At 39.8% G+C, this 120,320-nt stretch overlaps 1 protein-coding gene across 2 annotated transcripts; it reads right to left on the bottom strand.

Moving 5' to 3' along the window:
- Positions 1-5,278: 5,278 nt before the first annotated feature.
- TMCC3 (transmembrane and coiled-coil domain family 3) lies at positions 5,279-113,204 on the bottom strand. Of its 2 annotated transcripts, none has more exons than XM_059846781.1 (4): positions 113,077-113,204; positions 14,954-15,852; positions 13,360-13,495; positions 5,279-10,676 (listed from the first exon to the last, which is right to left on the bottom strand). In XM_059846781.1, exons 2-4 carry the CDS (start codon positions 15,835-15,837, stop codon positions 10,374-10,376), a joined length of 1,323 nt encoding a protein of 440 aa, XP_059702764.1. In that variant the 5' UTR covers positions 15,838-15,852; positions 113,077-113,204; the 3' UTR covers positions 5,279-10,373. The 2 variants fall into 2 exon arrangements, with proteins under 2 accessions (XP_059702764.1, XP_059702763.1); XM_059846780.1 differs by lacking the exon at positions 113,077-113,204 and adding an exon at positions 50,194-50,406.
- Between the last annotated feature and the right edge of the window lie 7,116 nt (positions 113,205-120,320).

Genomic DNA, 120,320 nt, shown 5'->3' with positions numbered 1-120,320 from the left:
GCTGCCGGCGAATGAAGAGTTTAGATCCGCGGTTTGCACAGCTGCCATGGCGAGAGCGGCGCCTCTGCCCGCCCGACGGAAAACCGCTGTGCGGGCGGGCCCCTTTACGTGGGTGCTGCGCTTGTTGCAATGTTAGAAGTGAAATGTCACCGGTATTCCATCTATACCGATGCGCACCTATGGGGAAATAAATGACTCCACATGACTCTGCAATGAATTAAAAATTAATTTTTATTCAAAACAAATTTTTATGAAAAAGGTGAACGTTAAAAGCCATAGATCCAAACAGTTTTACGCTGCAAAGAAATCTTTCTAGAAAGTGTCATGACTTTACACTCTCATTTTCTGTATCCAATTTGCTTGCCTTTTTTTTTTTTTTTTTCACTATCAGCTCTACAAATATTAACTAAGACCAAACAGAAGCCTTTCACCCTTTTACAGCTGCATTTACAGGAATGGTAGAATGGCACAGATTCTTTCTTTGGTTCTATTAGTGTCTGTTCATAGCAGGATTACATAGCTATAATCTATTGGAAAACAATTCATTTACATGAGAAACATGACACCAAGAATCCAGATCACTCAGTGTGAGCTCTGTGGGGGACACAGCAAAAAAGCTACAAAATCTAAAATTACTTAGGTAACTAAAATCAACAGACAGGGTTGGGTGTCTCTTGCCAGCTAATTCAGGGAATAATTATTGTGTAAGTATTTCCAATGTGTAATCTTTTTCAAAGAGGAAACTCAAGATGGTGGAAGTTGTGTTACTTTATTTTTGCCTCCACATTTTTCACATTGATCAGAGAAGGGTTTCCTTCTGAGACCGGCTGAGTCAGATAGTTCCAGTTACTCACTGATGGCCAGTGGTTCTGAAGTGTGGGTGGTAATGGGGCTCTTCTTCCTCACAGTGACCATCCTGCCTCTGCTGGCTTTCAAAGGAGAGCTGCTCTAGTGACTCAGATGGGAATCTTGCAGAGTACCCAGAAAGAGAGAAAAAGCCAGAATCAAGGTGGACTTCAAGGGCACAAGGAGGAAATGGCTCAAGGAAGGAAGAATAGAAAGCAGAGCTTGTAGGAGTAGGAGTGGGGCTAATGCTCACAGCAAAAAGAGAGGGTCAATCAGGAGAGAGATCTGGACAGCAAGAGGCAGAAGCAGCTAGAAAATTAAGACTTTAAATATTACTAGACAAATATAGGGGAAAAATGAGGGGAAAGTAAATATGAAGCCATTCTGTTGGGGAGAGAGGGTAACAACATCCTGAAGTTGGTTTGTTTTCTCTTCTAACTCAGTACATAAAGGAACATGTATAAGACCTTTACATAAAAAAAGGGTTATTCCAAACTCCTCTTTTTGAAACATCTCCCACAACACAGGCAGGTTTTTGTGGTTTTTTTTGTAAAAATAGGAAATTATGCAGCTACAGGTGTCACTAGTTTATTTTTAAAGAAAGTCTCTTAAAGGGACACTTGAAGTTCACTGTGGCTTGAGTAAAAATAAAGAGATTTCATTTAGAGATCCTACAGATTTTGATCAACAGTATTAGAGATTGTTTGTGACTCTTTAACTGTCATATTATATTAGTTTTGGGTAGATCAACATTTCACAGAACAGCAAGGTTCACCCTCACAGAAAGAAAGCAATAAAACATAAAGAGCTGTAAAATATGTAGAAAAGCCCAGGAAAATATTTCAATCCATTTTGCAGATACAGTCTTTGGAGGAATATACTGACTCAGTACGGTCAGAAGTAGTCTTGAGTTTGAAAGCTCATTTAGATTTCTTTGCTGCCTCAGTTGAGCAAGCTGAAAATAGTTGTTAGATTAGACAAATCCTCAAGCTCCTGTAGCCCAGTGGCATATCTGTAGAGAAGGTTTTGTTGCTATGTACACATGCTGCTGGTCGTACCTGTAGTTTAATCCATGATTAGTCAATGTCACCTTGACCTGAATCCAGCCTGGCAGGATAGAGGCCAAGTGAGGAATTAGTGCTAGAAGTACAAGCTCTGTTCAGCATCTGAGTCAGCAGATCCTGAGAGCATCCAAATAGTTTCACCATCCCATACAATTGTGGCAGAGATATCTGTGACTAACTAGTGTGCTATTTGTGGAAGAGACTTAAAACCATACACTGTGGTGGGTAGATTGCCTGAGAAAATTATTATTTTTGGCATTACAAAGTCAAAAGACAGAATTGCTTTTAAGTGCCATAGTGCTATGCTAAATCTTGCCCAATTAAACTCAGAGGGGTTTTTACCATTAAGCTCAGTAGGACCAGAGTACAATTTTTAGCATAGAGGACATCAGTATAAAGGTACATAGGTATAAAGCCTAAAGCAGTTTATTAGGCTATTACTCAGACAGATGAGTTGTATGGGACTGCTGACCACACAAGCATTGTGGGCTCTCCTTTTCTGTTCAGCCTGGATGTACAGTATCTTGTGCTGATCTTCTGTTTTTATCACCAAGTGCCTATAACTACAGAGGAAAAGGATGTTCTCCTGACCAGTACCAACTCGTTAAAATAGTATTTAGCAGAAAAATATAAAAGGAATTTTTTAGGCTACAAGGGTTTCTTCCCGTGTATATTGTTTTCACATAATACCAGCTTCAGTCCTGACTGTGCTTTCCACTTCCATTAGATTGATTCCATTCAAGGCACAATAACGAAAGAGTTTTTCCAAATTTACACACACAGGTGGGTAGAACCATACACTCAGCAGCTGAAGGGATCATGACTACATCAAATGCAAGCTCAATTGCTAAAGTTTCTGTTAAAAGCATGTCTGTGCTTCTTTCAGAAGCTCAGCACTGGCCAGCTTCAAGCTTGTCCTAAGGTGTAAGTTATCATAGAATCATAGAATATGCTGACTTGGAGGACACTCATCAGGTCATTGAGTCCTATTCCTGGCCCTGCACAGGACACCTTAAGAGTCGCACCACGTGTCTGAGGGGGTTGTTCCAAACTTTTTGTGAGCTCTGACAGACTTGGTGCTGTGACCACTTCCCTGAAGAGCCCCTTCCAGTCCCAACCACCCTCTGAATAAATTAGTGTTTTCCTGATATCCAACTTAAACCTGCCCTCACTCAGTTTCATGCCATTTCCTCAAGTCCTGTTGCTGGTCATGAGAGTGAAGCCTCTTCTCCAGGCTGAACAGACCAAGTGACCTCAGCCAACCCTCAAAGGTTGCCCTTCCAGCCCCTTCACCATCCTAGTGGCCCTTCTTTGGAGGGTCTCTAACAGTTTAATGTCTGTTTTATATTGTGGCACCCAAAACTGCCCCCAGCACTGGAGGTGAGACTGCCCTAGTGCACAGCAGAACGAACAATCCCCTCCCTTTCTTGGCTGGTGATGCTGTGCCTGATTCCCCCAGGACAGCCCAGGTTGTCTGGTGCCTCCTGGCTGCCAGGGCACTGCTGGCCCATGTTCAGCTCGGCATCACCAGGAGCCCCAGGTCCCTTTCCACAGTGCTGCCTCTCGTTCCCCATTCTATACACACAAGCAGGACTGCCCTGTCCCAGGTGCACAGTCTGGCACTTCCCCTTGTTAAGCTTCATTTGGTTGGTGATTGCCCATCTCTAATTTGTTGCGATCTCTCTGCAGGGCTTCTCTGCCCTCAAAGGAGTCGACAGCTCCTCCCAATTTAGTGTCATTGGCTAGCTTATTTAGTATTCCTTTGAGTCCTGCATCCAAGATGTTAATTAGGTTGAAGAGAACTGGGCAGGGGATGGAGTCCTGCAGAACCCCAGAAGTGACTAGCACCAGCCTGTCCAGTAGTTCAGCCTCTCCACTTCTGTCTGAATCTGATCAGCTACACATAAAAGGTGACATAGCATTGATCCACTAGGCAACATCACAAAACTAATGAGGTGTCACCTAAGTCACAGTCCAAACAGGAATTGAAGAGGATACAGTGTGGAAATTTCTCCTTTCAATTACATCCGTGCAGTGCTAGTTGCCAGGGGAGGCAGAACCTGCCGTTTGACTGCTGCACCCTCTGCAGCAGCACAAGCAGAGAAATAAGCACACAGCTTCAGGAAGAATTTATCACTAAGTTTATAAACTACTCTGCTAGCACTGCCTCAGCCAGCTAGTTCAGAGCAGTTCTGGATGTTGCAAAATGAGTTGCAGCATAACAGCAGATGAAGTCTTGCGTGCCTTCAGCTGGTTCTGGCACAGTCAGACAACTTTGGTTCTTGGAGTTATTTGGAGCACCAACACAAAGTATTTTCAGAGTACACTGCTGGTAAGAGTTATTTATTTCATCCAGTGATCCCTAAAACTGCACAGTGGCTGCCTCTTTGCGGCAAGTGACACTTCTCTTTCTGTGCTGTTAAACAGAACTGTCATATATTACTCTCTGCTTTAACACCCTAATTCTGGGTGTTAAAGCAGTTACCAGGGTGTGCTATGCACTCTCCAAAGCCAGACTTTTGAGCAACTGAGAGAAGTGATGGTGAGTGAGGTGCATTTTTTTGTGCCTGTTTTGCTGCTTAGCAGGGATTATTCAGCCCATGCCAGAAATGGGCAAAATCATTAGTGGTTCTGAGAGAAGCTGCTGTTTGTGAATGGAGTTAGCCTTAATATAGAACAAGTTCCAGGAACCCATGTGAAACTCAGCATGACAAGACCTTGGAAAGTCTGCAGGTGACACAGCAGCCCCTGTGCCATTTCATCAAATAGGAGAAAATAGGAAGTACAGCATGATTGCAAAGCAATCTGTTATGGCACTGTTTCTGCTCTATTTGTGGAATAAAAAATATAAGTGGAATTTATATTTTTGATGAGCCACCATCATTCCCGGTGGCTCCCAGTGCCAGCTGACAAGATGTCTGCTTTATGAATAATAAAGGCAAACTTTTTGCTTTATGTCAGCTACACTATTTTTTTGGCACATGTGACCAAGGTTTCTGACAATAACATAAAAATACTTCTTAAGTTTCCAGTTCTAAGTTTCAAAAAAAAAAAAAAACCGAAGTGAGTCCAGCCACTTGGCACAATAGCATAACATTTGCATGACAAATTTCACAAAAGCTTTGGATAAAAGCAATGATGAAACTCAGTTTGATGTTTGCAGTTTTGTCATGACACAACTGTAAGTGAAACTCAACAGGTTTTGGTCAAAATTGCAGCAGAGCAGAATGCTCAGATTTGTCAGTATATTAAAACTGGGCCTTGTGCTCAATGGGTTAACTTTATCACTGTCAATTGAATAATTTGTTACTGAGAAAGGAAAGTTGATAGGGGTTTGAGTGATCATACAGAAAGTTTAAGAGACAATATTCATCATCAAATAAATGTAAATATTTTATTTTAAAAAATGTTAATGGCACCTTAGAGGCAGTCATGACTACACAACCAAATATACAAAAATTACATTTTCATAGTCGAATCTTTCCACGGTGCTGCACAAAATGGAAATACTATGAGAAACATTGCAGGTCACACACCAAGACAATTAACTTTAGTCAATTTAAGCAGACAATTTTTGGTACACCTTGATACTACCAGACCCAGGTTTCCTGGGTAAAAAGGAAAGGTGGATTTGTGCAAAACTTTTTAACAACAGTACAACTTAATATGCTAAACATACAGCAAATCAACCGTACAAGACAGTTTGACTTGGCCTCATGCAGTCCCTATATACAGCATCCTCTCAGTTGGCTTTTTCAGGGAAAAGAAGTGATTTCATTGACTAAAATAAAACTTTTCTTAGTCTTTCACTGTTGCAATGTAAAATTGTCTGATATTTTGTGCAGGATTAGCATCAGAGAGACCATTCCAACTTTATCTGAAAACAAGCCCTTTCTAATCTCCTATACTTAGAGGCCATGTTCTGGCATGATGGGGAATGAAGAAAGCAGATATATATTTGGTTGATTAAAAATAGCAGAGAATAAATTTGCCCGATTGCTAGTCCTAGATGGACTTTCATAAGAGATTAAATGCTGTTATCAAAATTAGAGTGTTTAATTACATTAATCTCTGTTTATCTTCTGTTGTATCATTGAATCCAGCAGTAAAATGTCTCAATCATAGTGGAAAGGGACTTGGAAAGGGACTTTTGTTTTTTCCCAAAACGAAAACAATCAAACAAGAAAATTGGCTCTTGTACCTTCTGAATGAACTACCAGCTTCTGTTTTTTCTTGTTTTGTTCCTGAATTTCTTGTTCAATGATTTTGATTCCAGAAAGCACTAGTTGTTATTATGCAGTTAACTCTGTATCAATAACAAGCCTGAACTAATTCAACTTCAAATGTTGGAGTCCTTGTTTATTATGTCATTCAGTAGCTAATAATTAGCTGGCAACCCTTATGATTGCGAAACTGAACCTTATGCTTACACTGGATTTGTCTAGCTTCAGCTCCTGGGTGAGTGGGTCATTTCCTACAGCAAACTGTCTTCACTTTTTGCATTGCCATTCCCCAGATAAGCAGTCATTATGTGTTCACAGAAAACCATTTCATAAAGGCTTTTAAATACCCTTCCTGGAGTGCAGACATCAGATCTATATTGATAGATGTCCTGCAGCAGAGGCACTGCACAACACAAACATTTTGATATTAAACTAAAATGCAGTGAAATTTTTCAGTGCCTCTCTAAGAATTCAGAGCAAATAGACATCACAGGAGTTCAATAAAATGAGAAGTTGCATGAATGCATATAATATAAAGCATATAGAAGAAGGAATTTAAACAGGGTCTCGATCACTCCTGATCACTAATTGGACTTTCAACAATAATGGAGTTGAAGCTAGCAGAGGGATCCCTTCGACAATTTTTAGAGGAAACCTCATGTAGTCCTGAATGCTGAAATAGGAGAAATCAGGAAAATTGTGCTCATTTTCATAAGAAACTAAATCTCCAGAAACCTCCTAACAAAAGCTGCCAAAAGCCTATAGAACAGGTATTAACAACTTATTGAAGGGCTTTTTCATCAGAGAACTACTACTAAAGTGAAATTAAATACTTGCCTACCAGGCAGCATCAAGCAGAAAAGACACTGTCTGGCAACTTTTTGTTGAGTAGGAGTGTTTTAGAGGCTCATGATGAGTAGGTGTAAGGAGTATCCTCAGAATGCCTGATGTGTTGCATGAGAATACACAAGCAAATGGTATCCTGACAGAACATGGTTAATTGAGAAGCTGAACAGAGTTCTCATTAGGGGAACTGCAGTTCTTTGGGTTGGCCTAGGCATACTTTCACAGGAAGCAGAGCTCAGACTGCAGGCCAGATACACACACTAATATGTAAAATACACAACCCCAGCCTAAAGGGGGGAAGTGATGCCCATACTGAAGCTAATGGCTGAGGTATCAGCCCAGACTAGCTCAGGACCAGCCTTCTCTTGATCCCGAGTATAGGCACAGCTGGCTAGCTTGTCCCACCACATGCTGGGGCTGTTTGTTCCCTCTAGGAAAAAGTTAGGAAGAACTTTTCTACACTGAAGCTGCCCCAACAATCTGCAGAGAGTCCACCTGGAGCCCAGTTTTAGGAACAGCTGATGATTCATTGCAACAAGAAGAAAAAGGCTCATCTCCCTTAAAATCCCAGCTTTGTACTCATGAGACCTTTTTACCAGCCCTTCGAGTCTCCAGATGTGGAGAACCATCTACCTCTTTCACCAGGTTTTTCTTCCAGTCTAGTGAGCTAACATTGCATATGGAAGATGTCACCACATACCAGTAGTTAGCACACAGTAGGAAATATGACCACAAAGGCAAGATGGGAGATCTCCCTCCTTGGGTGGCCTTCCACATGGCAGAGCTCCTGGCACTACAGTCTTACTCTGTGCAAAACTACAACAGTTTCACTCAAAAGCAGGGTTTTGCTCTTCACTTTACATTTTTGATTATTTCTTGATGTGTGTCACATCCTTCAGTGATTTAAACCCAGCAGAGAAAATAACCTAGAGAAGAGATGCACCCATTCACCAATTAGGTTATTTTAATTTACATAACTGACATTATGCAGCCTTTAGAGCTTTTCCTATGTTCTCTGCCACATGTAAATCCAATATGGAAATGCAAGACCTTCCTGTTTCCAATTTAGAATTTAGGCCCTGTCAGATTCTGTCAAGACAGTGAGCAATCTTTTGTAGAGACATAAATTTTAGATTCTACCTTCATTTTGCACTGAGGTTATCTCCCAGAATTGTAACAGGATGCCCTTGGAGCAGAAGCCTGCACATTCCCAGGTGTGAAGGGAATGTGAATTACCACAACAGCATCCTTTGTTATAAGAACAATTCTAACCTTTTTCCTGCCTGTCCTTGAGGCTGCCTGATGTAACATTTCAACTACATAAAATAGCAATGGGAAGATTATATAAATGTATAATCATGCAATAGGCAAAGGAGTTTTTCTTATGTAAACATTATTAACACATGGTATTCCTTTCTTGCACGTCTACATTACTGAACCCATTTAACAGAATGCTAAACTATTTTTTCAAGAGGCCAATGCAGAAGTTGGCTGTGCAAGCTGAAGAGAAGAATGGAGATTATAATAGAGATGGCAAGAAACCACCATGAAGAGTCACAGCATTCTTAGGATCAGAACCAGTTTTTGGTCTTGTTTGGGCTCTTGTTTGTTTGGTTTTGGTTTCCACTCCACTTCCCACTTGGGATGAGGTAGGGATGGGTTAAGATAACATGGGTGTGCCTGATCTGATCCATTTCCAGTGACTGCAAACCAGCACAGTCCTTCCTGATTCTCTGTGCAAAGACTCAGGACATTTAAAGAATTCTTTAAATATTTGTAAGTATTTAAACTGAAATTTCTAAATGTTTAGTTATATCATTATTCATTAAGTTAATTCTGTCCTTTCCTTAGTTTCTGAAGCCACAAATAGTAACTATTCACTGTTTATCTGACTGTGGTAAAATGTCAGAGTTCTTCCCTCCCTTCCCCTCACTCACTCCCTTTCCTCAGAATAAAGTCTTCACAAATTCTACACCAACTATTGCACTTGATTAAAAAGAAATATACACATCAAACTATGCCCTCCCTCCCATAATACCAGCATAAAAAATACTGCAACTGAAAAGAAAATATGTAATGACAATTATTTTCACAGTTACTAACACTGAACATTAAATAATCAGAGACACTGTTTTTTCACTTAATGGAGAGTGGAGAAAAATTCTGGTTGTGGTGGGTTTTTTTGTGAGCAGTTTTTTTTTGTTTGTTTGTTTTTAATAAAGACCTTGTTTTACATCATGGCTGAAAGCCAAGCTGATTTCAGGGAAATTTTTCTGCAGTTATTAAATCAAGCAAAATAAATTCCAGTGGGAAAACAAACCCAACCCTGTCTCCTAGTAGTGATACTGCATGTTAATACATTATTTTCAGGAATGTTTGTTGAGAGTGTCTACAGTTCCTATATTTACAGAAGTTTAACTCCCTGCTCCCCCTAAGAAGCTGTTCCCTCATGTTTCTGCCACATTCTTTAATCTGACATAAGAAAGAAATCCACTGTACCCAGGGCCCCACCACCTGTATGCTTTGCATTCAGTCAGAACACCCCAACAATTCAGTGCTAACAAAGGCTAACCTCCATGTTGCTGCTCTGTGTACTTCTTTCCTGTGCAGGTTGCAGGGCTTGAATAAGTGAGTGCTTTGGTGTAGATGACAACTTATCTATCACTTACTTGCTTCTTAACTCCTTTACAAAGTTGCTTGGGGATCTTATAATTCAATTCAGGCCATCTTTGGAAGTCTCATGCCACGTGTATGTGTTTCCTGAATGTGATAAGGAGCAGTGCCAGGACAGAACAACTGCTAACTGTGGTCAATAGTCATCACTGGTCTCATGTACAAACAACAAACTCTGTGCAAAAAGTTACTAGCAGAAGCATCAAGTTTTGTTAGTCTTGAAAACTCAAAATCCCAGGTAATGTTACCCATCAATTTAGAATCTAGAACTATCAATACACATGACTGCACGGTTTGGTTTATCACTCTTGTTGGATTCAGAGAGAAAATTAACTATCAGTCTAGCAGAGCTGATACACATTATGGCACTCCCTCTTGATCACACTCTTTGCATGCCAGTCTAGTAAAAAGCACACTTGACACTTGCAGTTGCTGGGATCCCCTCCCAGACCATCATACCATCTTTTGTGGGTATGGGTTTGGAAAGTGGAAAACCTTTTGGATTAAGGCAGAAGACTGACTTAAGTGAGCAGTTCATTACAGATACAGCCAGTTAGACAAAATCAGATTGAACAGGCAACTGACTGCCAACAAGAATACTTTTATATATTTACACCAGAATTTCTTTACACACAGTGCTTAAAAAACAGGGAGGGTAAGTAAAAAGGGGAAAAAAAAGAAAAAAAAAAGAAAAAAGAAAAGAACAGCCAGTCCAATAGCTTCATCTTGGTATAATCATTCTTTCTATAGCACAAATGATATGATCCCAGTTTTTACAAAATATTGCCAGCAGTGTCACTGCAAAAAAAGTGCAGATGATATGAAAACGGCTCTTCATCATAGGAGCAATGAACTTTGCAATAGTAGAAACGCACACTAAGATGACAGTCATGAAGGCCAGGATAACATTTATACACTTCCCCAGGAGCACTTTGGCATTAACTGTTTCAGACTGCTGTGCTTGCTGCTCTTGCTGATGGAGCTCCAGTTTGGAAACCCGAGTCTGGCATGATTCCAAGGCTTCCTGGAGACAGAAAACAAGAATTAGGGCAGCCATATTTCTCTTCAACGTTTCTTCACATTTTAGCTGCAGAGCCATCCATCAGCTAGATTAGAAGTGTAATTTATTATTGACTGCTAAAATTTCAATGAAGCACCAACTTTTAAAAAAATAAATGCACATATATGTCTGAATGAGTGTATCACTGCTCAGGCATAATCAAGGCTAACAACACTGTCCAAAATGTAGGTTTGTTCTTTTTTCATGCTTGAGAAAAAGTATCATAAGTTTAATGTTCATGACAGTTGCTTCCTATAGATACTGTTGATATTAAGTACTAGTAAAGCTGTTGCCATAGAAACTATCACTGCATCAAAACAGCAAGAAAATGAGTTTCTTTGTATATTCTACAGAAAACATTAGGGTGGGTGTGCTGTGATACTAATTAACTCTACTTTGCAACATGTAGCAGCACTTAGTTTACACTGCCTCTGCGGTCTACACTGATTTTGCTCTCAAAGCTACCCATCCTACAGCGTTGGGCAAGAGTCCTCTCTGAGATCTGGCCTTCTCCCTCTGTCAGTGTGAAGACAGTGGAACAACCTATGGAGATGCTTTTATGGGATTCTCTCCCACATGACCTGTTCTGCTTCACAATTTGTTCTAAAGAAGCAGAACTTTCTCTTTGCTTGAGGATGGACTAAAAGTGGTCTTTGACTAAAATGCTTCCTAAAGCCACCACCCCCACGCTTCAACCCTCCCAAAGCAAAACAACTTCCAACTGCTTCACTTATTTGCCAAAATGCCAGCTTTTTGCAGGAGTTGGGATTTGGGCATCACTGCATAACGTGGTGCAGAGCTATAATTTCATGAGTTTGATCAGCTTGACAGAATCTTTTACCACTGTGTGACAAAGAAAACCAATGCTCCAGCATCCCTACCTTCTTGCATACTCTCAAACTCCAGGTATTTTCCTTGCACTAGCAAGGCTGTTCACCTGGTCACACAGTAAGCTGTTTCAAACCAAACCTCTGTGTATAAGCACCCAGAGAGTTATCAGCTTTCCCTTGCTGGGTCAGTTCATTGTTGCAGCAAGTTGAGCTGGCTTACCAGGCGACTGGCCAGGCACCAAGGTCACCAGACAGAGCGTGGCACAGTGCCTTACACAAGGCTGCTTCCTTTCACTGCTCTAGGAATTAGTAACAATATAGAAGATTGTTACTACAGTTCTTAATGGGTGGCACAAAGTCTCTAATGGTTCAGGCATGTTTTCCACTCCACACTAATGAACTTCCTGGTCTTTCTCCCACTCTGACTATAAATTATCAAATTGTCTTGTGCTGCTTTAGAGAAAGTCCAGCTGCAAAAGTCTGATACCTGTAGCTCTGCATTGAGAGGTTGAACATGTCTTTAGAACTATCTGCACATCCTTTAGCGACAGTTAGGCTGTTAGTCAAAATATCCAGAGCTTAAATCCTTTTACTCCATTTTAGCTAATTTTCCAAAGCCCAGAGAGATAGGTTTAAATGGGCCCAACTGTACAGAGATAAAAGAGACAAGGCTGTGTCAACATAGCATTTCATTAAGGAGCCTCTGACACCCTTCCAGGAGTCTTTTAAAAGTCTCTGACACCCCTCCAGGATTCTGCTAATGAGTTAAGGAATATTTCACAGCCCCTCTGTTGGACAACTCAGGTTTCATTACGTTTTTACATCCTCAAGATGCCTTCACAGAAAGGAGTCCACTTTAAATCAGTGAGACACCTCTCTTGTTTAAACATACAATGAAACCTATGATATGCTTAGATTCAGTGCCTTCCCTTTCCCACTCTGTTCCCAGGAGCTTCCTAATTCACATTTAGGAAACTGTGATCATCCTGCTGCCTGCACTCTCTCTGTTTGGAAATGTGAGCACAGGGGTATACAGGTCAGGTTTTAGGTTCTTTTACCATGTGAGCCAATACAAAGACAGTCTTTGAGCATTCCTCGGTTGTTCATGAATAGGTAAGGCACAACTGTGTTTTCACCACTTCCTCAGACTTTGAGTGAAAATATTATGCATTATGTAAGTGCTTGTACTGTATAAAATATTCATGTATGTACTTAACTACATGCTGTCAGGACTTACTTGTAGACATTATTACTGGTTTTTGATTGAGGTCAGACATGGCTTCAACTAATCACTAAGGTGAAAACACCCCACAGCTTTGATTATAGAGGGTGTTGTGACTATGGCTTAAAACTCTTTAATTATAACTGGCAAATCTACAAGTCTATTTATAAATCAGTTCTCTTACTTTTTACCCTAAGCTCAATTTATAATAAACCTTGCCATTGGTGAAACTACATATTGGAGAAAGTCTAAGCAAGAAGTTTATGTCAGGACATTGTCAGAAGTGTAATGTCACACAATACAAGGAGACATGATTCCTTCCTCCTCTGTGAAAGAAATTAAAACAGACCATTCTTCGACCACAAGTCTGCCTGGCCATATCATCAGTTCCAGCAGAAAAAAAATCCTGAATCCAGAGAAACAAATGAAGACTGTCTCTGATTCAATGTGCTGGGTTTTCCCCTCAAAATAGAGAAAACATGGGCTTACATCTTTCCCCATATTCCATATTTTAAAATATGTAGAAAAATGCAAGTGTTTCATGGTACAAGATCTCTACAAAATGTTAGAAGATTTTGATAAGGAAAATAAGTACCTGAACATCTCGTGATCGCTCGTAGGCCTGATACGCCACCTTCTCCTCTATGCTGGCTAACTCTTGCTTCAAGTTTGCTGTCTCATGCTGATGAAGGTCAGTGAGGTCATTTAACTGGTCTTCCAATCTTTCATATCTTATTAGGAAAAGAAGTCTAAATTTAGTGCCTTCTATTCAAGAAATGCAAATCATGAAAACAATTGCACATTTTAAAAGGTAATTTCTCAGCATACGGTGAATTCATCTGACTGGCATTACAAAGCACATATAGAAATCAGTAAAAACTTTGCAAACTTTCCATAAACATTTGTTCAGCAATCTGAAAGCCTTTTTTGAGTCTTTCTTGCTGGCAGTAGGTGCTAAAAAGCAAATATTTGTGCATCATTGGCAAATTATACGAAATATAAACAGTGCCTAAGGATATCCAACTCACATTTTTCACTCTTCATTTAGCCAAGAAGATAGGGCTTCATAAGTAAGTTTGAGCCAGTTAATAGCTCACCAGTAATGACAGGAAAAATATGCTCTCTCTCATACAAAACTGCAGGGTTCTGCCATTTATGTACAGTCTGTTCTGGCATGTTTCTACATGGTAAAGCAGTTCAAGTAAACCACCAGCAAACTAGAATGTTTATTTGTGAGTTTGTCACTTGATTTAACACACAAACAGGCCAACACTGCAGTTAGCACAAAAATGATGGAGGCAAAATTGTCTAGAAATGGGTAGGAGGCGACTTGAGATTTTATTGGCAGAGAGCTGACAGAAAAGGGCACTCTGCCTTCTCCTGAAACCAAGTCAGAAGTTCAGCAGGCCTTTCATTGTTCTTTCCTCCCTATATTACCACATGATATCAAACCTTTCCTTTTATTTCAAGAACTATAAGCATGGGAGACATGAAATACTGCCCTTCATAACAAGATTTTGCCCACTGGCGTAGTAAAGACTTCAAGAATTGACTGTCAACTCAACAAGCCATTGGAAAAATGGGAAATAGGTACAGCAGGTGAAAGCCCTCTGTAGAACATATCATCCACTTCTCACAGAGGATGATAAAGGAACTAATTGTCATGTAACAAATGTAAGATGAAGTTGTGCTACAGCACTTCAAACTACATCTACCAGTGTGTGTTACACCAGGGTACAAGGTGACATTGCACCACAAGATAGCAATGTGTGTGAGAAGTATTTGGACAATGTACTCAGGAGTCAAGGGTATACTTATCAGCTGTCAGTCAGTTCTGCTACACCACAGACTGGTTAGCTTTTTTGAGTCACATGAGATGAGAATCCTTCCACCAGCTGCAAAACCATTGGCATCTCCTATACACAGTACTCACATAATTCACATAAAAACTATGACAGAGGAGAGAGTTTTCTGACCAGCCTTTGACAAAAGGCAAAGGGCACTACACCATTTGAAATATAAATATTCTATGTGTATTTGAAGGAATTAAACATGTTGGTACTAGATATTGATTGGAATTATTTTTTTCCTCTTGCTTCTGAAATCTCTCTCTCACACACACACACTTTCCAAATAGTTTCTACACCCATTCAAAATTCATTTCAAGAGAACAGTTATATAAAAAATACCTATATCTTTCCTCTTGTAGCATTTGAGAAATAAAGCCATAGTCTCTTTTAAATTGGGTTTTTAAATTCTCAATATCATCAGCTAATTGGGACTGTGTCTCCTTGATTTCCCTTAGTTCCTCCAAAATCATGGAAAGCTTTCCTTGACTGTCCAGGGTACTTGCCACAGCAGGACTAAAGGAAGTATTCCCATTGCTATCAGCTGATCCAGAGGTCCCACTTGAGCATTCATCATCACTAACATATTTTGGTTTGGCAACAATGGTGGCACTGCCCCCATAGGTTCTAGAACTTGTTTCTGGCCGAAATTCATCCAGGGTATTTTTGAGATGAGCAATGTTGTCTGCGCTACCGAATTTGTTTCGGATCAGGTTGGCAAACTCTCTGGACTTGCTGAAAACAAAGACAGGGGGTGTCAGGGATACACCTGGCACACCTGACTTGCTGCTTTCTGCTCCATGCCCAGTGCTACGAGACTTTCCATGCTGAACATCTTTCAAGTTATCTTTGGAAGTATCCTTGGTAGCTTTGGAAGATCCATTTTGTTCAATATCCTTGAGCTTTTTGTGATACTGTTCCAATTTCTTCTGCAGCTGGGCAATGGAGTGGGCAGACTTCTGGTTCTTTTTCTCAAAGACTTGCTTAATGCGTCCAGCCTGTTGCTTGTCTGCACTGTTCACCAGTTTCAAATACTCAGCCACGTTTCCATCCCGAGCTGTTTGTTCTACCTTGATTTGCTCTGTAACCTTGAGGATTTTCTGTTTCAAGCTGTCAGCATTGAGTTTGACTTTGTGAAATTCTAGGACCCCATCTGGTACATCAAAGTTCAGGTTGGTATCAGAACCTCCACGGCGGATGTTAAGTGGTAAACTCAGGGTATTCATATCATGTCTTTCCACCTGAGAGAAAAGAAAAAGAGGTAAATGGAATTTGAATGCTATTTTTTAAAATCAAACATCCAGTTTACTTTTCCACATATAATTACACCAAGTATACAGTATAAAGTAATATAAAATATTACTTTAAATATAAAGCTTATATTAGCAAATATAAAGCTTATATTAGCAAAGCATAAAAAAGCAAAGCATAATAAAGTTTTCTTTGAAATTAAACAGCATTTTTCTTGACTTCTACAGATTAATAAACAGTCTAAGGAACTGCTTGTCTCTCTAAAAATAAAGATGAATTAGAGAGAAAATTATTCAGGATAGCTTATAGAATGACTGTAAGCTTTTCAGAATCACTTACAGTTTACCACAAAATGAGAATAACACGTAGTTAGGAAAGCTTCCTAAATATATTGTTTATTATCAAGAGTTTCAAAAAGACCATGGCTAATAATCACTCATTTGTGTCTCTTAGAAGTGTTCAAATATCAATGGAGATGTAACCAGATCTTTCCCTCTACAGCAGCGCTATATTCTATATACTGTTCAGTATATTTTCCCAGGTTTAATGTCTTTTTAATACAACCCATTCAAATTCCTTTCACAATTCCAAGTTTTTGCAAAACTAGCTGAAAGAAAGCTCTTGAAAATTTAGTGTATGCTGCAAGCTCTGAAGAAACTGTTGTTTTTTAAAGCAGAGAGTATAGAGAAAGAATTGGCCAGTATTTGACTTTCCAGCTTGATGAAGGTGCTCAACAACTTGATCTGCTGCACTAACTCTGTTTTAATAGGAAGTTCACTGAGTGGGATTTACAGGAAGAAACTCAGGAAAGAAAACTGCATTCAGTAAGTATAGGATCTATAGACCTTAAATGCTCTCTGGAAGCACAACAAAAACCATTAGGCAATTCAGTCACAACACCGACCACAACAGATCATTTTATCTTTCTCAACAGAAAGGCAAGATAGTCTGATACAAAACATTAAAAGTGTTTCCTTATATGAACTCAAAGTTATGGGGAAGGCATGAGAAGAATGATCTAAACAAAACAGCTTTATCCCTATTATCATCTTGGTTTAGCCTGTGTGACAAAGAAAGTGCATTTCATTGCAGCTGCCACAGTGTCATGTCTGTAGAGACTGCTAAACAAATGCTCTAGCCATAATGGGTTTCCAGAGCTTTGATACCAGAGGGAACCAATATAATTCCTCAGGCAAGACCACTGGAAAAACAAGGCAGAAGCTATATTAAAGTATCTATTGAAGATGCATTTGTGAAAACTCTTTTAATCTCTACTACTTTATACAATTTATTTATTATTTTTCTTATAGATTACCAAGGACTAGAGTGGGGATTTTTCTTGATTTTTCTTTTGCTACTGCACCACTCAGGGCACAAACCAGCTTACATAAAAATTTACATTCACCAATACCTAAAAAAAAAGGCACTTGAAAAATGCATATTGAAAGTGTTCTGGAGTTGACAATTTCTTTTGGAGAATATTGATTAATGATGATCTTTAAGACTCATACTCTATCCCAGGGATTAAACCAGTGCTGTGGCCTAACAGATCTACACATTACCAGTTTGTTAAAAACGATTAGTATTGATCCAAATGCTCAGTGTACACCAAGAATTTCTTGAAACAACCTAAAACATTTCTTAATAAGCTTTGGCACAAAATGATACTGTAATTAGTCACAAAATTGTATACACACACAAAACAGATCCATCACTGATGTCACTCAGAACAAGTTGTACATAACTTCCAGGAATGGGTGGGTCTATATCTAACCTTTACACAGCAGTGTTTACTTCCTCAGTAAAAAATAGTCTAGAAATGTATTGTAATAACTGGATACAAGCCCAAACCAGATCCCTTTTCCCTTAAGTCCTCTCCCTCATGGGGCTCTCTATTGGTCAGCCTTCTCTGCCTTCCTGAAACTTCAAGGTCACAAAAGCAATACAGATAAAAAGAACAATAGCCTTGAAGGAATACATCTGCTGAATGCTGCTGAGCTTTTGGACATGAGGAAATCTGTTAGCATGGGCCAAATCTGCTCCTGAATAAAACCAATCACAGGGTCAGTTCAAATTCAGTAAAGTTTAGTGTCAAAAGAATTGTGTTTAAATTCCCAAAACACTGCTAGCAGTAGGTTTTACTTACTGGATTGAGAGTTCACTAAGAGTACAAAAAAGTCATATCCAACATATTTTTCTGTCTGATTGTATTTGGACAAAATGGCAGGTGTCCCCTTCCATCATGTTGCAAGTTTCAGAGACTTCTGAAATCCACTGCTGATGCAATACACCTTTTTGTTGGGAGGGGATGTGTAGTGTGGGGTAGAGTTATTTCTTTTTTAGATGCGGGTCTGGTTGGTTGGGTTTTGTGGGGTTTAGGATTTTTTGGGGTTTTTGGCTTGTTTATTTTAAATCAGAAGCAAGCAGACAGTGGGAGAGTCAGGTATGTCTAGACAAATGGCCTTTCACCTTTCTTCTACCTTGATGATCCATTTGTGATTGTTTAACAACTCAGCACTAATGCTACCCCAAACATCAGATTTCCATCTTCAAATGCTACCCCAAATCCTTCTTGCTTCAAGTCTCATCCTGTGATGAGAAGAATTAGCTTCACTTCCTGCTGTATCAAATGCCTCATTCTTTACACCGAGCACAAGACTGCCAGTAGGAGTCTGAGATGCCTCCTCATCCCTGCAGGTACTAGTGCCCTCTGCTGGGATGCAGGCTGAAATCCTCCCAGTGCAGGAGAATGAACGGCATCGCCGTCAAACTGTGTGAGTGCTCTTCCAGCTATGCTACGGGAAGAAATGAGGAATGCCATCCGTGCCACTGTTCCTTCTGTGACTCCTGGGTCCCCACCAAGCTGTTAATAATAAAGAATTTGTTGAGAGATGGGTTTTTTATTTCATTTTTTTAAGATTTTCATTGTAGTTGCCAAGAGAAAAATATGTTTACATACAGTAGCAGGCCCAATAGTTAAAAAGGATGAGCCATCCTTTTGGAAGCCAGAAGCACTTTAAGAAAAAAGAATCATTGGACATATCTCGTATAATGGCAATTAATAGGGAGCAGGGCATTAGCAGTAGATGAGAAGCAGCAGTCCTGAAACATGTGGTACCACTAGGTAAACAGGAAGTCAAAGCACTAGCCCATAGTCTGAGGAAATACTAGACATGCCCTCAATCTGTCTTCTAGGAAAAAACAGGAAAAAAACCAATTTGCATATGGTCCTGGGATAGCCATAGCTGATGTTAGCCTGAAAAAAAAACACCTGGGCCTTGGAGAGAGACCACTGCACTTTATGGAGCAGTTCACATAACACACTTCACTACAACCCAGTTGAGAACTAATAGGAATGTTTGTGCTGCTGAAATATGAGCTTTTAAGAACAGTGAACATGAGCTTTTAAGAGCAGCATCACAGATGCCAAGACAGGTAACTCTCAGAGATAAAGCCCCAGCCCCCCTTTTTCCAGAGAGCCAAGAAGATCTCCAGCTGCCTGACCATGCTATCCACGTCCAGAGTTTCAGAAGGGACAGCAAAATCACTTCTTGGTGCAATGAACACAGGTGCAATGCTGGGAACCCTTCACTGCACATGAATTGTCAGGTTTACTTTCTGTCTTAAATGTAAAGTGGAGGGCTGGGTAACATGCAGCCTGCCATTCAAAAAGAAGCATTCAGAGCACAACAGTGATTTGAAAACCTACTCACGGAAGCAAGGGTAGGGATTTCATTGGCATTATAATGATGCACATGTTTCTTCACTTACTGTCTGCAAGAGCACACCAAGGTCAGACTTGCAGGCCATGCTATCAATGAGCCCAGAGCACAGTAGGACCCATGTTCCCCAATACCACAGGCAAGACTGCTGGAAAAAGATTCTACATGGACAGGATCTGCTAAACAGGTGAAAATATTGCTTTTAATGGCCTATAGAGATTGGTCATTGAATCTTTCTACTGGAAAATATAAAGCAGACCTAGAAGACCTTATTTCTTCCCCACAGATCCTGGGTAGGATCCATTTGGGAGAAAAAATCCATAGTGAATAGAGCACAAAGAGCATGCAGCCCACCCTAGTGCAACTCACACCCCATGGCTGCTCAGATGAATCACATGCTGTGTTCCACTGACCATGCCAATGGCTCTCCACTAACAAGTGAGAGATAAGCCCTCTATGTTAAAGGTATCAAACCTAACTCTACTCTTTAGGTCATAGATTTCCTTTATACTCTTTTAAAAAGCACCTTTAAAAAGCATAGAGGGAAAAAAAGCATTTACAAGACAGATGCACATAAGCATCAGGCTCCAGAAAGCCCACCCCTTTGGGTTGCCTCACTAACAGAAACAAACCATGAAGACATAAAATGATCTACTTATTTAAATAGGCTCAGTTTACAGGTGTTTCCTTCTTGTTCTTTCCCTAAAAAACCTCATTACCACTACCAATCATAGCTGTGCAAGCTAAACAAAAGCTTATGATGACAATTTAAGTCTGTCTTGAAAGAGTTTCTGATGAATGCTTAGAAACAGAATCCCATAAGGAACATACAAAATAGGATTAAGGCAGCTTCACAGCTCTTAGAATTTGGTAATAGCAACAAAAGTCATCAGGAACAATTCTGTTTTTATCAGAAATATGCATATTCCAGAAGCACAGGTGTTCCAATGGGTAAAGGAACATGCAGAGGGAGTTTTAGTAAATTTTCAGTGTATTCCAAAGCAAAAATGTATTTGGGGAGAGACTTTCACCATCTCTTTCAAGTTCACTGCTCCTTCTAAAATCCACATGAGAATCCTTCATGGAAGTCTTAAAACAGAACTAAATCATCATAAAACGTTTTAAGTTATGTAAAATCAGCTCCCAACATTTTTGTACAGTATGTTACAGCAAAACACCTTCTGCTTGTACTTCTTTACAGAGCTACTTAATTTCTAGAAGTACCTACATTCAGAATACCATGGTAATTATCATGCAGAGGGTTCAGAGTATATGAGAATGGAGGGAATCAGCAAAATATGTTTCTACTTTTTACTGGGGTAATGGAAGATCATGGGTGATTTGTCTGAGACCACCTAGCAAATGCTGATAGAGTCAAATAACTGAAGGTGTTTCTTTCATCATCAACAATTCCTCTATTACCTATTTACTCTCCATCTCCCCTCAAAAAAACATTGAAGCTGTAAGGCATCTCACTAACACACATTAGGTGTTTATTCCAGGCAGGAGCCAAAGGTAATCCCAGATGCCCTTTGGCAAGTATCTGCTCTTCAATATTCAAAGGCTGGGAAACTTCAACACCATTCCATGAGTAAGGCATCATACAGGGGCAGAGTAGGCTGTAGAGATTTGAATCCTTTTGAAAATTTCCTGCACTATGCCAACACAGTCTGGTAATTATAAAAATTCATCTGTTCTAAGACACTGCAGCAAGACCTCAGATATAGACTAAACTCCTAAGCATACAAGGCAAGACATCAGCTGTTGAATCCAGTCCTTCTCAGGGTCAGTTGCATCACCTATCTTCCTCTCCATTTTAATTCATTAGCACCACAGAGTTGAAACTCTAAGTATAGGCACCTCAAGAAAGATATTCATGTACTTGCAATTTTTGTTTAAGTGAAAAATATCCCCAAAATTTAAAAAACTACCCAAAGTTGAAAATGCTATAAAATAAACTCTGCAGAAAGCAACTGCAAGAAAGCACATGCACTGAAGTTTTGGTGTGACTACAAATACAGCTTTTATTCTCTTGATCTAATCTGGTCAAGGCCAAATACTCGTGCATAACCTGTGATCCAAACCGTCAACTGCACACCAAAGTTGGTTTGCCTCAAATCCTACAGGCACACTCAGTTCAAACCAGACATACCCCAGAAAGAACCTTTTCTCTAATTTCTATTTAAAGGACTAAGCTAAAGCCAAATTTTCTAGGCCACAGTTTTTGTATAAATAAGTATTTAGATATGGTACTATTTCAAATTAGACCAATGGGAGAAGAGAACAATGGGGATAAGAGGCAGTTTTCTCCTTCACTGGTAACACCAGCTCCTTCAGAACTCAAGAACATCCACTGAAAAGTCTCCAGTATCATAACTCACACTCAGTCCAGTTCCAAGTTTTTTGGCAGCACAAAACTGACATAAGCAAACTGGTTCCAATACAAACAACGTCTGTGCCTAGACACTGAAATCTGAAAACAACATGCCTCTATAAAAGTAAGCAAGTTACTTCCCATTTACTGTCCAGCAGTCATGTGAAGAAGAAAAGAATAAAAATCACGGTCCTGACTAGAGAAAAAATACAGTGATGAACCAATACTCACATTGACTAAGATTAAGTTTCTTAAGCAGGCAAAATGTGGATTCCACACCCCTTGGTTAACAATTTTGCTTCAGATCAGTCCTCCTCTTTAGATAAGCACCATTAATTAAAAACAAGTCAATAAAATACCTTCTCCTAACTCAGATCAAAATAAATGTAACTCATGTGCATGTTCCTTCTCTCTCAGGTTTACACAGCAACATCAGGAATTGCTTGGGAGCTCTAGGTACTCAAAGGGTGGCTCCATCAAGCAGTGCTTGGAAGAAACCTGCCCTCCTATTCCCCGTGAAGGAGAGTGCCTTTCCCATGACACAAATCCCTCAAAGTACCACCACCATGAAACAGTGTGGGGGTGACAGTTTTGAAGAGTAATGCCAGTCATTTTCTATCCCTCTAGATTAATTGTTCAACTTACTTTTAGTGTTTCTAATAGGTGCTGTCCCTTACCTCTTCCCAGCTTTTAAGGATTTTTTCTTCTCCTCCCATTCAGTATTAAGCTTTTTTTTCCAAAAGATGTCTGAATAGATGGCAATAATGAAATTTTCCAGACTACTGTGAAACATTCTGTGAAAAGTCAGCCTGCTACACATTTTCAATTACTAAATCCTTTTCCATGAATGAGAATTTGATAAAAAGCCAGCTACATCCCTGCTATGACTAATCACTTCTCATAGTTATAGCATATGCTTCTGATCCCTCACCACTTGTGATTTAGAGAGTGCTTTCCTTTGTATCACTGCATTGTCTAACTTCTCATCACAAATTATTTCACACTGATAAAGTCGCAGCAGGTCACCTTCTCCCTCCACCTGGTTCTTTCTGTTTCACAGTCAGCTCTAATTTCATTGCTATTCAGATGGTCCAAGCATTTTCTGAAATCCCAGCTCCTGGAACTGTACAATCATACAAGAGAATTCCAGGAAATACAATGAAGTTTCTTGCCTTCAGTCACAGAGAAATAACTCTCACATCTAACTTTCCTGTCAACAACCAACCAAGTCCTCCTTTGCCCAAAACAAAGACAACTTTAAGGAAATTATAAATATGTAATTTACACACCTACAAAAATCAACCCCACAGCTCAATTTTAGTCTATCTAATTAATGATTTTAGTCTATCTAATTAATGATTTTCATTGCTTTGAGCTGGCAACATTACATAAGACCTATTTTGTAACAGGAACATCATTGCTTTATAGTAGCAGGGAATTTTGAAAGTCTTACCACTGAGAGATAAAACACTCTAAACCCATATAGACTGGCCATCACAGACAAAAGACTCAAGACTTGGGGATTTTGTTTGTTTAGCCATGGCAAAACTTCCATTTATAAACAAGAGAACAATAGCTCCATCAGGCCTAGGATCTTTTCATTTGCGTTAATGCAGCAGCAGCACATCCTGAGCATATAAACAATCACATCTTGTCCTGTGCGTGAACTGAGCTGCTTACCTCAAAGAGCCTGCCTGCTTCTTCCTCTTCCCTCTGCCCTGCATCTCTCCTTGCTGGGCTGATAAAGTCAAATCTCAAAAATACATATCTGTTACATCAGCAGTGCTGCCTATACCCAGAAGCTTTAGTTTATTTTTGATATAAAGGGTTTAATAAAAATATAGGGTCTTCACTACATTATATGACTAAGCAGCTTATTTACCTCTCCCCAATAACCAGTAATCTCTCAACAAAGCAACTTTATTTTATCAAACCTTTGTTACTTATATACACTTTCACTATCTGCCACATTACAAATATGAGTGCATGTTTTGGCTCCACACCTGATATCCAAGGCTTATATTTGTACCCAAACCACAAATAACCCCAAAGGCAGAGAACTGCATGAAGACTGAGCCACCAAAAATCAAAAACCTTGGCCATACTACATGATCTACAAAAACTGAAATTAATTTTTGAAAAAATCAAACAACAAAACAAAACACAACAAAAAACACACACAAAATAAAAACCAACCAAAAAACCAAAAAAGCCCCTACAACAACTAAAAAGAACAGAAAGAAGCCCAGAAAAGAAAGAGGAAAAGTTTTATTTAAAAGACTTCTTTTAAAAAACCCTTCTTTCATTGGGCAAAATAAATAAAATTAAAATTTGAATCACACAGATGCATATTATGCAGGCCATTTATTATTCAATACCACTGCTGCAATAATGGTATTTTAAGCCACTATACACAACTGATTAACACTGCTCTGACTTAACTCTGGAGAAAACATCCTAATTGCAGTGCATTAAGAATCAAAATTCTCTGCAGAGTCAATGGATTTAACCTCCTGTGGATCACAACAACACAACTTCAAAGCATTTTGTTATTTAGATTTATTTTTAAAATAGCAAAAACATTTTCCTTTCTTTCCACTGAAGAGTCAATATAAACCATTAGGCAACAGAACCACATTTTCCTGCTCTTTGCATAACTTCCTCTTGGAAGAAAATGAAATGCTGACCCTCAAGTTAATATAAGTAATATTGTTTTGAAAAGCAGAAACTATGCTGTGATTATGTCATTAAAGTGTGTGACAAGTGATGCTTTCCATTTATGAATAGATCTACAGTTGTCCTCATTGTGGAGTAAGCATTCAAACATTATTTGTATGTTTACTGTCTTGTTATTTATATAAATACACATGTAAAAAGATATGCTTTTAAAAACATTTTGTAAAATATACATAAAGTTATTGTTATTATAAGTAAGTACTAGCCCACAGAAAATCTCATACCCATGAAGTGTTTCAGCTGCTGTGCACCTTCTGGAGAACCTGCTCTTGGCATGGTGTTTTAAGGTTACACCCTAGCAATCAACTAGTCACAATCAAATCTGAATTCACAAAAGATAACTTCTCCAGTAAAAAGATCCAAACAGAACACTTTATGAAGATGAGTGTGCCTCTTCAGCAGATGTCCCTGAATCCGCTTCTTTAAAGAGGTTCCCTGTGCACATTATAACAATACATCCAAGCAGTACTTCAGGCAGTGCTTTGTGCACCCTCTAGAATCATGTTCTCTTGTGCACACGATGCTGAAGTTTCTCATATAGTCTTTTTAAATGTTTGTGAGAGGGTAATAGCATGAATCACTCCCATAAGAGGTTGGAGGTATGTCTTTTAAAAAATATAAGAAACTTTTCTGTCAGTCTATTCTCTCTGAACAAAATTTAGCAGAGTGTTGTATTGATTTTATAGAATTAATCTACTATTTGTACATAGTCATGAGTCATCTTTATACTCCATTTTTCCTTTCAATTTTTTGTATACACTGGACACTTCAAATACTAATACACATCACACAAAAATGTCAACCCATAAAAGAAATTCTATTGTAGAGAAGTTCAGAAAGTAACATAACATCTATGAATCAAAACTCCAAAATTCAAAACACTTGTGTAAATGAAAAGAACACCAAAGAGATTCACCCAATTAGTGAGAAATAAAGCCCTACAGTAAATTTTTATCTAGTCTTAAAAATATTGCTATTCTGAGAATACCCTTCCTCAATAAGTGAGTTTTATTAAACGGAATTACTTATAGAAACCAATTCAGATGATTTTGGAAGATAAACTAGGTTAAATTATTATTCTTATGTCACCATATTAATTGTAATGAGAGTGCTAAATCACAGTTTTTAAAAATGGACAAAAAACCCCCACTATTTTAAACAACTGCCTTTAATAATGATTCACTACATTTTTACTGTATAGTACAAATCTTCTGATGTAATTTTGAAGATGCCTGTGTAGCAACCATTATGTTTTGCCATGGTAGTACTAGCAATTCAAAGCAGACTTTTCCCCTAAGAGACGTCTGCAAACTGAAAATACATTTATTTCTGTTTTGCCAGAACTAAAATGTCAAGGGTAGAATGAACTCCTGCAGAAGGAAGTCCTGCTGTTTCTAAAAGCTCATTATAAAGCTCACTGCCCCCTACTCATAACTACAGGGAACATTTGTTGAACATCTCCTCATGTAGTGCAAATATACAGCAGAATGTGTATTATGCATAAAATTTTAGTCATAAATTCAGTGCTTATAAACTAAATAAACAAACAAACCAATCCAAAACCAATCAAAACCCCCACTCCTTTCTCTCTGCCATCCAGCACAAAAACCATTCTCAAAGCCAGGACTGCAAGATGAGAAGCACAGGCAAGAAACAGTAGTGACTTTGTTCAGCAGGCTAATGGAAAGTGCTCAGAAAATGTACAGTTGCACAGCACATTAAATTGCTTAAAACAGAATAGATTCAGTAGGAAAAATTGAGAAATATCAAGTTGAAAACAATCTGTTAAAACCATGTTGCTAACATAAAAGTAATTTAACACAGGAAAATTAAACCTGCTTTTCTTACCTGCTATCTGTTGTATTGAGAGGATATATAAAATATTATAGATCAACTTCACGTAACTTCTTTGTTTCATTAAGATGTTTGTGCAAAATTTAATTCAATTTGGCACAGATGTAGTAAAGACCTATCTCAGGAGACAGCAGGGCTGAAAAGGCAACACCAACAATGCACCAGCAACAGTAAGACTCAGTAAGAAAGTGGCAAGCAAAGATGGAGCAGCCTGTATTGCTCCTACTGCATTTTCTTGCCTTTGGATAAGTATTTTAGACTCATATGCTTCGTATTCAAGGCTCTTAGGTTTTTTGATTTAGTTCAAACTCTGCCTAGGAGGACAGAGGGGGTTAAAACCTTGATAATGCTTTTAGAGTCACAATTTAACTTGGATCTCAACATCATTATCTTAGGTGTTTCATTCTAGCACTACAAAGGATGTGATGGTGTCACAGGGATTTTTTATTTAATTGAATAGAGCAATACTAGAAATGTTTCATAGGGATATGTGTCTCAGGAAATTATAAAATTACTCTTCAAATAACATTTGTAGAAACATGATTAAAGTTCAGAGAGGTTTACTTGACCAAGATGTTTATATGGCCAGATGCCAGAATTTAGACTCTAAAGACAAAACTTGTCAATTGTTCTCATTGAGAACCATTAAGATTTTTTGGAAAAGGAAACCTCAATATTGAAATCAGGATATTGTACAGTTAACTTTACATAAATAAAAACAAGTATAGCTTGCTACAGAAATAGTATCTACATTAAAAATTATGTGCTTATTCATACTCTTTGCTTATACTTTTTTCTTTCTTGTAGCTTTCCTCTTTTTGTTTTTGCACAACTAACAGTAGCAACTGCATCTTTTCATCTTAAATCAGTTTGATGTTTTTTATCTGGGATGTATTTTACCTGATAGAATACTTGCCAAGATTTACAGAAATTGCCAATCTGTGCATTAATACAGCTAAATTTCATATATCTCCTCCTATAAAGCTCTTAAGACTGTCCCAGAACAATTTTTTTTTTAATAGTAGTAATAATTTATATTACATGGCACAAATAATGTTTTGTCTGGATACTGTGAACCCTAAAGCGCATGATTTTATGGAATCCATACATTTCAGTTTACATGGATACATGACACAACAAATTATATTGCTTAATTATTAAAATACAATTTTAAAATAGAACTGCTACATCTTCAGTAACATCCATTATTAAATCCATAAAGATGGGTAAGTCAACTGCTATAAACACATAAGATAAACGCCACCATCTTCAAGTAGGGTATTAGAACACACCTCTGTTTTACCCAAGAATCTCTTTCAGCACTGCTGGCAAGCTTCGTGTGCTATGAAGAAACATAAAGCCACCTATATGGCCTAAGCAGAGATAACAGAAGTTATTAATGTAATATCTAACAAAACTCCATTAAGCACATAGGTACTTCACATTCTTATACAGCTGTAATCCATAACAGCTAGCCCAGGGCAGCAATTCTGAAACAGGAGCTCAGGCTGCTGCTTTTCTGCTTTGTTGAGTTGTCTCACACTCACCATCCATGACTTACAGGTCCCACAAACCGAGTCACAGAGCTCACCCATCAACTTCCGTGCCAAGTGTATGAAAACAATAGAAGATGTTTCAGAGCATTTTTAAGAGTTATTTTCAGATTGTTGAAAGCCATTGCCTCTCTTACCTAACCACAGGGAATTGGGAGAGCCTCTATCAAGCAATGGTCAAACTGTTGTTCTTATCTCCTTGTAAATTTTTGTATGAAGCAACAGGCTGCCCTAGGTAAGTTTGTTCCTCACATTCCTTGATTGCCGCACAACAGAACAATTTAAAGCAGGATACAGAAGCTCCCCATATAATTTTATTACACCATAATACAACAATATTACACAACTTACAGCAATACACCTGATGGTCTTTTTAAAGCAGTTTCTAATCTTAATTCAGAGTGTTTTAAAAAAATTATCAACAGAAAATGGCATGTGTCGATCTTACATTCAAACTAAAGGTACAAGGTTTGTCCAGAAGCACAGACATAAATGCTAGTTGCCAATTTTCTCTTAATGCCAGTTCCTACATATTAAACGCATATTAGATTTTTCTATTTTTAGAGTTGTGGTGATGTTAGAGGCCTATTCACCAATATGATTTGATTAGAATGAAACTGAAATCAATATTCTGCTCCTAGTCTGCCTGCCTGCCTCTCTCCCTCTCCTTTGAACTTTCTAAATTGATTCTTTTTTTTTTCCTCTCTTAAGTTTCTATTCAGACAGTCAAGAGGATATGCTTAATCACATGGTTTGGTGTAAAACACTTATAAACATATTACCACACTCAGTCATAGCAACAGCACAGATAAAAAGGAACAAAGCAGAGTTGAGTGGGAAAGGAAGCCGATAAGAGCCATGCTGTCCTTGGAGTCTGACCATGGTTACTGGCTCTGCCCTGAGCCAGAGCTCTGAACCTGAGCAGGGAGCTGTGCTTGCCTACAGGCTCCAGAACCCTGGTGTAAACAGCCTAACATTCGACACAAGAGATCTCATTCCATGACAGTGGAAAAGTAAAGCAAAACCCAAACCACAGTGCTCATTTTGATCAAGGCATTAGAAAATTGTCTACATATTTTTTCTCTTTATCTCTCTTGGTCATATGCTTAGGATAATTTTACCTAAATAAAGTACCATTATTAAATCAGATTTTTAGAGGTTTCAACAGATAGATGAAGATCTATATCCATTATTAAACCCTGAAAAACATGCCCCTGTGAGATTATGCCAAATGATGTCAGCCTAATTACACACAGTGAGTTAATATTCTAAACAGTGTAACATGTCAAAAAATCATTTTCCAGACCCTCTTCCTAAAGAAACAGACTGACAAATACTCTCACTTTCTGTAGTCAGTTACTTGACAGGTTTGAGTAAAAACACAAATCACTTCAAGAAATCATAATGCAAACTGCAAAGAAAGCTACTTCGGGCTAAGTCCACGAGTTCTTGGTGTTTACATTATAATCAAAGCAGTCTGCCTGCACGTAAGCAAGTGGAAGAAACACGTAAATTTGGGCAGAAATCGATCTTGAAATTAGCAGCTATAGACTTAACATTAGTTATAATAAAACAGAAGTTTGGGGGGGAAAAAAAAAGCAGGTGGTAAACGAAATCCAAAATTACCTAACTTTTCAGCAACTCAAAATGCCTGAATGTGGTTTATTCTATTTCAGCTAGAGAGGAACTTTTTAGATATGCACACATTCATTAAATTATCTGAGAAACTTTAATGAATTGCGGTGATTTGCACTGGAAGAAAACCTTCCATGCAAATATGACTGTATGGAACTCTGACCTCTCACAATGGAAAGAGCAAATCACAGCTTCTACAGCTCTGCTCTCCAAATGTAGATTTTAAGTCTGTTCCTACATGTGCTTCTGGTACTAACCAGGAAACACTGCAACATTTTAACTTCATGGGATGAACTGATGCACTTCATTATTCATCCCATTTGGTCTGTAGGCTTTTTATGTGCTTTTTACTATCATTCTTGTTCATTTACTGCTTTAACAAGAGTGTTATAAAAATAAAGGTCAGTACAGAAATAAATGCACCAGGTGTTATGTTCATCTGCATAAGTTAACAATATTTAGACAATATTCATATAGTCTGAAAGCTATATGATATAATATATTGAAACAGCCTGTTCTGTTAGGGCTGTTTGCTAGCTGAAAGCCAAGGATTCACCAAAATAAATCCAGATATATGTTCAAAATTTTCAGATGCTTACCCACAGGTACGGGGACCACTATAGGGTAGTATATCCAAGTAACATCTCATAAGCACATTGAAAAGTTAAAAATACTACTAAAAGTAATTAAAAATAGACTAGCAAAATAGACTAAAAATAGACTAGTAAAACCAATGATTTGTCATTTATTTAGCTTTTCGTTGAAGAGCTGGTTTAGGTCTCTTTAGTGTAATAAAACTGATGTTTAGTTTCTGGTACTAACTTCCCAATACAGGTCTTAGAAGATTCATGCACAACACTGTGAATGCATCCTTGTTTAGAGTGCAGAGCTGGGGTGGGGATTAGCAGTATGGAAATAACTGAAAACACTTATGATGTGGTAAAATAATAAAAAAAAAACCCATTTTAACACTGCTTTTTCAAGTTCTCTAGATGACTTCTGGGCTACATAAGATAACAGATCATAGAAGTTCTTACTATGTTTAAAATACCACAATATTGTGATATTTGACTATCTACTGTATGAAACTTATGTCAGAACTGATCACAACTTTCTTAAAGTTTTTCTTAAAGTTTTACTGTTATCTGAAGGGAAAGGAAAGGAATCACCCTGGAAGTACTTATTGGGAAAAGCATTGCTTCAGAAGGTTTATAGTTTCCTTGCACGTAGCACCAACCAGGGAAATTATGTTACTGAGACCCACCTACAAGCAGTTACCTTGCTGTCAGACAAAATCTCCCAGTGTAACTCAAAGGCAATGTAAGGGAGACAGTAGATTCACTAACAGACTGGTCTTCTAAGAGACTACTACATATGAATGTACATAAAATCACTCCCACAGACTTGGCAGCCTGCCAGCACTACAGTGAACAAGTCTAGCAAGGTCAAAATATTTTTAGAGTAGTATTTTCAGAGTTGGGGTATTCTGAGTCTATGATCCCCTTTTGAAGAGTTAACATTGTTCCCAGTGGAATTTAAAAGTTATAACTGGTAGTTCTTGGTACCTATCTCTGGCATAACCTGCCACAATGATTTGAGCTGTACTTCTGATCTGCAGAAAGGCAAATCCTAGAAAAACTCTAGTAGTTGCAAGAGAAGCTCCAGCGACAAACCGTATATCTAAGCCTGCTTTGAGATAGTAATTTCAGGTGTAGTCAATGATCTGTTCCAAGGAATTTGACTCTCTCCCTGCCCCCAAAGCATGTAGACACACTGGCAGGCAATACAAGCTAGAGATAAAAATAACGAAACCTAATCATCACATTGTTATTTCAAACTGATTATGAGTTCCAAGTATTAAAACATGATTTACTTATTTCCTTTTTGGTCAGTGTTTCCTCCTGAACGTGCTTTGGGGGTGGGGAGAGAGTCCAGCATAAATTCTTAAGATGACTTTGTAATCACCTGTCCACAGACAAGCAAGTTCCACAACTTCTTCCATGCTGAAGCATCTGAGGACTCAAGATGGGCCACAAGTAAATAAAGCATCTTTGACAACCACAGATACTTGATCTGTGCTTACATTTAGATGCCACATAACTCCTGCAGCCACTTCAGGTGAAATTTCATCCCCAGTCTGATACCATAGGAATCTAACACCTTGCACATAGTGATTCTGCTACCTAAAAATCATAGCCTAGGCTCTTATGTCTTCACTGTATCTCATGCATGACATGGCTGGCATGCACGAGTGAGGATGGTAGACATCTCAATAGGTGAAAGCTGAACTAGTCACTATTTTGGGTGAAGCAGGTAGGCTTGGAATTTTTCTAAGTGTTAAGATCAGGGAAGACACTGCAGGACCTGTTCTGCTCCTTCTTGAAGGATGGGAGGATGCCACATAGCTTTGCTTCAAATCGCACCTTATTGGCTAAACAAAAGGTTTTGAATATTATTCACGTGAGCAGAAGCTCATGTGAGTTTTTGCCTCACATGAGCTCAGGCTTTCCCCTTATCCTTTTCCCTCTTCCTCTATCTCTCTACTTTTTTGTGAACTTTTCCGTTCCCAGTTCCTTCTCTGTAACTGCTTTCCTCCCTCTTTTCTATTAACATACCTTGTAATAGGTGAGTACCTTCCCCTCCACCCAGCACTTCTGTACGATCTACCTACTCCCAAATATTTGTTGACTCAATTTAGATTTTTCTCACCTCAGAGACAAGGGGTTTTGAAGCTAGGATCCAACACTCTAACAGAACCACGTAATTTCTCACTCTGGTACAACTTCCTGTAAATCATATCAATATCCATCAACACTGGGAAATTTGAAGAAAATAATCTCCCTATCCAAGCACCATCTTTCTAGTAGGTCATTCTTAGTCTCTCAAATGATGCCTTATCAAATGTAAAGATACTCTTTAGGTTACACAACTTTACAAGGAAAGGAACAGCAGCTCTAGGAGTCTAACAGTAAGCAAACTGCAGCAATGCAATGCAGCTGCAGGAATATGAGCTAATGCAAAAGCAGAACAAGCACCTCCAAAAGCCGTGTAACAAGCTCAGCCACTCAGCAATCCTCACAAACCTGGAAGAAACTTTCCTCTCTAAGCTCTTGTGTATGGGCCTTTGCTTCTCAGAAACTCAAAAAAGTATGAAAGGGATCATATATAAAACCAAAACAAACAAAACCCAAACAAACACTAAGTTATTATCAGACACAATCTGCTTTTGAGGCTATCCAGGCTGCTACTTGCCTGTCAAGCAAAAACAACATCATCTTTAAGCTGCCGTTGCACCATGCTATAGATACTGTGGGACAGGGACATTATTGCAATTGTAGTATAAAATATACTTCCTTTTTTTTTTTTTTTTTGCCAAACTTTAAATTTGTTAAAGGTTTACAGAAGTTAATAGAATAAATTAAAGGACTGTGATACCTATATAATGAAAAAAATTACCAACATCTTTTTTTGTCTCTCTTTTGTGACAGTCAAATAACAAAGACTGGAAAGATGGTAAGTAATACTTTGAAAGTATTTTTAGCAGATTGAAACAGAGCCATGATTCTAAACAACCTACAAGAGAACTACCACAGGTAGTCTGAAGACTTTGTACTAAAATAAATGTCACTTTGCCAAGTGAGATGCAGTTAGTCATTTCCTGATTTCTTTTTCCTTTATTTCACATATTTTAAAATGCGTGTTTCCGAATAATTTGTTCCTTTCCTCCAGAGATTCCTTTGCAATGACTCCATAATAGTCCACTAATGAGGGCACTGGTATCGCAATCTCTTTCCAGGTGAATCAATTCAGATGCAAAATGTATCATGACTTCACTGCAGAAATCAATGGAGAGGAAATACTTAATCACAGATGAATTACATGTTCAGTCATATGTGCCCTCAAGCAAAAGGCATGGGAGAAGTAGGTTTACTTATCAGCCAAGATTGTCCATCAAGAAATGAACAGTTGGATTTTAGGCTTTTTTCAGTTTAAGATTTGTCCAAACTCACAGCTTCAAGGCAGACATCCCAACCACAAAAATGACAGTGAAGACAATGACATTCCTCTGCCTTTCCACCCCTGGACCCTGAGATTTGTGGAGACATTACAAAAGATAGTAAGACAGTGAGGAGATGCCCCAGGAAGGGGAAAGCTTTTGAGGCCTCACACCACAGATGTGTTTTGAAGAAATGCAGGAGGGCACACTAGCATGTTGCCTTGCATTCTTGGGCTTGTTTTTTTTTATTCTTCAGCAGCAAACTTGCTGCCCTGATCCCATACAGTGCTGGGACCAACCAGCCTCAGGAGGCACAGAGGACACACTTCAGAAATGCAGGTTCCCATGGAACTTAGCAAACAAGAAGGTAGGGAATACTCAAGGTCTCCAACAGGCTCCTTTCCTCTAGTTTAGCAGTTTACTTCTTCTGCAGCACGTCCACAATACATGTTAAGTCTAGTATTTGTCCTATTCCTGTAAAAAATTTATTTTGGACCAATTTTTTCAGTACATTATTAACCAGCAGTGTCCAAGCCACGTATCTCTCCCATTAAAAGAGCAACTGTGCTGCAATGTTCCACCAGCCATGATCTGAATGGAACTTATACAAGAAACACCCGTAACTACTTAATATTGACAACAATAACCTGGAAAACAGTTCTGCATGCAAGCTAGAGCATTTAAATGGACTGCAAGCACAACCTGCTTTCCATACATTGTTCTTACATCTTCAGCAAACACATGACAGAATCAATGCCATCTAGTTACCTCTAAAATCATAGTAGACTGAACTGGCTTATATACCTGAATAATTTAGCACTGAAGAGAGGTAATGGCACTCTAGGTTGAAATCAAGCCATGACAGCCTGTAACTTCTGAGATCCTCTGTGCTTGTTTACACATTTAAGAACCCAAGCTGTTGGTTACAAGAATTTTAACTGTTCTGGTTGAACACGTCACTTTCTTTTATAACTCTACTGATTTTACTTTTTTTCTATTAAATATAGTCATGCAAGAAATTTTCATCAATTAGGGCAGCACGTAACTGCACAAAATAGGTTACATCCTTTGGCACATCTTATTGGACAAGCCTGCTCTATATTGGAAAACTTAATAGGAAAATTCCCCCCAAAAAATGTTTTTTCTTCACCTGAAGCTTCAGTTCTTCTGGTTATGAATCTTCATAAGGATGTCTAAAGTTTGGCAAGCAAAAACAGAACCAGAGTTTAAAAAAAATTACCTGCAGTATCCAGCCTTGTATGCAGCAAAGTCCAACACGTATTAAGTTGTATTTTATTTTTTTATTGAAAATGCATGAAGTACAGGCAAGCTGTTAAAACACTTAATATTTGGTAAGATCCACACAACCATCCATTCCAAAAAAAAAAAAAAAACAAAATTTTCAATTTTTTATGAAGGCCATGATTTTCTTGCTTCAGTGGTCATGAAAATGAAGTATGAATGTTATGCACAGGAATGAAGCATACTTAAAAGCCCAGAGCTCTCTCAAGACCTCCAGATCAAGAGTTTCAGAAGCAGCAACCAGAGTTACTTCAGTAAAGGCCATTCTTCCACACTGTCTGGCAGCTAAGCAGTGCAGAAAGGCATTTCAAATATTTGACCAACATCAATTGCTATTTGTGTTCACAAGCATGGATGAATCCAGATTCTCAAAAAAAATGATCAGGAACATCACTATACTATGCACCTGAAGACATTGAAACACTGTCAAACAGAATTGACAGAATTAAGTACATCGACTGGCAGGAAAAAAGCACAATTTAAACAAATCACTAGACAGCAATGAATACAGAATTTAAAATACAGATTGACAAGAATTTTCTATTTATCCCCCTACAAGATGAAACATATGCCCAAATTTATTTAGCACTAGTCTTCAGTGAATGAACTAATCCAGCTAAAATTTCAAAGATGCAGTCGAAGTGTGTCCACACAAGCACTTCCTACAGCTCTTGTTCTCAATGAAGAGAGCAATGACTTGGTAAGAAAAGAGGCACATGAAAATGGAGTGGGTACAGATTAATGCTGCACATCAACTGCAGCAGGGAGAACTTTGAGTAACACCAAGCACCACACCAGAACCAAGTGCTCTGCTGTCAATATCTGCTTCTTCACTTGACATGTTATGCCTTCCTTCTGTAGAATGAGCACGCTGGCTCATTCTACAGTACTCCTTTCACAGTGCTTTCTCTGGCCACCTGTTTGCTGCTAAAACACAAGAGTTGTTTGGTATATTATACCCAAATCAAACATGCCCTCCCAGTGTTCCTAAGGAACGCTCTTTGTTTCTACAGGCCAACATGAGACACTGAAGATGCTAGAACACCTTCACCTATGCACTTTGGGAAGACCATTAATTGAGTTTTCACTATTAATATACTTTGTCAATTCATCACTACCCTGATGCTTTATTCAAATTAGAGTACAAAGCTGCCTTTTGTGGCAAAGCTCCATGGCACAGACAGAGACCCTGTCAGGCACTGCAAGGCCAGGCTGCAAAGGACATGGAGCAACCTGGGCTAGCAAAAAGTTCCCTGCCCATGGCAGGAGGGTTGGAAGTAGGTGATCTTCAAGGTCCCTTCCAAACCAAGCCAGTCTATGATTCTGTGATCAGAGGGCACACACTATACCTGACCAGTGGCTGAATAGGCACCACTTAGAGATGTGAGCCTTAGCTCAGCTTGAACATGTGAATTGATAGGGAAGAAGAGGCAGGGACAGTATGCTGTATAACTCCTCACAATCCCACAGAAACACTAGTTCAGCAAAAACAACACCATGTGGTAACATATGGACTTCAGATTTTTTTTTCCTAAAGCAAAAACACCAGCAGCACCTTCCTAGATCTCCTCACTCCATTCCTCAGATTCTTCTATGCACCCAAAATGCTATAGAGTATTTTCTGCCTGCTCCAGAAATTGTCCTTTATAATGGCTTCAATTTCAATAGCGTTCCTTTCAAAATCTTTCTGGCCCAACAATTGGGCAAGAAAGCATATTCTCTGGATAATCTTAAACTGTCTGCCTGCTGATGGACTGGCATACCAGCCAGTGGATAACAGGAAAATTGTCTCTGACTTCCACTCCCTTCAAGAATGGATAGGTGCCCGGAGAGGACACATGAAAATCATTTTCACAACATGTCTGGGCTCATTACCTTTGAAGTCTCTACTCTCCTGTCCTATTTACTAGGGAGAATATAATTCTGAAACAAATCTGAATGATAAAAAAGCCTCAGGAAACATGAAAAATAATTTCCAGGAGAGAAACAAAGGACTTAAAGGAAATTCCTTGCTCCTAACATTGAATTACATTAATAAACTTAATAGGCTTCCTTTCCAAGGCAGTAATGCTTTTTTGCTGTTCCTCAAGTTTGGAAAGTAATTTGAAAACTACCATGAATAAAAATTTTATCCTGATTTACTCTCTTTACCTGCAGTTAGATCTTCCTCTTTTACACCCAACTGCTTCTTTTTGTCATTGGCACATAAGTGACATACATTGCAAACATATAAAATATTTATACCCTTTCCATATTTTATTTGCATGCAAACTTTTTTTCCTTTTACAAAAATGAGCATAAACAGAACGGAGGGATGAATACTGTATTTATTTTAGAAAATCTGACTAATCTTTTCCGCCAATGTTTTGTTTGTGAAAAAAAAAATTGTTAAATTATACCATGTGAAATGTGTAGAATGCTTCCCCCCCCCCCCCCCCCCCCACCGTGACCTACATTTCATACCAGTCCCTGCAGTTTTCCATCTCTGGGGAAAGTTGTACAGATATCGTAGTTTATCAACATCATTATGAAAGACAAAATTGGCAGAACAGAGGTAAGGGCTATGAAGATTAGGAGGTTGCTGTTAATAATTGTTCATTTCCGAGCTACCACAATGATAATGGCTCAGGACACACCCTCTTCTAGGATTCCATGGCCAGTGTGAATTACAAGAGTAACATGTATTAATTATTTTTATTCAAAACATTAGTATTTCAGTGGCTAAATGGATTCTACTCTTGCATGTAACACCATGATTTTAGCCAGAAGTCTCATAAATTGAAAGGCCTATGGTGCTTGTAGTGCTGACAGAAGAAAGCTCAGCATAGTGTTAGCCTAAGGAATACTTCTGAGCATTCACCATTCAAAAAAAAAAGGACATCTGTTGTGAAAATGCCAAGGGTTTTTTTGCATGGGGAAATGAGCTGTTGAGTGGACGACACTTTGTACCTTTGTTAACATGACAGTTTCCTACATCTTATTGCTCTTGCAAAGATAATGACAACAGATTGACCTGTCTCCAGGAAGTAAAAACATTTAGAGAATGATGCAAGTTTATCAGAGAAGCCTCAGAACTGGATCTTGATATTATGTTAATAACAGCAGTGAATGGTACAAGGCATTACACTCTAAAATCAAAGCTTCCCCAAATTTAGCAAAGAGTAATTATTAAAGTAATTAAAGACATTACTTTGTGTGTTGGCTAGTAAAATCTATGGAAATTTCACTGCTCCTTACATTGGAATTTCAGAAGCTCAGTTCAAATAAAATATTTCCAAGGAGCTCTCCAACCTTAAACCACACTGATACAATGGTTCAGTATATAATGACATGAGACTGATCAAAATTATACCGGAAGAAGAATTTCTTTCCTTTTCCAATTCACTAACCCTACCTTCAATAAAGTGTGTATCTATCAGTCCATCATACTGTTAGTCACCAAAACAGCCACATCATAAAAAACATCTTTGGTCATAAATAGAAACACACAGTGATAAAATTTAAATATGAATTCAGACACAGCTGTTACAATTTTGTCTCACTAAACCATGAGAAGTTCACACCCCTAAGATCAGTAAATTATACTGGATGAAATCAGACAGAAAATTTTCCTCTTAGAAATTAAGGGACTTATTGCAATGTGCACGGGATATAAATAAAGTAAATTTAACTCTATATGACTGTGCAGGTTTTGGCTGGGGTAGAGTTAATTTTCTTCACAGTTGGCTGCTATGGGGCTCTGTTTTGAATTTGTGCTGATCACAGGGTTGATAATATAGAAATGTTTTTGTTATTGCTGAGCAGGGTTTACACAGAGCCAAGGCCTTTTCTGCTTTCTGTACTGGCAATGAGGCTGGGGTTGCATGAGAAGTTGGAAGGAGACACAGCAAGGACAGCTGTCCCCAAGTGACCACAGGGATATTCCATTCCATTCCACATGGCATCATAGTCACTATATAAAGGCAGAGGGGAAGAAGGAGGAAGAGGGGAGACTTTCAGAGTGATGGCATTTGTCTTCCCAAGTAACTGATGGGGCTCCACTCTCCTGAAGATGGTTGAACACCTGTCTGTCAATTGGAAGAAGTGAATTAATTCCTTGTTTCGCATTGCCTTTGTGCAGCTTTTGCTTTCCCTATTGAACTGTCCTTATCTCAACCCATGAGTTTTCCAGCTTTTAGCCTTCTGATTCTCTCCCCAGTGACACTGGAGGGGGAGTGAAAAAGTGGCTGCCGGGGGTTAAACCACCACAGAGACATTTTAAAGCCATCTTATCAGGGAGTCTATAAAATAATCATTGGCCTTTCTTTTCCCAAAAATCAGATATTCTTGCAGTAACAATAAGGTAAATCCAAGAGTCCTCTCCTTCTTTCCAAGTCACAAATGGGTATTTTTTTGACCTTTCTTCCTTTATATATAAAAAAAGCGATGGGAAAGGTAAGGTAACATCCTGTACTGCCAAATTTCTGAACAATCAGAGACCAATGATTTTTTTGCATAATGGCAAATCTGGCAAAAAGACAGTGTTGTGTTTTTTTTAAGTTTTCCTAGAACAATTATGCATAAGTGAAATGAAGACTCAGTAATATTAAGAATGCACTATGTAAGAGGGAGAGCCAGAATATTCTTTTGTTTTTCTGCCTAAAAGAACTTTAAGTCCCACTCAAGAGTAATTTGGCACAGATGTCTAGAGGTTCAGTATATACATCTAGTTCTATAATGCATGAAATATAGTGAAACTTGCATCTTTTATGCAGTGTTAGCAATATTCACTGCCACAGCTATTTAGACTAGATTTAGTCTCACCCAGCTTCAGGTATGCAGTTTTAAGTGATGTAGAATGAGCTTCTTCAAAATCAACAGAGATTAGACAGATCACTGCAAGTCTTTCCCACTCTCGACTACCAAGGGTGTGCAACTGCCTTAAGAGAAAATGCCCAATTTCAAACAGTAACCCAAGACTTACACTATCTGGGGAGAAGAAGCACCTACGGCAGATGGTCTTAAAAGCTGCCTGATGTAGAAAGCAGGAACATGCATTCACTGTATATTTTTAAAAGCCCCAAAACTGTAAGAGACGGTTTTTCCTTAAGTATCCACTTGGATGGCTAATGATTCTGAGATTTGTATCCTTCACTGTATTTATCCTCCCTCCTGTGCATGCTGGGAGAAACCACACTCTCTTCAGAGACGTTAAATGACACCCACCATTACACAAGGACTGAGAGCTGTCACAGTAGCCTGAACCCATGTCACCAGAGCCTTAGGCTATAGTTGTCACCACTGTTATGGGCTTCATTTCAAAACATAGATTTTCTTCAAGGAAATCACTGAACTTCATCCTTCTCTGACATTAAGTGCCACACTGCATAATGGCACAGTACGCACAAAGATTATTCTAGCTGACTCTATCAAGTTCAAACATAAGTAACTCAAAAAAGGCCTGGGCTATTTGTTCCAAAATACCACAAGTGGATGTATCTTCATTGCAAAAGAAATTCTTCAAAATTTAAGAGCAGTTTGCATATAGGCTACAGTGTAATATACATAGCCACTAAAAACTGAGAAATCCCATCTAAAATCTGCATGAAAAGTGGCAACATAGGTCAAAACATCTTTTGAAAGAACAATTTGTAAGCTCCTGCACTCAAAGCCCAGCTTCCCAATGTCCAAAAAATATCATAGCTTCTGGCATCAACGAATACAAACCAAAGCTTGACACGAATTTTTATGAAGGTCACCAGAGATTTCCCTCTATCACTTTCAGATCAAGCTTTGTTAGGTCATAGGTCCTGTTTAATTCACCATCCTGAGCTCAGCTGCTATTCAGGCCCTTCCAGTTACTTGTTGAAAAAAGAGAAATAGAGTTCCTAGGAGGAAAAAAAAAAGTTCATAAAAACTGTGGGTGGACATTTTTCTGCATTAAATTTATGCTGCAAGACACAATGATGTCCTGCAGGTAGAAAAGCATTGAAACCAGTTTTTTAAATATCAGCAACAGAAGATTTGCTCAATAGGATCTCTCTCTGCAATAGAGAGAGGATACTATAGGAGCTAACACTGGAAAGACACAAAGGAATAACCTGACAATGGCACACTTCCTTTTATGAGCAGCAATAAGCATCTAGCTCTTACAGACAGTAATGCTCCTTGATGCTTCCCAAGACAAATTACTCTTAACCACATCCATACATTTTATGGGAACAATAACATGCAAGAGACAACAAGGACAGTTTCAGAATTTCTTCATGTAACTGTTGGCAAGCAGAGGAGATGCTCTCCCTGATTGTCAAACTTTTCACTGTCCTCACTATTACCCTTTACTTAAATCTTCCTCAGGTCTTGTTTATAAATGCTTTTGCTCTCTCTCTCTCTCTCTCATCCCCAGCCTTCCCATGCCTCTGGTACAAAAGCCTGTTAAATCCAAACCACTTGCCCAGGACAGGAGGAGAATAACTCTTGTACAGATCACAGGCCCTCACAAGAAGCAGCAACACCTGCCTGTGATGATGCTGTGTGTCACAAGGGCCTCGTCACCCATGGCATCAATAAACATGTGAAGAAAGGGTTCCACTGCAGAGACCTGCACAGAAAACTGGTCAGAACAACAACATAGGAGTGTGGCAAACTCGCTGTAAACCTTGTGGACCCATTTTAGCAGACCAGAAGCATGGCAGCTTGAATCAGCCTGCTGACATTTACTATCTGGCTTTAAAAGAGACAATTAAGAATATCCTTTTAACTCTTATTTTAGGAGAAGGCTGTAATTCTTCTTTTGTTCATCGAGGTGAAAATCTATAATGCGCTGCAAAAAAGGACTGGATACAGGTGACAAGATGTAGTCAGATTTCTTCCTTAAGGTATGGCAGGAGAGGGGAATGAAAAAAGATAGGCTCTTTCCCTGGATATGGCAGGCATGGGGAAGAAAGAAATTAGAAACCTGATGAAGTGAAGAGACACTTTACTGTTCTAACAAAACGTATCAGGGACAACCACGACACAGGATTAAGTTACTCCTGCCAAAACTCTAGTAAAACAGACTCCTAAAATAGTAAGAGCCACCCAATCCCATATAATGCACGTGTATCCGTAGCTGAAGTAATGTCAAATACTGAACCATTTTATTTTCAAGTCGCTTGTGTGGACTAAAGAAGGGGGAAAAGAAAATTACACCTGGCCTTTGGAGGGGGCTCTGTTCTGAGCAGCAAATCCATTTTAGGCTAAGCACATGAAATCCCACCTCTGTTCCTCTCTCATCATGTTTTCCTGCTATCTTCTCCATTCCTTGCTATTGCCCTGAGTATGTCCAAAGCTGCTGAGAGCTAGTGCTGCAGACTGGAGAAGCAGCTGTGAATGAGTGAACAGTCAAGTCTTCTTTGGTCTTTCTTGGGTAAGAAAGGTCCTCACACCTGACCTAGGCAACTCTTACTAATAAGATCTGTTCATTTAATTCTTCTAACACTAAATGTCTCTTTCAGACTAGTACTGGGTTTGATCCTACTCACTTCCAAAGCAAACCTGTCCTTGTAACCTTCAAGAAAAGCTTCTTGTCAACAATAATCCAAAGCACAGTCAGTGGCCACTGCAGTCCCACTGCCAGCTCCCATTTCATATGAATTAATTAATTTCCTAGGAAGTGAGGGTGAGGCAGTGAATCTTAGCAAGTCCTCAGCAAACTTAAAGTACATTAAGCTGTACTGCCCTGAATTAGAAAAATGTTAAGAGTCAGTTGTAATAGTCTGTCAGTTTGATCTTTGCACATCACTCACCTGTACAGACATGCTGATATAAAGCAGCAGATTTTCTGCATATTTATATCATTTTGCATTTGAACAATGAGCACTAGCTGAATTCTAATTTCTGTATTACATGTACTGGAATAACTTGGAATAAAGGGAGTGAATGCAGTAAAACCAGAGAAACCTGCTCAATCAATTTACCCTAACAAGGCTACTCTTCTTGTAACAGTAATTCTTGTAGTCTAGTTTAAATCCCACTTAGAAATTCCCTTATATTTAATAATCCCAAGACCCCAAAACCCTGACTCCTCACATTTCCTGTAAGCTGCGTTATTTGCTTTTTGGGTGGCAGTAGGCAATATCAGGTTTGGTTTTTTTGTTTAGGAATGGAAGTCTTATACTTTCACTAGCTCTACTTAATACTTTTTCTAACCTTATAAATCAACACCTGTTGTATACATAAATTAACTCCAGTGCATTGCCGTTTTCCCTACCTTTAAAACACCAACTTTCATCATGATACAAAGGCTTGCTTTAAACAGGAGGAGCAAGTCAATTTAAAAAAAAAAAAATCTTATTTAGTGCTTGAGAAGCCAATCATGTTGTAGCCTTTTTGAAAGCCATACTTCTACTAACTCCAACCAAAAAGAAAAAAAAAAAAATCACATTACATAGATAGAGTGTTTAATTGCTGCAGTCCTTAGATGCACACAGAGTGGCTGCTCTTTTTATCACAGTTTTGCCAGGAAACTAAACAGGTTTTCATACATTTTTATCCAAACTCACTACAAGATCATTTATTTACAAAGCAAAAACAAAGTTAAAAACCCACCTACACCATCCTGGTTTAAGCTAAAGGAGATTGTAATATCAACTGGAAGCAGCATCTCCCATCCTGTAACGAAGAGTTAATATACAGAGAAGTTTCCATAAGTCTGTTCTAATTAATCTCAGATTGGTTCCATAGGTCCCTGATGTTAATCAAAAGTTTCCAATTAATTCAGCACTACCTGAATCACATATTCTTTTTAATTCAATAGCACGGTGATAATTCTTGACATCCCCAGCATAACTTCTTCATCCAGAGCTACTGAAACAAATATTTACAAAGGATGGCAACTGTTATGTAAACTGTACAAAATAGGAAAAGCCAAGGAAAATATTTCTACTATATTAAAGGTTAACTGAGAATTATCAAGAATTGATGCTAAATACTTTATATCAAAGGTCCATTGAAATACACTGTCCAATACAGAGGTAAGTAAGAAAATATTAATACCAGTGGTTTCCAAATCTTCTGCCCTCAGAAATTTTACCCAGTTGCAACCCCTAAACAGAACAATAATGAAGTGAGCAAGCTCTCAATATTAAGCTTTTCTGTAACTTTTTTGAAAACAAAAAGCCTCACTTCAGCTTTCTACAGTAAGAAATTCTTTAGAGGAGTTCTCACTTGCTGAGTGTCTGGTAAGGTTCAAGACATTCCAGTACATACTTGGTCCCATATGTGAAGGCTTTAGATCAGCAGGTTAATTTTTGGCTTTGCATATTAATCCTCTCTATTTCAGACTAAGGGAAGAACAAAAAACTTTCAGTAGTAAATACTGCAATGCTCTTTTGTAAAGTTTCACCACCTGAATACATAAGTGGAAATGGAGAATTATGTTCCACCATTCCCCAGCACTACATAGAAATTCATCTCTCACACAAATCGTTCCCAAAATCACACTTACTGTGGGGGTGAAGATGAAAGCTGCACAGTTGCTAATGTTCCCAAAAGAACCAAAATGGGACAATGTGCAGTGGGAATCTTTTTAGTTTGCACAAGATTAGATGTCAAACCCACCAAAACCTTGAAGGCTCAGGCCCTGTGCAGACCTAGATGGTGTCTAGTGAAAGCCATACCTATGGAGATGATGACAATAGGCAAGGCAGGGATCTGGAGCTCATGCCATCCCCCACACCACTGCCGGTAACCTGAGTGAAGAACACTTACACGTCCTTCAAAAGGAAAGCAAATCAGAAGGCTGGCAATTTTCCCCCAGTGACTTTTTTTTTATACATATAGCTAACATTTAAAAGGTGATAAGAATTCCCCAGTCCTGTAAGCAACACCATCCACTGCAACGAGGATAGATCAACAGCACAGAAAAGGAAAGACTCTACAGTCTTCAGAGACATGAATTTTCCTGGTGAAAAGCAAAAATTATGAAAGGTCTAAGTATAAAGATTCCAAACTTAAAATCTGTTTAAACCTTAGAAAGGAGATGCATTCTCCGTTCTACTTATTGTTTAAAACTGTCTCATTGGGTTAGGGAAAAGATGAAGTGGGTGAGAACACAACCTTTATAGCCTACAAGTCTACCAAAGTGGTTCCCCTTGCAGGATCAGGGGAGCACAGCAATGCTAAACTAAGCTGTACCGAAACAATTTCCTTTTTGTTTCATTTGACCTAACATTGTCCTTTAGCTTTTAGGTGTATTTAATCCCAAAACAAACCCAAAAAACCCCCCCAACTTTGGAGACTTCTTAATATTCCTTACTGGTACTAGGGAATAAAAAAGTAAGAAGTTTCTTAAACAGACAAAATAACCAACAGTTTACTGTTTTAAATGAACAAACCACGCTTTTCTTCAGTTCTAACAAACTAGTCAGTCTTTCTGGGTTCATATTATAACTATGGCTTCTCTCTCTTATTTCCAATTTCCCTGGATGATGCAGGCTACCTCAGGCTACCTTTTGACAGGTTTCACACATTTCTAATTACATTGTGGATTTAAAACCAAAGCTTGGAGGTTCTGGCAAAATTGTCTCATGAAATTATTTTCGTCTTATGTCCAAACCTGAGGGAACTGCGGGGAAAAGTGTGTGTAAGGTCTTAGAGCACAAAATATTGGGAGGTTTGGTTACAGGTTACAAGAGCCCAGAACAGGCATGTCTTCCACAGTGATCTTTGTATTTAAAAGAACATCAGGAGATTAAATCTCCCCGTCTCCTAAAATTGTGGGTGGAGTGGTTTTTTGTTTTGGTTAGACTTGATGGGGTTTTGTTGTTGATTCGTTTGCTTTGTTTGTTTTGGTGGAGTATTCTGTTTTTATTTGCTTGTTTTTAATCCTTTTAGGTTCCTTTATGTCATTTCCTCCAAACCTACTGAAGATATTAAGAAATAAAGGGAATTCAAGGACAGATGATGAAAGTGATTAGAGGCTTAGAAAGACACACATATGAGGAGGGATTATTAAAGTCTGCCTTGCCTATAGACAAGATCAATGGGAGGGATCATAAGAGAGACACAGAAAATGAGAAGAGACATTCCACAGAATGCTTTTTCATCAGTAGAAAGGAAGTGAATTTCTGGGCTTTTTTTTTTTTTTTTTTTTTTTTTTTTTTTTTTTTTTGTGTAAGCCTTTTATATGTGTGATCACGTAGGAATTAAATAATCCAAAAAAACCCACTGATTTTGCTGCTAGTGTCACTAAGGCTAAAAGAAACAAGAAGCTTGAAATTAGTTTCTCTATTCATTAATAAACAAACCACACCTGTTCCAGGTAAGTTTTTTTTGTTTGTTTCAAATAAAGGAAGGCTTCTTACAATTCTGTTTTCCACTAATAAAGAGAAAGTTCTGAATAAGCTCCAATGTGCAAGAAATCAATTGGGACTTCCCGTGTCTCTCTCAAATGCATCTGGTATTAGCTAAAAGCAAGCAGACTTCTACATAGACTGCTGATGAGACACAGTTAAGGAATTTATGTGTTTTAGTTGTACTGGAAAAGTATTTTTCTCCTCCAAAGCCATAATATAAATTTATAGTCCTGATGAAATGCAGAGGGTTCTTGTTCCGTAATGGGTAAGACATGAAGAGTGAAGAGCAATGTCCTGATCAACAGATTAAAAAAAAAAAAAAAAGAAAAAAGCTTTAACAGACCCTTATAGAGCCTTGAAAGGCAGTCCTGACACAGTGCTCTTGAAGTAAAAGTCAGCACAGTGAGACATGGGTTAGCATAGCCAGGCTAGTCTGAGCTTCAGGAATGTGAATTATTGCAATTGCATAGACATCTGCATGGATTTACTGATCAAGAAATATGTGTAGCTAGAATCTGAACACCCTAGTCTTCCACAATGCTTACTAAAAAATCAAGTCCCTTAAGAAAGCACTATGACACTTTTTTTAACTATTCTATCAATTACATTCCAGCAAGAGTAGTACTTTGTTCACGACAACTAAAAATGCAACTCCTGTTCCCAAATTGTTCTACTTCATATCTTAGGTCCTGATTTTGAATGTTTTTCAAATATTTGTATTTGAAGTGTTGCAGGAATCAGCTAGTAGTGGAAATTAAGCACAGTGAAGCTGCAGCAACTGGCATTAGCAGAGAAGACCGGAAACGTTTTGCATGGCTGTATTGTCCACGGATTTCACCTGCACCACCGGAGCGATCTGCAGTAATCCAGATTATAGCGACCAGATGCTTTTGGCAGGGAGAGGCAGGCAAAGTCTCCAGGAAGGGCACCCTTCCTAAATCTGGAGATGGATGATTTTCCAGAACTAAGGCAACTCCATGGCTATAAATCTATACCCACCACATAAAAGCAGAACTGTAAGGCACTAATTCCTTTACACTTCATGTAATAGTGGTTTTACACCCCACTCAGTACTGCTGTGCACAGCATAGCAGGGCTCTCTCGTGATTCATCCAAGGAAGAGAACATCCAAGAAGAGAGAACAGCCTCTCCTTCAAAATATTTGGCCTTCAGCAGCAGCAGTGACTCTCCCAATTTAAGAATGATCCAACTATACTTCAATAAAGTATTTCCTCTCATTCAGCCACTGGGAATGTCACACAAAATTTGACATATGGAGAATTATTAGCAGAAGCCACAATATCTTATACTTCAAATGGCCTCAAAGAAGAAGGTATTGAGCAGACCTGTTGCTATACACTGAAGATGCTTTTCGGCTGCAGCAAAAACGTTCAAATCCCCTTTATATTTATAAACTCCGAAGGCTGTATTTACAGTCAATTGTTCCAGCACTTCTGCAATCTAAATTTAATGATGCCTTCCTACAGTATACACAACAGCAATTCTGGAACTGTCATTTTACCTGTCCAGTGAAAAGGTGTAGCTTTCTCATGAGGAAAATCCTTAGCTGAGCTTGGAAGACATGCAGTAACCTACAGGCTGGAGAATTCCTTTAAAACCCACCCATCTAAAAACTAGATTCAGTAGCCTATGTTATACAGACTAGGAGATCCAGCTTCTACTTTAACACCTCTCTTTTCCCCAGACTTTATTAAATGGATCTCAAGTTACTTACAACATGTCCTATCCTGCTACCAAATCCAGTTCCAAGGCATTTTTCACACAGCAAGCCTCCCTAGTCTGCTCAGGCTCTTGAGAACCCCACCACTAGCTCTGTATTGTTGTGTTCATGCACTGCATTATTCTTCTCTCCCCATGTTTGAGAATAGCAACTTTAACTTCAGTTGCTCTGATGATTTTTGTTCAGTCTCTAAATAAAAAAACCAGCATTCTTATTTCTTGCTTTTTTCTACATAATACCAGCAGTTCTTGCTGCTCCAGTGTATGACCATTTCTACCCCTATGGCTAAGGCAGTAAGAGAAATGTTGAAGTTATCCAGACAACTTACCCAGGAAAACTTCCAATTTGTCTGGACTAAGAACAAACAGATTTAATACAAGATCTTACCATCATCTGGAACATACAACATGCTGCTACCATACCTAGCAATTATTTTACAAATTCTGTGATATTTGACACAACTTGCAAAGCCCAAACCCTGGAGCATCACAATTACATACAACTCTAAACTTGTATAGAGTCGTATTTCCAGCCCTCATGGTCACAGGAAGGGAAGATGACGCTAATTCTGATTAAAAGAAATCCAAAATCAGACAGAAGACCAAGGCTATTATAAAATTGCATTAAACATGAGATTTTTTTTTTTTTAAGGTCAATACACATGTACAATAAACAACACAGCATGAGCCATGATACTTTATACTTTTAAGTAAATCAACTAGAGTAGGGAGTAGAGTTTAACCTTTAAATATGCCAAAAATTATGAAGAAATGCAACTTTTCTCCGTGGCTGCACTTAAGTAGGTAGTCACTATTCTTTACAGCAAGATCAGAGAAAGAGAAAGTAATCAGTTCAATTTTCAACAGAGAAGAACACAGGAAATGCATAACACTGTTAACTCCCATATGACTAGCATGTGTGACCACCTTACAGTGTTAAGAGCATTGTAGATTTCAGTAGTAATGCTACAGAGTATCGGGTTACCTATTTTTAAAATATTTCATTATTCTGAAGCAATCTGAATCACATCATCTCCTTTTCATCACTGTGAATTAATGGGCAGGAGGGATGGAGAATACTGCTAATGCGCAGTACTGGAAAATAAAATCCCCAACACCCAAAACCTTCACCCCAGTCATGTCCAGAAAAGATCTTGCCTCTCAAATAGTTTATCCTTACACTTCAAACCATAAAGTTCATTTGTTGTCAGACCCGAGATCTCAGCACAGAAAAGAAAAGAGAATTTCTGCCAATATCCCAAGTCAGCTAGAGCAACCTCGTTTTTCCTTTCCTGCAGTGCATGGGAAGAAAGGGCCACTTTTTACACATTTTTGAGCTGAACATTTAGGTAAGAACTTTAAACTACAAAGCAAAGTGCCTTCATCAACAGAACACTTACCATAAAAGCCACTAAACACATGAAAGGATCACAGCTTTGCCTAAACATGTTTATGTTTATATATATACCATACGAACAAAACACAAAAATAAAGAAAGATGAACTTGCCAGGAGACTAAGAAAAACTATTTCATAAAGCCATAGATCATGGATATATAGATATTCTTACTTTATCCCGAGAACACACAGGTGCACTTTTTCTGTCAAGTTCCATTCCTGCCACAGCCCTCTTTTAACTTCATAAAAAGAACCATAATAATTCTCTGCTGCCAGATACAATCACCTGCTCCAGAGTTTATTAAACAAACCTTGAGAAACAGAACCAAACCCCAGTATTTACCACTGTGATCGAGACAGAGTCACGGCATTAAATCATCGGCACTGTTGACTCTAGTGAGTAAGTTCCCTATTACCCTTGTATCCCTCTAGTTTCGATTGCGGGGATACCTCGAACACTGGTTTCTATGAAATCAGCATCCAGTTTCATTTCATTTTCCTGTACTAAAAAGTATTCAGAGCACGAACATGAAAGAATCACACAGAAAAAAACCCCTTCCCTTTACATCGTCAGCCTAGGAAACGTGGAGACCTCACGGGGAAAGCGCTGCAGGTTGGCGGCTGCCTCTAAGAGCTCGGCACCCAAATCCCGCAGGCAGCCCCAGCGCCGCCGCCTCCCCGGGCCGCCTGCTCTCGCCCGCCTTACCCTCGTCTTGCGGCGCCGGTGCCGCTCCGGGTCCGAGTACGTCCTGTCCACGGCGAGCGCCGTGTCGCTGCCCGGCATGCTTCTGCGTGTGTTTGTGCTGCTGTTGCTGCCGCTCCTGCCCGCTGCCCCACGCCGGGCGCGGTGCTGCCCAGGGCCGCCCAAGCACCAGCCCCGCGGCCGCGGGACCGAGCGGGATCGGGATCGGGATCGGAGCCGCCGCCGCCGCGCGGGAGCGCCGGGCACGCCCCGCCCGCACGGCCCCGCCCGCACCGCGGCCGCCCCGCTGCTCCCCAGCCCGACACAGCCGGATCGGCCCCTCGGCGCTGCGCGTCCCGCCGCACGGGTCCTGAGGGGGCCCCGGCTGGGGTGTCCCCCTCCTTCGAAAAAGGAAGGACGCCTGAGAGGGATGAAGGTGGGAGAGAGCTTAGCCAGAGGGACTGGGCCAGAAGTCCCTTCGTTTGTTTAATTTTCAAGGCCGTCCTGTCTGAGGTGACAGCCGGAGCTGGGACACGATGATCTCCCAGAGAAATGGCTGGACAGAGGGATGACAGTTCCTCCTGCTGACCGCCGCTGGTTTGGGTCCGATCCAGGTTTTGGAGGGAGTTATCATCAAGCGATCTCGACTTCCCTTAAAACAAACCTAAACCCTGTGGCTAGAGCGAAACCTCACAAAACGCAGCATATCCTAAAGGTTCAGAAGTCCAAAGGGGAAAGAAAGGAAGAAACCAGAAGTATTGTGTTGTCAGTTTCGGGCAGACTCACTGGTAAGGTTTTGACTTTGGCAGCCTAAGGTACCCTGGACACAAGCGAGCACTGCTGCTTGAAAGCCCTCGATACCTAGAATTTTTCACAATACAATGATATCAATTTTCTGTCAAACCAACTAAATAATCAGGGCTTCAAAAGTGGTCAGTGGAGCATAGCAACCAATTCAGCCCTATTTTCTGCACATTACCTATGTGAGATAAATCCTTCAATATCCTGGCACAGAGAAGCTTCAAACCGTAGTTTTGAACCATTCCTTCTGCTCAAGGAAAACTTGTTTTCCAGGGCATGTGTATGCCAGTGCACTTAAATTCCTAAGAGTTGAGTGGAGCTTCTGACTGATCTTCACATTTCTCATCAGACTTTCTATGCTGAGGAATGCATTTAAGTGACACTTAACATATTTTAACCCACTGAAAAGTGCAAGTAAAATACTATTTTATAATCAGTCAGTAGTAGAGGAAATGTATTTCTTTTCCTTTCTGAAATAAACAGACTTGTTGAGTTACCACCTCTAATTATTACACAAGTAAATATGGAGTTCCTTCAGGCCAACTCCTTTGCAGGAGTAGCAGGACTTCACCTTTTAGGTACAGTTGCTCTCACGCTCATGCACAAGTCGCACTGCTTTGTTTTCTCTAGCTGGAGACAGCAACAGTCCAAAGGTATGTGGGTATATAAACATACTTAAACATCAACATAGTTAACTACCCTAGGAGGACCTTGCAACTTTAAAAAATGTTTCCCTGTTGCCATTTGTTTGTTTTATTGGAATCATATGTACCAACACAACAGTACTGTCAGAGGTTAATTATCTGACATGAGGACCTCCATAGTGTTTTAAAGTAATAAGGTTTTCATAAACGAAACACCAGGAGTTCTAAAATAAAAATACAAGACCTCACCTTCTCGGCAGGTGTTTCATCTTGAACTCTAACACTAGTTTTAACAAAGTTATCCCAAAGTAAACAATGAGTGGGTTTACTAAAAGAAGCACTATTTTCCTAATGCAGTATTCAAAGTACCAAACTAATACTAGATACTGCACACAGATGGTAACTTGCCACCTTTCCTATACTTCTTATGAAGATGAATGAGTTAGCTGAAGTTAAAAGGCTGCTGGGAAAAAAACAGAAATGGAAACAGTTTTTTCAGTCCTTCAGCTCAGACATGAACATTAATTCATGTGCCAGAGGGTGAGGAACTCTGGAGGTAAAGGTGAGTAAAAAATTAAATAGGCAAATTTTGTGGGGCTTGGGGTTTTCACTGAAGTAATAATTGCACATTTCCAAACAGGAATGTGTGGTTTTCAGCACCTAGGATAAAACACTCTTATTTCCTCAGAAACTTTCAGGGTTTTTTTAAAGACTTGCCAGATGTAGTTGATAAAGCATAGAAAGGATAAGCAGCTGGAATAGGGACATATAAAACTCTGCAACCGCTTGATGTTTTAGTAATAGAAGGCTTATTATAAATCATACTTTATTCAAAAGTTTAAGAGTTTTGTTTACATATCAGCCTTATTTAAATAGCACCAGTAGACTAGCCATAAAATGGAGAAACTTCTCTTCAAGATAAAAAGAGGCAGGAATATGCAATATATATTTAGAGGTAGTATCAACATGCATACTACTATATTTACAAAGAAAGCTCTGTCCTGGTGTAGCCTCTAAGAAGAGAACATAATATAGCTGGTCTCGTAAGACCCCAGTGTTGCATTAGTCACACCTTCCAATCCTGTGGATCTGTTGCTTGGGCACTGCTCTCAGCGGTGCATACCAGAAACAGCAGCTCCCAGCTCCAGCACCAGCACCAGCAGCAAAAGCCCTGGCACTGGGCGGTTCCTGGAGGAGCTGTGACCACAGGACAGCAGGCCAGTCAATTAGGAATAGCTGCTGCACACAGCAGCAAGTTATACTGGAGAAGAAACAGCTGCTTGGGTGGAGGCATCTGTCCCACGGGTCAGGAGAGTCCTCCCACACAAACTGAATTAGGAGCCACTGTAATTTTGACAGTATCTGCAAGTGCAACATCTAAAGAAATGTTCTTTTCATATGTTGGACTTAAATCATCTGTGTCTTCAGAATTTATGTCAAACTGTGGTGCAATGCAATTCTCTGACCAAAGGCTGCTCTTTTCCCCCTTTATCTTTCCTTCTCACACATGGGCTACTAGGTCCTTCCTGAGCAGGAGCAGAAGCAGGTTCTTTTCCTATGGCACATTTGCAGAATGCATTTCATTTGGTTTGGCTGAACAAAGACCACCTGCCCTCCTCTTGCACACACAGCTGGTTTGTACAGCTCTCCTTCCTCACTACAAAACAGAGACGTGACACCCTGAATGTGGCAGAATACTGCACAGCACAGTACTACTGAAAGCTTCACTGGGTACTTCTTTCACTCTTATTTTCAAAAGCCCACAGAGTTTAAATAAATGTTCTTCCCACACACTGCACCTGCTCTCTACTAAACCTTAACTTCACTAAAGCAAATTCTTCCAGATAGCAGCAGAAGCATGAGCTGGACTCACAGTGACTTAGATGGAAATAGTAGTCCATAGATTCATTCTCTTATCCTTTGTTCTTCTCAGAAAGCATTTAAAACATTAATTTATATGGGTAAATTAATGATAAAATATTAAATCATTCTGGCTGTCCGTTTTGCCAATTTTAAAGTTCAATTACCTCAAAATCCCTCACTGAGTGCCCAGCAGTCAGTGCCCAGTCTTTTCCAGTCTTTTCCCTCACTTCAGCATGCTGGCTTGATCCACAATGCTTAACTCTTGGTATTTACATTATTTTGCCTACCTTATTAAAGTGACCTTTTAAAGAGTGATGCCTATTAGGAGCAGAAGGTCTAGTAAAGACTTATGATCACTGTACAAGAGTATTCACTACTGTATTTGGTTTTCAGAGGGACAGACATCAATATTGCAGTTGCCTGTATTGCCATGTTTTAGGAAAATCAAATCTCTGGAGGTGCAGCAGAGGCACTGTCCAAAGGAGGCCCATCAGCTGGAGCCTGAGCTTTGTCAAGATGATTCCTGCCTCACTCCTTTCTTCAGAGACTGAATCTTTTCCATCCAGTTCTTGCCCCATTACTTTGTGTAATGCTTGCACAGCAGACATACCACTCCCACCTACAGCCTATAAATTTTCCATACTGACTTATGCATAGTCCATGGAGGGAGCAGAAGTGCCAGTGCACTTTTGGGATTGCCTAACAAAACCCAACTCCCACACAATACAATCCCCTCGATGGTGTCACGCACACACTCTGGGAAGTAACAAAAAAGCCCGCAAAAGACCTTTACAGAGGTGGAAAACATGGAAACTCTTTCATTTGGAGGCTGGCTCAAGGTTTGGCCCCATTCTCTTTCCAGTTTTATCATGAATCTGGTTCTTGGCAATTTATTCTTTGGACTTCTACCACCCTATCTGCAAAAGAAGAAGCATGGCACGCCTTCCTCATGTGGAGAACCTTGAACTCCTCCAGAATTAAAAGTGCTATTATTGAATGTTGTGTTCTGATGTTCATGGGGAGAAATTAAATCTGATGTCAAAGGTATGTTGGCAAAGGTACAATCAGGAAGAAGACAAAGATCCCTTTTCCCACAATGGTAACATCTGTACTCTAAACAGGATACTGGGGCTTTTTTTGAGAGACTTTTAAACTTGTCCTCCAAATCTTTTTCCAAAAGCTTTCATCAACCAGCCTCCAGGGAAAGGATCTACGTGAAAAGGGACTGTTAGTCACTTCCAAGTCTGAGGTCAAGTGGGATAGTGCTGAGTGGCATTGGTCTTGCAGTTAGCCCTGCGTGCACTGTCACAGTTCTCAGTTCCTCTGCCAAAGCATGAGCCTTTCAGACCCGCAGGGAAGGAGATACTCTTCTTGTTTGTACCCAGCACAAACTACCATGGGATCACACTAAGACTTGCAGATTGTATTGCCAAGCTCTGACAAGCATTCAGAAGATGTTGATAAACTTTCAGATATCAAAATAAAATTTTAAATTAACCGCTCTCCTCATGATTAAGAAATGTCCTCTCCTGATTAAGAAATGTTTTATTGTTTTCACAATAGAATAGCTCTGGACACTTTGTGAGTAAGCATTTTCTACACAGTAAGAAACTGCAAAACAAAGACTTTCATATATTAGTGAGATGCACTTATAGGGAGTGAAGTATAGAGAAGCAAGTGAAAAATTCCAGTTCAGGGTAACAGAAGTTCTCCTTCTTTTTCCTTTCCCTTACATACTATTGTGTGTCCCTTGCTGTGTGATGAGAGGCAATTTCAAGGCCTTTCCTCATTCTCATACAACCTAGGAAAATTCAACTACATAATTCCTAACTGCTGCTGCTGAGTGACAGCGATAGTGCAAACAGTACCTACTAGATGGTGGCAGTGTTTTGCATTTCAAATGCTGTGAGTAAGAGCCACCTTTGTAGCAGACTGAAATGCCAACTGTTCTGTATACCCAAGAACTTGCCTGGAGCCCAGCTATTTACATTAAAGATAGTCCATGTTGCAGAGGCAAGTAGAGAATGCTCCCTCTAGCAACATGAATGGTTGCTGTTCGTCAGCTTACAAATTTTCTTCTGCCTCATAGTATGTGATTTGTGGCTGCCTGAGAATGAATGTATGCAGCCTCTTAGTCCCAAACCAGCCACTCTGATATTGTCACAAGGCATGTAGGACGAACAGCTGCAGCCTGCTGGCACATAAAGGTGTACCCCCTTCCAAAACACAAATATGAACTTGCATCCAAACCATTCAGGCTGTTGCCAGAAGACAAGCAGCCTGAATCCTATTACTTCATATTCTGGTGGTTATATCAGGGCAACATTTTATCTCAAATTAAAACAAGCACACTAGACATAGCCCATGAGCACAAGAATTGCTCTTGGAATGTGCCACCCTAACCCACTCTGCAAGCAGCAGCCCCTGCAGTCCCCCTGAGGTGGCATGTTGCTGGGTAGGTGACATATGAGCTCCTCAAGGCTCTGTAAGTTAATACACTGCAGCTTTCACTCTACTGCTCTATGGCCATAGCAGCACAGAATCCCAGCTCAGTTTGTGGCTGAGCACTGCACACAGAGATAGCAGACAGTGCTGGATAGGAACCTGTCAATTTTTATTCATCTATGAGGCACATTGCATGGTGGTGGCTCTGTATAAGTTATGTCATGCTAAATGTGTGACATCAATTATTTCCATATGAATCGACAATGTCAAATGCAGAATTAGGACTCGCTTGCCAGTCAACCAGAAAACACAGATGGGTTATGAGAGGACAGAAAAATTAATGATTATACATGTAAGCCTACACCTTGTCCTGGTGAGAGCTGTTGCAACATAGCCCTTTGAGTTTTATTACAGTGACTATCTACAGAGATGCAAGTTTCATGGACATGGAGTTCAAATTCCCTCACGAATGTAAAAGATGATCACCTACAATTCATGTAACTGTGGAAATTTTCCAAGTGCCTGATTTTAACAACAAAAATTTTAAAGGCAAGAAATTGCAAACAAAAGCCCCCAGAGCATAGCACAGATATTTATATTATGCTAAGTACAGGGGTATCAACCATTTTTTAAAAAGTATCCAGCAACACACTCCCTTTACATATCTAAATGTAGTAATATGTCAAGAAGCCACTTATGGGTTATTACCATATAATTTTAAACAAATAAATGTGTTTCCTAAACAATATTCATAATGATTCTTTGGGGCTTTAAAATCATGATTTAGTAAGGTATTAATCATTATATAATTTGGGGGACAGTCTTTGACAAATTGACGTCTTCTGCTATATTCTTATATAACCAATGAATTATATGAGATATCACACAGTACCACTGTCTTATCCTTGGACCTAAGTTGAGCAAGAATATATAAGCAGCACCTTATTCTGCAATATTTTTGGAAGCTGTATTGACACAGTAGTGTCCTAGTGTTTTAAGGGGAGTTTCACCTGAACTTCCATTACTGGAAAATGTTACAGCATGAGATCACTAGAGAACTGAATAGCAAAGACACAACATTTCCCAATAAAAATTCCTATTCTCCTATATAGCAATGCAATTTTCTGAAACAAAATTAATGCCTTTATCCCCAGCATAACTGTAACCAATCTTTTCTTACTAGAATTATATGTATGAAGGGTAGGATTTCTTTTTCTTTACCAATACAGCTATGTCTGTGAAGCATTTATACATAAATCAATCCTAAACCAACAAAAGCAAAGAGAACCTCAATGTCCACAGACACCTGGCAGGACAGGAGAAGACACCCTGCAGCAGACAGGCTGCTCTGGGGTTGGAATAAACTGAAACCTTCTTCCCTTTCAGTGCCCACCAATATATTCATCATCAGCTGGCCTCAAGTGTCACTGAAAAATGAAGCTGCCCCTCTTCTTGCCTAAAAAAAGAAAGAAAAAACACAACCCAGTTTTGGCAGCTGGGTTTGGGTTGGTCTGATAGGGAGGGTTGCAAAGTAGTTGCCTCTGTCTGAGCTATGAGTAGCTCCCCACTTCTGTTTTGTAACCACCTCAGGCTCACAATTTTATAGATATCAGAATTTTCAAGCCCAGACAGAACAAAGGCATGGTGTTATCAATAAGACTCTCACAAACACTTAAATATCAAAAGAGAGGAAAAAACCTGTTATTGGCCTACCAGTGTTCTTTTACAAGGTTCCCTTAAATTTATTTGTGTTTGTGTGTGTATATCTCACACATATACACAACCTTATCAACAACTTTATTTTAAGTATAGTAAGGGGAGAAATTTAATGTTCCAGTTTGTTCATTGCACTAATACAGATTATGTCATGTAGGTTTTGAAACACTTGTAAATTAGGAGTCTCAGAAGAAAGTATTGGTGCAATATATAAATTAATAGCAGTATAAAGATCATAAAAGCAACAGGGCATATATCAATAGTAATTAAGATTTCTAGGGCACAGGCACACAAAAGTTACAACAAAGAAGCACAGCCAAGAAGTCCTATTACAAAAATTACGACAAAAGAAAAAAGTGGTATCACAAACACATGGCACCTGACAGATTCTACTTTGCAAGTCTGACCCTTACAACTACAAAACAACAGAGCGTATTCCTCCTTTACTCTTACCAAAATTTGACATTTCTTACAATGAAAGGTTGTCTTTTTTCTAAACAGATCATTTTCTCACATCTTCTGTCCTTTGAGATCTCAGATCATAAACTTTACCCAGTTTGAAAACGTAACAGAAAAATGTTAGTAAAAATTATTTTTCATTTCTACCCCAAGTTTTCACAAAAATAACCTACCATTTTTCAGCAGTTCTCTTTCGTTACAGTGAACCTCTAGGCATGGCTTGAGGATTTGCTTGAGCTGAAAGGATTTGCTTGAGCTGAAAGGCTCAGGTTCTGCCTTAGCTGGTGAGCAAAGCTGTGCTGGTCACACACCTGTAGCCCTGCCTAGTACACAGCCAGCACCAGCCAGCAGGTGCAAAAGGGTGCTCTCCACACACGCCCCTTTCCGAGATGAAGGATGATCCCAGTTCCAGGTGGGACCTCCCCAGCACAGCCACCAGCTGACATCAGTGTCCTCGAATTTATGGGCATGGGAAGGTATCCAAGACCTCGGGGCCATAAAAAGAAATGGCTGGTTGGTGATACCAGTGTGGAAGCAGCCCATGCAAGCTGTCCAAAGGCAGTAACTTCGGCAGACGAGTATTCAGACTATGTACTTACGCTGCAACACAAACCACTGACTGCTCGGATGACACGTGTTCAGTTAGTATATAGAACTGATGGCTAGTAGCCTGCAATGCTACACGTGTATGAATTATCAGGGCAGAGAGATGTACCCTTAATGCCTGTGTTTAGTCTAGAATCTTATCCTTTAAAGCTGGCTTGTAATTTAGATTCAACAACAGTGAGCTGCTCTGAGAGCTGGTGCAGGTGAGAGCTATTTCTGTCAAAACAAAATAAATTATTACATTGCAAAAATACATAGATCTGAGTTTTATTAGCTCCCTCATCTTCTACTGGCACATCTACTCAAGCTGTGGTGTTGACTCAGGAAAGTGGGCAGGGAATCATGCTTGGGGGCAGAAGGCAGAACAGAGCAGACATCAGAAGTAAAAAAAAAGCTAAGCATGTATTGCATTCTTAGCCAACAAAGATTTACTTGTGTACATAGGTTACATGTGTATCCAAAGACTCTTTATGTAAAAGACATGGAGTCAAATCTTAAGTCAGCCTATTACTTACGAAAATTTGTAAAATCATGGGCACCCCAAAATGAACTATTAAACCTTTAAAATGAACTTTTTTTTTTTTTATTTTTTCCTTTAAGAGAACTTCAATAACAGCTTGAATTAGTTAGGTTTTGGAAAACTAACAAGAAGCAGCTTCACCCAAGCAAAAATCTAGCAGAAAGCTTCAGTGTGAATTTTCTGGTAGAGCTGAGATCAGCAGTTATATCTGAATATCATAATACCAGCTGCTGAAACTAAGATGAGGGAAAAATGAAAACTAGCAGAACTGCTTGAAGGACCAAAAATGCAAATGTGGCATTAGAACATCTGTGAAGATAAAGCACCATACATGAACAATCATCTGGTTTTCAAGAAAAGAGAAAAAAACTTTCTATATAACTAAATAGCTGACCCAGCTGAAATATGATTATCTTCTCCAAGAATGAGTCATCTCCAGGAGATATTTCACTAAATCTCTACGAACTTTTCCCTTTCATACGGCTAAATTTCCTTTAATTATCTTAACTTCATATGGTCAGTCTCCAAAACTAGAATGTATTTATTTTTCTAAGGCATCCAATAGTATGAAATGAGGGGGCATGTATACACAATTGAGCTTCACTGATGGAGAAAAGAAGTAGATAAGTTCAACTAAATCAGCAGGGAACTCTTGTATTCCTCTGTAGAGAATGGGGACAGCAGCAAATAAACATTAAAAAGTTAAACAATGTCCCTAAGCATTTAAACAGCTTGAAGTGAATAATCTTCTTAAGATGAGAATAAAAACAAACAAATGTTCAGTAACTCTCAGCATGACATCTTCAGCCATCTATCAAAACCTTACAGCAATTTAAAACCAGAAGAGTTTAACTGACACCAGATCATCAGGTTTTCTCCCCCCAAGGTGTGTTCTGTATTTACAGACAGCTTTTTACGTCCTCTTTGCATGCACAGAGCTGAACTTGCTGCAGCTTGTTTGCATTGTGACAAACTTTTTTTGACTTGATTCCCCCAGAACTTCTTGTCATAACCCTCCTGACCCTATTGTCAGAGTGTGGCAGTAATAATGACAAGGTCACAGGTGCCATCCCCATATGGGCGATCCACTTAAGAGCTGGACTAGATGAGCCTTGTGGCTCCCTTCCAATCCAGAACATTCTGTGATTTTGTTTCCTTTTTTAACTTCTAGACCTGCGTGCATACAAACGTGTGTTGGCAAATACACACACACGAGCATCTCCCACTCTCCTAGTTTCCCAATATTCCTCAGCAGTTGTGAATGACACTTCAGCAAACAAATCCCTTCATGCCTGTCATCAACATCCTCATATTGTCCTGCAAAATCAGAAAGAAGAGTAACACTAGACAGAAAACTTTGAGGTTAAAAATATACTGCTCAAGCTCCCTTCTCTTTGTTCATTAGATATTCTGCAGACATGCATATGTATAAACACACATTATTAATTTATGCCTCCCCAGTGCTTACAGCGTTTCATAGGTAGAGTGAGCAGTTTACATGTGGCACTGCATGGTGGACAGGGGGAATACCCTACATCATGCAGCCCTCACTTCAGTCTTCCAAAAGGCTGAGCAGTTGTTGGCTGGGCACTCTGTCGGACAGACAGTAAAACAGGGCAGTGGGAAGAAAGAGAAGAGTTCCTCTGAGAAAGGATGTACCAATCTTGGTACATTCCTACCCCAAAAGGAAAAAAGTAAGTGGACTCGTTCTGCTTGTTACAGGTTGATTGGAGAGATTTTTGAGCTGATTTTTAGTAATCAATTATTGCAAAAGATTTTAAAAATGTCACGGAGTTGTGATAAACCTTTAGATTTCTGTGAACATTATCAATTTTCAACAACTAAGGACCCTTTCAAATCACTTCTGGTATGGCCAGTGTGTTTTAATGCTATAAATTGTGGGCAGGTGTTAAAGAAAGGAAAAAACAGTGGTAATTGGAATGAGCAAGTGCTTCTAATGCTCTGCAGAACCATTCAAAGCAGTCACAAATTTGAATGTATCTCTAGTTTACTACAGTCCTGCTGCAGATGTGCATTAAAATCCTGGTTTCATCCACCAGTAAATTTGAAATGCTTTTCACTACAAGTTCCATGGCACTTGGATACTTCTGAATGTTAGATATGGAGCTCTCAGTTACATTGACTTGTGTGTATCAAGCTAGAATCTATATAAATAAATTATATGTGTGCACATAAACACACCAATACATATACAGATAGCTACATACAAAATAAGAATATGCAATAGCATCAGTTATTGAATCAGAAATATGAAGTGTTGCATTTTTAAGACTGAGCAGATGATATGTCTGCAAGTTAGCAGGAACACTTCTATCAGAACAGTGTCTCAGGAGAAGGGAAGAAATACATAATTTGTTCTAGCTGGCTTTCCCTAATTCCATTTAGTAGGATTTAATTGAATAAGTGCAGAAAATCTTCCTAAGGTTTATATCCATGACGACAGTTTGTTCCCTGTAAGAAATTTCAGAAATATGTCTCTAGGTTTCTGTATGTACGTTATCGTCCTGATTCAAATTTAACAACAGTAATTAAACTGATTTTGATCATCTAGGATTTGATCAGAATATAGTGCTGCTGCTTTAACAAGTGGTGATTTCTACCCTGACACATCACAATTTAGTTAGACCTTTGAGATCACGCTGTCAGTACTGGTCAGCATCAGCCTCTGAAGCAGCTAAGGCAGAACTTACTGCATAGGTGAGATACCTGCTGCAATGGATACTCAGGACTAATTTTTTTGACTTTAAATTTCATATAGCTTTGCAAAGACCCTGATATTAAGACCCTGGTATAAATGCAAGTATTGAATTACAGATGGGTAAGACTGGATGGGACCACTGGAAGTCATCCAGTCCATCGTCCCTGTTCAACCAGGGTCTGCTAAAGCACATTACTCATGATGGTATTGAAATGGTTTCTGAATATCTCCAGGGAAGGAGACTCCACAGCCTCTGTGGGCAGCCTGTTCCAGTGCCCACTCACATGCACAGTGAAGAAGTTCTTCCTCATGTTCAGGTGGGATTTCCTGTGCATCAGTTTCTGCCCATTGCCTCTTGTCCTATTGTTTGGCACACTGCAGAGTCTGGCTGCATCCTCCTGACACCCTCCCTTCAGACACTCACACACTGAAGCGTGTGATGACCTTCTCAGATCATGTGGCACATGGGTAGAACACGGAAACTATTTTGGAGAATTTAGGAGCGCGCACATTCAGGTAACTGACTTAATTTACGGCCAATGACTCTTCCATAAGGTTATTTCAGAGGCACACTGAAATTTTACTAAATTATCCATCACTCAGGGCTATAGAACAAGCACCATTTGTTAAAACTTAACTCTTCCAGGATAATCTACTTGGTCTTTTCACTTCATTTTTATTCTGTCCTTCCTCAAGACAGATCTGGTGAACATCAGGGTGAGGCACTAGCAAAACAACCAAGAAAAACCCACCAGAATTAACTTTCAGACATGGTCCCAGTACTAACACAATAACCAGGGAGTTTGAAAGGCCTACCTCCTTCTGTAATCTTTTATTACCATGCAACCTCAATCTTTCTACACCCTTGGATTTTGGGATTTACTTGAAAGATTTGAAACATACATGGACCTTTCAAATAAAGCCTGAATAATATTTTTTATTATATATATAAATTCTTTGAAGCAGTGGGCTTTAGTATAACCTAAACAAATGCAGCTAAGTAATACTGCTAAACATATAAACAATCATACCCTCCTCAGAGAAGAAACTCTTGAGCACTGTGCTGGCCTCCATACCACCATCAGGTATATTGTCATGTGTTTTTGCACTGTCAGAACAGAATGAATTTCACTCCCCAGACAATTTACCACTAATTTCATTTCTGTCAACTTCTCTAAAAGATGGAAGACAGCAGATGGATGCCTGAGACAGCTGAATTTGAAATAAATTGCAAGAAAGATAGGTGTTGTTAACTGGACTCTTCTGCTGAAGGCTGATGCCTCAGCTGTGTACTGATGGAAATTCTTGTCAGTCCAGATTGGTTTTGGCCATGCTATGTCACTTAAATGTTATAAGAATAACAGAAATGGGGTTATTTTGTGGCAGCAGCCAGTTTTAAAGGGAACTTAAAAGCATGCAGGCATTAAGAAAGTTATAACTGATGCTAAACATGGGAACAAAGCTAAGCAATCTGTGTAGGTCATACTGCAAGACACACAAAAGCTTGCCTGAAATAATCTACCCCAGCTGTTGGCATGCTGTAATGTAAAGATACCATATTTTAAGTTTGCTCTTAGAGCGAGATGAAAAGACTCAATGTAAACAATCTGCTTGTATTTGTGAAAATGGATTTCTCAATGTATATCAATCACCGGAAGCCTAAAAAATTAAAACCAGTGTATAGTGCACATTTTGGCTGCAGTGCTGGTAAAAAAACCCCGTGCTTTTTTATCCCAGGCAAGAGACAGCAAACTTTCAGTTTGACATGGCTTCATTTGCTGTGGAGTTACACATCTTATCTTTCTGCTAGCAAGAGCAGAAGATGAGGGGGCTGGGGTGGCAAATCTCACCTACCATATACTCAGGGAACTGACCTGCAGGTGCACATCCTGCTTCGTCCACTTACTTACGGAGTGGGGGAAAACTCTGCTGAGACATTGTTGCCTCCACTGGTAAGACATGATAAATTTTTAAGCAGTTTTTATCTGTTTAAATCTGCTTGCAGACTTATTTTCTAACGCCAGCTACCTTGGATATAGGCCCAGCAAGAACTGATTTACACCAGTTCATCCCAGGGGGGAAAAAAGGCGCACCACAGGTAGCTCCACCTTACTGCTGCCATGTTTTTCAAACATTTTCACATTATAGGACCCCAGGGACTGTCACAGAAAGCCACCTGGGTACATACAATTTGGTGACGCTTCTCCAGGTGCATTTTGACAAAATGGACACAGAGATGGTGACAGAGGAACCAGCTCAGCTTGGCCTCTGAGACTTCCTTAGAAGCCTTTAAACAAAAGCAGAGATGACTCCTACGTAAGCACCAGACAGACAAAATAGGAGAGCATTTGGTACTTGGCATCTGCTTTTGTGCACAGGAGAACAAGAATGGAAAAAGGTATCTAAAACACTTTTCTGCTTCACAGGCAGCCTCCTGAAATAGCTGCTACCTTCACCTTCATCTACGCTTCCCAACAATGAAAATAAAATGCATAGCAACAGGAAAGGAAATCTTCAGTAACCTTTCCAATCCCAAGCAACAGGAGTATGCATGAAGACTGTACTATGCCCTAAATTCTTTATTTAACTTGAAATGTCTGTGTAGCCTGCAACACATCATTTACCTTACAAAAATCTCAAATCCCTTTACAACTAAAGACATTAATAAAACTGTGAACCAGAAAACCATTCCACTGGATTTTGTTTACATTAGCTTCCATTGTTGCAAACACGTTTCTCCTCTGGAAGACTATTTTTAACCCATGTCTTGTACAATCATCTAGAAGTATGGGGGGCAGAAAGTGATAGGACATGGAATTGCACAGAGGAGGCAGCAGCAGTATGGGAGGAGCAAAAGAAGAGAGAAGGAAAACTCGAGCAGTGGCTCTATGCTTGCATTCCTCAGAACAAAAAGCAATGTACGCAATCACTGCTGTTTTGAGCTCCCTGGGCTGCAGAGAGGAGCCCGTGAGCCATGGCAGCAGCCCGTGGCACACGCAGCGTGGAGCGGGCAGCAGCACCGAGGGTGACTTTGGGCTGCCCTGCAGAGCGGGCAGCTCTGGGGTGGCAGTGGGGGCTGCACAGGGCACTCGGGGGCCGCACTCGGGGGCTGCCCTCGGGGGCTGCACTGGGGGCTGCCCTCGGGGGCTGCACTGGGGGCTGCACTCGGGGCTGCCCTCGGTGTCTGCACTGGGGGCTGCCCTCGGGGGCTGCACTCGGGGGCTGCACTCGGGGGCTGCACTCGGGGGCCGCGCAGGGCGCCCAGCGGCACTCGGGGTCTGCAGGCTCCAGCAGCCGGGCAGCGCCAGCTCTGGAGGATGTGTCAGATGGGGAGGCGCTAACTGAGTAGCCGTGTCACAGGCTGGTTAGCTCTGCCGGGGGACTGTGCCATCCTTCCCAACAGCTGTAACATAATCTCCTGATCCTTTCCTTAGATGACCTGGGGCACGGCAGAAGACAGATGCTTGTCATGAAGAAAGCTTGAGGCATCACCTCCTAGTGTGCTTGTCCTGGGCCCAGAGCCCACCACAGCCCAGGAAGAACAATCTCTCCGAGAGCTGCAGGACAACGAGTTGGAATGTGGCAGCACAGCAAACACACAAGTGTATAACTTATTGAAAGATGTTTTGGTGTCTCCTCTGAACCCTCTGTATGATCAGCCCATGCTGTAAAACTGAGAAGGAGCAATGAGTTTTGAGAACATTACTGCTGGCCTGTAAACCATTTATCTACATTGTGCAGCATAATTCACATGGGTTGGGGGGCACCCAGGTTCCTCAGCAGTTGAGTAATCTGTGTAATTCAGTCAAGATTTTAAACTGTCTCATGACCTTTTTAAGTCATCATATTAAAAGCCCATAAACACAATAGCACAGATCTGAAGCATGCACATACACACAGAGAGGTCAGCCTCAACTTCTAAATAACCCAGCAATTCCTTGTCCAGCAATGACAAGGTGTTTTTAAGACTCTCCCTTTTTTATTACCTTGTTTTTTATTATAATAAGGTTATTAAGGACAGCTGAAGTCACAGTTCTATAACTGAGTTCAAACCCTGACAACAGAAACTGGTGTCTGATCTTTGGCTCACAGTAAGGTTTTTAACCACATTTCCACCCACCACTACTGTTAGAAAATTCCTCTTATGTGTGTTGGATGCTCATTTTTCTTAACCTTTGCTGTGGTTCTTTCACAAGGCTGAACTCTAAATCTGCCAAGAAAGAAGGTCTATGGTACAAGGTAGCTCAGATAATTTAGAATCAAAAATTAAGTAAAATACCTACAGGCTTAGTCTCAGCTAGATTTTTCCTTACATGACTACTGAATTCCACTACCATAAAAGTTTTCTTGAAGGCCTGGACTATTTGAGGCTGCAGAACAAAAATTACTTAAAAAACAGTGATGAAATATATCAAGGACAACAACATGCTAACCTATAGAACAAGTCTAGTCAGGTATAGTGAATGACAGTATGAGAAATCACAGATGTGCTTGAAATGGACTTTCTTTTACTATCACCTGGGTAACAATACCAACAGAGGTGGAATTTTGGGGTTTGGCCTCTGGGATGACTAACACCAATAGACCAGAGCAGCAAAGTAGGTCACAGAGTCCCCACCTCACCTGCTGCTCCCAGAGTCACAACAGGCTGATTCACTTTTGATTTGATTTCACATGTTAGTTTGGCACTTGGAACTATTTAATTATTTCAAATAACTCTCTTACATTTTACACAGAGTTTATTTTTCCAACATTTTAGTCAGTGGATTCAGGTGCACCACAAATTCTCCCTGGATTTACCCAGCTAAACAGAAGAGCCATAATTAAAATACCAGTTAAAATGGTAGCACAATTACAGGGACAATTTTCTCAGAGCAATGGCCATTCACAACCAAATGTAATGATTAAATTTCTGACAAAATGTTCTTTATTTTGAACTACTGCTAGTCAGCAAAGTAGTAGGAATGCATAAATTAGACCCCCCAGAAAATCATATTCTCAACAAAGAGTTAATCTAGTGGCAACTAGAATTTTGAGTGATTTATCGTTTCCCCATTTTGTGGAATAAAAATGCCACCACAGATAACAGACCATAAAGAGAACTTAGGTTTTTCGATTCAGTTAGCAATGCCTCATCTAAGGCAAACTACTTGAGTCAAAGAAAAATCTTATTTAATTTTCAGCGGCCCAATAACCCAAGTAATAATGAAGCAGAAGAAAAATTGTTATAAACTGCAAATTAAGAACCATTTATTACTTAGTGCAGTTGTTTGCAATGTTTCTGTAATCTAGCTGATCTTTATCCACTGCAGTGGGAAATCCACTGTATCACAGTGCAATGACCAAATGAAGTAGCTGCTTCTGACACTTTAGCTGTGCTCCTACTCAAGAAGAAAATTGCAAAAGGCATTGTGCAATCCACTGAATGCCACGTAAACAGCTGGCACGCTGCTCCAAATCCATTAGCCGTGGACCCAGCTGCATCTCCAAGAGTATTTTCCAGCAATTCCACATTTCAGCAACCCAAATATAAGATGCCTAAGATCTGCCCTGAGCATACCTGAAACCCACAGCACACGAGCCCACAAACAGCTAACCCCAGCAGGGTGCCTCGGGCTGCTGCTCATGCCCAGGGCACCCCTTCTGCCTTGCCTGCCCTCAAAGCTGCACAGGTACCATTACACTCTCCAGATATTGCTGTTACCCATCAGCACCATCGATTCATCTCAGAAAAGCACGTGCAGGCTAGAACCGGGGCTTCACATGGCTGGTATTTTTTATTTCGGGTACACAACACGTTTGATCCTTCAAATTCATTGAAAATAAATCTGTAATTTGTGACTATTATTGTAGCTTCTTGTACTGCACATTAACATCATGCTAATGATACAAATGTCACAGTGCTGTCATTAGAATTCCATGTCTGCACTCAGTGGTTCAAAATCAATTAATAAATAGTTACATAGACAAACACTGAAATTGTGAAAGCCATTCATGACTTTGCCTACTGTAGATACTGCTGGGTGTGTGGAGAATCTGGGACTAAGATTTGCAGTCAGACATTAGGGACCACACTGCCCCAGTCTACAGCATCAGTTAAGCAGTTTACTGAATCATAATTGCAGAAGGCAAACTTGAAAATTAACTTGATGGTAACCTACCCATTAAAACCCCCAAAGAGCATATGGCTACAGCTTCAGTACTATTGCCACCTACAGATACTCCTCTTGTCCTTCATTACAGAAAAGTGAAAGGAAAAAAAGCTATGAAACATGCTGTCCTGGCATTATACTCTGATAAATTCAATCACTACCATGTAATTCACTGATGATTAACATAAATTCTCTGCATTTAAGCTACAGCTGAACATCTACTCACTTTAATGCAGAAAAATGTTAATAAATTCAGTGGTAAAGAGGAAAAAAAAATAGAAATTCTCTTAGTTAGGGAAAAATAAGAAAAAAGGAAAACTTGTCCTATATGATCAGACACTATCTTATATATTTTCTGCAGAAGGTAAAAAGCTGTAGAGGACATGCTCAATGGTGCAGCCCAGGCAATGAAGCATGCCAGTGTTCAGGTTTATCTGGGGCAGCAAAACCCTGTAGCCAAAGCTAACTCTTTACCAGGTTAGTGGGTTTGGTGACCCCATGCTGCAGCTGAGAACACAAAGTGCAAGGACGTGGTTGTCTTTCTTTGCTGTCTCTTGCTTAAGACAGGGAGAAATAGCCTTCATTTTTTAAATGAGGAAGTGACAAACAACCTCTCTACACTTAAGTTTTTATCCTTATTTGGAAACAGACTTTTTTTTTCTTTTAAAAAAGAATAATTTTATCATAGTTTTTTGTGGTGACTGGAATACTTGTTGCTTAGATTATCACCTATGAATGAGTCAATTGCAAATGTTTCCAAATGAAGTACTTAAGCCTATTTGAATTCCTATTTTAGTTACTTGCACCATAATTTTCAGACCATTAAAAAAAAAAAAAAAAAAGAAAATGTAAGTACTAACCATTTTGAGAAAAACCAAAGAAACCAAATAGTTAGCAAAATATTCAGAATAATCAAACAAACTGCTTTTGACACATATTTAGTCCTACCAAGCACAAGCACAGTACTGAATATCACTGAAAGCATTAGGACAACAGGGTGTATCAGCACAGGTGTGGCACACAAGATCTCAGAAAACTAAATAATATAATGGTTTCAATTAAAACAATACTGAAAACAAGGATCTGATTTTAATAGTGTTTCCCAGTTTTACAGAGGTGGATGGGTGCAAAAGATGAATGTTGCTGTCTGAAAAGGTGAATAATCAGCACAGCCACAGATTTATCTTCACCACTGCTGCCTCACACCATGTTAACAGTCTATTTATTCACATTTCTGGCAGAGCTAAATCTCTGCAACTAATAATTCAGCTATAACTGAGGCTTGTAATTATTTCAGAATCAGAATACCATAATATGCCCACTCTGAAAACACAGTTATTTAGCATGAGCATGACTACAAATGATGTTGCTATATCTTGGTCTTAATGGATCATTTCAATCCAAATGTGGATATTTCTTTTGGCATGCCTTTCACCATGCTTATGTGCATAAAAAATTATGAGTTGATAAATGAAACAGACACCACTTCAATGCAATGTACTAGATAAACCCAACTGGATTGGAAGCTCCATGCAATAAGGTACAAACTAGGCATAAAGTACTACTGGACATCTCAAAATCCTATCTATTCAGGAGAAGCAGGCTTACACTATACAAAGAGAAATTTCAGAAATTCCTTGCTAGAAGTACCTTTTTTTTTTTTATAGTGTTCCATTTCTATGGTAAATGGCCAAGTTTGAACTTTACCAGGCTCAGGTCCCTTTACTAGATTTCAAAAAGTTAGTGAAAAAATTATTTTATTTTCCTCACTTTCTCACACTTTCATTAGACAACATTTGTGCATGATAGATTTCTAGCTATGTCTCCTTGTTGTATGGGGTCTTTCCATTGCAAAACAAAGAACAGGTTGAATTTCAACAGCTGAACTAGGGAGAAAGAAAAACAACAGCAAAAAATTATTTATGCAAGCATCATCCTTGAAGCAATTACCTGTGTTTCTGTATTCAACTATATTTAACCTAATGATATCTAATTAATCAGATATTTCTACTGAGTAGTCAGGAAATGTCTCAGAGCACAAAACGTACAGCATTTTAACAGATACAAGCAGCATGAAAAGCACCATCTGAAATCCAAAGATGATCACACACCCCTGTAAATCTCACAGCTGGGACAGCACACGAGTGAAAGTGGGCCAGCACTACAGCCAAAACAGCTATTGACCATTACATCCCTAGAAAATAACACCTTTCTAACGCCTTCTTAGACTTAGAGATGGCAAGTTAAGAGAAGGTACTAGGAAGAAATTCTTTATGAGGATGGTGAGACACTGGAACAGGCTGCCCAGAGAAGCTGTAGACTCCCCGTTCCTGGAAGAGACCAGGCTGGATGAGGCTCTGAGAAACCCGGTCTAATAGAAGATGCCCCTTCTCATGGCAGGAGGGTTGGATGGAACCAGATGATTTTTAAGATCCCTTCCAACCCAAACCATTCTGTGATCATTCTCAACTGGTATGAAGGCAGTGACCAAGAAGCTGTGTGCTAAAAGAGTCTCAGCTTTTGTCCTCTGCACAAGAGAGGCGCCAGGCAACAAGAGTGAGGGATGGGGAGAAGAGCTGGGAGCCAAGGGTTATGCTGACAGTGCCACCACCTGGAAGGAGTAAGATGATCACACAAGAAAGGCCCAGCACTTAAAATACAAGCGAAGAAGGCCTTTTAGTGTGCCCTCTTGGAGAATAAGCAAGAAGCTGCAGCTTGCATGCAAGGAGCTCCAAAGCTCTCCCCCATAGGATCTAACATATATTAGTTTTGGTTTTGATATTAATACACATAAGAGAAACAAGCAGTGTCTCTTCAGACGTTGAATAATGCAAGCTAATAAACCCACATTGTTCAAGCAATAATGCCTCCAGTGGTGTTTACAGGCTTAATGGTAGTACAGTGACTCTTTTTCCTCATGTATGTGGGAGATTTTCTGGCATTTATCCTAAGGGCAAGAATAATTTTGCAAAGAACTAATATATTCTTAAACACACTAGGAAAAGTCTGATTCCACAAAAATAAGCAAGGTTTTTGCCTCTGACTTAAATTATACTTTAACCCATTTTCTCTGGTACTGTAATAGGGATCTTTCTTATCTTTTGTGCAGATAAAATCTGACCTGTGGCCTGTGTCAACACGAAAGGAACATAAAAATGCTGTAAAATTTTGTTAAAAGTTTCACTTCCATATTTGTCCAAAAATGTAATGTGTTTAACCTTTAAAATCCTTTTGATTATAAATGTGAAGTGGAAACAGTACATTCACTCTGAGAATGTACCTTTTTTGACTGAGTATTTTTAAAAAATATTATCTGACATATATATATATATATATATAAAATCAATTTTTTAATGCAAGTACAGTGTTTTGGGTCCAACACTGCAAAGTCTGAGTGATTCAGGGGCTTCAGTTCTACCATCAAAATAGCTTGCGTATTTTTAATAATTTAGCCCTTAACTGCTTAAGTATAAAACTCTCTCAGATTATCTGTTTAATTCATTGGGAATTAAAGCTCTGACTCATGAGTAGATGAGCTTAAAAAAAGCTTAAAATAATTTTCTCTTCTGACAATCTGCCCATTTAAATATTTGTCTCCCTCTTTACAGGACTGGGTCAGCTTCTAGGGAAGATGATGCTGTACATCTGTGGCATATTAATGTAAACTGCTATCAGTTCTGGTCTTTCCTAGCAATGATGTGGTCTTTCCAGCTATGAATTAAGCAGATCTCCAACTGCTCTATGATTAGTCAGGCAATCCTAGCAGCAGGGGCAGAAATCTTCGAAGAAAGCAGTAAAAATCTTAGGGCCGGAATTGCTACAGCAGACTTAACATAAGCTGTCCCTATTTATGAGACAAAATTCTGAGCACTGAAAAGGAACCTGAGTTCAAATGCAATTAACAGACTGTCTTTAGTGTCTTTTTTAAAAGAAGAGCACTATGAACAGGCGAAAAAAACTGTCTTGTTGGCAAACGCAGACATGAGCTGTACATTTAAATCACTGCTGTTTGTTTTACAGCAGGTCATTATTCTCATTAATTGCTAAGCTGCTGGCAGACTCCTTGACATTTTGGATGAAAGATCAATCTGGATTTAATAAAGTGATCAAGCAGAAAGAGGTTATAACTCTTTAGGTGAAAAGTCTGCCAAATCAATGGCATTGTGCAGACTGACATCATGATAGGCAGTAGCACAGAAGTCCATTTTTTAATCAAGGTGACATAATACAGCTATGGTCTGGCCTGACAAATAATTGCATCATACATGCATGGCCAAGATTTACTGTAAATCCAACACAGTGTCTCTCCTGATTCCTCCTACCTAGAAGTTCAAGGTGGGCAGGTAGGCAGGAAGGTGTGAGAGGATTTACGCAAGTTTGTGTTCATCTGTGAACAGAGAAATTCTATTATTGGATTTAAGGGTACATCTGGCACTACCCATGATACAAGGACATTTAGGTTCATGAGGTTCTAGCTTTTCAGTCACCATCATCCAGAACTACTAAGAAATTTGACTAGTATCAGATCTGAGCATACAGATATGATTTTCCAGAGGTGCTCATTAGGAATAGCCTTTGACATGTGAGCAGAGCAAGGGGCTCAGAGACGTCTCCAGCTCTGAAATGAGACAACTGGTGTGTTTTAGACTGTGCAATTAGCTTTTTCAAACAATTTTTTTTTTTCAGGTAATTTATCCTGGAGAAATATGAACAAATCTTGTTTACTCCAAAGCACACATGCCATGGCAGAAACATCAGACAACAGACATTCAGGCTGAACTGAACAATAAACCTGGTAGGAGGATGAAAGGAATAATGGTAACGTGTTCTGTGTCAGCTTTGGGTGGGGAAAGTTGGAGTAGGAATTTTTCTTATAGTGACAGGGTTTCAGCACAGCTCAAGGAATGCTGAAACACTTAAATATGTGCAAGGAGAAGGAAATGGGGAAGTGCCCCAAACTCCTTCTGACTGTATATGCTTTCAGTGTGACCTCCCTTGAAAAGTGAAGTTTTGCTAAACCAAGTAATTGGATTCTGCCAGGCTGCAGAAGTATCATCAATCATGTATTGGTATAGGGAACTGACTATTTCTAGAAAATTAAACTTAAGAGGCAACACAGCAGATTGATAGATTCAAAAGCCTAATGACATTCACACCAAAGTATATTGAATATTTTAAAATTTGGGAAATGAGAAGGATTTCGTAGAAATCTCGGCTAAAATTGTACCTTTGAAGATGTAGCAAGATACATTAGAAATTAGCAAGGCATGAAATTGTCTCACAAAGGAAATCACTTCTATGAAACAGTGATAAACAGCACAGGAAAATTACAGATAATGACCAGCATCTTGATGCTACTTTCCACAGACTGCTCTGTCACTTGTTCTAAGTAAATTAAGAAGGAACTTTTCTCCAGCCAGTGAAACCAAGAATAAGGAAAATTCCATGTTACCCTAGTTCACTGTGTCTTGCTATGTGCAGAGATGGAGCACATGCCATTATGGGGTAATCTGAACGGACAAAGAAGGTTCTTTCTTTGAAGAAAGGCTCTCTGCATCTCCGTGATACGTGCAAACGGTGACCCATTGCCTGAGCAGTCGGTCAATCAATCAAGTCCCTTTTGCAACAGTCAAGAAAGCTTCCTGCTGAATATGGCATAGACTGTTTTTTAAACTTCCACCCCTGCTTACAGATCTCTCAGCCCTCAACTGCTTGATATGGGACAACTGCTCTGGTAAAGTGGGGATTTACTACATTAACTGAGTGCCATGGTTTTCAGGATAAAGCCTAGGAACATCTGAGCTACTGAGACAGATGAGACTAAACTCAATTCACTGTCAAGAGTTAATAAGTGGGTCAGATGAGAGCATGTGGAAAGTTACACACAGTCATAACTGGAAAACAAATCTCTGTGTAGAAGTTAGAATAAAAGCTTGACTTGGGACAGTGGAATCTTTAGGGCTGAAAGTATTGTTAAATAATGCTTATTAGCCATTAAAAAGCATGCTACACCTGCAAACAGCTCTTCAATAGTTAGATATAGTATTTCTACTCAATATCCTTGAGTTATCTGCATTAGTCTCATTTTTTAGTACTGAAAAATGAGGTCTTTAGATGAGACACCCTAAATTACAGAGGTTTGTTTGCAGATGGATTATCAATAGGCATGTGATGAGTCGATGACAAAATTCAGCTGCAAGTCTTTGAGTCTGTGACTTGGGTTCTTATCTAGTAAAAACTCCCTCCCAGGCACGAGGAAAGGCAGAAATATGTAGGCAAAGTAGACTGATAGATTTTAGCTGATCTGCAGAGGGCTGGAGTATACAAAGCAGTCCTCTGGAAACAGAGCATTTGTAAGGCTCCTCACTCAGATGTCAAAACTGTTACATACACAAAGGGAATTTATTTATCTGAACTGCCACCAAAAAAAAGCAAATATAGATGAAGATCTGTGGGGAGCTGAAAGATTACCTCTACCAGTCCTATCTGACTCATCCCTCAGAAGCAGCCACATGGCTGCTACAAGGGGTTCCACAGCAGCTAAACTTGCCTTTAGCCTCTTCTCAATTGTTTCCTCAGGGATCTCAGGACCCACAAACCCACTGTCCATCTCTGGCTACTTTTGTGCCACATGCTGGGGATTGCTGCTACAGGAGGAAAGTTTACCACCAGAGCAGCCCAGTGTCACCTGTTAACAGGACTCTGCCACAAACACAAAGCACCTCTCTGATGTCACACTTAGACATGAATTATTCTAGTCATAACTGGAATCTGCATTGCTGAAATATCTGTTGTCACCAGCTTACCAATTGCCTCAGTCTTTAAATTAGGCATGCATATGGAGATAAACAACATTCACCTGATTGTAGTATCCCATGTTTTCCCAATATCTTAATTTGATGAAAGCCACAGATGATATTTGCCCTTCTAGCAAAATAACCATCCTTAAGGAGGGTTGGCTTGCACTCAACATGAACAAATCAAATCTACAAGGAGAAACACCTAAGTATTTTCCCACTTTTTCAAGGGAAACAAACAGTTACACAAATGTCATTGGCTACACCTATTTTTGAGCAAAACTTAGAGGATACAGAGACAACTTTTCCAGACCCTTTAAAAACAACCCATGTCAGATAAAACATAAAAAATAAACAGTTACCTGTAACTGTTGGTATGGGATTCCTCGTTTGGTATGGGATTCCTCGTTTTACCTGAAGATACCTAATTTTTTGAGAAAAAGCAGCTTCATTCAGACTGATACATATCCTATTATTTTGCCCAATTCTCCCCTTTTCCCTTTGACTTTCTTTAACCTTCACAGATTCAACTGTCTTCTCCAAGCATTCCTACTGGATCCAATATGAAGAACAGTTGACCACAAAAATATCTTCCAGACACATACCTAATACGATACCACCTGCAAATCTCAGCAGAGGCCCAGATCTTCTCAGTTTCTTGGTAATATTAAAGCTTTCATCACTCTACCCATCTAGCAGCTTTGAAAAAGAACCAAAACTAACATCTAAGCAGGCACATCTGACAGCACAGAAGCAGAAGACAATGATCAGCCTCTTCCTTTCAAGCTCTTTTTGCATGTCAAGTGCCGTTTGTGCCTCTTCTCTTTGACATCTTCCCCTTCAGGCAACCCACTTCCACAAGCACCGCGCAGTAGCTGCTTGTTGGCAAGCTGAGCATCGATGGAGAGACATAGGAACAGCACATTCCTTGTGATAAGTGAGAGAGCTGAAACGAAGCTGAAGTGTCATTTGAGGGTGGGGAATCAAACTTTCTGAAGAGTCAAAGCATCTGACTCGAAATGCTCATTTCTCAACTTCTCCTAATTCCAGAACACAGCTTGTGGGCTCCACATGCCTGATAGACCAAGGAGGACATCATAACCAAAATACCTAACCTGACAGATACCTGGTTGCTGGGGCTGTGTTTTTTAGTACATGTCACTAAGTCTCAGCTTCGTTGATTGAAAAGAGTGCATTTGAGTTCTGCACACAATGCTGTCAATTTCCACTTGTATGCATCTAAATTAAGGAAGTGAGACTGCAATAGCAATAAAGGAAATGGCTTTATCACACACATGCTCTTTAGGCAACTGCCTTCACATTTCCCCCAGGGTAGGAGCACCCTGCACAGCATTAGACTACAGAAGAGAGGCTCAGCAATGTGTCAGGCTGAGTAACTCTTAACATAAAACTGTCAGGATCCTCAAGAACTAGATCTAGACTAAAGTTCAGCATCAAAGGCTGTGACAGAGTTCTTGCATATACTTATAATGCTAGGGTAGAGAGAGTGCATGAGTTTCTAATGTATGCCATTCCTCATCCTTAGTCTAATGGCTTTCCAGCAGAACGCAGGCAGCTCCTGAAACATGTGTCATTCAAATGATGCACAGCTCTTTCTTGGGATAAAATAATCAGGTTTTTAAAATCAGATAAGAATATTCGCAGCCTATTTAAATCATATTAGGAAATACCAATTTCAAGTGTGATGCAAACATGGAAATTAAAAAGACAACAACATTCTACTTTATTTAAGTGGAATGCAGGAGTAATTTCACTCTTGACATTTTCTCTAATCAATCAATCAATCAACCAATCAATCAATCTCCTATTTGGCCATTGCATAAGAATTATACAATGTCAACAGCATCCCTTTGGTTTTAATTCCTTATTGTAGGCAGCTATGAAATCTTGAGTGGGTCAGAATGTGCAACGACAAACAACTATTACTATTTTTAGGGTTCATTCTTGTGCCCCCATAAATCAGACTGCCGTCACTTCAACAAGCAGGTGAGAACTCCCTTAATGCCACCAGGAGCTCTGCCTTGTAAACACTGTTTTCCTAACACTGCACATTTCTCCAGGAAGAACAAGTCAATCTCTATCCTCACTACCAGACAGGACATTCAGATACTACTTACTTCTGGTTTCTTGAAGGGCAGATAAACACTGCACTTCTGTTCAGACTAAGGTTAGGCCAGACCATGACTTTTCCTACACCTAGAGTAAGAGTCCTCATGGCACCAGCTGTCTCTACAGTGCAGCTGCACATGGGCTAAGTAATCAGTTTGTGGCAGGGGCTGTGTACAGCTGAGAAGCAGGCAGCTTCTTCAACTCCCCATCCATGGACAGCTAGCTAACAGAGAGATGAGAGATAAGAGTAAGCCATGGCTGGGATCGCACACAGCATTTCCAAGGGAACCATGCTCACAGTGTGTGTTTCCTTGGTGACATTTACTTGTCTGTCACTTCTGGCTTGTGTCCTCTTGTGTTCTGGGCTCAGGAGGTCTCAATCACTTGAGAGACTTTGACCCGTTGATATCACTGGGAGAGGTGTGTAAGGCCTTCCTGCAGGCCTCCAAGTAGAACCAAGGGAGGGCTCTACTGTCCCATCACAGCCCCAGCAACTATCATGATTTTAGCCAAATCCCCTGACATTTAGTGTTTCTCAAAGCTCCCAGTCCTGCAATGATAAAACCAAGTGAGATTTTCAGCTTCCACATTCTTTAATAGTGTAAATTTGTGATTATAAGCTAGAAACTGTCACAAATGTCATCTGACACCTCATAAAACAGAGGGCAATCAGAAAAAAGTCACTGTTTTTAATCTCTTTTACTTAGGAAGGTCTGATTTGTGGCTGCTATGTACAAAAATTGGCAGAGAAGACGTAATACAGCTAAATGCAGCATTGAAGAAGTTGTACATCCTGCCCCCAAACTTTGATGTAGCTAAAAATTAATTAATATTGTGGAGTGTCTTGGCAGAAACAATTCACTCAAATCATAAAGTTCAACTACAGCAGGAACTGGATTCTCTCTACAGCAGCCCAAAGATATCACTGCCTCAGCACAGACTGAAGAGGACCAATAGATGATGCTTTTCAAAAGCAAACCTACTTGATTGCTTACATATTTTCTGGCTCTGATTCTGGTAAAAAAAATAAAATCAGTGAAGCTGATGAAAACAAAGCAATTGACAGTCAAGCCCCAAGAGGCAATTAGTCCCAGACATTATTATTGCAATTGCTTGTCTAGTTCCCCAGCACTCCCCTGCTCCTAGCCATTGGGTAGAAACAACTTGCACAAAAATCTGTTTAGAGAATTCATTAGTAACAGCCCAAGTTAACTGTGGCATGAATACAGATCAGTGTTAAGCTTCTAATTAAAAGATGTAAATCGAACTAGATCCTTAAAATATCTTTAGATTATATGAAGGTGTCTGGGGTATGTACTAATGGCACATTGTTTTGGTTTTCTTGCTCTCCGATCATTATACAAACTGCCTCATTTAAGGCCATTTAAATGAAAATAGCTTTTAGCAACACCATAACAGACACTAGAAAACATCTTTAGCAAAGATGGAAGCAGGCTCTTGCATATTTATGAAAAATAGTTATTTAATACACTGTAAGCCACAGTTCGATTCTAAAATATTTCTAAAGGGATTCATCTACAAGATACACCTGTCTAGGAAATAACATCCATCTCTTCTACCAGTCAGGAGAGAGCAGGTGGGAAAGGGAACTACATAGTGTGCCTCAGTTTATTTAACCTTTCAGTAAATGCTCCTGAGTTTCTAATGACTGTCCACTTCACAAATCTCCTGTTTTAACAGACAATACTCAACCTTTCTAATAAAACCGAAACTCTGGCAGATGCACATACTTTTCATGTTTCCAGAGTAGTGTCTCCATAACACTGATGAGAAATGGATAAAATTAATAATTTTTTTATCAATTGATAGTCTGAAAAGTTTTTATTGAATCTAATTAAGTCAGGTGTTTGTAAAGCAATTAGGTTAAAGTATTTATGGCTGGAAGTGTTCAGTCTTCCAGCTAAATTCAGAAGACACTTCTATACCTTCCACAAAACCAGTGGGGGTACAGTAGTATCATTTCCCTTTATGACCAGTTAGTTAGTTAGTTAGTTAAAGGATTAAAAGAAAACACAGAAAATCCAAAATTCACATAATGTAAAAAACCATGAAGGAGCTAAAGTGACACAGTGCTCCTCTGGGGACCAGCAAGCTTGACAGATGTTTGTTGACAGAGATGTATGTATTCCTCCCTCTCCCATCTCAGACTGGGGAAGGCCAAAGGCTGTTGAACCTTGAATGGTAATGCTCTGCAGAAAAATGCTTTGGTCAGAAAGGTTTGTATGAGTGACAGCTCAGCACGGGATTCTGGAGGGGTGGCTTGCACCTCTCCAGTCATGCATCGAGAAACCTTGAGCACAGCTAAACAAGTGCAGCAGGAGGTGACAGAAGCAGCTTTCAGAGGAAGCACTGGGGAGTCACCCAGAGTGTTGGGGATGTGAGCAAGGACACTGCCCTGGGTTACTGCCTGATACAATTCTGTTTATTTACAATAATCTACAAAAATACTTGATTCCATTGCACTTTTTTTTCTCCTAGCTGGAGTAGTTGAAGTGCACAGCCTCTACAGTGCAGCTAGGCTCATCTCTTGCAGAGATGCCTTCCTGCACATGTTTCAACACATTGCTGGTATCTCTTGACATCTGTGTAAAAAGAGACCTGATGCAGTGAGAAAATGACACTCATGACCTCTATGTTCAGCTGTTGAATGGTCTGGATAAGATCAAGCACCTTAAAGCCTGTTAAATTTACTTGGATGATGTGAAATGCCAACAGCATGCTGTGAGCTCCTGACTCACGGGTAGTGCAGCAAAGAGTGGTAAACATGAGCTGGCCATAAAATGTTCACCAGAGGTTGGTGGATTTCCCACAGAATAACAGGCAGCAAAGGCATTTTCACTCAGCCTGAGACATTCTGTCATTTGACAGAATTATACTCTGAGAATATAAAACTCACAAGGAGGTTTCCATCCTGCCCAATTTGTTATTTGGTATCTTTGCTATGCTATGTTGATTCTGTTTATTCTTAGGTTTCTTGGGTGTTGTTCTGTCCTAAGGACACTTCCCCTTCCCTTCACAGATATTTCTTGGACATTCTATATCTGCCACAGTTCCCTGGGGATCAGCTGCCACCTGAAGCCTGCCCAGATGGTCAGGACCTAACCTGCAGAGTTAGGAAATGGCTTCATACAGGAGAATGAGCAAACAATTCTGTAGGAGAAAATTCTGTATGAGCTGTTGTTGTTCAGGAACAACAGCTTATAAACAGAAAATTTGCAAGTAAAATTAGAAAGTACATCCTCAGCGTTGGAGGGGGGAAGGGGAGCAGACAAAAAAGATTAAGAGGCTTTTTTTTGTGGAGACAAGTTATGAAGTACACTCCATGCTGTAGATGTTACTATACTTTTCTCTAATGCCCTTAGCTGTGATCATAACTGGAGTTAGTGAACTACCAGTGTGATCCAAATGGGTAACTCCTATGTGCCTTTAAGTAGCCTGCTTCCTTCACTAAGTACAAGTAATAAATACAGAAAACAAACAAACACAAAAAAAATCAAAAATAAACCAAAATCAAACCCAAAACAAAAACAAAGCAAAAACAACTAAGAGCAAGTAAACGAAACCTCAGAAATATCTACAGACAGAAATGTTATTTATTGATATGCTTGATGTGCCTCAGACAGTAATTCAGTTCTTTTAAAACAGACCAACCAGCCTACTAAGTGAGTGTCATGTCATCTCTTACTTGACTGGAAACCACATATAACCATAAAGAGAGTTGCAACACTGCCAGTGAAATTTATTCTTCGATTATATCCTGGTAAGTACTCTGGAAAAATGAAATCAGGGAAGAATTAAGCATTTTAAAATATTTGCTCAGAATAAGGAAGAACATTTTCACATAAAGAAGTTTCATGTATATAAGAATTAATAAATACTCAAAGTCCAAGTATTGTAAAAGGTAAGTTCTGTGTCATGGTTCTTCTTAGGCAAGGGAAACTAAGATAAAGAATGTAAACTTTCCATTTCTGTACATGAAGTCCTGCTGCTTGCTATCATGCCAACATGTCCAGTTAAAACAAGCACACTGAAAGTCACAAGTGTAATGAAGCCTTTTTCTAATCTAGCAATCAGCAGGTTATTGAAGCCAGAAGACATAAGGCTGTGTGAGGGTGGTGAGCAACCTCACTGATAAACACATCTGGATCCCATCACACACCATCCTGCTCTAGCCACTGCAAGCAAGTGGTCCAGCAGATCCAGCCAGTTATTCTCTTGAACTATAAAAACAAAGACCTTAAACACATTTATGTTTTGTCTGTAGATTATAGCTTGAGAGAGAATTTCTCTCTTACCCTGTGGATCCTAGTCCACTTCAGTGTTTTAAAACCGTAATGAAGAGTCAAGATCCTTCAGTAAGAAACCAAAACACAGTATAATGTGATTGAAGTGAGATGCTCCATTTGACAGTTTTGTACATTGCTTAGTCTTTAGTGGAACAACTAAGGAGCAACTCAGAATACAATTCATTGCAAACATCTCTATTGTGGAAGTAACAGCAAATGGTAGCAAGTGAACTCAAAAGGAATAAATATATGAATGAGCAGATGATGATTCTTTGCCGTATTTCAGAGTTTAACTGAGGCCCCAGGGGCCCATGAGTGCAGCCACTGCTTTCATGTAAATGGGACAAGCATATTCAATATATTTTTCCCAAGCCTTTTTTCATCTGCACTGAGAATTAGCCAATACATTATTTTCTAGTCCTGGCATGATACTGAAGAACTTGCTCAGCTGCATATTAGCCATAAGAAATAGGAAGAAGACATGTGTGACACATCTTTTAATGAAGAAATTAAAAAAAAAGTGACAACCCATTTAGAGAGAACTTGAATGCACATATATCACACAAGACCATGGGGAAGGGAAACAATTTCCCAGCTCCCTCCTCAGGATCGCTTCACAGATTAGTAGTCTGCTTGCAGGAGTCCTATCCATTTCCCAATAATCCCTCAGGAGAGACTGTATGAAAGGCAGATACACTCACTGGAAAGAACACATGGGTAATAGATCTCTATGCATCATTAGAAAAAGAGAATATGAATTAATGCAACTAGTAATACAACTTTATCACATCCTGGCAGCTAGACAGATGGGCTCCTAGTAAGGAAATTGGAAGCAGCTGGAGTTGTCTCCCTGCACAATATTAATCCTCAAATTGTATTTTGTCACAGAACAAAGACTGACTTGCCATATCCAGTACTTAATTCTGGAGCTTAGAGGACCCCAACAGGAGTCACCAGCCTTTCATTTTCTAAAACACTCCAGTAGGCTCTTGGTTTCCTCACACACAGCACCTTCTCATGGCGTCCAGGAATGTCTAAGAAAGCCAAGACCTCAAAATGCAAGATCTGGCATAAAAATACTTTGAATGCTCAAAGCAGAGCCACAGCAGGAATGTGGCAGGAGAGGTGTCTGCCCTGTGCACTATCTCATACAGCTGGAAGCAGGAGACATGGGGCAGTGAGAAGGACAGGATGCATACATGATACCCATGAACTCCTCCTTGTCCTTCAGCCCTCCCAAGCACACACACAAGGAGATTAAAGGGAACAAAGGCACTCACTGTATCACAGAATCATAGAGTTATTTAGGTTAGAAAAGACCTTTAATATCATCAAGTCCAACCATTGAACTAACATTGCAAGTGCACCACTAAACCCTCTCCCAAAGTGCCACATCTACATGTCTTCTAAATACCTCCAGGGATGGCAACTCAACAATTACCATGAGCAGGTTGTTCCAGTGTTTGACAACCCTTTCATTGAAGACATTTTTTGTAATATCCAATCTAAACCTCCTCTGGTGCAGCTTGAGGTTGTTTCCTCTCAACCTATCGCTACTTCCTTTGAAGAGGTCAATCCCCACCTGGCTACACCCTCCTTTCAGGTGGTCTTAGGGAGCAATAAGGAGTCCCCTGAGCCTCCTTTTCTCCAGATTAAACAATCCCAGCTCCCACAGCCACTCCGCATGATATTTGTGCTCACCAGACTCTTCACCAGCTCCATTGCCTTTCTCTGGACATGCCCAGCACCTCAATGCCCTGCAGTGAGGAGCCCAGAACAGGACACAGGATTTGAGGTATGGCCTCACCAGTGCCAAGTACAAGGGGCAATCAGTGCTCTGGTCCTGCTGGCCACACTATTGTTGATACAAGCCCAACCAGCTGCAATTCAAGATGGGGATGAGGTAGCATGAGGTATGGAAATATCTGACAGCTGGGGTACATATGCATTGTGTACATACATATACAAATACCCTAACTGGTGTACACAGCTTCCAGAAATTTGGAAAGAAGCTGGTAGTTTCAGCACACATGGTAAGCAGGCCATGCAGTAGGGGAAGTAACAAGTTTTATTAATTACTGAGACATCTCACTGAGGTCCAGAAATTTCCCATTTATGCAATTTAGAAATGAAACACTAAAAAGAGATGATGTTCATCAGTGTTTCCTAACAAGGTTAATAATAAGTTATTTATTTCCCTAAACAGAAGAGATATTTCCAAAACTAACTCAAAAAAGCTCAATTTAGTTATCAGGCAAGTTTTGAAGGAGGGTTTCTCTTCTGCTTTCCTGTGGAAGGCAGAGAGCTCAGTAATCAGAGTGGAAAACTGACCTCAAAGTTTTCTGTTCTGTTAGCTTCAGTTCCTTGTTGAAGAAAGGCAGTTTTTCATTCTGGTGAACAACCACATCAGTATTTCAGGCCTCTGCATGAGTGACCACAGGACACTTTTAGCAGTGGTATAAGTGTCTCTCATTTACCCACGGAGGAGGCTCACGTCCATACACAGAGAAATGAGACTGTGACCCCTGTAACTGGAGGTGCTCAGGAGGGTCCTGCCTGCATTTTCACCAGATCTCTTAGAATATATTTGGCTCTTATGAGTGAACATCACAATGTTCAGCCATAAATACTCATTAACTGGTATCTTCATAAATTTGCACTAACTGTTTTAAAAACCAGCTTTTCACAGGAATTAATTAGTTTCGTAATACTCCCAAGATTAAAGCAAAAAATTAGCCAGCCAGTATAGGTAAAACAATAACACAATTCATAGAAAAAGCCTCCTCATTTATTGTTGACACCTCTGAATGCTATCAAATATTAAAAAGAATTAAAATGTATTGCAACGTTATAACTGGTTAACATCATGCTCTCACTCCCAGAATTTTTTTGAAATAAAACATTTCAAGCATTTCTCTTTCTATGAATATTTCTCCCCAGACCTAGCTTTATTTTAGAGTGAATTCCCATTTGTTTTCTGATCCTATTTCTATCCTACTTTGTGATGACTTGCTTAGTATGCATAGGCAGGGAATATCCATATTGTAGGTAGCCTCCTGACTTCTGTTTTTCTAGTTCTGTTCCTTCATCCTTTTCTTTCTTATGTATTTTCTAAGATTCTAAAATCGCAGATGAAAGCTGCCAAAGTTTCTAATTTAAATTTAATTACCTCTTAATTACCCTTAATTACCATTCAACCTGCATCTATAAGTAGACTAGTCTGCTCTCTGGGATTTTAAAGTACTAAAAGTTTTTCCTTCAGAATCAAGGACTGTATCTTCACTAGCTACATGGTTTTTCTTCACAAGACTCATTTAATCTAGTACATCTAGAGGTGTAAAAGAAAGCAAGTTCTCTTTAATGATAGTGCTGAGAAAGAAAAAGACAAAACAGCTTCATTTGTGAAAAAAACCTAATGGCATTCAAAGAAAATCTTTGAAATATGAAGCTGTCACTTAGAAAGGGTGCACATCTGGGATTAATATTAACTGGGACTCAATGATACTACTGCCACCAGAGGGCCAAAGTTTTACTATTCAAAGAGAAGATACAGGTTGAGACAACTCATACATTAGCTGTATGATTCAGACACAGCACATGTCCTAGTTTCTACACAAATTTTCATTAAATCAAGCTTCCTGTTGCTGGCCCTCCATAAGGCATAAGCTTGGCTCTTTCTCAATAAGACTTTAAGAGTATTTAGTTCACTGACAAAGAGTTCAAAGCTTCGGTTACGGTGGATGTTACCTACATGACTTGTTTACATGCTGAGGATCTGATTTTGCTGCAGATTAAGTGTAAATCCACTCCCTGGCCCACAGGCAAGGCAAGAACTCAGCATTTCAAGCTTCCAGAAGGACATATTTAGCAGAGCCCTACAGCCTGGGACTGGACCACAGTCTCCACCTAAAGATAAGTTTGTGTAAATACCGGGTAACTGGTATCTCCATAAGTCTGCACTAACTATTGTAAAAAACAGCATTATTTTAAACTCAGCATCCTGCTGATTGATGATGAGAGAAGTAAGCTGTGCAACAAAACCCTGAACAATGTCATATCTAAAAATAGCCAGCAGCTCAGACCAGTGGAGTAATAGCACTTAATATTGGTACTAATTACAGGCCAACAGATTGCAGACCAATTGCAGACCTTGGAGCTAAGAGCAGATTTCTGAAATGAGCCAGAACAAGATGTACTCAGAAAAACACTCTTGGATACTATCAAGAAGATAGCTGCATCACATCAGCCTCATACTGAGATGCAAGGAGAACCTCTTAAACAATTAATAAAGCTGTAGTACCTAATTACTTTTAATGGCCCTTGATATGAACACGAATGCCAAAGTACTTATAAATTAGACAACTCAGTGATTTTCAGGGGCCAACACTGGGCTCCACAATGCTAGACCTCCATTTACAGGATCAGGAAGGCTAACAAAAGCACAGTTAATAACTCATAATACAGATTCACCTGCCACATCAGTGATCATCTTCCCAGAGCTGTTCAATAACTACCAAGAGAGCTTCAGCAAGCACAGGTCAGGATGCTCAATAATTAGAACAACACTGTATCACCATGCACTGAATCATGGTGACACAGCACGCACAGAGAGGAAAGGTTTAAAAGTGCCCTTTAGCACTCTTTGCACAGGAGATGAAGGGAACAGAGCTGGGAGTACCATGGGCAGGCAGAGACCCTGCAAGGGAGGAGTGGGAATGAAAAAAGAGACTTGAATAGACCTTGAAGGTCAATCAAAGATGGGAGAGAATGGCAAAGTGCATTTGCCAGGAAACTAGGGAAAGAGGGTGTATTGCTCCTGAAACACAAGAGAACAGTCAGCACTCTCAGGTGAGGAGCAAGAGGAAAATCAAAGGGTGAAAAGGAAGCAAGAAATCACGTCCTGAAACAAGGAAGCTTCTACAATGCTTGGCTGCAACAGGAAGAAGCACATCCTGAATTACACTTTTTTCCCAGCTGCCCATACTTCTCCCTGCCATTATCACTCTCGGGAGCAGCAAGATAAAATCTATGTTGAAAAGCCACTTGCTTTTGCCTAGGTGAGCAAGACCTGCCATGCATCCCAGAACAAAAAAAAAAAAATGTCCTGGACTTTTGCTTACTCTTGCACGGAACTTGGTCAGAGGACACCACCAAAGCAGTATTTTTAGTGGATGCTGTGGATGCTGAAGGATATGATAAAAAATGACAATGGTTAAAAAAAATTATTGTATTCACCTGAAAGAAGAAAATGGCTCTTGCCATTACTATCCATCTAACATTCCAGCTGTGTTTTTCTTATTTTATAATGTCACTTTCCAGCCCCTGTACCTTGCATTTCTGCAAGGGCGTTACTGTGGGATCATCAGAATACCACAGTTCTCAAGCTTTTCTGAAGTTATCTTAAATGCATTAGAAAATTGCAGGGTATGATTTTAGAGGAGGGAAAATGAGATACACAAATAACAGTGCCATAATATCCACCAATTTTGTTTCATTTTGCACAGAACTTCATACTCTCATAACACTTAATACATTTAAAATGCATCTTTAATCAATGTTTTCCAGTTGGATCACTCATTTCTTCTACACAAATTTTCTAAGGAAACAGAAAGTTCTCTGAAAAGCAGGAGTAGTCTGGCCTACTGGATTCTCATGTCTTAAATTTGGGAGGTCTTGGTAATTGTCAGCTCTGACCTAAGTTGTTCAATCATTTTTTTATGCTTAAGCTTTACCCAGAATTAAGGCTCCCACCCATCTGCCTTTTGCATTCAGACCTGGTCTAGAGGTAACTGCATGCCCAAAGAAAAGGTGTTTTTCCCTCCCCCTTCCAGGCTAGGCACACAAGCACAGCATGCTGTATCTCTCAGCCAGCATCTCTAGCTGCCCCCATAGGAATAGAGACTCACCAGCATTACATGGGTAATTTCTTAACACATAGGCCAGCAAAGGACAAGGGATGAATGGATATTTGTGTTTGTGGATTCATGTTTAGAGCAGGGGGGAGTCTGAAGGCAAATTTGGGAGCCAAATCCCTTCCTCAAGCCTGTCAGATAGGAAGCAAAGCAAACACAGTCACATGCCACATCTTCATTCTTTACAAGAACAAGAACTATTTTTGTCATGTATTACAAAAAGTTCTATTCTTTTTCCTCAAAAGAGACCAGGTCCTAGCTGCCCACCAGCCTACTATCAAAGTCCAGCAAACAGAGAAGACCAAACTGTTTGCTTTAATCTTGCCCTCAAAATAGATTCCCTCTTTCCGCCCACAAATTCTAGACAAACAATTCAGCCGAAGTCAGATATTCAGAATTATCATCTCCACTCAGACATTTAAAGGGTGGTAAACTTATTATTATAAATCCTTCCAACACACTATTCCATCTCTCATAACTTCTGGCCCAGTATCCAGATCAGTGTCATCAGATGAACATATCACCTGTCAATGCCAAACTTGAAAGGTTTTAGCTCTCCTAGAGAAAATGTGAAATGGGATCTCAGTACATCCAACAGCTCAAGAATCAATATAAGATGAATGAGGAAAGCCATTTTCTTTGGATCAGTATCAGTTTTCAAACAGCTGACATCAGCAATTCTGCTATTTGCCCCAAAATATCACTTGTACAAAATGTAACTACACCTGCACTCAAAAAAATTAGAAAGGGAATAGAGTACAGTTGGAGATAGTCATAATAAGAAAAAGTAGATAAATAATGAAGAAATGCTAACCTTACCCTCCCTTCCTGTGCCCACTAAAATTTGAAACATGCCTAGTGGTCCTTTCTGTACTGTATTTAATAGGCCTTTTTCCATTACATGAATTTAAAATAATACATTTGAATTCTGCTTGTGGAAAATCTTCTCCCTTCATTGAGCACAATAGCATATATTAAAAACAAAATCAGAATTCGTTAGTTGAAGTCAAGCTTCAATTAAAGCCATTTTTTTCTGTTACAAAATAGGATGTTTGCATCTTGTAAGTGCAGCCAGAGCCATTTTCCTTTTGAGCATTGTCCTGCAAATATTCTTGAATCTATGGGACTTCATTTGCACTAATTTGTGGCAATTCTCATAAGCAGAAATTATTTATGTGGTCCTATCTACTGCTGAAACAGGAAAAAAATATGTTTTTCTTGTATGCCAAGACCAGTGTTAGAAGAGATTGTGGTGTTCCCTCAGCTGTGGTCAGGACCTGGGCTATAGCCTGCCCTCAAATAACACTCAAAATTGTCTGCAGCAATCATCTCTCAACACATGAGGGGACTCATAGCTAGCAGAGTAAGAAATGTGATTTATGGAATACAAACACCACAAGGCACCATTTACTCTCATTTCATTCCACTTCATATCTCCTAGGTGAAAAACAATATTCTATGCTGTCCAGTTTATTGTTAGAGAGTCAGGTTACACTAATAGCAGAGACTAACCCATCAAATCAGCGTCCACTTAGTCCAATTAATAAATGTAAAGAGATAAAAACCGAGGATCAGAATGGGAGAAAAATACTGAATGGAAAAACATCACATAGAAAATTAATGTTCCTCTGTCAAAGGAGGATTTATTCATAAAACAGGAAAAAAAAATTTCCAAGTTGTTCAAAATCATTTCTAGAACCCAAAATTAATACAGCACGTTCCATATACAAGCCTAGCAATTCAGTCAGACTCATTGCCCCTCTTACTCATGAGGAAAACTCTTGAGAAGTGCATTGCTGAAGGGCTGACAGGTCTTACAGCTCCACAAGAGGACATTGGAGTGGATTGTCATTTTGCAAAGGTGAAGCAAATATTATACCAGTAAAATGCAGAATTGCTCTAAATTCCCTGAAAGAACATCTGTGGGAGGAAAACACGTCCTTGCCCATTCCCTGAAAGTGCTCAAGGCCTGACTGGATGAGGCTCTGAGAAATGTGGTCTAGTGAAAACCACTCTGTGATTCTATGAAACATAGAAAGATAGTGGAAAATTTGTATTTCCATAGTTCTTTAGAAACTGGGAGAGAAACAACTTGCCCCAGACATCATCCATCACCAGAAATGTGTGTAAGGACCAGGAAGGGAATTTCCATTTTCAGAGTATTATGGCTGTGTTTCAGTCTAAAACTAACTTCTTAGTGCTCTGGAGCAAGCCCCTGGCACAAGCAAGGTGGTCTGAGGTGGCCAAGGCAGAGAGTACCAACACCAGAGCAGTTGTGTGCCTGCAAGGACTGTCAAGTCAAAGCCAAGCTCTGCTGATCCTTGTTTCCCCCTCCCTTTGCCTCGTGCCTCTCCTGTCACCTAGAGACACAGGCTGCATCCAGCATGGGAAATCCCTTATTATCTTCCTTGCAGCAGTGAAGAGAATCCTAAAACAAGGTGTTAAGCTCAGAAGTCCAACTTATTTGTCTTTTTTTTTTTTTAAATTGTGATGAGTAATAACTTCAAGTATCCATCTCAGTACAAAGACACAGAGAAGCCTGGTGCAGGCTTCTTAATGGAAATGCAAAGCTGAACAATATGTTTGTCAATTAGCAAACCCCCCAGTAAAGGCTCTGACTCTTCAAGTAATGGTTAGATCTTATTACTTATTAGTTACAACACAGTGGCATTTCCAGTCTTGGGCAAGACACTATGCCTGGCACAATGCATTAAACACATAATCTAGTGGCTCTCTTTGCAAAACTGTGGCCTAATGCCTGATCCTACTGCTGCTCTTTAAAACATGCAAGTAGAAGGCATATTTATATTAAAATTAGCAATGGTAACAGCAGCAGTTATTTTTACTGTCAGAAGGAATGCAGGCAGGTCATTTAGTTGGGAGTGCAATCCCTTCCTCTCCCCTCTGTGCTGCTAGGAGTTCACTCTGCCCAGAAGATGGAAATACAAGAGGAAACCATCAGTGCACAGGTTTTCTCTTCTGGCAAGTATCGCTGGAAAACCAAAGCAGAACTCACCCTCTCTCCAATGTACAAGGCAACTGTTTTTTTTAAACAGCAAAGGCAGACCCTGACCTCTGCTATCCTGAGAAAGGGAAGGGGATAAAACCTAGAAACAAACTCCATGGAGATGCAATAATATCATGTCCTCAAAAGTCAACTCAGGTTTTCCAAATGAGATGTAGTACAATCTGTCAGCACAGGATGTAACTGAGAGTGAGGGTTCCATCTGAGAGAGGGAGCATGAGCCTTGGGGAAGAAAGCTCTCTCAAAATGTGGGATGCTTTCCTGAGGCAGCTGATGAAGGCTTCTTTGCTGAAGCAATGTGAAAAGAATCACAGATACCGTAGGAAAATTCACAGTGAACTCACAGTGATGAAGAATATGATCCAGCGGCCTTTCTCTATTTCTTAACATCTCTAACCTAAAATCTACCAGTTTGTAAAGGCAAAAGGATCATGAAATGGAACCTAGTCTGGAAAAGACATACGAAAGTAACCAAAATGCATTAACCTTGGTTCCAAGTTTTGAAAAAACAGGATTCTTTTTTTCCTCAGGCCCTGTATGCTGTAATTTTCCATGTCAAGTACTTGTGCATAACTTTCAGCTTAGCAGTGCGTGAAAGCAAGGGTGTGTGGCAGAGGTTGTTTTTGGAGGTAATGATACCCAACCCACGCCACTACACAGAGACACACCTATCTCTAAAAGCAATAGTAATAAAACTGAGAAAAAACAGGAAGTAGGTCACTTTATATAATTTGGTATTTAAAAGAAAAAAAATCCAATCAAATTTCTTCAAGGTTTTGGGTACCTTCATGTGCTACCACAGATAAAAAACCCAAACTAAACAAAAACCCCATAATCTGAGACTATTCTAGAAACAGGAGATTTTTAATGTAGTCTGAACATTTTCATAGCATCTGTCATATTGATAAATTATAAGTGCAAATAGTTACCACTACTTTCTAGAAATTGTTTATCCAGAAGGCACGTAAGGATTAAAGTACTGTCAGGATGGATAGTCTGGAAGGATCACAAGTGCCCGTACTTTTCTGTTTCCGTTGTTTCAAATAATGAAAACTTCAGAGAAAATTTTTTCAGGGACAAGGAATGCAAAAAATCACTATTATTAGCAACATCAACTAAATCCTGCTTCTCCAAAAGGCAGACTCCATTCCTCTTACAAACTCCTCTCTTTCTGCCTCCCTGTTTAACATGTACTACAATCAGTTGGCCAAGTCATCTCAACTACATGCAACACTGCCTGAAGCCTGTAACCAGAAAACAAGAAGAAAGCAATGTTTTCTATAGCTTAGGACTGGTGTAAATTCACAAGGCCTAAGTGGTTACACCATTAGGTTCTTCATTTTCCAGAAGACAGCTATATATGCAAGTGAGTGTCAGAGGTAGAAGCTTCATCATTTCAGTCGTATGTACTTTTTTCCTGTCCTAACAGAAAGAAAAGAACATTCTTCCTCAGCAGTCCAGACCATCCTTCGTCACAGGAAGATGCCACCAGCTAGGACACAGTCATGCAGAGGTATTTCCCTACACACACTCAAAGCAGCCAACAATGAAGACAGTAAGAAACTGCTGTGGTGAAAGCTCTGTTTAAGCATTCACATTCATCTGCCAGGGGATTACTTTCTTTTTCTTAAGTATTTTCTGACAAGGCTAAAAATAGTTTAGCAATGAAAGCCATTAATAATGGAGTGAACTGTGTTGTGGGATTTGGTGTCACATTAACTGTATAAAGAAACAACAGCACAACAAAGCTCTGGTTAATACTGCATCCCCTGTTGAACTCAAAATAACACCTAATTGACACAACAAGGGCTTGCATTCAACTCAGTGCTGAGGCAGTCCATTGCCCTTTCTGACAAACACCTACTCCATTTTTTGGTGTTTTCCTGTTCACTGAAGCGCACACATTTTAGGTCAGGAAACACCACTACACACAGCTCTGATCTCCTGCACCATATGAGACACAGAAGTCATTCAGGAATCTCTGCAATGGGGAGATGACTTCTTCTGAGCCTCATGAACAAACATTGACCTCAGGAGTTTATAGAAGAAGCAAATCCCAGGCCTGGTTATGATTTGCACTAAGATTGGCCTCCATTCAGGATTTTTTTTTACCCCTCTAGGATAGATTGAAGATGTAAGAATCAATTCCTGTCCTTTCCAGGCAGGCAGCTCATGCTTTGTGTTCCAACCTCTTACTCTCTTAAATGTAATTCACTCTTCAACACAGACTCTCCAAGGGGCATAAGTGCAAGGAGAAGGTAAAATTTCCAGTATGTTGGTATTTGTGACTTAAATAATTACATTAATCTCAGTTTTGGGTAGTAGAAGGCTAGAGAGTAACCCAGCATACCTCTATCTCCCAGAGGTATGAACAGATATATAGTTTTATGGACAAGGCTCCAAAGCCAGATGGGAGCTTCTGCCTTTCAGATGAAGTCACTGACAAAACTGAACTGGTAGCAAATGCTACAGTCTCGGTGTTCTCAAGAGTAACCATCAGAGGAAGCCAAGAGAAACTGCTCACTGGTATTTGCTACGATGATGGCATTACAATGGATTACTTAAAAGTTCAAACACTAGTCAGATTACTTTCTCCCCAAGGATTTCAGAGCCTCCCTTTACCTGTATGTTTTTAACACACATGCTGCATTTTCCACTATTATGGTTAATGATCCCTTTCTGTGGATTTGAGACACTGTTTCTTAAATCTCCTTCTATAAAGAAAATGAATGGATGACCTAAGAAAGAACTGAGACCTTGCAGCATTCCCTCTTGTTTGGCAGACATAGGAGAGCCCTAGCATGCTGGATAAAGACCCCTTACCTCAGCTGCAGTGCACTACCTCTACTCTTAGAATCATAGAATCATTTTGGCTGGAGAAGACCTCCAAGATTGTCAAGTTCAACCATTACCCTTGCACTGCCAAGGCCACCACCGAAGCATGTCCCTACGAGACACATCTACACATTTGTTTGAATACCTTCAGGGATGGTGAGTCAACCACTTCCCTGGGCAGCCTGTGCCAGTGCTTGACAGCCCTGATGCAACTTGCAATTTCCTCTTGTCCTGAGATCCTTATACAGATCGGGAGCTATATACACATGAGTGGATGAAACATGGAAAGCATGCCCAAGTCTCACTGTGTTCCAGCCCACAAGCACACACAGAGAAAACTACTAAACCACACCACACACCATCTTCTGGAACTGATTTCCCAGGTTATTCCTATCTGATACACTGGATAAGAATGAAAGTCACTTGAACACAAGGTGGTCTAAGATACTGAAGCCCATGCATTTAATCCCTGAGTGGCTATCTTTAAAACAAGGGCATGATGATACATCATTTTGTAGAACCTGATCTTTCTGCAGTCTTTGACAGGATCACCTGGTCCTGTCAGGACACTGTCCTGTGTGGCACCATAGGAGAGCTGCATTTGAAGAAATGAAAGTGTAGGAAAAAGTGCAAAATACCATCACAGTGTGCTCAACAAACAACAGTCATCAAATACCCCAGTTTATTAAAGAGGATAGATGAACCAACAAAAATGAGTTTGTCTAGGATCTGTCTTTGGGCCTCTCTACCTGTGTGCTCCCAAGTACAGCATTGCACTGTATTTCAGGGACAGATCCCACCAGATTCCAACCTGTACAGACACTGCACAGCCCCAGACTGTCAGGAGCAACATCTATTTTGCTAAGATATCCACAGAGACTAATGGCAGCAATATCTAACAGGGAGGAAATGTTCCCTGGGGATCCCACCATGGAGCAGAGAAGAGAGGGCACAGTTAAAGCATTAGCAGGAGGCCTTCTTTCAAAGTACCCCGAGGTGCCTGAGGTTTTCACCAATGAGCTGGAGCCTGATGCTCAGATACCAATAATAAGAAAAATATCCTGCAGCCCCAGAAGAAAACCAGTCATACACATCCCCTTTACCTCATCTTTTGAGCTATCTTGTGTGCGTTTTTCTACACCATTTAAAGGCTATAAATAATCTTTTTTAAAACAAATTGTAAATTGTCTTATTTACTTATCACTACATGGTGGCTTTTGTATATTTAAATCCTTTTACTGCTATTGGCTATTATGTGACTGAGCTGGGCTGTCCCTTTTTAAGATTCAGATACCTGTAGTTAGGCAAGGAGTACGCTGGGCCAGGCAGTCAGTCCCAAAATACACCACAATAGAGCAGGAATTCCCACTGGGTTGCCCAACTCCCAACATTGTGCTGCTTAGCACATTAAAGAAACCAAAACAACAAACAACAACAACAAAAAAAACCCATTACGAAAAATACATTTTAAAAAATTTATTGTGCTTGTCTGTTTGTTTTCTAGTTCTGGTATGGTTTCCAAATTCAGTTTTCCCAACTCTTACCCACACAATGTCAGCTCTTTTCTGTCCTCGTTGTGCTTATGCTGCTCACACAAACTCTTCCTATTCCTAATTAAGTTTGCTTTACAAACATCAGCCTTCCCCTAGCCACAAAATATATTTATTACAGATGACCACACAGTCAGGGGATAATTATGAGAAATAAAACTTGGTCCACTTTCAGGTCATGTCTTCTGTTTTGCAAAAGAACTGCACCATTGAAAAGGCAGGCTATTGCATTCCCAATTGCTATTCAGAATCTAAAGAGTAACTAAATCCAGAAGAAAGTCTTCTTTTGAAAAAATCCGTTGCCTTCTCTTACAGTCAATACAATAAGAATACACTTACAGTATAGAGTATCCTGGCTATTATATCAGAAAATAAAACCATACTTTTAAAGAAAGGAAGATGACAACTTTTAGTGAATTAATTTGCTTTAAAATTAATACTCTGTAAAACAGACAAAGACTGTTCATAAATTTATACGACTCATTTATACCACTGAATTCTGTATGTGGGCATTTGAGTCAGCAACAGTGAAAGTGATCTCCTGGTTGGCTTTTCACAAGCATATGATATTTAAGTCATAAGCTGAATCAACTGCTAACTTGACCAATGAAAACTAAAACTATCCACTGCAAAACAAGAGATGGGTGAGGAAAATGACAAATATATTTGGAACACTGCAAATACAAGTCTTTCCCTGTTTTTCCAAAACAAAGGACACCTGTAAGTTATGTAAAATCACAGAATATCAAGTTGGAAGAGACCCAAAAGGATCATCGAGTCCAACTCCCTGCTCTTTGCATGACTACTTAACACTGAATGACATGACTACAGTGATGGTTACAGAGCTGCAAACAAGAACAATGAAAATACTGATTATTTTCTGATCTTTCATAAACTTCAAAAGTACAACAATTCCAGTAAATACTGATATTATCACATACAGCTCATGTCATCTAATTAATCACTGGTAGTTATTACTGCCAAACTCTTGACATTTAGGATACAAATACTCCATCCTACGTTAACAGTCACCTCTGCAGGCTGACTACTACTTGTTTAGCATATGCACAGCACAGCTTTCAGTTGTGGAAGTGAAGATGACAGAAGACATAATTCAAGCTACAGTGCTTGAGCATCTGGAAAACACCTTCACTTAGAGACTGCCACCATAGCTGACCACCTAGTCCTGGCTGGAAAAGCAAATAACAGCACTATCTAAATACAGTTAGGTTTTACTCAGGAAGCCAAGAGTGTTCCTTAAGCAACCCGGAGTGATAAATTTCTCCCAACAAGGTGAGAAGGGTTAAGTAGGTACCATTAATATGGACAGGTAGATGGTTTCTGCCTTCCTGTAGCAGCTGTAGGAGTCATCCCTGGAGAGACATGAAAGCATAAGCTGAGCAGAAAGGACCTCAACAACACTGAAGTCAGACAAGAGGGTTGTTTCTATTGCTATAAGTGCAAGCCAGCAGTTGTCTGTCTGCTAAAGATAGCCTGAGAGCCTTCCTCAAAACGAGATGATTCCTCCTCTTTCATGAGTGCAAAGCCTCTTGCACTGCATGAGCATGCACTCACCCTGTCTGTCTAGGATGGGCAGAAGGTGCAGGAAGGCTTGAGGTGCTTACAGTGTTTCTGAAGGCTGCTTTTTCTGACCAAAGATATGTGGGCAATGTTTCCAGGATGAATTTTAATAGCTGAATATCACTGAACAGGCTGGAGACTCTGCAAAAACCAGAAACTGAAAGGAGAACCTAGGTTTGCTCTTTTCCAATTATGTACTTTTTCTTTATAAACTACATTAAAATCCTATAAAAATATGTAAACTGGTTTGACTTTTCATTGCAAGGTTACTAAGGCAAACAAAAGAAAAATAAAGCCTTTGTTCCTCCTCCCTACACAATCAAGTTTAAAGCTGAACAGACAAGAGTGCTTGGAGATTGGAAATGCCTAAAGCTCTCTCATGTCTTGTTCTCAGGCTAGCAGAATGAGCAAAAGAATAAACCAAATAATTTTATTAATGCACTTTTTGATCAAACAAAAGAGTAATGCAATCTTCATTGCTTCTGCACTGCAGAGCAAGCTTTACTGAAGCAGTGCAACCACCAGCTCATCTTTTTTGATTTTTTATAGTGCTATTTTCCCAAAATATTCTAAATTTATTATTCACAGCCAGTTCATTCCTGCTCTCTGCATTAGCTACATCCGAGAGGCGCTGTGGGTTGCAGGAGCTGAACCATGACACAGCACTTGCTCACTGCACTGAGTGCAAGGCTCATCCTGCCTCCTACCTCACACCCCGCTTTTGTCAGAGCCCTCTGCCATGTTTGGCCCTAGTACTGTACACAGCTCATTGGTGTGATACATGGTCTCCTCAAGAAGCCACCAAACCCAACACAAGAGGACATGAAGGAGGAGAGGGACTGCAGTGCTATCTCCTTGCTGAGGATATTTAAGATGGTGACACTTCCCTCTCCTAGGTCCCACTACCTAACCCACAGATATGGATTAGGGCTATGACTGATCCCTGTTCTCATGACAAGTGGCCCATTGCATCATCCAACACTAGTTGTCTTCTTGACTGGAAAAAAACAATGCTGTGCTTGAACATGAGGTTTTTGACAGCTGCTAGTACTTCCCATGCTCCCATGTTTAGCTGTCATTTATTCACTACAGCCTGCAGAGGCTTCTTAAAAACGTACAAGTTTGTCCCCACCTACCTCCTCCTTCCTCATACCACAATCCTGGTAGATCCAGGCGAGTCTGCTGTGGGAGTCACACAACAGGAGGAGACACAGGAGGGAGTGTGTTTTCCTCTAGCACCACCTCTGCTCTCACAACAGCAGGCACAGGCTGGTAAGGGAAATGTCCAGGCTGCCCTCCAGAGAAGTCTCTTTTATAGTCACACTTAAGGGAGTTAAATCCCCTGACCCTCCTGAGGTTACTGGGAGTTCTTGCTTTTGATTTCCAGCATTTGGATCTTACCTTGTTTAGGGAGGGTCAACTAGCTATTAGATAATCCACTCTTTTTTCAACACAAAATGGAAACCCTGGAGCACACATAAAAAAAACTTTTTTTTTTTTTTTAATACTCTCTAACATTCAAAAGGAATTAGATAACAGCTATAATGGCTCCACCTACTCTTGATCCTTTCTGCTGCCAGAATGTTTTGTGTAATAAATCATGCGAGTGCTACATTATTGCAAAACTAAAAATGGAGCAGAGTCAGGAGGCGGCACAGAGCTCTGAATACAGAGTGCAGTCTCGTATTTGATAACATCTGCATTCAGTCTGATTTTAAGCTTCCTCAGGTTAGGATAATGAACTCAAATGAGAGGGGAAAGGTTCACAGAGTGATTACAGCACAGGCTGGCTTTCAAGCCATTTTTCTCTCCACTTTCACCACATTTTGATTTAGATTGGGTCAGCTCATGGAAAGAGTACTGCTTAACAGAACACACTGAAAGCATCCTTTACAGCTCCCCAAATCCAAGACAGTTGTTGAAGTGTGCTGAGAGAGTGCAGGTGAATAGCAGGATGCAATATAATTTTTCCTCCAATCGGAGGGATGAGATCAATTTTTTCCTCCAGGCCTGGAGAGAAAGCTTCTGAAAAAACAGTCCCACTAGCTGTACTGGGGCTAAAATACTGATTTATACCTTAAAATGAGTAACAAACACTGATCACAGGAATGGACTTGATGAGGCAGCTGGTTTTAGCTAAAAGGAGACACATTACTCTAGCTGCCCTTTATTCCAAAGCCCATTCCCAAGCATCTTCATGTAAATAATAGCTATCCATACTGAATAAGTAATCAGGCTAAATGTGACACTCACCGCCTTTGCCATGCTAACCTAAAGTATCATCTGTGCTTCTGCTAGGTTAGTGGTGAAATGCAACTCTCCAAAGGCTTATTCCTTAGAATAGGTTTTAACATCTGCGAGGGAAAAGTCTGGTAACCGTCATGAGCAGAAGTTGTAGTCTTTTGGCCTTAAGAACAGTTTTAGTTAAAATAGCTGATCTTTTTAGATGGCTAATAAACACATACTTTGTAAGCTATCACTAGTTTAGATCGGATAAAACACTATGTTTCATCTATTGACAATGAAAAACTTTTGGGAGAGATCCATACCAGGGAACTGAAAATAATAAATCAAACAAGGGGTTTTTCCCCCAAGTAGTCCTAACATCTAGGAATTGAACTTCAGTGAGAGCCGAAATTCACGGGGAGCTAATTAAAGTACAGCTGCAGGCTGTTAGTCCAGGAAGTTTTAACACCCACTGCTGCTGGAAAGCACATGCACCAGCTCACAGATTTCTGGCAGGTTTTTACTGCTGCACATTTACCCTGTCAATAACCTTCTGTGATGCAAAAACATCTTAAGGGTTCTTTCCATATCCAGATGGTGTTGTTTTTTCCAGGCCAGTCTGCTAGATATCTGATTTGAAGATAGCCCAGCAGGCTACTTAGATCTTCCCCTCAGATGACGCCACATTTTCTTCTATGACTGAATTACTGGAACAAGAAACAATAAAAAGCAAAACTCAAAATCACTATTTGCGTGTGTGCACAAACTGCAATTATACTGAGAAATCAAATGGAGCTATCTCACTAAGAACTGCTCAAATACACGAGCACCTCTTCTAAAAAAAGAAGAGTAGAAAGAACAGATAATGACTGACATAATTTGAATTAATGAATATTAAGGCCAGCAAGACTATTGTATTCATCAGCCAGTCTGAACTGCAAGATAGCAGCCAAAGTAAACCTCTGAACATTTCTGTTTCCACCGTGTTATTTTTAAGTCTATACACAGGCATTCATTAAGAACACTCATTTAGTCCTTTTATCATCCTGCCTCATTTCAGTTTTATTATTTATTACAGATACAGCAAAGGAGGATGATTTTGTTGTACCTTTCTCTGCATGCTTTAAAAGCAGATTTACAGATTTTTGATCTGCATTCTGAGGGCACTGCTTGGTATACTGATCACAAACCCGCACCAAACCATAATGAGGAAAATTTGAGGGACAGCTAAAACATACCAGTAGTGCTTAGCTCACCAGTACTTTCAATATGTTTTCCACTTTATTAAATTTCCCCTTTTAGAAATAATTTTAGCTGTTTTTCCTGTAAATATGTTCTCTGCACTGTTTTCTGTCAGGTGCATATTAACATTGCAGAACACTCTCTTAAACACTTGAGACAACTGCCAGTTAATACCAAAGCATGGATCATCAATGATAGCATCACAGTCTTCTTCAGTTTACTTGTATAGAACTTAGATCTGCATGTCCACCTATTACCAGTAGGCAACCTTAAGAAATCTAACTCGAAAAAACCCCACCCAAACTTAAAACTTACCTTTAACTTCTAATATGAAGCAATATCCCCATATATCTAGCCAACCAGAATCACTAAATCAATGTCCTCCTGCAGTCACTGAAAAACCCAGGAGTAGTCCTTCAGTCTTAGACCCACTGGGCTTGAAGCCAGATCTAAAATATACTTTGAACATGGAAGGGCAGAAAACTGCAGGGACTAGAAAAGTTCCAGGCATGAGCATTACCCTGGCTGCTAGGGTAGAAATAGGAGATACAAAACCAAAATGACACTACAGGGGCTGACACTCCACTCTTATCTCAGTCACAGGCTGTTGAGCAGCCAAATACCATTTCTAAAAAAGACCATAGTCATGAAGACTGTACAAAGGCCCTGGAGATTTTGCAGGCTCCAGTCAAAGAGGCTAGAAAAGCTCCATAGCTATTAAATCAAGACAGAATGACCCAACAGAACAAATTCCCTAGCTGATCCCAAGTTTTACACACAGTTCTCAAGGTAAAAATCAATACAAATGGTCAAGTACTTGAACTAGACTTAAAAAAAAAAAAAGTTCTTTTATTGAGTTCTGGTGCAGGAAGAACATCATTCTATAAGAAAGATCTCTGGTAGGAGGGAAGGATTGCTCCTAATTTTTTTTCCTGCCAGGAAGTATTGGGTTTTTAATGCATAGGGTGGTTAAGAGGGAAGGGGTGGTAATGGTGCATGTGTGTTGCATCAGTAACTCAGTCATGTACATAAAATCCAGAGACAACAGAAAGATTAAACACTATCTCCATTAGGGGATCTTTTGCAAAATATATCCTTCAACTGAGGATATTTTTTTATAAATTATGACTGTTATCTCCATGCTGTGGATATTTGGGCTCTTATTCTAAAAATAATTGAACAGTTTCCCTCCAGTTCAGGAAATTTAATTTTATTAAGTGACTGCAAAGCAATGTACAACATTCATAAACAAGTCAGGAAGACTGCAGGCTAATACTGGCCCTGTCAACTTGTATAATAAAAGGAGAGATTAAGGTTGTTGCCTCAATTGCTCTTGTGTAATTGATTTCTTTGGAATACTGAAGAATTGAACAAAATGATGCTTTCATTCAATTTAAACACTAACAAAAATTAACATTTGAACTTCTAGCTAAGCAGCCACAAATAACTTTCCTGCTTATAGCACATTGCTCATACTCTTGCTATAAATAAGTAGCCTAATGCCATCGAAACAATCCAATCAGTCAACACAGGGACACAAAACTAAAAAAAATTTTAATAATCTTGCCATTTTACCATGCCAAAAGTTAATTAGCAGTATTAACATTCAAGTTTTAAGACCAAAACTGAGGATGGTTTTAATGGCTACAGAAAGTACAAGTCTGCAGAGCAAGTCTAGTCAAAACAGATTTTCACTATTTTTAAAAACGAAGAATATCCCAGGATCAAAAACTTTGCTTTAAAAAAACAACCAAGAGATGTTAGATTGTATGCTTTTAAATTTTCTTTCCTCTGGTTTATGGGTCTCAATACTAACATTATCCCAGAGACTGAGAACATAGAAATGGTATTTAAATACAAGAAGCAACTTCTGCCATTTCAAAAACAAGACCTTCTAAAACCAGCAGTGTAATGAGCATCCCTGTGAGTGCATGCTGCTAGTAATACATGCAACTTGTTGAGCTAATATTTTAGTTAGTATTCATACAATTTTTACCAAGGGGAAAAAATGTAATCTTTTAAGAAAGTTGCAGAGTTTAATATTTCCCATAACACAATGCACATGGTTTACTGACACATCTACAGGAGGTTCCAAGAGGAAAAAAGCAGCCTCCATCCCTCCAAGTGTGAGCTGCAAGGAAGGGAGGAGGCAGCTACCTCTGTCATCCCATCTCTGCAAAGTGTGCCCAGCCTCAAGAAATCAGGAGGGCAAATCTTGTAAGAAGCAAGCCCTAGGGGATCAGCAAAAAAGAGTCACCATTAATTCTAGTCCTAGACCTTACGATTCCTCTGGGCTTTTCTGGTCTCCTCAAACTGACTTTTGCAGGTCAGCAGGGATGGAGGCCAGTACCACGGCAGTTTTCAGTCCCAAACATTTGCAGGAAGGCTACAGGATGTGATGTTCCCCTCCTGCCTGCACACAGACTGGCTTCCCACCAAATCAGTATCAAACACACTCACAGAAGTGACACTGTGACTGGTTCAAAGTAAAGAACTCAGCAGTCAGCTCAGATAGCTCCATGTCCACCCAAAAGATCTGGTGGAATCTTCTTCACCGATCCAAAGGAGCAATAGCAAGCTCCTTGATAGCAAGCTCTGTAGTAGCCAACAAAGAAATCTAGCTAGAAAACTGGATGGGAGATAACCTAGTCTCAGCTTGACCACTGTTTCTCCCTGTTTGAAAAACTCCAACAAGACCACTTTGTGTACATACCAGTTGAATCCTAACTGAGGGGCTATCAAAAAATCACCTAGGTAGGATGGAGTATCTTTTGCACATAAGGTCTCTCTAGAATTATGAATTCCTGCTTGTTCCTGGAGAAAACCCAGGATACTTATCCATCCACTGAGATGACAGTGCTTTCAGAGCTGTTTTGGATGTCATCTGCTCCACAGATCTGTTTTGGCCAGGCAATGGGACAGGACTCCCAGAAAGACCATGGAACTTCTATCCTTGGAGATACTCAAAACCCAACATTGGTCTGCCCAAGCCACCTGCTCTAACAAGAACTGCTTTGAGCAGGAGGGGGACACAGAGGCATCAGCTCCTCCAATTCTGTGATTCTTATCTCCCCCAAAACTAGCAAGCTGAAATTGAACAAGATATTAATGTGAAAAATAATGAAGGTAAAGATCAAAAGACATTATATTTGGTCAGGTTCAGATATAGAAAAAATCTTAAACTGAAAATTTGGAGGAAAGATGAGAACAGACAAAGCTTTCATTAACTCCTCCTCTGCTGTAATCAGACCAGCCATTGGAAGATTTTTTAAGAAAAAGACTTAAAATTTTTTAACTAAATAAAATTTTTAAACAGCAAGAAAAATATTCTGTAGTGCCTTGTGATTAAACTACTAGAGAGCATCCAAAGGAGGGCAATGTAGATGGTGAAGGCCTTGAGGGGAGGACATATGAGAAGCGTCTGAGGTCACTTGGTCTGCTCAGCCTGGAGAAGAGGAGACTAAAGGGAGACCTCACTGCAGTCTGCGGCTTTCCTTGAGAAGGGAACAGGAGGGGCTGTTCCAGGAGGAACTGGTCTCTTCTCTGTGGTGATCTGTGACAGGATTCGAGAGAATGGCCTGAGGCTGAGTCAGGGGAGGTTTAGGTTGGATATTAGAAAAAGATTCGTCACCTAGAGGGTGGTTGGGCACTGGCACAGGCTCCCCAGGGAAGTGGTCACAGCACCAGCCTGACAGAGCTCAAGGTGGGTTTGGACACATGGTGTGACTCTCGGGCATGCTTATGTGGCCAGGAGTTGGACTCGATGATCCTTGTGGGTCCCTTCCAACTCAGGATACTCTCTGATTCTGTGTTTAGTGTATTCTTCTATCTCAGAGCTCAGTTCAGCTCTCTTGAAATTGCAGTCCATGCATTAATTTTAGTGCAATTTGTATCACAACCTAAATTAGTTGCCTCTTCAACCTGTCTTTTAATCTCAGGATTTTGGGTATCCCAGTTGTAACCAAAAGGAGTCCTTCTCAGTCATTCCACTTTTAGTGAAGTCCCCATGTTTTTTGCAGGAGGTTAAGTGACTGCATCAATTCATGCAGTAAATAATTAAATTCAAAGTGCATTTACTTGCTCCCTGTTGGCTAAGTTCATCCAGCTGACTTATTTTCTTGATCTGTGGCACCTAAATATCTATCCCAGACACTCTCTATATTCTGTGCAAAGAGAAATGAGTTGTCATTTAAAAGCTTCAAATTCTTTAGAGTGAATTTGGGCTGATGTATCTCAGTCTCCCAGTAGTAAAGCTACAGGCAGATCAATGCTTCTGCGTCAGAGACAGGACTCTGCTCTCTAACTCCCACTATTTCAGAAAGTAGACTACCACAATTTCCACTGTCATAGTAATTCTCTAAATAAAGGACTGTACATTCAGCAGTGATTATTGAAAGAAAGTTTGACAGAAATTTTCCATCTAAAGTATAGACAGACAACACAGTGTCTATAAAAATGCTGTGAAAATAGAAATTAAATAGATGGTAGTTAATGCCACATAAGAGACAAACTCTGTGTGGGAACTTCCATTCAGCAGAAGATTTTCTGTCTTTGTGAGAGCAACAAAAAATGTTGACTGATCAGAGATTGCCTGACCCTGCTGAACTTCAGCTCACAGGAAACATGGAAACAGGAGAGGAAATAGGCTTTCTCTTTGCAAACACCCAGGAGGTCATAGAGTGTTAGGAAAGAACTTATGTGGATTTATCAGAGACAGATTGCGCCACTCTTCCATCTATGACAGGATAAAAGGACTTCCTCTAAGACAGAAGTAGGAAATGCTCTACATCTTAAATTAATACACAGCTTTTTTATACTCTTTCACAACAGAAAACCAGATTGTCCTTCTCAGAGGTTTGCTGCCAAACAGAAAGGCTGTATTGTGTGGTACTCACTTAGGGCTCGACTGACACACTGAGACAGAGAACATGCATTTTCTATGCACAGTACAGACAGCATCTGGAAGGGACTGCAGTACATGGGAGGACAGATTTAGAAGTCTAAATTTACTGAAATGGGCTTGAAATAAGGTGATAATACCATATGAACATACTGTATGTGCAATGTATCAGCTGCACAAATGCAACATGGAAAATGGGTAGATGTGGAGATTAGACAGTATCAGAAATACATCTGTGTCATGCTGTTGGAAAAACAAGAGACAGACAAACAATGACTCTAAAACAAACTTCACCTTGGAATCTACAGACATTTGTTTCACCTGTAGATATTGATGCTTCTAAAAGAGTACTGCACCGAGTCTGCACACTTCTCTGAAAACACTACAGCAGGGTGAACAAAAAAGAATCCTGACAATTAAATGTAATGAGAGAAATAATGGGTTGTTGCATTTAGTTTAGGATTTTCATGCTTCAGTTCTCTGCCACTGCTCAGGATTCCTCACCATGTTACAACTTCCACATGACTTCCAGTCACATTACTCATCCTGCATCACAGATGGGTCAGATGAGAATTTCTACATTGCAGCATGGGAAATTTTGTTTTATAGAAATCCCAGTTCCTTTAACAACCGCACAGCACTGCTCTTGTGGGGAAATGAAAGTTATAAATGGGACAGCCAGCATCAGAACTAGAACTGAGGTGCAGGGTTCAGATCATCCCCTAAAAAAGGGGGCACAGCTAGTTTCCTTCTTGTCTGCACCCTTTATTTCAATATATAGGCAGAACAAAGGGGAGGCTGTGACCTTCAAGGCATTCGCTCTGTTCCACACGACTTGATTGATACAGAAAGGACAGAGAGGCACAGCAGTGGTTCAGTAACATTACAAAGTGACAGGGAGAAAAAAAAATCCATTAAGAAGGAAAAGGAGAGGCAAGAGTGTCATACTTAGAGAGACAGAGCAAAAAAAGCCAGTGGCAGAAGAGACTCCCTGCTAGCTGAAGAACTCCTGGCACCTATGAGTCCTGGAGTCTAAATGTGCTCATGGGCAACTCTAGCACCCAAGAGCTCCAAGAGAAGTAAAAGCATGTCTTTTCCTTTTATGTTAATATGAACCAAACATACAAAACCACCCCAAAAATTAAAAGTAACAGATGTCTTGAAACAGCATGGAAATTCACAGGGGCCCATGCTTGTTGGACTTAAGTCAAAAACTTAGAAGATTCAGCAAATACCCATAATATTTTCCTACTGTGTGATACTACACATATCAATGTTTCAGCTCACTAAGTGCTTAGAAACACTGTATCTTCAGAGGAAATGAGTTGGAGCGTGAGTTCAGGAATCTCAGTTCCTCAGGCTGAGGGAATGCTATAGAAATGTCTGAAGAAGATAAGTTTGTCTCTGACCAGACAGCATAAATGCTATGATGACCAGATACGAACTCATGTCAACGTCAGTAAGAAGCTAAGGCCACTCTGCACTTTCTCAGGAAGTTTTTTTAATTTACTGGAAGCAGGCAGAGTATGCCCTGCCCACACTGCTCCCTGGGGCTGGCAGCAGTCTCTCTCCTCCTGCTCTGCCATCCCCTGCCTTACATAAGCAAAGGTAACCCAGAGGTCACGGCAATTTCTGTCTGAATACATGTCATACAAGATATCTCCTGGCTCAGGAGCCCTTTTCTATTTGCTTCAGATACTGCTGCCTTATAAGAGAAGCAGAATCATTTTAGCCTTGAGAATGGACTGTACTTAACAAAGGCATCCCCATCTCCAAGTCCTTAGTTGTCAACAAGCCTGGTCTGGAGGACAAGCACACACCATCTCTCCTTCAGTTTGCCATGGAGGCCAAAGAAAAGGGTTTCAATCTTCATCACAAACCAGCATATTTAATATGGAGTTGTCAGCAGTAAACTTCTGATCAACTGGACAAAATTAATTAATTTCTGATTTTATGGCTACAGGCTGAATATTTGCTCCACAGGGCACAGGAGAAAGGAGGTGACCACAAGGCTTCTCACTTCTTTTCTCCCTAGCTCTCCTCCCCATTGATCAAATCATGCCCAGTGGTATGGTATGGTATGGTATGGTATGGTATGGTATGGTATGGTATGGTATGGTATGGTATGGTATGGTATGGTATGGTATGGTATGGTATGGTAGCTACATGACCAAAGAATCTCCCTCCATTTTGGATCTTTTCTCTGTCTGTGAGAGCCATTCTGCAACTCTCCCTCTCAAAACTGCAAGACATCAATCACAGACCAGTCTGTGCCTGCATAAGAGGACACAGGTTTGGGAGGGAGAGTTTGAAAGACTACAGAATAGGAAAATCAAAGTGCAAAATCTACAGGTGTTGAAAGAAACCCAGTAATAACCTGCTGGGAGCGCACAGATTCACTGAGATTATGTGCTGTCAGTTTCCATCAGTCCTCTCGACTGATTGCAGCATTTGATACATGCAAGCAAGATTCTCAGGCGATGGCAGATGAATACAACTCATTTTTTCCATCATTTGAAAGTCATTAGGATGAAAGTGCTGCATGCACCAGAAGCATCAAATTATGCAGCCATCACAGGATCAATCCCCATTATCCCCTGGGTTTTTGCAAATGAACACTGCAAATTAAATACTTTAGTGAAAGCACTTATAATTTGTTTTCTTGGTTAGCAATGATTTAATTATGCCCATTTTTAAAACACATGATAAACAAAAGTTCTTTTTCACACAGCTAACAAATCAGTATTTTACTCCTCCCTGTTACAACTGCAAAATTATGATGTGAATGTAGAAACTAAAATCCAGTTTTAAAGTCATATTTTATTTGGTTGCTATTAAACCTGTTAATACTTGCATTGCTAAGGATTACTTGAAACAGTAGGAAAGTACAATTCACAAACAACCAGAAACAGCAGGAAAGGGAGAAAATATAGCAGTACCAAATTTCAAATATTTTTATCCATCTGTACCACATGTAAATCAAGATATGCCTTAACTTAGGCTCCCAGCCTGTGACAGCTCTACACAGATTGCTATACTGAGGCATTCAGAAGCATAGAATGGGCTGAACAAATGATATTTTGACCCCATAAAATATTTTATGATATTTTGAGGACACAAATATGACCAAACATGGAACAAACAGGCTCTGTATATTTGTCACCTGACTGTCATAATCTTTAACATGAAACATAATATCCTGCTTTAGACTTGCTGGATTTCTTCACAGAGTAAAACAACTGACACAGGGAGAACAAATCTGGGGAATACATCCCCTTATACAGGATGCCTCAGAGAAATAGCAAAGCCATTCAAGGTGTTGCTATGTACATGAAAATATACAGAACAACAAGCAGAGGAAGCAGAAAAACACTCCATGGCATATAGTTTATGTAAATTAAAACTGAAGTCTGTATACAGAAAATGAGAACAAAATGTAATATTTATTGAGTTCTATTCACTTGGAACATAAAGCTGGAATTATAATAACAGGTGTTCTCAGATATATGCTTGAATGCCAGGAAATTACCTCTCTACAGTTTTTGTCTACTACAAAGTATATGCTAGCAATTTAGCCCAAAATTAGCATTTCTATGTCTCCAGGCCAGTTTATCTTCTGCTACCATTCTATGTATTGTATATATAGCATCTTTCACACAGTACTAAAAAACAAAACAAAACAAACAAACAAACAAAAAAAACCCAAAAAACAAAAACCAAACCAAAAAAGCACCCACCACTCAACACACTTTTAGTAAAACTTGGTAAAAGTAAATCTTTCTAAACTGCAACATCCCCAGATGTTACTAAAGATAACCACCACACATTACCCCACAGGTGGAAAAGGACAGAAGGTAGGCTTAATACTAGACTTCTGTATTTCCAAAAGGACCTACTGCCACAAAGGATTAAATTATTTTCTCTCTGTGAAAAAGTACACAACTACTGAAAATGGAACTGTATGTTCTTAGCCCCTTCTTACCCCATTCTATGCAAGCCACTGCAGAGCAGTGTGCCCCCCTCTTTCACAGCTGTACACAATCTCCAAAGTAGCTGGTAAGCTGATAGACTCAAAATGTTATTTCTAAAGTTCTTTTTGAACCACTGTCATACTGCAGAGCAGTAGTTGTAGTTCCAGTTCCACAAGTTGCTTTAGTCCCTAGTCCCAGCAGATCATTAAAACAAAGGAGGAACTTTATACACTTCATCTTTTAATAAGTTAGAAGCTATGATTTTATACAAAAAGTCACCCTTGTGGCCCCTTCACAAGCCACATACACTGTCCTAATTACTTCAAGTAACTAAATTCAGTTGTGTAATTCTGAGCTAATTATTTCTCCCCCCTAAGAAGGCAGTCAGTATTTTAATGGAAAATGTGCAGATGTGAATATCCAACTGTGTGCATTCTCTTATGTATATGTTCATGCTTCATAAACCTTCTACCACAATTTAATTTTCACTGGATCATAAATATCTGAAGAAAATTGAACTCAGAGGATTTTCACAGAGTAAACACTTTAAACCTCAGAGCTGGAGTCTACTCCCTGCTGTTATGCAAGCAGTTTCAAGCAGTGAAATACATTCTGGGGCTACCAAACACAGGACTTGTCACCTACTGATTGATTTCTCCCATCTTCCCAAACAGGTCACAGATATTTGTTTCAGTCAAGGGTTGCATATTCTTATCATCTACCAATGACAAAGGCAATTCTTTTTCCTAGTGGGCCAGATACAAATCAAAATTCAAGACAAATGCTCCATAGTGAATCAATACTCACCAACCAAACACCTCTCTTGAGAACAGTTAAGCAGCATTTTTGCCATCTGAGCTTCCCAGAGGAGTGAGGGACAGCTTTAATTCTGCTTTGCATCCGTTTAGAGCAAACTACTGAAATATTCAGGTAAACATGAACCCAACCTTTTGCTCCCACCTCACCTTTTTCCCAGCCAGGGCTGTCTCCCTCAGATAACTATAGCAAAGGAAATTTTCACTTTCATGGCCAGATCCCAAACTTCTGTGACAGAATTTACAGCTAGCAAAAGCAACTGTTAATAATCCCTTTATAACCTTGCAATAAATTCAAGCCTGAATCCAATTCTGCAATCATTACTTCTGAACCCACAGAACCCCTTCCTAAGGAGAAAGATCTTTAGAAATATCAGAAAAAGCTGTGTGACTGAGTCATCAGTTTAAGCTTGTTTCATTCCAAAGGTACTTTTGAGAAGTTTGTGTCTGTCCATGTGCTGTCCTAGGGGAAAAATAAATACAGCAACCTCAACAAAAATAACAGAAGAAATAAGTTTTTGTTTGATTGCAAAAGAATAGCCAAATTCATTTCAAGGACAGAACTAGGTTGGAAACTAAGACAAGAATGTAGTTCCAGTGGAAAGATGTTTTGACCCTGAGAAGAAGTGAAGGCAAAAACAGATACCACAGACAGAAATCTTGCTTTAACTAAGAGTTACTGTTACTTTCCCACACAGCTGTAAATCAGGATGCCGTAGATGCAATAGACAGCAAAAGCTCATATACCAACAAACAACAACAAAAAACAACCAAAATTTATTCCAAAAGAATATGAAAAGGGTGTCGTCTCTAAAAGATGAAAGGCGTATTTGCACTCCAATTTACAATTCTTAAAATCATGCTGATTTCCCCCTTTTTATCTTGTTTTCAAATTATTATTTTTCCCCAGTCTTCTCAAGAGCTACATTTCTGGGCCTACACGTAGCCAAACAAAGTCAATCTGAGTACAAAAACCAGCTGACTACTTTAATCTCTAAAAAACACAGGTGAAGATATCTCTTCAGGAAGGGTGCAGACATTTCTGTACTTCTCACCTCGAGTGTTTATACACCTGGGTGTCAGCCTCAGGTAGCTTTCTAGACTTTCATCTGTCATAGTATGTACAAGACACTGTAATAAAGAGCCAGTTCTAAGCTTCTCACTTGCAGTCAGCATTGCCAAGTGCAACTGCATGTGAAGGGCAGCAGACCAGATGCCTCAGGCACCCTTCTGAAAATAAATGAATTTTCAGGAGCTAGGGAAGACAACTCCAAGGTGCAAGGAAGCTGAGAAAGAAGCATGAAAAAGCCCTTTTGGGGGTTGTGATCAGAGAAATTTTTGTTCTGAGGTCTATGGGATACCTCACCCCAGTAATCTGTGCCCACAATGAAGCCAAAGCAGTTCTTGACGATTGCTGTGCTACATTGGTGGCTGCGTCTTGAGGCAGCTGGGGTGCCAGACCAACCCATGTGCCATGCATGTGAGACAACATGTGCTGTTAAGAAAGCAACATGATCTCCTCCTCTCCTTTCCCATGGAGTACTGAGCTATGCTCATGGTCTGCACACACAGAGGTACAAATATGCCCATTCCTACCCTGAGATCTTTCCACACAGAGGCAGAAGTCCCCATGCTTGGTGTGTCCTTGATGGTACATGCAGAACCACACACAGGACTTCAGCTGAGGATATGGAAAAAATTCCTCTATGAGCAGAGGTAAGCAAGTGGGAAAAGTGAGCAATGGATGAGAGGAACAAATGTGATGTGACACTGAGAAGATGCTCTGAGATCTCAGACACTGAGATCTGTGTGAGGGGCCCTCAGTGGCATTTAAATCAATTTTTCCCAGCAGTCAGGGAACATGCAACATTAGGATTCCTGCTGGTCTAATTTGCACTATTTGTCTAATAGTGCAGACAGAACAACAGATTTAGCACCCAATTAAAAAAAATTTTCTCCACCACCATCCACTTTGCCTCTAACAACTGCCCCAGCTGCCTGTGGTTAAAAGCTGTCCCAGTTTAACTGTGGTACATGTTGGCAGTGATGGCCTGGAGGACAGAAGTATAAAGGGGCTAAAACGTGGAAACCTCCTTTTAGGAGGCTGTGAGAATCAACAGCAAGTAAGAATGGCCCCTTGGATGTAGGTTTTGGCTCAGGACACTCTCCTAACAACACTGATGAGGGCTATAGCAGCAGTGACCCCTTCCATATGTCCCTATCTGTACCTGCATATACACACCTGCACAGCCTGATGCTTAAATTTGTGGTCTAATATCTGATACTGAATGCCACAGCAAGAGACAGCATGTCCTGGTATGGCCATTATTCTACCACAGACAGATAATCAATAGCATCTCTTCTCATGACTCCTGAGTGCCTACAAGTGCTTTTTCAGCAGCAGATGCAGAATATACATATCCCCACGATGTCCCAGAGAACAGACAGCTAATGGCCAGCTAGATCAAGCTGCATCAGCAATGTCCTGAGGCACACTGCCACCTGGTTGTAGTTCAGAGAGATGACAGCGAGCACCCTTCATTCCTTCAGCTTCCTTCACAGCAACATTGCCCGGAAACGGGCTGTTGTGTTTGTTGATGCAGAGGAGATGAAGGGTGATGAAGGTGCTGGTTATTTATCAGTAGAACCTGGGATTTCTTCAAGACCTGACAATTCAATTTGGATGCACTGAAAAAAATACTTTCCCCCTTTCAGCCCTATGGTACAAATGTACTTAAAACCACTATCATTTGATGTGTTCTAGTTTGTCTAGATCAATACATGCTTGTATAAAAACAGAAACAATGTTCCACAACAAGCAGGATAACACATCTAGACTGCATAAGTCAGCCTAAGGACTTTGTCAAAGTCTGGACTGTGTTGCTCTGGGTAAATTCAGTATGAAACACTGTCACTCACTACATGCAGACGTGAAAAAAATCCAGCCTACAGAAGGCAAAGGAATGAGATATTTAGTCCTTAAGGTGAGTGTGGTCTGCTGACACATCTGCCTGCTCAGAATATCCTCTGCACATGTCTTGGAGCTTATACATATATACAAGTTTAATGGGTTCAGCTTAAACCAGCCAGTTTTAAGAGCTGTATTTTTACCCACATAACCCTGGGTCAAAGTGGCTTAAAAGTATACAGTCATATAGCTTTATCTCCAGTGATACAGAAACATTCCTGTAATTGATACTGTCCTGTATTATGATCAGTCTCTCACAGTGGTCCTCTCCAAAGTACAGGTTGGGCCTTTCTTACTATTTCCTGAGGTATTTGTTGAGTTTATACCAGGACTCTAGGAGCAATTACCAAAAGGCAGACAAAGTGAGAGGGCGAGTTAACTAGTTAAAGAACATGAAATTTAAATCAAACAACCTTCTTTCTGTGCCTCAGGATAGGATTCCAGATGTTTTGTAAGGAAACAAAAGACAAGACAGTAAGACATCAGGAAATACATCTTAGCACTAATGATTTGAAAGCTCTATTCTTGTAAAATGGAATTATACAGCTCAAAAGTAAGGTGTTCAAAAAGGTTTTAGATAAAAGAAAGGCTTCAGGTGAACATATTTTTTTAGCTTCAATCATTTAAAATGCTTAGAGAATTTACTTAAGAAGACAATACATTCTATTCAGACCTTTCCTGATATCTTTTATTTTCTGGCTGTCAGCAAGAAGAAAATGTTACCTTATGTTATACAGTCTATTGCTGAGAGACTTGATGGTGCTGTTCATCCCATCCTTTCTTTCCTTCACCTTAATTAGAATTGAAGACTAAAATCGTGTGACTCTCAACACTCAGGAGATATGTAAATTACAAGGGAAAAACAGCTAAGGGCTTGCCTGCATGTGTTGCACACCAGATAAGGCAACACTCTTTCCTTCCCCTCTGCTATTACAGCATTTCCACAGCAGCATGTTTGGCCACACTAAGATATACAATACCACAAAAGCTATTTATGAACTCTCCTATCAGTGTACACACAGTGGTCACAACACAAAGACTGCAGTAACCAGGAGCATTTTGATATGGCATTTTTCTAAAGGAAACCTTATTCCCTTGATTTCTGCAGGAAAGGGAGGAGTTGCTCTAAAGCTTCAGGCCTGTGGTTAAAGCACTGATGGAAGTCCAGAGCTCCACCTTTGAAGATGAAATATCATTTTGGATGCTCATTTAAAATTAGGCTTAATTGATTCACTTGCATAATAAAGGCAGTAGCTTCTGAAAAGTGCTCACCTAAAGGAAGTGAAACTGCTGACACAATGTGAAGAGCTGAAAACAAAGTGATGCAGCTGACATGCTCACCTCAGGGATATGGTGCATCTTGATTTTCTCAGATGGTTTCTGCCTAATGCTGTCATGCAAAGGCTCTTCAGAAACCCAGGCATGATTTTCAAAACATCCAGCTCTGGCCACTGATACTGAAAGACACTGAGACAAAACACCTGTCACAAAATTCTCTAAAATTTGTTCCTGTATCAGCTTTTACATTTTGAACAACATAATAATAAGAATAATCACTGTTGGAGCACTTGATGGCCTTGGTAAGTGAAAAATTGATCAATATTTTTCTTTTCTCCCACCCCCCATGAGAATTTACAAAGCAAAACCAAGTATTTTCTAAATTCCTAGCAAAACAAAAAAATTCAAAGTCTTCTCAACAAAATCATACATTATTGCTTAAAACTTTAATGGTAATTAAAATAAAACAAAATAAGGTGACTAGAAAAACAATTATACCTTGGATTTTCAGATCAAAAAATCTGTGAATGTTTCATTCACATGGGATGTGATAGGGCCACCAAGTCTGCTTTAACTCTTGGAAGAAAATCTGTCCACTTTATATTTCTAAAGATTTGATTAACTTAACTTTATGTTTTATTCCATGAAGGACAAAAACTAAGGTAAACTGGCAGCAGATAATCAGATTTAGCACCAACCCCCAGCAATAACTTGAGCTGATGTGCACTCCTGTTGTCATGAGGAAGGATGACAGTCCACTGCAACATCCCCCTCCCCTTCTCTTTTCCCCAGTCTTATGTTAGTATTTGTCCATTGTTGTGGACTGATAATGTTGCATAAACATAAAACTAGTTCTTGTGCCTGTAAATGGAAATAATATTTCATCTGGTATAAAAAATCATGCTGAGGCACATACTTTATTTTCTTCTTATATTTTTGTGTTGAATACTGTGCTGTCTCTTCAGGGGTTTGAGCTCTTACTTCTACATCATTTGATATAACAGACCAAATAAACAGTCCCCAGATAAATACATGAATGGAAGCTCTCACCTTTGCTATTAAAAAAGGGCTATTTAAGTTGTATAGTACAGAGAAATAAAATGCTTCAGCTCCTCTCAGACACCATTTGGGAAAGAAATATTGTGTTAGAGGCACACAAGTATCATAGTTTTATTTGCCACAGTTGTAGCAATTAGGTTTATTGCTATACAAGGTGCTAACAAAGACTAGCAGAGCCTGTCTGGTTTTCAAATTATTTTGTGCCTTTGATGGCAATTTTTATACAGCTGCTTTCAGAGCTTCCTCTTTCGTGTTCACCAAACCACTCTGAGAAATATCGCAACAGGAACAAGCAAGTCCTTTTAAAAACATGTTAAGAACACCACAGTGAACCACATCTTTAAATAAACTGCTGTCCTCTTTAGAAGGAAATTCTGACTGTGAGTTATTCTAATGTGAAAGACAACAAATGGTATTTTTATTTGTATTTCATGGGTCTTTCCTAACACTAATGAGGGTAGCCTCCCAGCCCTCCTCCAAGGACAAAAGTTGTTTCTTTCCTGCTGTGGGGGAAGAGAGACAGTGAAACTACATGAGTGCCTTGTAGGTCACAGAGATAGTTTGGGGTACAGGTGAGCTCAGCTCATGGTGCTCTCAGCTATCAGATCCACCTTGTGAAGCAAGCCCAGCAATCACTTCTTCCCAGACAGACTGGTCACTGCTGCTGCCCACAGTGAAATTCTTCAGCCAAAGGAAAACTGGAGGGGAAGGGACAAATCTTTGACACCTTTTTGCCCTTTTCTAGCTCTTTACCTTCTGATGGTCTTAAACACTTCATTATCAATGGTTAACAAGGAGACATATCAACTCCTTCACTTCAAGCCAGCTGGTAGGTAACTAGCAGCACCCAAACAGGCACTGTACCACCACAACAGGATGACTTCTTTTGACTTGCCAATGTTATAACACAATAGGAACTTGATTCAGCAGGAGCCTCCTGTTTCCAGATCATGCAGAAACATTGTGAACTATAGAAAATTAAAATCACTGCCCACCTGTAACTCAAACAATCAAAAGCCTCAGATGTTGAGCTGGCTCTGCCGTCCTGTAGCACAGGAGAAAATATCTGGCAATATACACATTGCCAAGTTGTTTATTACTGAATCATATTGCATCCATACATATCCTAAGCACTCTGCTACTAGGTGCTGATTTATTTAATAACTTAATGGACTTTGAATAGTTTCCAGAAAAGAATGCTGGACCTCAAGGTTATACTGTTATTTGGTTCAAATGAAGCAACAATAGCTGAAAAAACTCTCACGAGTCCTCAGCAAAGGTAGGAAAAAAATAATTCTGCATTGTGGCAGACCTTGAAATCAGATCAAAGAGCAACTGTGAAGCATCCTTTTTTGAACTGTAAGAGTAGATGAAAAGAATCATTTACCCTTATGCTTTTAAAGTGAGATTAGATCTACAGCTTGGAGAGACCGGTTCAGAAACAATCATAATCAACAAATCTTTCACAGGATGTAAAATGTTCAATATACAATAGATCTTTGAACTGGATGATCTTTGGAGATTTGTTCTGTCATACCTTCAGTCCTGTAATTTTGCATCATCAAAGTGAAACTGAAATACCCAGTTTTAACATTAGCTAAATGTAAACAGATATTCTATTTCTGCAGACTGTTTTGCATTAAAATATGCCAAAATGTCTTGCAGAGTCCATTAAGTGGTATTCTTTTTTGCAGGAGAGGAAGGGCAAATGATTCTCAGAGAACTGCAATGGCCCCCCCTTGAAGTCCTGGAAGGCCCTTAGGAGGCTCTGTGGACTGAGGGCTGTGGTGATTGCAGACCACCAGCCCCTCTTTGGGGTATAAAGACAAGACCTGAGGAGTGTGTTTCTTCTGATGAAGCAGACTTGTGGCTGGTGAGATTGCATGCAAGGTGAAGTTTGTTATACCTCTCAAAGGCATACTTTGGAGTTTTCTTGGGTCCACACTGGCATCCTCTTGCTGCCTCAGGCAGCTGATGTTCCCTCAAGCACCTCCCTCTCGGACATGGGGGTGTGACATTGTGTGAGTGGAGAAGCCCATTGAAAATTAATTTGCCACATGCACTTTTGGCACAGGGATGCCCCATGCTGAAGGACCAAGCTGGGCAGTTGGGCAGGCACTGGAGGCACGTGGCAGGCATGGTGGGTGCATGGTACTCTGTGCCCAGGGCCGGTGGTGTCAGCACAAACACGCACACATCTCAATTTTCTCCCTAACTGGCTGAGCAATGCAGGATCAGCAGGTGGCAGAGCCTGGGTATGGTCTTCAGTAACTGAGATCTGAGTATCAGACAAAATCCATGGCCCAGACTTTCACTAAACACTGGAAGAAACACAGAATTGGGCTCAAAACTCAATGCCTCTTGCTGCTGGTTAAGGAAATGCATCTGAACTCCTTAGTCACACAGCCTTGATATTGGTGGTCTCAGCGTGGATCTGAAGAGACCACAGCTACAATTGTGCTAAATACATAATAAAATCCCACTGCTAAATCTAGAGAATGTTTCTGTATTTCCCCATAAAAACTTCTGGTTTATTCTGTGCTACTGGATAATATTTTGAAAAATAATAAAACAAACATTTGCTAATTTTTTCAGTTTCACGGGCAAAGCTGTACAGCTACAGTTCACCCATGCTCTAGGTCTTCTGAAAAGGGGATGGTTGCAGTGAATCTGGTTAGTTTCTGGTCTCTTTATAAACACAACACACAGGTTTCTCAGCCTCTGCAACCTTATTGTTGTGTCAAATAAATGTGATTTTGTTATTTTCATAAAGTTCAAAAAATCATGAATTTACAAGCTCATAGCAATTTCAAATAAAATCTATATTCACATCTCTGAATATTGTCATCTGTCCTTAAAAACAGGTCTAGCAAGTGTATGTAAGCAACATGGTGAGCCCAGGTGAGCTACACACTTGGCAAGAGCTTGAGGAAGTGAATTTTTCTCTAAGTCAAAACACAGCACCTGTCTGAACTGACTGATTCAGCTGATACAGGCAAAACTGCCTGCACCAAGAGTTTCCCAGTATTCCAGCTTCATTTCAAAGCCCCCAAAGTCTAAGAAAACACTCCTGGCCAGCTGAAGGCACTGGTGTCTTCTGGCAGCCTACATGAATATCTGCACTCTATTTCTCCCTTTAAGCATGTTAAAGCTTACACAGATCTACCTGTCTGCCAGCTGCAGTGTTCACAGAAAAGCTGATGCAGAGAGCTGTCTCCTGAAGGTCCACAAGGAGCCTGCCTAGAAGAACACCATGAGCCCTTGTCCCTTGTAAGAGCCTAATCTGCAACCACATTAGAGATGGCAGAACAAACTACTCCGTTTCACTTCTGTGGGTCTTTGAGTAGCCAAGGTCTTGCTGTGATTATATATCTACACAGAGTGTGTACTCTATTCATCTATACAAAGTACAATATTGTACTACAGTGTTCCATCACAGACTAACTTTGGCATAAAAAAGCATCCCTTAATCTGAGGGGAGGCAGTTACTCTCAGAACAGGTAAAGCAGAAGCATACTCATATGTTGTACCTTGCATGGCGATCTTACTGATTTATCCATATCCAAGTAAATTCATCTAATCATTTAGAAGCAGTGAAGTTAGGATTTGAGAGCGGCTCTAGAGCCCACTGAAGTCATCAGGTACCTCATGGCTTTCTGGAAGCTTTGGATTCAGAGTGCAACAGCTGTTCAAAACCTAAACCTGAGAAAACAGAATGTACAAGAACAAATGGGACTGATCACAACTGCAGATGCAGAGCTTGTAGCAGCTTGGTCTACTTGTACTCAGAGAATCTAGGGTACAGGACATGATAGGCTTGGTTTCTGCAAGGAGATGGGGCTGATGTGTCCCTTGCAGGAGCCCAGCTTGTACTAAGATTTCCCTCATAAACAATTATTTTTCTTTTTCTCTTGCAGCACATGTTGGAAGGATGCAACAGAGAAGAAGGCTAAAAGCTCAACTATCCAAAGCTCTCCATCCTAATGTACTCCTGTAGAGCATAGCAGGGCTTTGAAGAAAGACACAACCAGGTGATGATCATTCAAGCAGTAGAATTCACTGCAGAGCCCTGAACAACAAATTGCAAGACAATGCATTATATTACAGTTTAGACCCTATGCCACTTCCAGCTCACAGGCTGAGGGCCTCACCCAGATTCACACATTGATCCTGCAGCAGGATTCATACAAGCATGAAGGCTGATATAACACTAATTACCCCTGCCCATTAGCAGAACCTCTTTTCCTGCACAGCTTGTAGCATCCATAATAGTTTTCCAGGCGATGCACCAAGAGGTGCAACTGAAACAAAATGCCCTCACATGAGAAGCACAGATAACACATCATTCTCTGTGCTGCACGTTTAATCCCTTTGTGCAAATTCTTGTACATTTGTGCACCTTTATACCTGGCCATGAATACCAAGGGCTGGAAAACTACTGTGTTATTGTTTTATACCTGAGAAAATACTTAGATGCCAGGGAATGTTAAAACAAGCAACTGTGATAACAGGCTCCTCTTTCTGACATAAGAAAAAATAGGAAGAAAGAGAAAAGATAGAAGAAAACCACTAGAACATGCCGTGGAATGTTGTGCCTTGCCAGCAATATTAGTCTTCCAACAACTGTAAGCCTTCCTGAACATAGGAGGTTGTACAGCCAGAGGAAGTCTCTCCTCAGTAGCAAACCAAAAACCACTTTCTCTACTTGTATTATCCTGAACACTTTCTAAATGTTTTCTTTCACATAGGAAAACCTGGCATTAAAGAATCTGGCAGAATCTTTGAAAAGCTTCTTTCTTTGTCTCTCAGTTTCAGCAACATAATGCTAAAGGTAGGAAATACTTAATAAAATAACCTTCTGCCTCCATAAAATATGTTTTTAAAAAACAAAAGCCACACCAATAACTGGCACCTCAAAAATACATAAAACAAATTTACACTCTTAAAATTATAAGTCAAATGAGACTTCAAAACAAAGATATAATAATTACTCCATTATTATCACACTTCCCTGTGTGCTGAAAGATCAGTCAGCGGGGTAAATGTCCAGCCTGGCTGGGCAAGGAAGTTTTGGAGGAACTTAGGAATAAAAAGAGGATGTATCAGCCTTGGAAGGAGGGTCAGGTCTCTAAGGAAGTATTCAAGAAGGCTGCTGGAGCATGCAGAAAAAAAATTAGGGAAGCCAAAGCTCATTTTGAACTTAGAATGGCGACTTCTGTAAAGGATAATAAAAAATGTTTTTACAAATACATTAATGCTAGAAGGAAGGGTAAGACCAGCCTTCGTTCTTTATTGGACAAGGGAGGGAACTTAGTATCTGCAGATGAGGAGAAGGCAGAAGTGCTTAATGCCCACTTTGCCTCAGTTTTTAGTAGGAAGATGACCTGCCCTCAAGACACCTGCCCGCCTGGAATGGTTGATGGTGTCAGGGAGCAGAATGGTCCCCCCATTATCCAAGAGGAGGCAGTCAAAGAACTACTGAAATGCTTGGATGCTCGTAAATCTATGGGACCAGATGGGATCCACCCCAGGGTAATGAGAGAGCTGGCAAATGAGCTTGCAAAGCCACTCTCCGTCATTTACCAACAGTCCTGGCTCACTGGTGAGGTTCCGGATGACTGGAAGCTGGC

Source organism: Haemorhous mexicanus, chromosome 5 (assembly GCF_027477595.1).
Source record: "Haemorhous mexicanus isolate bHaeMex1 chromosome 5, bHaeMex1.pri, whole genome shotgun sequence".
In the NCBI taxonomy this organism is placed as follows: domain Eukaryota; kingdom Metazoa; phylum Chordata; class Aves; order Passeriformes; family Fringillidae; genus Haemorhous; species Haemorhous mexicanus.
The sequence above is the reverse complement of the archived record's forward strand: the minus strand, read 5'-3'. Positions and strand labels throughout refer to the sequence as shown.

Coding starts and splice junctions, on each gene's coding strand:
- TMCC3 (XM_059846780.1), bottom strand. CDS start 50,271: ATGCCGGGCAGCGACACGGCGCTCGCCGTGGACAGGACGTACTCGGAC. Junction 15,853..50,193: donor ACCGGCGCCGCAAGACGAGG/GTAAGGCGGGCG, acceptor CTTTTCTCTCAG/GTGGAAAGACATGATATGAA. Junction 13,496..14,953: donor CTACAAGAGGAAAGATATAG/GTATTTTTTATA, acceptor TTTCCTAATAAG/ATATGAAAGATTGGAAGACC.